General features: G+C 33.2%; 16 protein-coding genes and 1 non-coding gene across 25 annotated transcripts in view; 8 read left to right on the top strand and 9 right to left on the bottom strand.

Annotated features, from left to right (window-relative positions):
- The first annotated feature begins 4168 nt into the window (after positions 1–4168).
- HMGR (3-hydroxy-3-methylglutaryl-coenzyme A reductase 1) lies at positions 4169–6912 on the top strand. The gene is made up of 4 exons (NM_001309881.1): positions 4169–5232; positions 5603–5784; positions 5879–6225; positions 6664–6912. The coding sequence occupies exons 1-4, from the start codon at positions 4205–4207 to the stop codon at positions 6910–6912; spliced, it is 1806 nt and encodes a 601-aa protein (NP_001296810.1). The 5' UTR covers positions 4169–4204.
- A 2853-nt stretch (positions 6913–9765) lies between these two features.
- On the bottom strand, positions 9766–14240 carry LOC101268054 (thioredoxin reductase NTRB-like). Its single transcript, XM_004232546.5, has 2 exons — positions 13097–14240; positions 9766–9977 (listed from the first exon to the last, which is right to left on the bottom strand). The coding sequence occupies exons 1-2, from the start codon at positions 14127–14129 to the stop codon at positions 9907–9909; spliced, it is 1104 nt and encodes a 367-aa protein (XP_004232594.1). The 5' UTR covers positions 14130–14240; the 3' UTR covers positions 9766–9906.
- A 13161-nt stretch (positions 14241–27401) lies between these two features.
- Positions 27402–33460, top strand: LOC101268637 (serine/threonine-protein phosphatase 7). Of its 3 annotated transcripts, XR_011215056.1 has the most exons (6): positions 27402–28088; positions 28821–29315; positions 31001–31235; positions 31407–31553; positions 32791–32898; positions 33044–33460. XR_011215056.1 is itself a non-coding variant. In XM_004232548.5 (5 exons), the coding sequence occupies exons 1-5, from the start codon at positions 27534–27536 to the stop codon at positions 33116–33118; spliced, it is 1380 nt and encodes a 459-aa protein (XP_004232596.1). In that variant the 5' UTR covers positions 27402–27533; the 3' UTR covers positions 33119–33460. The 3 variants fall into 3 exon arrangements, 1 of the variants encoding a protein (XP_004232596.1); XR_011215055.1 differs by lacking the exon at positions 31001–31235 and having other exon boundaries at positions 32141–32898; XM_004232548.5 differs by lacking the exon at positions 31001–31235.
- A 992-nt stretch (positions 33461–34452) lies between these two features.
- LOC101243662 (protein transport protein SEC24 A) lies at positions 34453–46848 on the bottom strand. 2 transcript variants are annotated; one of them, XM_004232549.5, is made up of 14 exons: positions 46596–46848; positions 44661–45780; positions 44418–44556; positions 43507–43697; positions 42995–43102; positions 42701–42904; positions 42322–42553; positions 41100–41249; positions 40828–40984; positions 40453–40580; positions 40031–40353; positions 39763–39951; positions 35272–35507; positions 34453–35016 (listed from the first exon to the last, which is right to left on the bottom strand). In XM_004232549.5, the coding sequence occupies exons 2-13, from the start codon at positions 45759–45761 to the stop codon at positions 35274–35276; spliced, it is 3156 nt and encodes a 1051-aa protein (XP_004232597.1). In that variant the 5' UTR covers positions 45762–45780; positions 46596–46848; the 3' UTR covers positions 34453–35016; positions 35272–35273. The 2 variants fall into 2 exon arrangements, with proteins under 2 accessions (XP_004232597.1, XP_010316499.1); XM_010318197.4 differs by having other exon boundaries at positions 34453–35013.
- Positions 46849–50175: 3327 nt separating this feature from the next.
- Positions 50176–54657, top strand: LOC101243950 (uncharacterized). The gene is made up of 7 exons (XM_004232550.5): positions 50176–50688; positions 50837–50999; positions 51418–51618; positions 51714–51959; positions 53458–53605; positions 53759–53987; positions 54078–54657. Exons 1-7 carry the CDS (start codon positions 50373–50375, stop codon positions 54416–54418), a joined length of 1644 nt encoding a protein of 547 aa, XP_004232598.2. The 5' UTR covers positions 50176–50372; the 3' UTR covers positions 54419–54657.
- Positions 54658–55258: 601 nt separating this feature from the next.
- TRNAQ-UUG (transfer RNA glutamine (anticodon UUG)) lies at positions 55259–55330 on the bottom strand. The gene has a single exon. It is a non-coding gene; the product is annotated as a tRNA-Gln (tRNA).
- A 1578-nt stretch (positions 55331–56908) lies between these two features.
- LOC101244248 (glutaredoxin) lies at positions 56909–60823 on the bottom strand. Its single transcript, NM_001323560.1, has 3 exons — positions 60509–60823; positions 59153–59422; positions 56909–57129 (listed from the first exon to the last, which is right to left on the bottom strand). The coding sequence occupies exons 1-3, from the start codon at positions 60711–60713 to the stop codon at positions 57074–57076; spliced, it is 531 nt and encodes a 176-aa protein (NP_001310489.1). The 5' UTR covers positions 60714–60823; the 3' UTR covers positions 56909–57073.
- Positions 60824–61135: 312 nt separating this feature from the next.
- Positions 61136–67089, bottom strand: LOC101244545 (uncharacterized). Its single transcript, XM_004232552.5, has 22 exons — positions 66823–67089; positions 66598–66735; positions 65723–65802; positions 65218–65304; positions 65047–65097; positions 64859–64976; positions 64721–64777; positions 64531–64595; positions 64361–64444; positions 64137–64187; positions 63961–64023; positions 63824–63870; positions 63608–63677; positions 63474–63536; positions 63107–63196; positions 62997–63035; positions 62659–62886; positions 62466–62551; positions 62305–62353; positions 62079–62159; positions 61904–61997; positions 61136–61583 (listed from the first exon to the last, which is right to left on the bottom strand). Exons 2-22 carry the CDS (start codon positions 66713–66715, stop codon positions 61402–61404), a joined length of 1803 nt encoding a protein of 600 aa, XP_004232600.1. The 5' UTR covers positions 66716–66735; positions 66823–67089; the 3' UTR covers positions 61136–61401.
- An 869-nt stretch (positions 67090–67958) lies between these two features.
- On the bottom strand, positions 67959–73587 carry LOC101244828 (DNA replication licensing factor MCM6). Its single transcript, XM_004232553.5, has 18 exons — positions 73400–73587; positions 73173–73325; positions 72964–73089; positions 72722–72884; positions 72135–72328; positions 71851–72046; positions 71581–71658; positions 70931–71160; positions 70732–70846; positions 70330–70404; positions 70095–70235; positions 69780–69983; positions 69531–69692; positions 69393–69448; positions 69118–69257; positions 68904–69029; positions 68490–68620; positions 67959–68399 (listed from the first exon to the last, which is right to left on the bottom strand). Exons 1-18 carry the CDS (start codon positions 73480–73482, stop codon positions 68268–68270), a joined length of 2505 nt encoding a protein of 834 aa, XP_004232601.1. The 5' UTR covers positions 73483–73587; the 3' UTR covers positions 67959–68267.
- Positions 73588–78263: 4676 nt separating this feature from the next.
- On the top strand, positions 78264–79740 carry LOC101245119 (probable purine permease 4). Its single transcript, XM_004232554.5, has one exon. The coding sequence runs from the start codon at positions 78410–78412 to the stop codon at positions 79643–79645; it is 1236 nt and encodes a 411-aa protein (XP_004232602.1). The 5' UTR covers positions 78264–78409; the 3' UTR covers positions 79646–79740.
- A 6307-nt stretch (positions 79741–86047) lies between these two features.
- On the top strand, positions 86048–91912 carry LOC101245419 (pentatricopeptide repeat-containing protein At1g11290, chloroplastic-like). 3 transcript variants are annotated; one of them, XM_010318200.4, is made up of 4 exons: positions 86048–88546; positions 88866–89028; positions 89369–89465; positions 89575–90033. In XM_010318200.4, exon 1 carries the CDS (start codon positions 86244–86246, stop codon positions 88365–88367), a length of 2124 nt encoding a protein of 707 aa, XP_010316502.1. In that variant the 5' UTR covers positions 86048–86243; the 3' UTR covers positions 88368–88546; positions 88866–89028; positions 89369–89465; positions 89575–90033. The 3 variants fall into 3 exon arrangements, with proteins under 3 accessions (XP_010316502.1, XP_010316500.1, XP_010316501.1); XM_010318199.4 differs by having other exon boundaries at positions 86100–88546; positions 88866–89057; positions 89575–89913; XM_010318198.4 differs by having other exon boundaries at positions 88866–89465; positions 89575–91912.
- LOC104645781 (uncharacterized) lies at positions 90594–91912 on the top strand. The gene has a single exon (XM_010318202.3). The coding sequence runs from the start codon at positions 90594–90596 to the stop codon at positions 91641–91643; it is 1050 nt and encodes a 349-aa protein (XP_010316504.1). The 3' UTR covers positions 91644–91912.
- A 3234-nt stretch (positions 91913–95146) lies between these two features.
- On the bottom strand, positions 95147–98295 carry LOC101245716 (galactan beta-1,4-galactosyltransferase GALS3). Its single transcript, XM_004232555.3, has 2 exons — positions 96657–98295; positions 95147–95765 (listed from the first exon to the last, which is right to left on the bottom strand). The coding sequence occupies exons 1-2, from the start codon at positions 97841–97843 to the stop codon at positions 95420–95422; spliced, it is 1533 nt and encodes a 510-aa protein (XP_004232603.1). The 5' UTR covers positions 97844–98295; the 3' UTR covers positions 95147–95419.
- Positions 98296–103750: 5455 nt separating this feature from the next.
- On the top strand, positions 103751–105244 carry LOC101246009 (ribosomal RNA-processing protein 14-C). Its single transcript, XM_004232556.5, has one exon. It carries the CDS (start codon positions 103827–103829, stop codon positions 104898–104900), a length of 1074 nt encoding a protein of 357 aa, XP_004232604.1. The 5' UTR covers positions 103751–103826; the 3' UTR covers positions 104901–105244.
- Positions 105245–113024: 7780 nt separating this feature from the next.
- On the bottom strand, positions 113025–115928 carry LOC101246304 (uncharacterized). The gene is made up of 5 exons (XM_004232557.5): positions 115070–115928; positions 114888–114945; positions 114716–114799; positions 114478–114613; positions 113025–114061 (listed from the first exon to the last, which is right to left on the bottom strand). The coding sequence occupies exons 1-5, from the start codon at positions 115695–115697 to the stop codon at positions 113780–113782; spliced, it is 1188 nt and encodes a 395-aa protein (XP_004232605.1). The 5' UTR covers positions 115698–115928; the 3' UTR covers positions 113025–113779.
- A 9616-nt stretch (positions 115929–125544) lies between these two features.
- LOC101246886 (zinc finger CCCH domain-containing protein 1) lies at positions 125545–131168 on the top strand. 4 transcript variants are annotated; one of them, XM_010318203.3, is made up of 6 exons: positions 125545–125758; positions 126423–126511; positions 126630–126705; positions 127868–128703; positions 129183–129344; positions 130767–131168. In XM_010318203.3, exons 3-5 carry the CDS (start codon positions 126630–126632, stop codon positions 129285–129287), a joined length of 1017 nt encoding a protein of 338 aa, XP_010316505.1. In that variant the 5' UTR covers positions 125545–125758; positions 126423–126511; the 3' UTR covers positions 129288–129344; positions 130767–131168. The 4 variants fall into 4 exon arrangements, with proteins under 4 accessions (XP_010316505.1, XP_019067912.1, XP_010316506.1 ...); XM_019212367.3 differs by having other exon boundaries at positions 130097–131168; XM_010318204.4 differs by having other exon boundaries at positions 126420–126511.
- A 128-nt stretch (positions 131169–131296) lies between these two features.
- The window catches only part of LOC101246588 (uncharacterized), a 6085-nt gene continuing 2411 nt past the window's right edge, over positions 131297–134970 (bottom strand). The window contains exons 3-7 of the mRNA XM_004232558.5: positions 133655–134707; positions 132540–133032; positions 132299–132452; positions 131850–131943; positions 131297–131752 (exon numbers count right to left, since the gene is read on the bottom strand). Of these exons, the coding sequence (XP_004232606.1) occupies positions 131635–131752; positions 131850–131943; positions 132299–132452; positions 132540–133032; positions 133655–134707 (1912 nt within the window). The 3' untranslated portion in view covers positions 131297–131634. The remainder of the gene's footprint in view (positions 131753–131849; positions 131944–132298; positions 132453–132539; positions 133033–133654; positions 134708–134970) is intronic.

The following is a 134970-nucleotide window of genomic DNA, read 5'->3' as shown; positions in this document are numbered from 1 at the left end:
CATATAATAGTATAATTTACAGATGAATTTTGCTTACAAAAATTTAAATTATACTTACCCGGACGTAGTAGAAAAATCTATATGCCATTAAACTATTTTAATAAAATTAATTAGTTTGATACAAATGGAAGGAATCTTATAATAGGGGACGATGGTTTTTTATTTGGGACATGTGTTAAATCTCATGCTAATAAAACTAAATAAAAATTCTTTTTGATTCATAATATATATATGATATTCAATTTCGAACAACTCAGCTGCAGGTGATTTTTTTATTTTTTTTTTATTTTTTATGTAGGAGCCGTTAGTTTAGGAAAATATTTACGAGCCACTATTTTTACGAAAAGGCTATAAATGGCCCCAATTTTTAATGGAGGGTAATAAGCTTATTTGGATTAGCTCTTTGAGAGGTGATAGTAATACTTTGTTAATTTAAAAGAATCTATTTTATAAAGGTTAAAGAGTTAAAAATATGTTTAAATTACGTGAAAAGAATAAAAGTACATTTCGTTTATAGTTTGATTCAAAAATATTTTTACCGTTAATATTTTAATTTAAAAATATCCTTAAACTATGAGAAAGTACAAAAAAAATTTCAATTTGTAGTTTGGTCTAAAAATATTTGTCATCAATATTTTAGTCCAAAATGCCATATTATTAATGAGTCAAAAAAATTCATTTTCCAAATAAAATATTGATTATTTTATAATCAATATTTTTTTATCGTTATATAAATATAAATTAGTGATAAATATACTATGATCTTATATATATGACATATTTTTTATCGAAATGGTACATGGAATTATTATATTTTAATTGATAAAGTGAGATTAAGAAGAAAAAAAGAGTTTGTACATTTTTACTTGTTAAAGTGATCTTAGAAGAAAGAAAACAAGAATAGTGTTTCTTAAAAAAAATTTAATTAGAAAAAAGATGTGTTTAAAAAAAAATATATATTTATTTTTAAAAAAGACATTTTAATACATTTATAACTATAGAAACATTTATTGACCAAATTATTGACGATAAATGCAGTTTAAGAGGACATATTTTACCCTTTTCTCTTTTAAACAGTGAGGTGTTTGGTCAAGTGCTTGCTTCCAAAAAGTAGGAGATGATGAAGATTTTCTAAATACATATAAATAATGTTTTAAAAGCACTTCTTAAAAGTTTGATTACTGATTAATTTTGAAAAAGTAGGAGATGATGTAAATTTTCTAAATACGTTTAAATGTTTTAATTATTTGTTGATTAATTTTAAAAAATAATTTTAACACATAGTTTTAAGGATAATTTTAAACTCTTTTCCGGGATAGAATTAACGATTTACCTCACTTATTTTAACCCATAAGTTTGCACTCACTATTAAGCAGGTGTTTGAAATGCGATATGAAATTTTGATATAAAATTATGAAATAAAAATTAATGTTTAGATATGTGATATGCTAATTTCATTTCATGAGACGATCCTCGTATTATTCAAAAATCATGATTTGAGAATTTCAAATAATGATTTGAGAGTTTCAAATATAAAAATATCACACGAGTTTGTTTATATGTTGTAAAAACAATACTGTATATATTTAATAACCATTAATTTTATATGTAGATAAAATTTATCATTCATATTATTACTTTTTAAATCATTTATATCTCATATAATGATTATTCTCACTAATATAAAAAATATTATTACTTCAAATGAATTTCGACATTACCGTTTATATGCACTAAATTCATTATTTGTCATCAAATATATTTACCAATCATTGACCAATTAATGGCTCAAAGGGACAGTATTGATTCGTCTTCTCAGTCTTATGAACGACAAATGCAAGTTAAACATGAGAAGATTATCTGTATTATGTGGGTGAATTATATTGAAGAGTAAAGTCTAGTACCACACCTTATGTATAATTTTATTTGTTATTGAATTAAAATTTAATCAATAAATATTATATATATTAAAAATATTTTTGTAATTGTATATTATGCGATTTTATAAACTTACTTTTATTTAGTAAAATTATATAAAAAATTAGGACTATTTTAATAGTTTCACAACTTATAAATTTTTTTATATTTATAATTTATAAAAAAACAAACTATATAAATATTCAACTCGCAATACCAAATAACCTTTTAACTTAATCTCATAATTTCATATTACGTTACTAATCGGATCCTCAAATTGTTTAAGCAAGAATCTGACCCAAAAGGGATGGATCACGTGGTTGTTGGTAGCACGTGACATATGAAGTATACTTACAAATAATTTTATTCACCTTCGATTTACTAAAGGTTTGTATAGTATAATTTAATTCACGTCACTAGGTATTTTACGCATACAGTAGATCAATACGATCCTGAACTAGTTAATAGTGTATTTTTATCTCATGAATTATTTAATAATATATTGTAAAGGTATATATGTGTCTACGTGGATACATTACTAGTTATATTTTCACATTATTTTTATGTTCAAGTGGACAAATATATATGTTTAAAATACGGTATTAAATAATATATAGGTAATTAGTCCCTATAAGTCTAGTATCGCAACAGCAAATTCGATCAAAGTTGAAAAATATTTTTCAAAATTTTATTCTTAGATATAATAAAAGCTCAATCTCATAATCACGTGAATCTAAAAAAATTTATCCATATTTTATACTTAAATTTTGAATTTGTCTCAAATATCATCCGAGAAGGAATTTAGTTCTTGTGCTTGTATCCATTTTTGTGTCTACTCCCATTTATCCAATTCACCAGTCAACTTGGCTAAGTAAAATTTGAACAAGCCCTTCTATTTTTTATTTTATTTTTTCAAATCAAACAATATAAGACTCCTTCTTCTATAAAAATAAAATAAAATAAAATAAAAATTGTCCCTAAGCAAGAAAAAATCAAAACTAATTACTACTACCCTTTAGCTCTAAATAAGAAAGTTAAAAGACAGAGAAAATAAAAATAAAAATGAGGAGGTAGGCAGGTAGCTAAGTAGTTGAGGCATATAACAAATTATTTGGAAATCTAAATTATGGATTTAAAATTGAGTTGAGCAAAATATGGACAGGTTATTATATGCTAATTTAATAAATACGTTTATTATTAATCCGATTAATTTCCTTTTTAGATGAAAAATACACTAAATGATGGGCAAAATTTAATGCATCCGATTCTTATTAAGATTTATTCTATTTATATATAATTTATTTAATTATAAAATAAAATATAATAAAACCAAATAAGAAATTGATTTTGATAAGATTTTCTAATGCTACGTGATTTTTCATTTCATGCAAAAGATGAACCTAAAATGTATTTTCATTTTAAAAATAAGTTACATGAAATTACTCAATTGCATGCTATACATGCGGTAATATCCTCTGTTTCAATAATTTTTGACTTTTTCTTTTGTAACAAGTTTAATAAAAAATAATTTTTTTCTTTTTTAACAACTCTTTAATCTCTACTTTTAACACGATATATTTAATAACATAAGATTTAATAATATTTTGAAATGTATGATAAACATTTAATTTTAAAACTACAATATGAAAAAAATAGACCAAATTAAATTGATGGAAGTACGTCTTTTAGTTAATCATTTCAACTTTTAGAAAATTACACAAAATGATAGTACTAATAATTATGGTCATCTTTTACATTTTGAATTAAGACGAGGGGATTTAGTGCCCCTTTCAAAAAAGGGTTAAATGAGATTCTCAAATTAAAACGAAGATACAAGATAGTATTAAAAAAATATATATCTTATTTTAAAAGGATAGATAGTATTAATTAGTATACCATATTTCTAACATTTTAATAATTTACATTTATTAGTTAAATTAATTAATAAAAATAATTTATATACTTATTGATTTAAAAAAAATAAATAAAAATAAAAATAATATTTACTTAATGTGATGTGAAATTAATAATGATGATAGAAATGATGGAGTATTAATCGTCCAAACAAACTACAAATAGCAGAGGGGCGAACAACACGCGGTGGGCGTGTCCCCAAATTGTAGCGCGCCAACCGCTTTTCACTCTATAAATACATTTCTTCTACTTTCGCTTCTCCACACAAACCATCACTGCTTAATACACATTTGACTTTCTCTCTCTCTCATTTCTCTTTTTTTTTTCTTTTCAAAAAGCCGGTGTTCCTGCCGGAAAATCAACTAAATTTACAATGGACGTTCGCCGGCGACCAGTTAAGCCTTTATGCACATCAAAAGATGCTTCCGCCGGCGAACCTCTGAAACAACAACAAGTTTCTTCTCCTAAAGCATCTGACGCGCTTCCACTCCCATTGTACCTAACCAATGGGTTGTTTTTCACCATGTTTTTCTCTGTTATGTATTTTCTTCTCGTAAGGTGGCGTGAGAAGATCCGTAATTCTATTCCTCTTCATGTGGTTACCCTTTCTGAATTGTTAGCTATGGTGTCATTGATTGCTTCCGTTATATATCTATTGGGTTTCTTTGGGATTGGGTTTGTTCAGTCGTTTGTGTCCAGGTCGAATAGTGATTCATGGGATATTGAGGATGAGAATGCTGAGCAGCTAATTATCGAGGAAGATAGCCGCCGGGGACCATGTGCTGCTGCAACTACTCTTGGCTGCGTTGTGCCTCCACCACCTGTTCGAAAAATTGCCCCAATGGTTCCACAGCAACCTGCCAAGGCAGCTTTGTCCCAAACGGAGAAGCCTGCGCCAATAATTATGCCAGCATTATCGGAAGATGACGAGGAGATAATACAATCTGTTGTTCAGGGTAAAACACCATCATATTCTTTGGAATCAAAGCTTGGTGATTGTATGAGAGCTGCTTCGATTCGAAAAGAGGCGTTACAGAGGATCACAGGGAAGTCATTGGAAGGGCTCCCATTGGAAGGATTTGACTATGAGTCTATTCTTGGACAATGCTGTGAGATGCCTGTAGGATATGTGCAAATACCGGTTGGTATTGCAGGGCCTTTGTTGCTTGATGGGAGAGAGTACTCAGTGCCAATGGCAACTACAGAAGGGTGTTTAGTTGCTAGCACCAACAGGGGTTGCAAGGCTATCTTTGTCTCTGGTGGCGCCAACAGCATTTTGCTCAGAGATGGCATGACAAGAGCTCCGGTTGTCCGGTTCACCACCGCCAAAAGAGCCGCAGAGTTGAAATTCTTCGTTGAGGATCCCCTTAACTTTGAGATTCTTTCTCTTATGTTCAACAAGTGAGTTTTCTTCTCATGATTACGTATATTCTTAATTGTTTCTTCTACGAGTACTAGCTATTCGTAATTGGTGAGCTTTTTGTTAAAAGATTGGAGGATGCTTACCATTTTAGCAATCCGTTGTTGGTGAGAGTTAGTATGAAACAATTAAGACAAAACATTTAAGTTTTGCTTCTCTCTTAATTCTATATCTTGATTCAATATTTTCTGTTACAAATTCTTTATTCACCAGCAAAGAGAAAAGAAATGATTTGTCATATCTAGTATCCTAATTGAAAGCTTATGTTAAAAGTTACATGTCATGTGCATTTTTATTCAATATTATGTTTTCAAAATTTAAAATTTGTTTCTGTAATGGAAATTTTTGCAGATCAAGCAGATTTGCTCGATTACAGGGCATTCAATGTGCTATAGCTGGTAAAAATCTGTATATGAGATTCAGTTGTAGCACTGGTGATGCAATGGGAATGAACATGGTATCCAAAGGTGTCCAGAACGTTCTGGATTACCTTCAGAGTGAATATCCAGACATGGACGTCATTGGCATATCTGGTATTATTCCATCGACCTGTTTATGCATAGTTTTTTCCCGCAACTTGATGCACGAGATGTTTATTTAATTGAGAATCATGTGAAATATTGACAGGGAACTTTTGTTCGGATAAGAAGCCAGCAGCAGTTAACTGGATTGAAGGTAGAGGAAAATCAGTAGTTTGCGAGGCAATAATCAAGGAGGATGTAGTGAAGAAAGTGTTGAAAACTGAGGTTGCTGCTCTTGTGGAGCTGAACATGCTTAAAAACCTTACTGGGTCAGCCATGGCTGGTGCCCTCGGTGGCTTCAATGCTCATGCCAGCAACATCGTCTCTGCTGTATATTTGGCCACTGGCCAAGACCCTGCTCAAAATGTTGAGAGCTCTCACTGCATTACTATGATGGAGGCTGTAAATGATGGCAAAGACCTCCATATTTCAGTAACTATGCCTTCTATTGAGGTATACAACCAACATGCTCCTATTATTATGCTCTCCATTTCATATTAGTTGTGCATTTTACTAAAAATAATTGTCTCAAATTAGTTACATTTTACCGTTACAATATCATTTTCGTAAATTTTTAACAGAATTTCTTCATGGATGTCTAGAGGTGAAAGTGAACAACTAATATGAAATTCTAACTAGAGGTGAAAGTGAACAACTGATATGAGACGCTTACCAGTGCATGTAGGCTTTGATCTCATTTAATTGTAGTAGAATAAGTCCAGATGAAATATTGACATGTAGCATCCTTGACATTTAATGAGTGAGAACCTGTCATTGTAGCAGGCAGGTTAGGTGTGTCCTGAGTCAGTCCATAATTAAGTGGCATGCGAAGGAAGAGACAAAGTTGCACATGTTTTATACACATTAGCTAATTTGTCCTGTGAATTTCAGGTTGGTACCGTAGGTGGTGGAACTCAACTTGCATCACAGTCAGCTTGCTTGAACTTACTAGGAGTTAAAGGTGCAAATAGAGATGCACCAGGTTCAAATGCAAGACTGTTGGCCACAATAGTAGCTGGTTCTGTTCTAGCTGGTGAGCTATCTCTCATGTCAGCTATCTCTGCTGGCCAACTAGTTAAAAGTCACATGAAATATAATAGATCTATCAAAGATATTTCCCAAGTAATCAATTCCTCTTGAGGATTAATTAGCCCCCCCCCCCCCCCCCAATAAAAAGAAAGAATAGGAATAAAATTTTCAGAATTAGGGAGATCTAGCTGCAGCAGAAGAAGTACTTTGAACCAAAATTATAATATAAAAGTAATGTATTAAAGATCTTCTTTGTTCATGAATTAATAATGTGGGGAATATTCAAGAACAAGTTGGAATGTGTTGTATGTATTTTTTCTATGAAGCCATGTGAGGGTGTAGGGTCTCTTTGTTTCTGCAAATATTATATTTAGTGAACATCTCTGATGATGTTAGGTGGAAAGTTACCAGTGTCCAGTGGGGGTTAAACTTGTAATTTGCTCTCTGTTGTATTGTTTGTAATTTAGGGAGTGTAATGCCATTTTAATATTTACTCAGAAACTATGCTTTTGTATATGATTCTCTTTTTTTTTTTGTCTTCTTTATTTCAATCATTTTTGTTTGTTTATTCTGGATCTATGTGCCTAAACACGTTTAAAGTTGACACATCTGTCATGTTCATGTGAAGATTAGTTGTATTTGGGGTCTTCAAATCACCACTACTACTATTTAATTAACTATAAATTATTCTAATTCACAATTATGGATCCAAGTCAGAAGAGAATTTAAAACAGAATCATTTACGCTAATCTTGGTTTATATTCGCACTCTCTGTATCTTATTTATAATATTCTAAAAGACGATTTACCTGGACAATGAACAAAACAATGTGCTATTCTCGTAAACTTTTCGGTTTTTGGCTCTCATATACTCACTCAACGAGTAGTTCACTTAAAAAATTACCTAATTATTTTGTTGATTTGCAATCACTTGGCACAACCAGCTAAAACTATATAGGTCAAATATGATACCCTTTTATTTTTTCTCTCACAAAATAACAATGAGAAGAAAAAAAGAGACTATCATAGTAATGTTTAAAGGAAAGAGTATTATCAGATCTGGAACCATATCATTTCAAGTTATTTCTATATATTTATACTATGATTCTTTTTAGTACAAAAAATTATTGACTTTTGCTCTGGATGATTATACTGAAAATTTAGATCTATTCTTAATTAATTAATTAGTACTATTACTGCTTTCTTATTCCATTTTATTCAAATCCTACACTAGAAATAAATGTTTCATCTAAGCAAATCAACAAAGTGGTTTTACTTAAATAGTATTAAGTGTCAAATTGCTGATGATGATGAGAGGGAAAAAAAGAGTCAAGAATGATTATGGGAAGATCCAAATTTGCTGTCTAATTTAATTTAAATGATTTAGATGTTTTGTTCTCATTATTATGAATTAATTCAGCAGTCTATTACTTCCGTTCAATTAGTGATGATACATCCAAGAAATCTTATAAATAAATAAACTTCCACTTCCGTCTCAATGATTTGTATTTCTTATAAATGTATAATAAGTTGAATAATCATTGATTCCAAAGGGGGAAAAACAAATGGATCGATTTAAGTGGGGGAGGGTCAACAAAATGATGAACAAAGGATGTCATGCTATTTATACAAATCTAGGTTAAAATAAATACAAAAATTTGTCAACAAAATGAAATGGAAACATCGTCACCTAAAAAGGTTGAGAAATTTCGTGAGCAATATATCAATAATTAAATGATTTTGAATTATAAAAAAGATGAAGACATTTTGAATAAATAATTTTAATTTATTGATCATCTAAAAAATTAACTCTTACCATGACTTATACCTATAAAGTGTAAAGGACATATTTTCTTTATTTTCTGTTGAATAATTTCGCATTATATCAATGATGAAATGTGAGATTTTTTTTCTTTTTATTGTGAGCGCCTTTGATTAATACCAAATAAAAGTCTAACCCTAAATTGGAAACTAACTAAAGTTTGTAAACTCTGTGGGGACTCATGGGAGTAATAATAATTATGATGGGAGAGGATCTTTCGGGGTCAACAATTTCTTCGTCATGTGCAATAATGAGACTGCTTCACTCTTAATCAAAGATCTTGTGTTCATATCTTAAAAGTGTCGACCCCAAATATGACCTGCAGTAGGCAATGCTCCAATACGAACTCCAGTAAATAAGAAACCAAAGAAAGAAAACCTAAATAAATGTTTCTAGTGTTTTTTCACCAAACTTTGCATCTAAATGAACGCCTAAACTTATCGATTCACCTACTTAGCCATCCATGACTATGAGTGAATAAAGTGAATAAAGTAGACTGTAATGTATTCATAGCTGCAAGATGCAAAATATGGAATTAAAATTTAAGTTAGTAATAACCAGTCATTGGATTGTCACATTGATATGAAACTCAAATTAACCATTAATATATACTCCCATCCTTCTATTTTACTTGTTCGTGTATTAAAAATAGATATTTCATTTTTATTTGAGGTTGTTGCAGACTTAATTTCTGAGATCACAACGGAAGTTAAGGACTTCACTGTCCACTGTCGTTTTGAAGAAGGATTAATGGCTGAAAAAAATGTGATAAAAGGCCAATTAAGATATGATGTAAATGAGATGCGTAATTATGGGAAACGTTACAAATACCAATCGCGAAAATTAATATTTGATTAAGAAGTAATAACCGTTGAGGCTTTAAAGCCAATGTAAGTAATAACAATTGAATTAATTTGGTACAGTTACCATCAAGCTTGTTGCAACTTCATTATAAACCTCAATCACAGGAGTATAGAATGATCATTACTCGACTGGAGAAAACGAAAAGAAGAAATAACATAATCAATCCGATCTCCAAGCTATCCTATTTGCCCAAACTCTAATTACTAAGTTGAGTTCATTGATTGATGGATGCTTCGACCTCATTGTTTAACAAGGGATGAACCGTCGCTCAAACAATCATTTAATAAAAATATACGTATATTCATTTCAATCATAAACATTAGCGAGGAAACAAATTCTTAATACATAGATATCAAATCAATCCAGACCTTTGCAGCAACTCCAGTACCAGAGCTACTTCAATGGAACAACACAAAGCAATCAATCACTCTTTCCCACTTGGGCACCAATTTCTTGCAAGTAATGTTCAGCATCCAAAGCCGCCATGCACCCTACAAAAGCATGCCCCAAAAGAAAAAACAAAAACAACCTTAAGCCATATGTTATCTCGAGAGGAAGGCGAGGAGTCAAGACGCAGTTTGTTGCACTCGAAGATCAAAGTGATAAACGAAGCAAAAGCACATGGATATAATCATCAGAAGTACCAAAGTAACGAACGTCAACGATGCTAAGGTTATCAATACCAGTATGCCAATGATGCTGATACATAACAGCAAGAAAATGTTTTAAAAAGAAAAAGGACAGAGGCACAATTAAAAATAATAATAATCTAGGTAACCAAGGCAAAGGTACCAACGTTACAAAGCACACCCAACAGACATCAAATTATCTGACAAGGTTCTCCATATGTACACTGCATCCAACAGGCATCATATTTCTTTCACAAGTAAATAAGCATAATGTAAAATGCAACGCTGAATGGAAAAGGCCAATAGAACATTGTTCAAGAACGTAAACCTAAACTAAGTAGGATCCTTGAGACACATTCCAGTAAATTAGTAACCAGAAGTGCAGGACTACATAAAATATGTGAAGCATGCAAACAAGTCCTACAATGTACACCATAATCATCATCCATATACAATCATGTCTCCCAGAAAATCACAACACATCAAGACATAACTAGAATAATAATGAATATGAGTTGCCCAAATAAAAGGCCCATATCATTTCTGTAGACTATCAGCATCTGACATCCTCACAAACTAAATCTTACAATTGAACAAACCTTTTTTGAACTAGAAAATCAATATTGACTATAACACATCACAAGGACAACTCTTAAAACTTGAACACTGAGTTTTATTTTTGTAGGAGAAGCTAAATCAACAAAAAACCATAGATATCTTTGTGGCTATAAATTATCTCACTAAAGGTAAAATGAAAAGTTTAAAGTTAAACTGTTAGAAACTACAGAAAGATGTTTTCGGGACTGACTAAAAAAAAGAGTAATACATAAATTGGGACCGAAGGAGTATTTGCTTTGCAATCTCTCTGCCTGATATATATCTTTAGGAGCTAAATCCTGCCTTAGAATGGTAAAATAGTTGGGGAAAGACCAATTCTTTTGTCATAAAACATCAAAAGCAGAGAAACAAGTCCTGCTTCTTTCATCACCAAAAAGTCCATTTGCGTGATGGATTATCAAAAGTTCAGATTCTGGTTGATGCTAGTATTTCATTGGTTCGATCAACATTGGTTTCATAGGATGAAAATTTTATGATTATAGTAAGTAAAACATGGGGTCACTAACTCTAGAGTCCGGAACCTATTTGAGTGACAGATAAAATTGACCAAAATAAGCTACAATTCTAGAAAGTAACTAAAATAGGCTTAGCATAATTTTTTCTTCCGTTTTACACAAAAGATATAAATGGCAAAAATTAGACTCTTAACGTCTATATTTTAATATAATATGAATTTTCTTTTCCACTTTATAAACTGTAACTTAACTTTTTCTTACCCTTCATAAAGTAGAAGAAAAAAAATTGTTTTACAAAAAGGAATTTTTTACACTTACACTAAATTATGTCTCTTTATGCGGTTTTTGCAGTTACTATAGTTTTTGGACAAATATACTCTAACTTTTGGTTGAGAAGACATTTTTTGTGATTGAAATGAAGAAAAATAGAATATTAAAGATGTTGAAGGTGCTATGTTTGATCGAGCTTAAATAGAGCTTGGAGGAGTTTTCAAATTAAAAACGATAAAAATACATAATGTAATAATTTTTTCCGTTTTTATGATATGTCAAAACAATATAATTCTATGAAAAATACTGCAAAAACCGTATAAAGATACATAATTTAATGTAACATGTAAAAAAAATCCTTTTTGTAAAGTAGAATTTTTTTTCTTCCACTTTATAAAGTGTCAAAAAAAATTTAACTTTATAAAGGATAAGAAAAAGTAACACCTTATAGAGTGGAAAATATGTTTTATGTTAAAATATAGACGTTAACAAACGTTAGTCTGCATTTATATTTTTGGATATAACGGAGAAAAACCAAACTAAGCCTATTATAGTTACTTTCTACAATTGTGGCTTATTTTGGTCAGTTTTATCGCTTTGTAGCTAAAAATAGGTTCCAGGCTGCTAATTCTCTTACTAACTTCCCAAATATTTCAACAATTCTTAAAAGATAGCTTAGAATAGACTTTCTACCAAGAAAAAAAAAAAAGGTTAACCTAAGCACTTGGAAAGATACCATATCACAGTCCGCTGAAAAACTTATTTTTCTTTCAAAGAACTTTCTACTTGGATTGGTTTCATATCAAGGCAATTTTTTTACTAAAATTCAAGACAAGCAAGAACATTAAACAATGAGAATGCTAAAGTTTCATAGATCATGGCAAGTCTAAACCGTGATTAGGTCTGCTCCCCACCCACCTCACACACAAAAAAATACGCACTTCTCTAAATACTACTTAACTAAATCATTATCAAGTAATCTATTTTATAAGAAATTCCACCTATTAAAACAAAATCAAATTGACACAGCTAAGCTGGTTGGTTCTTTGTTCTTCTTCTTCCCCAAATATTACACCTCTTTTTCTTCTCCATTAGCAGTGCATCCCCACCTCTGGAATGGAGTCCTTACCCTAAAACCTAGTCAAAGAACATCCACACTTAACTACAAGGCATAGAGTAACAATCAAGTGATACTTTAGGCGGCATGGTGCCTTGAAACCCTCTAAGGCATTCTCCACAATACTATTACTTTCTTTATATAATCCATTCATTCTAGCTTTCAGTAGTTGAATACTAAACCATAACAATGTAAAAAATATCAAACAAGAGTGAAACACAATAAAGACAACCATAATATTGCTAGAAGGTATTCTTTTCTTCAGCAAATAATCAGATGACATTGCTGCAACAAGTGCATTTTCTACTTTGTCGATACAGCTAATAGTTCTCTATACAAATGAAACATGTTTCTGCTAAAATTGTAGGCCAATATCAACAAAAGAAATGACTACAAACATGTCTACATGAACATCAATGAGAATTAGACTAGCATATTGATATATAAATTCTAAAAGGTTAAAAATTACAACAAGTAGAAAGTAGCATGGATACTCAGGCAAACAAAACCAAACCACTAACCTGAGCCAGCAGCAGTAATAGCTTGCCTATACTTCTTATCCTGCACATCACCAGCAGCAAAAACACCCCTAACACTGGTCAGTGTCGTCCCCGGCTTAGTTACAACATATCCATCAGAATCCAACTCTAATTGCTTATCCAAAAACTTGGTAGCTGGTACGTGCCCAATGGCGAAAAACAAGCCTGAAACATTCAAATCAGACACTTCCCCTGTAACAATATTTTTCACCTTCAATCCACCCAAAAGTTTTTCCCCATAAGCCTCCACTACAGTAGAATTCCAAATCACCTCTATTTTAGGGTTACTCAATGCCCTATTTTGCATTATCTTCGATGCCCTAAATTCATCCCTCCTATGAATTATATACACTTTCGAACCATATTTAGTTAAAAAATTAGCTTCTTCCATGGCAGAATCTCCACCACCAATTACAGCCAATGGTTTATTACGGAATATCGGGGCAGCGCCATCACAAACGGCGCAAGCTGATATCCCCTTATTCCAGAAACCATTATTGCCGGAGCCGGGGAATTCAAGCCTCTTAGCCACAGCACCAGTAGCGAGAATAACGGCGTCAGCTAATACAGTTCTATCATCAGAAACAACTTTAAAAGGACTTTTAGAAAAATCAACTTTAGTTACCGTTTCAGTATAAATTTGTGTCCCAAAACGAACCGACTGCGCACGACATTTTTCCATAAGCTCGCCGCCGCCGATACCTTCAGGGAAACCAGGAAAATTCTCAACATCTGTGGTGGTCGTAAGCTGACCGCCGGGAGCTATGTCGTTAGCCATCCATCCTTCGAAAAGGATCGGCTTCAGCTCTGCGCGAGCTGCGTAAATGGCAGCTGTGTGAGCTGCAGGGCCACTGCCGATTATACAAACACTAGTTTTTAGGGTTTTATGAATGTCGTCCATGGAAGAAAATTTAGGGGAATTCGCGGCGGCGGTGGTGGTGAGGGTAGCGACGGGAATTAGGTTACATGCTTTTTTGAAAGTATTTATGAGTTTTGGCCAACAGTTGCCGGTCATATTTTTCCTTTGAATTTGACTTTTGGCTGCTTAGTATTTATTTAATAGGAATATTTGAATGGAAATGTGTACACATTGGAAATGGAATTATATAGTTTTGGAAGCAAAACATATTTGGAATCCAATTACATGCTTAACTTAGTTCAATATCTATTTGGAGAATTAAAGCCCAAGTTATTCCGTTTAATTTTTCTAAAAATATTACTCCATTACTATCTTTTTTTGGAAAAAATTTTAGACTATCATTTTTTATCACGAGTATAAAATTCAAGCGAATTTAAAAATGTCAGATTTTGAATTTTTTAGTAATATCATAAGTTTAACCATTATTTAAGAATACAGTGCAATAGACACGATTCATCATTTAACTAAAAGTCTTAAATTCAAATCCTAAACATAAAAAAAATGAAACGTGCTAGGAAATAGATAGAAAAAAGATTTAGCTATCTTAACGTGAAATCTAGGAATAATTAATAAATCGTCTTTGGATAAGGAAATCCAAAGAATCACATCCAAATATATAATGATGGATTGTAAAACTCAAAATGTCACCCTTTTTTTTTTTTACTTCTTCAACAGAAGATTGCTTAATTGCGTACGTATAGCTACTTCCTTTGTTTTCATATTAAACCTTCATATTAGGATGGTTTGATAAAATTCAACTTGTCTGATTACATTTTAGTATTTTTTTTCCAATTAAAATATGATGTCCTATTTGACTCAATCTATTATTGTTAGTATTATTGTTAGTTTTTAATTAGATTGTTCATTTTACTTGTCAAAGTCTAAAACAAATAACATAAATTTTAGACAATCCCGATATCACTAACGTAGTCTAGAAAGAATCAATAAAAATAAAATACAGATTCATCATTTTGTTTTACTAGAAGCTCGAGTCTGTAGACTAATTTTTCTATATAATCTTTTATGATGAGTAATTTCAGAACGGCTCAACCTGCGTTATAACAAGACTGAGCAATATTCAACAATTCGAATCCTTCCAATAAGAATGCTATTGATCAAGAATTTTAGGCCCAATACGAAAGGCAAAGAGGGAAACAATTTCACAAATAGCCAAAAGGATGAGTCCACTGCTTAATTTAACATTTAGCCCAATTGCAGTTCAATTATGTTCACAAGTCAATAATGTTGACAATTTAGTCCTGGTTTTCTTCTCTGTCATGTGAGTCTACATTTGAAAAACCTACTACACCCATAATCGTGACTGACATGTTTCTATATCTACATATTTTATTATGCATACAGACTATAGTATATAATTATTTGATTGTTGAAATGAGATCTAGTGCTTTATATGTTAATGAAATGATTCTCTATATATATTAGTTAAACAGTGTTTACCAGCACAATCTTGATGTATCAAATGAGCATGGTTGATGAAATCATGAGCGGAGCTAAAGGGCAGAAATAATTTATTTAAATCTTATTCTACAGAAACACCATATATATTAGATAGTGTTGAACGAAGAATCTTAAAATATATATATTTTTCCATAGAAAAGAGAAATATAACTAAAGGTGATTATCTCTATTTATTGATGATGTAATGCTTGCAAAATTGTATTTGTTGAAAAAGTGAAAGATAATAATTCTTAATCTTTTTTTTTTGTTGATAAATGTCACCATCTTAATTAGTTTAAGCTTTAGTTGAGCCTTGAACTTTCTAAAGTTAGTTTCTTGAAGTCAAATGTGTTTACTTTAAGTTCATATTTTTGTATCATGATATATATTCAGACGTTATTTTAGATTATAAGAGTTTATGTCTTATTAAACATAAATTTGATTGTTAAAGGATAAAAATTGAAGACTAGCTCATTTAAAGGTCAAAACGTCGATTCTGAAAATGCAACTGTCTGTATAGTATTGTTGGCTAAGATTTAAGAAATAGCCTTTTGCCCACTCTAATCTACTTTTTTCAATCATAGTATGTAACCTAATCTACTTAGCTAAAACCAAAAAAGTCAGTGAGCAAAAATGATGTGAAATTGATTAAAGGCAAAGAAATTAACTTTAATCTCATCACCAATTAAAGAAATCAAAAGTGATTAACATTATGGAGACATGTAACTAAATCAACTTTTTCTAAAGTTTGAAAAATAGGATGGCGCCATAAAGTCTATATGTTTAGATTTTCAACCCCTAAAAAAAAAAATTCCCTCAACCACCTTTTATTTATTTCTTTAATTTCTCAAATTTTCTACTTATTTAAAAGTTAGTCAAATAAAATGACCTTGGGTTAGGTGGTCAGCACATCTTTCAAATCTTTATTGGTACCTACTACATTAATAAGATTGTCACTCCCAACGTGAAGTTATAATATAAGTAATTATCAAATTAATGACAACATTAATGCCATAGCACAAGGTTAAAATTTGAAATTTTTGAATACTGATATCTTTCTTATTCATCGCATTAATTTTTTAAAATATTTTTTTTGTTTTTCCCCCCTAATAAAAGCTTCACTATATTACATTACATCTCCATATGCATATTTCAGTGGGAAACACAAGGACAGACAAAACTCTGTCCTAGACTCCTAGGTACCAAAAAAATAAAATTATACTCCTTCCGTTCCTTTTATAAGTCATTTATTCTTATAAATAGCTGAATTATAATATTTGTATTTTATCTATTATATTTTGGTAGAATAATTAATTGATTTTGTTATTTATTAAAAATGTAATTTAAAAAAATATTAAATAAGGATAGAAAGGTAAAATTATATTATTTTGTTGATACAAATATAAAGTAAAAATATGAGATTTAAAATAATACGGAAAAAATACATACGAGGATTAAATGATCTTTTGTTACCGCTTTCAAATAAATAGAAGAAAACGACTTTTTGAGATTTCTCACAAAATATATACAAAACTATAATTAAGTTTGTAAATAATTACAAAACAAAATCTCCTCTAAATTTAAAATTGCGTTTTGGTTGGGTTGGAGTAAAAGATGTCCAAATATAGAAGGTATTATTTTTATTAACAAATTGAATAAAAAGGTGTTATATAAGCCAGTTTTATAAAAACAACAAATAATATAAGATCCTTTTACCTTTAATAAGAAATCACTTATTTAAAATTCGAATGTCAAAATATTTTCTTTACTAATCTTGTGAATGCTTTTCTTTCAACGAGTATCATTTTAATGAATTTAAATTAGTTGAGCCTCACACATAATACGAAAAAAAATTAAAATCTGAAAGAAGTAAACAAAATTATAGCTCAGGCAATTTTTCACCTGATTTTGATTTCAGTGTACACTACTACATGACTAAAAAGAACACAAATACATGTGAAGTGATCGAAGTAAAAAAAAGAAAAAATCGAAGCTCAACTAATACTTTACACAAGAAACATAATTTGTCATGTTTCTCCTTTTCACTAATTAATTAACAATTAATTTCATGGGTGATGAGAACTGGTTTTTCCTCAATAGAAAGTGAATTTCTTTTAATAAAATCCAAGCAATCAGCTATAGCTTCAGCATAAAAGGAATTTGAACGTCCGTACGATTTCAATCTATAATCACAATTACTTTTGTTATAATTTCCATACATAGCACAATCTGCGTGTTCGCTCACCAAATTCCTGTTGCAGCTTCGTCCATAATATTGATCGCGACGATCTTTTGTATCATCGTTAAAATTCTTTTTTATCAAACGAAGCGCGTGTCGATAGGATGATCTCCATGATCTGCTGAAGAGTCTGCACAAATAGAGAAATTTAGCACGGAGTCTTTGTACTGAGAACCTTCTGGAATTTAGCTTAAAACCTCTTGTAATTCCACAGCATCTTCTTCCAACTCTTTTGTAACTCATATAACCCATGATGAGAAATATTTTTTGTTGTGAATGAATGAAGATTTGAAGAAAGGAGTTTGTGGAGAAAGAAGGATGTTATAATTAAGGGAAATATTTTAGTTCAAGTTGGTGTGGAAGGAGAGAAGTTGGGAGATAATGGTACTTATATATATTGGTTGGGTTTTGGTGGTGGGGGTGGGGTTTGATGGGAACTTTTAATTTGGAATATTGGTCTTAAGCGGAGGTAAGACTTGAAAACGGATCGGGATCGTGACCAAGTGGTAAGTATTCTTTCGGTATCAATTGAAATTTTTATTTCAAATTTATCATTTTCTATCGATGAGGGTTGTGGTAGAGTAGTAAGTACTTTTTCATTCTTAAGCAAAAGATCTTGGATCTGAGTCTCTTTGAATATGGAGTCGCTTTTATTAAGCGCGAATCTTGAGTCCCTATGTATATACATTAGTTGTCTTTGTTTAGAGAACATTTTATATGTTTCAATGTGGAACTTCTCAATCCGATTCTAAATTTAATGAAACTCCAATTTATGTATCGAACATAGAATGAAAAAAATAAAAAAGAGAGAAAGAAAGGAGTTTTAGCTTGTGTAATATATGCTCCTCGTGTCCTAATTTACGTGACATTTTTCAATTTTCAAAAGACAAACAATTTAAGTTTAATTAAAATTTTGCGTATGAACTCTTCAATTTTTGGAAATGATATTCAGATATTTGTAAACAACGTAAAAAAAACTATAAGTCTTGTGAACTCTTCAATTTTTTTGTAAATTAAATTTAAATATTTGTAAACCACGTAGAAAAAGCTATAAATCTAAATGATTAATAACGATGATAGACTTATTTAAATTTTAAAATCTAAAAAATCTCCGCGCAAAACATAACGAAGAGAATATCCCTTTTAGTTCAGTTTTAAAAGTTAAATCATAGAGTATTTTTTTATTTTAACAATTATTAGTATTTAATAGTACCATCTTCAGTTTATCTTTAGTCTACTTAAAAGATCAAGAAAAAATTAATATTATTTTGAGTAATTTTGGTGAACATAATAAAGTTTTTTCTTATTTAAAAATTTTGCATCAATTAAATGATATTATATAAATTGAGACAAATAAAGCATATAAATTTTAATAAATATTTTGAAGTATATTCTTTTCGCTATTTAGATACGAGAAGAATAATAATTTACAATACTTTTTATATAATTATTAAATATCTTACTTTTAATTCTAAAATATTAAATTTATCTAAATATTTTTCGTTTTGTAAAATTAATCAAATTAATTTTTAGAAAAAACCACACAATTATTTTTGGGGGGAGGGAGTATTTACATATATTATCCGCAGAAAAATAGTGAGGGTATGATCTCAGAAGATTATCATAATCTGATTATGTATGAACAATATTTTCTGATTATATTTAGTATTTAATTATGTAATATTTAATGGGTTAATTCTAAGGGTCGGTTTGGACAAAATTCGAGTTGAAAAAAAAAAAGTTTTTTTTAATGTTGAAGTTGCAAACAAAAAAAAATGTGGAAGGGACATTGTGTTTGTATTGTTGGATTCCAATATGCCACTAAAAAAAATGCATTTCAGTATTTGTAAATATTTTATGGCCTTGAACTTTAATATTCGATATTTTTTGGGGAAATACTGGAAAACTTGTTTTGATGAGTCTTTTAAAGTGAAATAAAACATATTTCTAATTCTCTTTAATCAAGTATAATTCTGGTTCAGAAACGGCTTCACATTACAACTTATAAATTACATTTAGTAGAATTCAGTAATTTTTAAACATAATTTTTAATTTTTAAATATAATTTTGATTTTTAAAAATTTAATTAAATACTATCCAACAAAAAAGTTAAAATTATAATTAATATTAAACAAATTATAAATTTTTGGTAGGATGGTGCACTATAATAAAAATGATCATTAACGGTATTTAATTTTTAATTGTCGCTAGATATGTATTTTTAGTGACAATTGTCACTTTTTGTATATGTCCTAAAGCCTTTAGCGATATTGATTTAATGACACTTAATTAATGTCGATAAAGACTTTAACATTCTTTCTTAATGTCAATATTTAATATTACTAAAAAGTTATTTTTATTATACCGATGGAGTGTAGTAAAAAAGTCTCTATTTCACGAATTAATCAAGTGACTAGAGTAGTTGAAAGATAAGATAGGCATAAAAAAGAACATTTTAACAACAAAGCTGATGATCTAACTTCAATCATGCAATACACAAGGGTCCATTAATTAATTAATTAACAATTAATCTCGATTTCTTTAGTATAATTAGTCTCACAAATTTTGTCCCATCAATTGCATAGTTTACTTCAAAGGCCAAACCTGTCGGTAAAATATTCTACTTAAAACATTTTTTCATACTACTCTATATATGATCTACATTACTTTTATAACTTGATGATGATTATATAAAACTAATATTCCATCATCAAAAAAAAATGGACGGTACAAATTTTCAAGACATCGGTGTAATATAATATTATATGAAAAACATGGTGCATATAATAAAAGCGGTGAGCAGTTTCTAACCACAAAAAATGCAAATAAATAATTAATTAACACATAAATATTATTTATATTGTGATAAGAGGACAAGACTGCATGCATGTACAATATAATTAGTAACAATATATTTTCATTTTCAATTAATTAAAAGGATTTAGTATTATCGATCACGATCCAAAAACAGAAAATAAAATAAATAAAGTTAGAGATAACTTTCTTGAATTTATTAATCTAGTGATTTGTCTCTTCTTTCAGTTTCTGGTTCCATGTGTCATAGTTAACTATTAGGGGAAAAAACATTAGTGTAGTAGATAATTTTCCTTATTGTACTATTGCCTAGTAAAGTAGGGAACTAATATTTTGTTTGTTTTGTGTTTGTTTTTTGATTAAGTTAATCAAATTTAGATTACTTATAAGTTAGTATAATATTAGTCATGCTTCATTGCAACAACTATATATGACTTTTATGGTTTATAAAGGGCTGGATGAATCTAGTAGAGGCGCTTAAAGAGGAGCACTATTTTTTTTTAAAAAAGAAATTCCAATTCGCTTTTATTTCTCTAAATTATACTTTGCACATTCCTTAAATGATACTGATTAATATAAGTATTTTATCATAACATGTATAATATATATATATTATTGGCATATAGCTTAAGGTTTTGAAAATTGATATGAAAAATAATCGAGGGTAAAAATAAAAAAAAGAAACTATTTTTTTATATATATAAAAAATAAAGCAAAAATGAAAATTTAATCTAAAATAGTGAACAAAATTAAAGTGGAAGAATGAATTATTTACTCTTTAGGATGGATGTTGCTCAATTAGTCAGCTTAATTTGACCATCACCTTTGAAATTAAGACGCGCTTAAACTTGGGTAAATTCATTTATAATTAACTTAGGCTTATTTTAATCATGTGCTTAAATTCAAATTCATCTAAACTTAATTGATTTCGGCTAAGTATATAGATCACATTGAGCTTAAGGAAATTTGTTAGAATATTAATTTTTTTAAAAAAAAATTACTTATTAAATTCAGTTATTTTAAATCGCCCGAACGCAAACCACCGATTTTACATCTTTTGGCTGTCTGCTAGTTTCCATGAAATAGTAAAGTAGTTAGCCGTAAAGTCATAATCTACAAAAGCACAATTTGTGGGGAGCTTGACAAATACATGAATTTCGAATTGCTATATGTACTATGCTACCTCAATTCATGACTAAGAAACATACATATAGCACTCAGAAAAATCATACTATAAAATTAATAATATTGATGTGAACTCAAAAGCACATGTAGGTTACCATCTTGGACCGCAAGATGTTTCCCCCTTTTTTCATTTTCTAGGCAAGTTTTAGGTGAAAAGGTCTAGGTCCTTTGTACATCATATCATCACTTTTCAAAACCAATTTATGAGAAGTGGCATTCTAAGGTGGAGGCCAAGTGTCTATGTACAAAACCAAAAGGGAACACATGTATCAACAAAATATATCTTAATAATACTATTAAATTGACAAATTAATAAAACAAAGAGGAAATGTTTGCAACTTGATCAATCTCATGAAGACCTACATGTTCCAAAAAGTCACTTTGTTACGGTGAAAAGAACACAATTCTTGCTACTTGCCACCAACTTATATACTTCCTTCGTCCCATTTTTTATGTAGTATTATTTTTTTTTTTGTCAGTCTCAAAAAGAATTTCACATTTTCTATATGGTAAGTATTTAAAGGTGCAATTTTTCTTTTGTCTTTGTTGGTTTTGTTGGATTTTAAAAAATGTGTGAATGGAAAATGAAGAGTTGCGACTTTTATGAAGAGTTGTGACTTTTATGAAAAGTTGTGACTTTTTATGAAAAGTTGCGGTTTTTATGAAAAGTTGTGACTTTTATGGAAAGTTGTGACTTTTATGAAAGGTGACGACCTTTCTGAAAGATTGTGACTTTTCCAAAGGTTTGTAACCTTTCCGGTAAGGCACAATAAGAACCTTTTTGCACTATCCTTTGTTTTCTATAAACTGAGAAATTTTCTCTCATTTTAAATAGAACTTATGGACTTCTTCTTCAACTACTAAATCCAGTATTCTAAGTGTATTTTACTGCCCTTAAGTGGTTCGCTGACACCAGAGTTTTTGGTATCTATACTCTAGTGGTTGAGATCATTTTACCCTAGGAGGTCATATTCCAAATCAAACCTCGGATACTAGAGAGAAATAATTTCCTTAAGGGGACACTGTGAATTCAGTGGACTTGATCTTTTTCCTATTAAAAATTGTCCAGATTCTGGTACGTGTTTTACAAACTTTAGATTTGTGAATTAATTTCAGTTCTTCTATTCTTTTGTTCTTCACTGGTTCATTAAACTTGATAAATTCGTGTTTCTGCAAAATTTGTTAGAATCAATAAGATTCTTTAGACACATATTAACAACAATTCTTCTTTAAGAAAAATATTTCGTATATTTTTTTTAAATTTTCTAGTTGTGAAAATGTTCTTAAACTTTGTTTTCTTACAAAGATGTTCAAAGTTTTGTTCTAAATATGTTTAGAATACAAGATGAACAACAGGTTTCACTTAATTTTAAATAATATTTTAATATATTTATGAAGAAAGAGAAAAATGAGTCTACTTTTGAAGAACAATTTAGTAAACAATTCAAAATTTTTATTTATTTCTTTAACTTCGTGCCGAGTGAAATAGTCCCATATAAAATGGGATGCAGGGAATATTTTACAATTATATAGCTAACTTTTTTTTTATGAAACTAACGAACAAAAGATCTGATAGAGCTAGTATAGTTACTGTATGAGGGTCGATAGTAAACATCATGAACTGTACCCCGTGATAAAATCAGTTATTACTGATATCTTTTTTTTTTCTAATTTTTGATATAATATTTATATTATAATTTGACAAAATTAAAATTCACACTTTCAACATGATTTTTTATTTCAAAAATATCAAACCTTTGAGGGTGGAAGAATCTCATATTGGTAGAAGTTGCGACTAAATCCTTTATAGTTCTCGTGTTAACATAAGGACAAAAAAAATAAAAAATAAAAATAGAAATACAGTAGTTTTAACTAATTAATTGTACATACAATGCACTTCGATAGATTTATTTTCATTTCCACGTAAATATTTCCTCTATTCATATAGTATTATTTTCTCTTTCAGGATAAGCTTTTACACGTCATTTTTTATTAATTTATCCTTTTTCATCACATTAATCTATTTTTAATAAATTATTTTACAAAATTTACGTGCCTTTTAGTTTTAGAATAATTAATGCAGTGGGCAATGTTTCACAAATACTTCATTTTTTCTTATTGACTTTAAAACATGACAATAAAATGATAATAAAAAAAAACGTATAAATTTGATTAGATTTTCCAATACTTTTATGTTCCCATAAATTGACTTATATCAGTTTTTAATTTTGGGGGACCTTCATTAGAAAAAATAAAATTTCAATTTTTCTCCTAAAACTTATGGCGAAACGAAAGCTATTACTGTTCGAGATATTAATGAGGGGACAAGGATTAGTAGCATAGAAATCATTGTCCAATGTTTGGTTACTCTAATACTATATAAGCAATTTGGAGATTGATTTGAAGTCCTTGTCTAATGTTTGAAATTTGGACTCACATGTCAGATAATTTGTCATTATTTAAGTCCTAATCAAGTTTCAATAAATGTAATTCGATACTTTTAGTGGCAAAATAGTTAACTCCATTCACTTTAATTTTTATTTTAAGTGGATTTTGAAGTTAACAAATTAGAACAGGACGTGTCATGTTTTGATTTATTTATTATTGTCCATTAAAGAACTAACACAATTAGGCAAGAGGGACCCCTTTATTGATATTGACTGACATGTCAATTAACATTAAGTTAGCCTTTTGCATTTGGTTAAAAAACTTCACATCCAATCATACTGACTTATCATAGATATGATATTTAATAAATATATAAAATATAATATAAAATTAAATATAATTTAGTGAAAAAATGAATTTCAATTTATTTTCTCATTTTTGCAGTTTGGGTTGAAATCTAGTGGGCCTAACAGTTGAAGGCAGCATTAAGCTATGAAGGACAATCTATTGGACCGGCCCAATTCTGCCATGGCTTCAATACCCAAATTTCATATTAGACATATATTCATGATATATATACTAATTCTACGTATAGTGTCAAATAATAACGTATCTTACAATTAATTAAGAATTTCTATCATATATTGAGGAAGATAGATATAAATACATGTATTTTTTCTATTAAATACACTAAAGTAAGGAAAGAGATGAGCGAGATTGGAAGAAAGACAAGTTTAGATAGTCATGTATCTCAGATACATGCAAATACATAGGATAGTGGCGAACGAGATGAGAAGAAGGCAAGCGAGATTTATCTGTGTATCACATATACATTACAAATCCATTTATTACAATTCATCTAAAATAAATTACACTAAATATTTACATTATGTATCTCGTGATACATTAATCTAGATGTATCTAGATACATCAAAATCTGATAAAATTCATAATATTGCAATCTAGAATATATAGTACTTAACTCTTAAACTTATGAAATTTCGGTAAGTTTTCCTTTAATTTTGAGATTTTTGTGTCCATGGGCCATGGCTAATGCTTACAATTTTGGTCCATTATTATTTGCAAATCTTTCAAGATTTAGGTCCCCATTAATTACTAAGAGAACTTATAAAATATCAAGTGCTTTGTTTAATTAATTGTTATCCATATAGGATGTGTGACAAAATACAATATTGATAATATTAGGTACCAAATATTTGATTACTACAATAATACTCTGCTGAAATCTATAAATGACACTTCATAGGATTTAATTAGTTAACCTTCTATACATTTGTTGAAAGACATCTCATTTTCATTGATTCACTAGTATTGTACTCATATTTTTTGATATTAAGTTGTTTATATTTTAAAGGATAATTATATCAAGCTTATTCAGTAACGCAATCATCAACTATTAGCATAGAAATCCAAGTTTATTTTATTTACTTGTGTGTTTTATTATTTCAATTCGATTATGCATTTTTTTTTTGGTTTAAGTGATTATGCATTTGTTATTTCATTTTGTTGTATTATTATTGTCAGAAAGCTAAGAGTAAGTAATCACGTATTTTAATCATATTAATCTACATATTCTTGAGTCATGTAGATAAATTTAATCATATCATTTTAATAGCAAATAACTATACCAACAAAAACCAATGTGGAAAAAGTATATATATAAAAAAAAAGACATTTAGCATACAGACAACGATAAAATTATAATAGAAAAGAAATTAATCGTAATAAATGGAAAAATAAATATCAGAGGTTTAAAAGATATTCTTTGTAAATAATTTCTCCTTTCTCATATATGGAACACTATCCCACCCGAATAGTGGGGACAGAAGATTTTTGTTCTAAGATTCGAAAAAAAAGTATAAACATATTAGTAAGTAAAAAACTTGAAAAACAAAACTAAAATTAAAAAATAGGGATTCAAATTGGTGACATGAAACTTAATTTACGTAGCACTTACCATTGTACTATTATATACAATGTATTTTTCCGAGGTGGTTCGGGTGACCCCCCTGAAATTCACGTGGGTCCGCTCCGAACCCGAGGTTTGGTGTCCAGAAACATAGGTGAAGCATACAGAGGTGTATTTCGAATTTTTTTGATTATGGTGCATCAAAGAAAATGTATTAAGTGGGAACTGATCTGAACATGGATACACCAAAAAGAATGTATTCATCTGCTAATGTGTAATGTGCTGCCTGGTGACAAATCACCAACTCAGGAGTCCTTGAAAGCCTTGATCTACGGAACTGACATATACTTGTCCCCAATGCATGCATCATCAGAAGTGGCTCCAGACCCAGGAGTCAACTTTCCCGTATGAGCATTCGGTACATGTATCAGTCCGTGGAAGAGTGAAAGGGTCACCACTACCGAGGATCCCCCGGCTATCCGAAAAACGCAGACTGAAGCGGAAGATCACAAAATGCAACACAACAAGGGGGTTGTTAGATCGTAGCTTGCGCGAAGGAAGAAGCTAATCAATCAGAATTGAGACAGGGAGGAGTTAATTGAAAATTGATCCTCACTAAAATATAATATTATATAAATTTTAGTAAATATATGCCTATAATATCTAGTTTTACGAAAAAGATCTCGGGTTCCACTATCGTATTTTTTGCCTCTAAATTCACCACCAGAAGCAGGTAAAGGTTTGTCAATTCGAATGGACCCATTAATTTTTTCATAGATTCTGTATTGCATTAAAAATTAAATAAATATACATATATAATAACTTGTGAATCCCTAATAAAAGTGATTGACATCATCTTAGTGGTAAGAAAGGATAGTGAATTTTTTTTTTCACGGCAATATTGTTGTGGGTTCAAACCACTCTCCTATAAATAAAAATTTCCAAAGAAACATGTCTTCAAATATTTTTTTCTTCCGTTTGTCAAAAAGGTTCCACATTGGAGATAAAAAATATACTATTCTTTTTCTCTTTTTAAGTGTTAGCACTTTTATACGCAATTGAAAAAACGTAAAATTTATTTTGCCATATATTAATTATATAATAAAATACCAAACAAATATTAATCTTACATAAAGTTTATATATAATTTTCTTATATTTCAAAGTCTCGAACTTTTAGATATAAAAAAATTCTTTAATTTGAATCACTCTCTCTAAATAGATACAATATTTTGACAATCTCATAAGTTTTGACCAATTTATATCCAAACGAACTAAAGCTGACCAGCAGTGAACTGAGCTGTCAATGACACAGCACCAATATAATATTAATTTATTTTGGCTTTTATCTCTCATTGCCCCCATGAACATACTCTGTCAACAATAACTTCTTTTTTCTCTTAAATTCTTGTCTCAGTTATTCTATCAACTGAAAAATAAAATAAAAAAATTAGAGAAAATTAACGAAAATCGCGCATCCAGTTGAAATGTTATCAGAATCAGAACCACCGGCTGCAGCCGCCAGTTTACCATCAGCAACCCCTCCGCCGCCGTCGTCCGATGAGGACTTCTTCTCGTCTGTATCAGTGGCATCGACGTCTTCCACGTCATCGCCATCCACCCCGATTCCTTCACCACCACAGCTTCATCCAGAGATCCCAATTTCATGGCCTGAAGACGGGACCTTAACCCTAGCTTGGGTTACCAACTTGATGCTAGCATTTGATTGGTCATCCAAGAATCTTGCTCCGACGGAGCTGCCATCGGTGTTGCCGGTAGTGGTGTTTGATCGGCTTATACTAACGGCTTCCAAGATCTTGCATAAAGAACCCAATTGTGTGCATATTGATAGCGGGTCGGGGTTGGGAAATGATTCGAGGGTTGTTGTGGTTGGGGACGTGCACGGCCAGCTACATGATGTCTTGTTCTTATTGAGAGATGCGGGTTTTCCCTCTGACGATCGGTTCTTTGTGTTCAATGGAGACTATGTCGATAGAGGCGCTTGGGGTCTTGAGACCTTTCTTACCTTGTTGGCTTGGAAGGTAAAATCTTTTTAACAAATTTTGAATTCTTTGTTTCCTGTAATGAAAATTTTGAACTGTTTTTATGAAATATTTAGGTAATGTAGTTTGAAATTCCCGTTTGGTAGTGTTTAGTATCAATTATGTTGTTACTTAGTTGATTATCTTACTTTTACTACATATCACAAGTTGTGTCTGGTGATAAGATAACAACTTTACTGTGTTTATGTATGGAATTTATGTCAGCAAATGTAATTGTTGATCATAATTATCAGTTTTATGTGGTCACTTAGCATGGAGAATTAGGGCTTTGTAAAGCTTGACGAGGTATTCTTCCTATAGAGATAGTTTGTTACTTTGTCATTGGCAACGTCATTTAACATCTGGAGGTTGTACAACAACAAAATGGGACGGTGATGCTTAACTTTAAAGTACCAGGTTTTGTATCATGGTAATCTGTAGAACAGGCAAATTCAGTTTTGGTTAAGCTTTATTATCCTTCATCTTCCTTTGAGTTTTGTATCAATTATGATGTTTCCTTGGTAATATTGGTTCATTCCTGTGCCTTGTTTAGCTGGGATAGGATAATATGCATCAAGTAACAGTGAGCTAGAAGCACCTTACTTCAACTTGATATTTGATTTGTGTTGTAACTTTTGAACTCAACTGGTTCATGTAATTGACTTTCTAGCTTATATCAGTCAGATGCAACTGTGGATATTCAATATTCAATCAAACTGTACATTCTTTCAGGTTTTTATGCCCAATAGGGTGTTTCTCCTTCGTGGAAATCACGAGTCGAAGTACTGTACTTCTGTTTATGGTTTTGAAAAGGAGGTTCTAGCGAAGTATGCGGATAGTGGGAAACATGTATACAGGAAATGTTTAGGATGCTTCGAAGGACTTCCTCTTGCATCCATTATTGGGGATCATGTCTACACAGCTCATGGAGGTATTTTCCGCAGTATTGCTGTCACTCCAGCTAAAAGAGCTAAAGGGAAGAAGAACCGTAAAATAGTTTCAAACCCTGATGTTACTACTTTATCTCTTGGTTCTATGGAGGAATTATTAAAAGCTAGGAGATCTGTCCTTGATCCTCCTTGGGAAGGTACGAATCTGATACCGGGTGATGTCTTGTGGTCAGACCCGTCAATGAAACCTGGACTTTCCCCAAATAAAGAAAGAGGAATTGGTCTCTTATGGGGTCCGGATTGCACCGAAGATTTCTTGAAGATGTTGAATTTAAAGGTAAACTACTTGGAATTGTATTTCTTTCTTTGTATATGCTCTTTTCTTCTTGTTATTGATATAGCCTACTGCTAAATTACTTTGAAGTTGTCTTTTAACAGAGCTTAAAGTACATTTTTTTATCATTTATTTTTGAATGAAATTCTACAATATATTATGTCTTGTTCGCACGGTTTTATGGTGCGAATGATGTGATTGGACGTAATATTATTCAGAATATAATCTTTGACTTTGTAGTTTTTGTATTAAACTTCAATAGCTTCCATTAAGTGGGTTGTACTGTTTGTCAAAATATAATCTTTGAATTTGTAGTTCTTGGATTCGATTTCAATAGCTCTATTTTAAACTATGTTTGATTGAGGTGTAAGAAGAGGGGTTTGAGGAAGAATAAGGGTTGTTACTCTCGTCTATACAAGGAAGTTAAAGAAGAGGTGGAGTGTCCCCCCCCTCAATTTTACTCATTTTCCAACTTTACCAACCCTATTAGTCAACTAGGTGCAAACTAATTAATATCTGACCCAAGGCAAACCAACTACTTTATCTTCCTTCACTCTCTCTCATTTTTTCGGGAACCAATTGTTAACCAACCTTTGTGCTAGAACCATAGTTCCTGCAGTTTGAGTCATATATCCATATAAGCAATTAAGATAGGATGGGACTCACAAGTTGAAGTTACTCATATTTCTCTCTCTTTTTTGTACAAATTTTCACTAGGATATACTTTTATTTTTATGTATTTTACCGTAGTCATAACAATTCAGTTATACCTTTGCTGTAACTTGTAATATTTTGGAGATAAAGTAAGAAAATTCCTTAAGAAAAGGGCAAACCCCTTATACATGAAATGCCAAAAAGCAGAGAACCTTGCAAAAATACATGGTTTTCCATTAATGACATCACTTGATATTTAAATCCATCAATATTCTTGTCACATGACAGTTCAAATATTGGGTTGTTGCCTTATCTGTATACTCATGGAGTTCTGTGTTCACCTCATCAACATTTCCTCCTTGAGGATGAACATTGAAACTATTCTATCAGGCAAGGCTGCTAGGGAAATGATCCAATCTTCTTTCAGATGAAACTAATTAATTATCTGCATAATTTGAGTCCACTAGAAGATAAACATAACTAATCAAAGCAACTTCAAAGATCGAATAAGATTTATTACACGTGTGACGTGTTTGACTTACCTATGCAGAGATAATGGACAAGGCTGTACTATTTTTTAAAATATGGTGCACTCCTATTTAGTGGACTGAAAGGCTCTCATTGCACTTTCCTTTCGTCTGGTTCCATCATTGACTTGGTTCATCAATTTGATTTAGTAGTCAATAAGATGGACATACAAAGAGTTGATGCACCTCTTTTCAATGTCAATAAACAAGTCTTTTCATTTGTGAAAAAAAGGGTCTTTTCATATTTATTCACCTGAAGGAGGCTGGTTGTAACATGTTTTTCTTGAGTAGAGCATTGGTTTTATATCCAGTTGCAATGCAATACTAGTAATATTAACCAATTTCAAACGCATGAGTGTAGACATAACTATACTGGGTGTCTAAGAAAATCATGCTACTACCTGTACTCATTTAAGTAAGAAAATGATCTGGTTGTTGCCTTAAAAACTAGTACGCTATGATAGTAGTGCCATTAATATCTGAAATTCTTTCCTTTTTCTGACATAGCGGATCCAGTGTAGCTGGGAAATCAGAATATTTCCTAGAGATTACCGATGAACCTTTGGAGATGAATTTACTTGTTTTGAAGCCCAATCATTTCATTGGAAAAAGGAAAGAAAAATGTTGTATGAGATCTTAATTCCAAGTATCTGTGAACGAAGCATTTAACCACTTAAAGACCCACAAAGAAGTGAAGAAGCACAAAGGATGAAGATACTTTTACGTGACGAAGGCCTCTCACGTAATATTTGCCTGTTCAGGACTACTCTTATTTTGCACCTATACTATTTATGTTTACATTATTCATGTAATTTTAGGTTCTTGTATTTTCTGTGAGCTTGACATCTTCTTTTGTGACTTCTATATGTGAGAAAATTGCTCACGTTATGGTCTTTGATTGCTGCAACCTCAGTTGATTATTAGGTCACATGAAGGTCCAGATGCAAGGGAAAAGAGAGAGGGAATGGAAGGAATGGATCAAGGGTACACCATAGATCATGAGGTCCAGTCCGGTAAATTGATTACAGTGTTTAGTGCCCCAGACTATCCACAGTTTCAGGTATCTTCAATTTTACCATTCACTATATCATACTTTTTCACCTTACATCGTCCATGGTCAGAGTTTGTAGTTTGTGTTATACTTGAGTATGCAGTTCAACTTTCCTTTATGAAAACCGCTGGTGTGTTTACTTTCAGATGTCTGTAGAAGTGTAGTGCGTCTTTAAAGTTGCACAATGTTACTTTTGATAGAAACTATGTAATGCATCTGTTGATTCAGAATTTCTTTTCCTGAAATATGTGCCCAATGAGCATACTAATGGGATATATATATATATATATATATGTATATTTTGAAACAACGTATTAATGGTATATTAGGAGCATTTATCTTCTATTGTAGTGGCCTGTGTGCTTTCAATGATTGCATCAGCCAGATGTAGAGAAATGAGTTTAGGAATTTTTGTATTTTGGCAACCAATACTTACAAAGATGCATAAAGAACTTCACTCTTCAGTAGTTCTATCTTTCATGGTATATTAGGTGAAAAAGTATCTTTCATGGTCGGAGTGGTCTACTTTTTTTGTTTGTTTTGCATGTTGCCTAATCAGCATTTTCTCACGCTTAGCCAACATTCATTTACTCTAGGTTGAAATTGGTTAATTGACCGGATCGTTGCAAGGTAAAAATCTTGCATGACTTGATCGTCAACTGTCACTTTCTCCCTATTTCGGGAAGTAGTTTGTGGGCTTCATTCGTCAATATAAACAAATTTTCCGGTAACACACCTGCTGAGCTTGCTGGAATTGGCCCTTGCGCAAATTTTGGTGTTTACACAGCCAATTGTCTGTTTGTCCCTTCAAGTGGTATTAAGAATATGCTGCAATTATTACTATTTGCCTAAGGTTCTACTAAATAGATTCAATTTATGCGTGAAGTTTCTTTCTGGAGCAGTTTTTCCGGCTTGGGAATTAAGCCAATTTCTAGTCATGTGTTATACTCTACTTAAATGAATCAATGGAGGCCTGAAACTGCACTAGTTAGGATTGTCAAACCATTTTGAATCTACTTAATGAATCAATTTGTTCTATTGCTTCGAGAGGGTTTTCCTAATGATGGATCCTTTTCAATATGGTAAGAATAGGTAGCCATCTCGTCAAAATTAGGTTTTATCATGTTTGTTCAATTTTTTATACACTCATGCAAAAAGTTTGAAACATCTTTAGCGCCATTTCTATACCTGGAAGCTGTAGTATGAAATGGAGAAACTTATCTTTCTGTTTGTGCCCTAACTGCAGGCAACTAAGGATAGGTACCGAAATAAAGGAGCATATATTATTTTGGAACCTCCTAATTTTGACATCCCCGTTTATCGTAGTTTTGAAGCAGTGATGCCCCGACCCAAGGTATAGAACAGTTTGAAGCTTTGTCTTATCTTGAATTGAAATTCATGGGGTGTTCTTTTGTAAACAATGAGTAATTTGTTTGAAATTACTTGCATTGTCATGGCTGTTTAATGTAATAATAACATTGACTAAGTTATTGTCACAGGTGAATCCATATTATGATTTTGAAGATTGCATTGATTCTGATGAAGAATTAGACTTGGCGTCTATGGCTACATGAAGGTAGTTCTCATGATCAGCGCGACATTTGCAAAGCTTAAAATATTGTACATGCTTCTATATTATTTTTGAGGTGATATTAGTAAAATTATTCCTTCAAGATTTCTTGACTGTTAGAGAGATACGTATCATGGTTTTCTACTCAGAACAGTTGCTGATGTACAACCTTTTTTTGTATCAAATTTAGACAGACTGTTTCTTGTACAACTTAATATCTTAAATGCTGCTTGTTTTTGCAACGATGTAGAACTTTGCCTTCATGCTACATTACCCTTACTGAAGGTTTATCTTCATTGGAATGTTCACTCGACTTCTCTAGCAGAGAGCGAGTCTCAACTCACAATTGGCTGCCTCTCTTTGTATTATATCAAAGTGATTGAGAATTTTAGTACTGATAGCATAGTCTGTTGTTCAAGGTTTTTTCTTTGGGATGCTTAATTATTACTAGTGATTGTATTCAACAAATTGAGTATCAAATTGGCACGCTATGAACTGATAGAGGTGTAAATGACTTGGTAAAGTTTTCTCCACTTAGGTTGTTGCCCTAGCTTCTTCGAACAAAGCTCTGAATTCCTTTCCTTTTATCATTTTAAAAGTGAAAAAGTAATAATTTTTTAGGATCACTACTTTGGACCATCTAAATGAGGAATCTTCAAGTACTGATTCTTGAAGATATCTTATTCATTACTTTCTTCAAGTTTTAGTTATATGTCTTTTTTTCCTCCCAGAATGGTCCATATTAATTAAGCTACTTGTTCGTCAATGGGAGACGAGACCATATGAGGTCCCACTTAGTTGTGTTCTTAAGAGATGCTGGGTTCTCTTGGTACTTTTCGTCTGAACTAAAAAATATAATCTTGGAAAATCAGTAATCTTATAATCCAACTCGGTAACTCACGTTGCAGTATGTTGTATTGTTTGATCCGAAAAAAATGAGTAGTATAATTTTCATGGTCATATGAGCCCTTAATATTCTGTAGTTACATTTCGGAATTACAATAAAGAAGCAATTGAGTTGACGTTGCCATGAGGCAAATAATATAGCTGTCGACCACAAGATATTTGTTGAGTATAATAAATGAAAAGGCAGCTATAAAACTGAGGGGATGCTGAAGAGGAAAAACCAAAAACCGAACTGCCAAATCTGAGAAGAAGAAGAAAAACCTCAGAAACCCCAATCAACCAATTATTATTTTTAGTTCAGATTAAGATTGGATAACTACAACACCAAAAATCTCAAAATCAAATCAGCAGCACAAAAGCAGACACCCCTGTTATTAATCCATCCCAATGCAAAAACCTAGGAAAAAGAGAGATTACATCATCTGCACTACATTTCAGCTCAACAAAAATTTATTACGGGCAGCAAAAAAAATTCAGTTATGCAAAGCAAATGCATGTACAAGATCTCTACAAAAAGTCTAAATAAATCCCACTCAAACGCATACCCTATCCCCACAACATCAAGAATATAAATAACTGCAACATTGTTCTATTTAATGTCTCATCTCACTCTAACCAGACCAACACGTGAAAATAAATACTAGTCAATTAGCATTTTTTTCATGTTCACCCCAAGCAAATGGGGCAGCGGGGTAATGCTAGCATTTAAGGACGATCACAATCTTCCTGCTCCCACATCATAATGCATGGCTGGTCCAGGTGTATGAAATGATCCCAACATGAGGAGAAATATTAGTTCTTCAACTAATGTTACAAGGAAAATCAGGTAAGCTCAGCAATCAATGGTGTCAATTAACACTAACAGCAGATTTCTTCCATGGAAGCTTTTGCTCATTGGATGAACCATCCATAGTTGCAAGTGGCAACAAGTTCCAACTTCTTCAGGAACCGCCACACAGTAGAAGACCACAAATGATTGAACATACAGGAACCCTGCTAAAATAGGGAGTGTTCAATCAGCAAGCAGACTAAAACTCATCATTTTAGGTTCAGAGAGGAGAAATGCATAGGTGATCACCATGATGGCAATCTCTTCATCATCTGTTTCAGTTTCATTTAGATAATGCAATAATAAAGATTCACCCTTCACTCTTTTTGGAACACTTGGGTACCACCCAAAAGATGAAGTCAATAATAATACAAGCATAACAGAATTATAACTATTAACAACCAGTAAATCCTTTTCATTACCTTTATGCATTTTGCTGGACTTGTCGGTGTACTTGCAGAATCCAATCCTGGTAACCAATAGAACCACCAACTGGATCCTCAATCAGATTTGCAAGCAAGAAGAAGCCTTCTCTAGGCTGTTCACCTTGCCTCACAAGATGGCATAACTGATAATATGATCTGTCACTCTCCCTCTGTCTTTTAAGCAAACCCATCAGTTCTCTTGACATTTCATTATCTAGCTCTTGAAGTGAAACCTGATTCACAATTTAAAAAAAAATCACATCAGAGAGTTAAAGACAAGCAGAAAATTTGCAGGAGCTGTCTCAAAACATCAACACAGTGAAGGACATAGGGTTGAATCAGCGAAGAAACCAGCTGAGTGCCAAACTTGGTTCCTCCATTCCAAATAACTGTCATAAGTTGTGTCTCAACTCGGGTTGCGCCTCAGTTTTCCTCTGTCCTAACAAGAAAAGTAATCCCCTGCACTCTCAAATATGTCTTATTCCTTCTGTTTTTTTTTCTACGCAGGGGATGAGGTGGGGGGCATAAGCAAGAAACACATCCCTTCAAAAGAGTATTGCTGCACCATAGAACAAATCCTTTTTTATGGATAGCCAAGATATCACCGATGTTCAGTGATGAGCTGTTCAAATAATACTTCAACACACGACTTTATATTTGTGTGCAAAGAAAATGGGAACCTAGATTCAGAAGAAAGGAGGCACATATACCCTATTTTTAATGATGCATGTCTGGGCCCGCTTGCACACACCTCTATTAATTCCACCAGACATCTTATCTCCCACTAGCACAGGTTCCGGCTAACTCTGCCCACTAAAGCTTTTGGGAGATAGTCATAGGACCATACACCCATGTTTTAAGGTTTCCATAAGCAAAGAAAGGTCCTCTAGGCGAATACATTGCAAATTCTTAGTGAACGTTATATCACATGTAAGCAAAAAGTGAATTAAACAAGGATTTAAGACCTATAGTCATCCTCTTTTCAACAAGAATCTTTAAAAATTCAGGAAAAAAAATATCCTTCTTGACTCACTAAGTTCAAATTTGCAAGGCAACAGAAGTCATTTCTTCAAAATGCAAAATCATTATCAGGGCTAAATTGCCCATCCTCCAAGTACTTCCTTAAATCTTGACATCTGATATTTTGTCAGAGTAACATACTAAATTTCGGTCAGTGAGGTGTAGATCTTATGATCTCACATATCGAGTGCACTTGCTTTCTCTTTTACCATATATCTCCATTCCAACTATTTGAATCTCATTATTTCAGGAAAGTAGCAGATCTAAGCACTTGAGATACAGAAGGAGTATGTGCCTTCATCAGACACGATGGATGTTATCAAAGTAGCTATACTTTCATTGCAAACCTAGTTAGATGCTAATTAGTACTGCTGACATACAGTCAGTGTTGTCAAAAGTGAAAGTGCAAAAAGACTAATGTCCTTTGGGGCTTTAAGCGCAAAGTGCAAATACAACACGGGTTTTAATGAGAAAAGGTGCAAATGAAGAAAAACTAGTCCAAGATTAATAATCACTAGCATGAGTAATAAATATATGGACAAAGAAATCGCAAAAAAATTATAATAAAGTGAAATATCAATTGTACAGTATCACATCTTTAGGATTGCACTCCTTGGCAGGGAAAAGTATGCTTTTAGAGCCTTGATGATGAAACTGAAGTGCCTATAAGGCAAGGTGAAGTGCTCAATGTGTTTAGTCCCTCACTTTAGGGCTTAAGTGTGCCTTTCACAACACTGCATGTTGTATGCTCAGAAAACCAAATATGCAGGAAACTTCTTTTATACCTTCAGGGAAGAGAAATCATATGGGAAGTTTTGAACCTTTGGGCCTTCAGTATAAACTTGCACAAAGGGAAAGAAATCCAGTTCTGAGGCTACCTACAAACCAGAACATGAAACCAACTGGAAGTACTTCTGAAGTACAACTCATCCATATCTAGGAAAACAATGAAAAGGGAATCCCAAAAATGCAAAAAGACTAGATCTTAAGCATGACCCTGTTAACCTAGAAAAAAAATGTTAGAATAGGAATAGATTAATACAATCCTATTGAAATAGGAATAGGTTTATACAATCCTATTAGAATAGGAATAGGTTATACAATCCTATTAGAATAGGAATAGGAATACTAAATAGTATCCTACTTGGTAAAGAATTGTATTATAGGGTCTATAAATAGGGTCTCAATGTAATAATGTAGACACAACAACAATTCAATAATATTTTTTTCCCTATATTTCTCACATAGTATCAGAGCCTTTACGATATTGATAAAAACTCAAAGAGCTTCCGCTGCCGGCGGGCGGCTATTACTCATATATGCTGCCCGTCCGGCCAATAATTATGTTAGCAAAAGTTGGGCACCATGTATCTTTCTAGTGACTATTTTCTCATATCAAATTTTTGTAGCACCGTGACATCATTAAGGTGACTACTTTCTTATATCTAATTCGTGTAGCACCGTGTCATCATTTCAGTGACTACTTTTTCATATTTAACTTGTGTAGCACCATGCCATCATTCCAGTGACTACTTTTTCATATTTAATTAGTTCAGCACCGAGCAATCTTTTCGGTGACTAATTTTTCATATCTGGTTTGTGTAGCACTGTGCCATCATTCCAGCAACTACTTTTTCATATACAATTTGTGTAGCACCATGTCATTCTTCTGGTGACTACCTTTTTTGCAAATCTGATTTGCATAGCACCGTGCATCTCTTCGAACTGTTTTTCATATTTGATTTGAGTGGTACTGTGAATTTTTCTGAACTATTTTCTAATATCTGAATTGCATAGCATCACGTGTCTTTTTAGTGAATCCTTAGATTTGATTTGCATAGTTCCATTCGTCTTTTCGGTGACTCCTCAAATCTGATTTGTGTAGGGTTGTGCAATCATTACCCTACCCATATAATTTTTCTTTTTCGGCACTGTCGTGCCATCATTCTGAACCTACCCATATTAGTTCACTTTTTCAATGGGGTCGTTCCATCAATTTGAACTATCCTATATAATTTCTATTTTCTAGATGGGTCGTGATATCATTCCGGCCCTACCTATATAATTTTATATCTTAGATTGTCACCACTTTAGCCATAAAATCTAATACTCCGGCATATGAGCATATTCCAACCAGTTCTGTGGTGACTTGTTTAATATCGACTCATCTATTGATTCCAAATGATCCATATACTTTACACTAGGTTTTGAGCACTTTGTTGCTCAGGGGGAGTTTAGTAGCCTTGTATGTCGATTATGTGTCAGTCTATGGTTTGAAGCAATCTTTGCAGGTTTGGTTTGGGAAGTTCAACACTGGAATACTGGCATTATGCATCAAATCCAGTATTTAACGAGTAGACAAGTACATTGAGATTGACTTCAATTTTGTAAAGTCGACGAATCAACTAGCAGGTATCTCACCACGCCCCTCATCAGTCCTTGTGTTAATTACATTTGTAACAAGCTGGGTACATGAATTGTATGTACTAGCTTGCGGGGGAGTGTTAAAATAGGATAGGTTTATACAATCCTATTAGAATAGTAATAAGAATACTAAATAGTAACCTACTTGGTAAAGAATTGTATTCTAGGTTCTATTAATAGGGTCTCAATGTAATAATGTAGACGCAACAACAACTCAATAATAATTTTCTCCTATATGTCTCACAGAAGGCACACAGAATTAACCTCACAATAGTCATCAAAGTGGAAAAAAGTTAAGATTACAACATTTAGAGCTAAATACAAGAGCAGAGAACTTAAGAGCTCTTCATCATCCGATGAAAAGCAAAAATATAGATGCTTAAACCAGAAGCAACTGTGTTTTACTAATTCTGTCTACATGCAGGCTAGAACAAGGAGATAAGAAATTAATGAAATGTTATAGATTCCACAGATTCGGATGATGCAGTAATAAGGAAAATGTCAGTAAATCAGTGTGAACCCAGAGGGGCAGAAGTAGAATAAAGAGAACAAATTTCAGAAGATGGCAACTGTACAACCTATGGAAGACAAACGACAAAGTTAAGTAAAACGGATTGGAGATACTAATCTATAACCCAGTAGACCAGAAAGTTACTAACCTATAACAAAAAGAAACAGATAACTAATGGTCCTGCATAAAATGAAAAATGAGGCTTGCCCAGAAAGAAAAAGGATGCTATAGGTGAAGCTGAGTAGAGATTTAGATCCTTTTAATCAGCAACATCTATACTGGAGACAATTCCACATACGATCCATGGAACCACTTTGAAAAATAAAATGAGAACTTTGTTTTTGGCTTCCTACATTTCATTGGCGGAAGTCTAATCAGATTTTACCATTTAATCCAAACCAAACTACGTAACTAAGTAGTTGGCATTTAAAGTGCATATTCAAATTTCATACGGCTTACGTTTGGTCCATTCAGTACCAAACGGAACCTTCCTAATATGGTGTGATGATGACACAGCAGTCTATAAATCTTACCTTAGAGAAGTCAGCAGCAAAGTTTTCTCCGAGCAAACTCTGGATCATATTAGGAGAAAGCATTCTACCGAACCAGATGACAAACCGGAAACCATCATCAAAGAGATAGAGACCCTGGGGATCTAAGCTCTCTGTTGTAAGTGGAACCCCTTTCAAGATGTCTTTAGACTCCTCTCGCGAAGATGGTTTCTAGAAATAGAAAAATCATAGGTTTTAGAACCTTTAAAGCAAATACAGCAACAATGTGGAAGGGCTGTCAGATGCTTACTTTTAGAAGATATTCATCTATACGGATCAACTTAGGATATAGAAGCTTCAACAATCTTTTAACGGGCAAAGCCATCATGGTATATCCAGCAGCACATCGTTCGTCAAGCTGAGCATCAGCATATCCACCGCGAAGGGCAGTTGTTTTGCATAAAGCTAATCCATATAATGGCAAGTACTTTAAAGATTCTGGATAAATCATCCTTCCAGCCACACGGTGCTGAACAGCATGGAGATTTCGATATTCTCTAAGAGCTTTCACAATCCTGAGTTGAATAGAATTTCGAGCCTCCTCTAATTTAGAGGTCAGAGTTTTCTCAATGGCTGAAAGACAAGAACTTGCGCGTAAGAAACTTAAAAGTACTAAAGGGAAAAATCTCAAAGTCACAGGACCAAATACAAGAAAAGTATAGCTAAATTTACCAAGCCTGGTAAAAAGAGAAATGATAGCACCAGTATCAGCTAGGCGATACATTTCTCCTAAATCTGAAACAACCGGTGCTGCTGCTGTGTGTACTCTAATGCGCCTTTCTCCAGAAGATGATGTGTATCTTTTAATTGTTAAGAAAGTGTTCCAGGAAACCCTATTACTCATTCATCATGGGTAAGTTCATTCATTATCAAAAAAAATAAAATTAAAAACTAGGAAATTAATGCTTCTATGAAATATTTAGGAGGGGAATTTTCATCCTAGAATAGACATCACCTGGATTCCCATTTAAAAAGTATCTGGTGCAGGAGTACTCGAGAAAATATATGAAGTGAATTAAGCACAAAACATTTCATGCTAAAGGATACAGTAGAGCAATTTGGAAAAATACTGTCTGGGAAGTGAGTAGTGTTTCTTCAAGGGATAACTGCATTGCATATGCTTTATCACAGTCAACAGCAGGAAGTGCTATCAGATCAGTGGATCTCAGCATGAAGTTCCCATGATATGTTGTAAAACGAACACCTGAAAGCACCAAACATCTTAGTGACCTATACCAACATACACTCCACAAACTCTCTTTATTGCACATGGAAGTGAAATTAAGCTTCTAGAGGTTAGAGTAATATAGCAAGATAACCTTTTCCACATCTTATGCGCATGACAGACTCCCAAGCAGTCTCCCTTGTAAGATCTCGGGTTAACTCGTGACGCAATCTATCTTTGTGAACGGACGCTTGAAAACTTGGATAGTAGTACACCTGACCACCTGTGTACTTTGCCAGCGTACCTACAATATAATTAAAGGAAGTTATACATCAATATCTCATGAGGACATACCTAAATATTAATAACTGTGGTCACCAAGACGATGAACTCCCATTATGAGCAACTTTCAGTCAAATAAATTGACCTACCTTGACTGTGGCAATACAGAGTACAGGGAATGTTTCAGTATACCAAATAACTTAATTTAACACACTTTCATCTAAAAGAAAATTTTAAGCATGACATTTTTTCACAGTTCCCTGTATGTAATTTATTTCTACTAATTCTGCTTTTGCTTATACTTCGTACAAACGTCAAAGTGAAAGAACATCCAAATTCCTCACAGAAGTCAATCAATCAGCCTTCCCTGATTGCCTTCGGCACAAGGTCCTTTTATAAAACAAGATTATGTTCGACGGATAAAAAGATCTCATAGAATTCAATGGGAAAATTTTGGGCATATGAAAGAAAATGTTGGTGTAAACTGAAGCATTCATCAACTGACAACTTGATAAAGAGGAGGATATTAGTGAGTTAGTGTTGCATGTGCAGAGAATCTGTAGAAGATACTAAGTATCCATTGTTGCATTGCAGGTTAACAACACAATCGTGAGCCCTTGCATTCTCGCTTGTAGAATAGATCAAGGGTGTTACACAATGGAAGTGGAGGATGCAACCACGAGCTAGACTAGAGATCACAGAGGATCAAAAGTGGGAGATAAGACAGCCTGGAGCATCACTAATACATCACTTTTGGTGCTTATGTAATGCAAAGAAGAAAGAATGCTCCAGTGAGCTCCAATGACATAAAAGGCATCAAAAGATCGATCATGTCTCACTTGTTAATTTGGTGTGAAGAGTGAATACCATGTTGTATGGACAATCGGAGACTTGTTTAGATGCCAGCAGACAACTTGGTTTAAGTCAAAAACAATTGGTACAACTTTTGACAAAAACTTGATGCTTAGTAATGAAACCTTTGACTTATCAAAAGGAATATTTTTTTTTTTTAAAAAAGAAGTATTCATCAGCTTAAACATGAAACACAATTTAATCTGTGGGGTAGAGGTCCTTTATCGTTAGAGTTCAATTACCTATAGTAGCTATGTCAGTATATTTGTCACTGAAAGCATATACATTGACTGCTATCTGATACTTGGTGAAATCAGCAGCCATTTGTTTATAAAAAGGATCTTCAGGTACTCTTATTGTATGCTCTTTATCAGTTCCATATACACGAACATCATCTCCTCGTAATTTTAAGCGACCAACACCAAGTGATGGAAGACTGCTTTGAAAGATCAGCAATTTACCGCCAAGTTGGTTCTGGAAGTAGAGAGGCGATATTAGTCAGTGTGAATCAACATAAGGCAAAAAACTGAATTTACAGAAAGTGAAAGGAAAAACTTCTGTGCTACCAAGAACTTGAATGTCAGAAAATCACGTGAATAGCATAAAAAGAAGGTTGCGCACCATAACCATGAAGGCTGTTTTAAGAGCTGGACCAAAAGCTGATTCCACATTCGCATTATCCTGAAACATTGAAGGAAGGCTGTCTAGAAATGCATCTACCACAGTTCTTGATTCTGACAAGTTGACAAGAAGATCATCTGGCAATGGCACAAATACATCTTCAAGATCTGACATGACCATCATTTGAGGTTGAGTCAAGGATGACTGGTACAAGAGAAAAAGAACCTAAATTATTTAACAGTAAATGGATATTCATATTATGCAATAAGATTAATCATTATTCGGCTGACTCGCCTTCATGTTATAAAAGTGTACTGTACTGTCATATGTTATAAACCCGATCTGTGTTCTTGGAAATCCAGGCAAGCTGTCCAAACTGTTCTTGATGGTTTGTGCTAAAACCTGACGTAGATGTATAAAAGGGATTAACAAAGGGCATACCAGATAAACTTGCAATTTATCAGATTATTTTACAAAAAATTGCTCCAGTAGCCAACAAATAGAAGTTTAACTAGACAGGCAATTGATACTTAATGGAATATCAAATTAAATGATAAAATTTGAAAACGAGCCCCACGTGCTCATATATACAAACATCAGGCTCGTCTATGTGAATGATTTCTCAGAAGCATTCTAATATAAGATGGCAACAGCAATACTTGCACCAATAAGCCACACAATAATGACCAATAGAGAACCCTCTCCAAGTTGGTTAACTTGCATGTAGAAAGGACGGTGGCCATAATTGATGTGTAGTTTGTTGTAGTTAGATACAAACTGCAAAGCTCAATAACTAAATCTCTTACCTCAAGCATTCCACTTCTCACAGCAGTCAAAGATACATCAATGAGAAAAAAGTACAGGGGAGGCATCGGAGGCCGGACCATGTACTCAGCTGGAGCAATAAACTCCACGCTACCTTTGGTAAGTTCAGGCCTTTGATCCAAGTCAACTCTTCTGCCACTGGCATCCAAATGTGCGAAATATTCACCAGGAACTAGACATAGAGAGAAAAAATGAGCCCATGCATTTCAAAAAAGGACACAATACACTACATCCTCAATATGCAACATTAGAAATGTGAATCTTCAGATTCTAAAGTGACAAAAAGCACAACAACATAGCTGGGAGGCCCTGACATGGAATGCTAACTTGTACATATATGGCAATGAAAACAAACAATTGTAGACAAATTAAATCCAGCATCACAATCAGAGAGGACATGGTGGAGTATCAAAGTTCTCTTAGCAGCAATTTGAATGGAATGTGAGCAATGAGTAGAAAAAAATCTGCTAAAAGATGCAAAGAGCAGAAAGTAAGGTCTACATAGAAGTTTTTGTTCATTAATAAGATAGCACAGTTTAGTATTAAAGCTAAGTGGGGTCATTTTATTTAGGCATTTACTCATTAATCATCTGACCTTCTACCATTACTTATTTCAAGGTTAAGGTTATTTCCAAAATCGGGATGCATGCATTCGACATATTACGGTGCCAGCCTCATGCACATTAATCCACTTCCCTCCATCTCTCTCGCGGCCTTAACCCATCTACCCACATATTAGGAAGTTAATCAATGCAAAAACGCAACAGAATATTCAAGAAGGAATTCAACTATTCTAGCTACACCTAACTAAAACTTTTAAAGTATACTAAAACCAAAATATACTTGTTAAAAACTCAAGACCTGAAGCAATATCAGTAGTGACAGTACTTACCTTCATTAAGCAATGCACATATATTACATCTCCACTTTCTTCCACTGTCGGTGAATGTCACATAAGGATTTACATAAGTGCGACACCTTCTACAGCGGATGATACCAGTTGGGGCAAAATTAACCACAGGAACTTCTTCCTGCATGATGTAGATTTTGCACGTAGAGCAAGTGAGATTCACATGAAACCCTTAAACTGTAACTATCCAGAATATGAAAAGAGTACTATGTCATGAATACATACCCCATCTGATGCCTCGGCGAGAGGACAAACAACTGCTCCAAGAGATAAGTGCCACCTTGAAGCCAAAGACTGAGAATTTGGTATGCCACTAGTTGTGAGCCTCAAAAATCTTGAACTGCAGTTCATGGGATACATCTCAGACAAAACATTCCGCTCAACATCAACATCAATTGGTCTTGGTAGAACCTTAGAGTCAAGGCCGGAATCAAATGATCCTGGAACAGACCCAATTGAGAAGGAACTGAAGTCTTCCACCAAACCTTGCATAGCAGATGTAGGAGGCATAGATCCTGGACGTTGAGATGTTAGAGGTGGTGGTGGTGGTGCAAACCCTCCTTGTTGAGAAAGATAGGGGCTAGAAGCTGCTGGCACTGGTGGAACATAGCCGCCAGGCTGAGAAGGAAATGGTACTGATTGTCTAGGGGGAGCTTGTGCAAACCCTGAAGGTTGCTGACTTATATATCCTGGAAAACCAGATTGAAAGCCAGGTCTAGCAGCAGGATAAGCTGAACCTGCTAAAGGGGAAGATGGCTGTGAGGTTGCTCTGGCAGCAGAAAACTGGGACTGCATGGGACCCTGATAAACATTTGGACTAGGCTGCACTGTACTTGCACCTTGAGGAGGCGATCCCATCGGAACAGTAGGAGGTTGGATTTGTGGATGATGGGCACCAGGAGGTGTTGAGAAAGGCCCTGAAACAGGTCTAACAGGGGCTGCTACAACCGGCTGCCCCGGCATCGAAGTGCGTGGAGGTGGTACCTGAGCTGTAGAAGGAAACTGCGGTGAGGGGAAACGTGGGAAAGGGCCAGAGACTGTCGGCCCATATGGAGGTGTTGATGTTGGAGGTGGCCTCCCTGCATCATTAGGCATCCCGGGTGGCATCGGTCTAAAAGAAGATATCCCTGGTCCAACCATGGGTCCAGATGAGGAAGGAGGTGGCATAGCCGGAGAAGAAGTAGGAGGAGCAGGCCGAAAAGCAGAAGCATCAGATCCAACCACTGGACGAGATGATTGAAAAGGAGTTGTACTCTGCGGAACACCAAAAGGTGTAGCAGCAGGCCTTGAGGGAAAGGTTGGCCGATTGGGATATTCGGTGCCCATGGTCACAAAGGACCGCTTCCTGAAGTTTAATCCACCAACAAAAATCAATAAAACATGTCATTACCACAAAAATCAACATTAAAGCACAAAAAGATAAAAATAATGCAAGACTAAATACATTAGCCAAAAATAGTAGGGAAACAAATATTTGCAACCCAGGAATAGAAAAGGAATAAAACAGAGATAAGGAGAAGAAGATACGCAACTCTGTCTAAGAAGATAAATACTTACTAAAGACCTTTTCCATTTCATAATGAGCAGTCTGTTGAGTTTTCCCAGCAAATAAGGAATGGTTGGGAGAATGAAGGACATGGGAAAGGAACACATAAGAAGGTCAGAACTCAGTTCCACTTCCTTTAGGTGCCTACAGCACATAGAATCTAGTTTCTAGTAACTAAAACAAGTAGAAAACACTCAATAGAAGCCAAATCAGAACAAGGTTTGCCTCAATTCTAATAACTTCCTTTGATCCCTAGCACTAATGTTGTTCCAGCAATCTCTATTCCATCATAATAGAGGACAAAACAGTTAAATAAAAACAATATCGGTAAATTCTCAATCTAGAGCAACACTCAATTCTGATGTTGATGTGCATATCCTTTTTTCGAATCAAACTAACAAGAGTAAGTAGCCAAATTAATGCAGAATATAAATCAAACTAATAACTCAACAATAGAAGTCAGCATCTGATCTCAAAAGATCAAAATTAACGCATTATCAAATTCCAATAAAAAATGAAATCCAATCTCTGATGTCGAAAACAACAGTTCGAAATCGCACAATCAACGCGAAATTGGCATAGAAGTCGTCGATTTGGAGTATATGGAAAATTACCTGATTAAAGATCTCGCCGATAAGGCCGCCGGCAAAAGTGGAGTCGAAGTTGAGAGAAACAGCGATCAGTCGCAGAGAGGTCGAAGCGATGGGTTAAACCGCAGGCGAGTGTTGAGGAGTTAAAAGTTGGGCATATAACATAAGTCTTTTTTTCCGTCTCCTCTTACACGAGAACTGTGAAGATCCAATTACGAAACAATTTTACTGCGAGGGCAAAAAATAAAAGGAGAAATCAGAAGACCAAAGATTTCACTTTTGCCCCAAGTAATTTCATTATTCTTATACATCCTTCTCCCCGGCTTTGCGCATATTGCATTTTGGCCCTATTCTAATTTTTTTCCCAATTCGCAAATTTCACAGTTAAATTATCGTTTTATTTTTTTATTTAAATCGTAGCAAGAAGATTTTTCTATTTGAGCTATCGATAATTTCCTTTGTTTTTTTAAATCAAAACTATTCATTAATTATTTCATTTTAGTTTTGTTCTTTAAAAAAAGCCCTCGATAATTATTTACAATGATAAAATCTTCAACCTTGATAAACATATATCTTTATTTTATCATATTAGTTATCACAATCTCTAAATGCACGAGTAATTCTCCATTTTGTTTTTATATTAACAAAATCAATTCAATGAATAAACACATAATTATTAGAAACAATTATATGTTAGAATTTTTTAGAGCGGGAAAGAAATTTTATTGAGAGAGTCTTGTCCAAAAATGAGTGATGCAATATGTACATTTGAATTTAATCAGAATTTAGTGAGGTTAACAAACATCGAATAAGAAATCAAAAATAAAAATGTGAAAATGGCTTGATATATGTCATTTAGAGCTAATATACTCTTCATTTATAATGATATATACCTTTACGGTTACACAAATGTCTCATATATATTATTCTCTTCTAGCAGGGTTTTGAAAAAAATTAAATTAATTAAAATTATGTTAAAGTCCATATATATTTGATCTTTCTTATTTTTCCTTTTTTTTAATTCAACTGTTAGTTTAAATTACTAATTTTCTTGTCAAAATTATTTTGTCGGTGATTCTTTTTTAAAATTATTATGAATGTCCCAATTATTTTTTTTTACAAATACAAATACTAAATTACAATATAAACATAAAAAAATAATTTTAAATTTATGATATAGCGGCACTAAAAACAATATTATATAATAAAGAATGAAAGAAATGAAACAAGAATGTGAAATTCAAATAAGTTACAAAATAATTGATGTATGAAAAAAATCAAATACACCCTGCTAGAAAGATCATATATATATCTTTACATGACTTTTTTTTTTTAAAAAAAAGTTGTTATTTTTTTACTTTAATTAAATAAAAATGATATATGTGAGCTACTTTTACAACGATAAAGTATATGTAAAGCAATTGTATAACGATGGAAATATATATGTGAACTACTTTTAGAATAAGAGCATATTCACTTTAAATACGATAAAGTTAAAATGTATTTTCATCAATATGGTGAAAATTAAAGCAACAAATAAATCGATTGTACTATACCATGTGCATTGATGATTTTTCTAACTAAAGTATTTGTGAGCACAAAATTTTGTTAGACAAAAAAAATTATATATTGAGAGGGGATCTTACAGTTATTTACATTATCTAAAAATAATTGAAGGGATTTAAATTTCAAATATTCTGGTTGATATAAGATAAATACAATATAGATGATAAATTGAAATTCTAAAAGTTTTAAAATGATTCAACGGATTAAATTTCAAATATTTTGGTTAATATAAAATAAATACAATATAGATAACAAATTGAAATTTAAAAAATTTTAAAATGTAGTCACCTCTTTTTTTGCAAATGACGCCTTATAATTTTTTTAAAGCTATAGAATTGGAGACAAATGTTACTAAGCAGTGTCTACTGGTCTATCAAAATGCCTCTAGCCATAGGTTAACTTTCATAAATCTGAAATATACTTTAGCAGAAATGCCACAAAAGAGGTGAAAGATGTTATTGCGTCGATTTTGCAATGAAGGATCGGAAATCAAGTGGATGTCATGGGAAAGAATGAGAAAACACAAGGAGGAAAGTGGCATGGGTTTTCGAAGAATCCAACATGTAAATACGACACTCTTAGCGAAAACAGGTTGATCGATCATGACTCGCTCCAAAGTGTTAGTCGTATTTTTAAGGCTGAATATTACCGTCAATCTGAATTTCTTACCGCAGGAGAAGGATCAAATCCTAACTTTATTTGGCGGTTCTTATATGCTTCCAAGTATCTTCTTCAAAAGAGTTCTGTAAAGCATATAGGTAATGGCCTCAATCCTAAGATCTTTAATTATCCATGACTACCGGTGGGACAATTATTGGTTATTTATAGTACCCCCAATGAAGAATTGTTGGAGTTGCGCATGGCAGATTTTATTGATTGGGATACAAGTTGGAGACACTTTAATTTTCTCCATTGATGAGATAGATTGAATTAAGCGAATTCCATTGGGATTTACATTACGGGATGATCAATGGATGTGGAAACTTGATAGAGAAGGACAATACACCATCAAAAGTGGATATTCAGAGCTGCAAAATGATAGACAGTTTTGACGGAAAATCCGCAAATTGAAGATGCCTCCTAAAGTGCTAATTTTTTAAGTGGATTTGAATGGTGTTCTTTCAACTGGGATACCTCAATAAATAGGAAGGTTCTTCAATCCGACATATGTCCAACATGCCTAGTTGGGACAGAAACAATATTGCACTGTTTGGTCGAATGTAATGTGGCAAAACATATTTGGCTTAAATCTCTCTTGGATTGGCTTAAAGTCGTTAATTGATATGTGACTCTTGACCAATTACATGGAGCAATCATGATCTTATCAAAAATTTGGAATGCTAGAAATAGCCTTGGTTGGAAGGAAAGATCTTTACTACATAAAATTGTTATAAAAAAGGCTGCACAAATTTGACAAGATTGGACTGAAGCACGACAAAGAACTTCCAGTTCCATTGTAGGAGAACCTGTTTTTGTAACATAATGGTGTCCTCCTGGTGAGAACATCTTTAAATGCAATATTGATGCTTTGTGGGATCTTGCTTTTGGAATAATTGGAATTAGCATGCTAGTTCGAGATTCTCATGGAAGCTTTATCAGAGGTCACACTAGTCGATTAAGAAGACAATAAGATCCATTTATGGCCGAGGCATTGGGTGTTCGAGAAGCACTAAGCTGACTAAAGAAACACTTTGCAGCAACCCTGATATTTATAGAGATGGACAATCTTTTGGTTAAACAAACGCTAGAATGGCCCTGCAAAACTACTACTCCTACTTTGATGTTATTATTCATGATTGTAAAGCACTCATGTGTGGCTTTACTTCTATTTCTTTGTCTTTCGTTATAAGATCAACGATTAATGTGTCCATCAGTTACAAATTTTATAATAAAAAAAATATATTTCTATTTAATTTTTTAAACAATCATTACAAATGTTGTATTTGTTTTTGTGCAACTTCACTAACCATAACCCAGTGATATCATAGGAATTAAACTATGTGCTATTTTAAACTCATTCATTTGATTATTTTTCATCATACATAGAAGTTAGAACATTTATGGTTATATAAGAGAACCAAAAATATCTAAAAATAAATATTCGCTTAATCAAAGAGGCTCAAATCATGACTTCATTACAAATCCAAATTAGATTCTAACATGTGACGGTGCGCGTGAAAAGTAAAAGAAAAAAGAAACGCAGATTGGATCCTGTACTGTTTACACTCTGAACAAATGAGGTCGCAGCTGGGATCTCGTCGGAGACGACTCTCTCCCCACCGCGCACTCATCGCCACCGCAGCTTTCACTGTCGTCGGACTATTGATCCTAACTTTGAGGTCCGTCGATCCGTCCACTCAGCTTCCAATCACCACCTCTGAAAACGTGAATGCTAAGCCAGCAGATACAAATCTTCACTCGAACCACTCCGATGCTCAACCACTAAAAACATGCGCAACCGTGGAGGAGATGGGCGAGGTGTTTCGCAGCGGGTTTTGGAAGGAAAGTTACAGAGTGAGGAAAATCATCGAAAGTCACTTTGCTATTAATGGTACTATTAAACTACATTTCATGCTATTTTATTGTTATCTATTCGATTTGTGAACCGAAGTTGTACTTATTTTTCCATGAAATTACTGGAAGAACTGTTATATGTTTGGACAATTAAGGAACACTAATAATTGTTTGTTTTTCTACAGGTGCTTCGAGAGTTCGATCTCTTCCGCCGGAGGAGTTCTGCAGACATGGTTTCGTGTTGGGAAAAGCATCAGAAGCAGGTTTTGGTAATGAGATGTACAAAATCTTAACTGCCGGAGCACTGAGTGTGATGTTGAACCGGTCGTTGATAATTGGGCAATCCAGGCATATTGGTTCTCTCTCAAGCCTTTCTATTTGTACTGTTTGTTGTATGTGTTTAGTTTCGGATTCCATATTTGTTGTTTCTTTCCCTCGTAGTTTTGATATTGAACTATTTCAGTCCACTTGGAAGCTACCCTCAATATAGATGCAGGGAATAACCAGTCCCTTTTGCATTTGCGCTTTCAGAAATATCTTTTATCTTATTCCAGTAGAATAACATGTCTTAATAGAAACACGATTTTGCTTCATTAGTGAGAAACTATTAAACACACACAAATGTACACATATGTATGCATTATATAGGTGAAGGTCTGTTTCTTCGCTCTAATAAATAAGTACTGATCATGCATTGCTCAAATTCTGCCTTAGTACTCCAGAAATATCTTCTTTATGTCTAATTTTTGCATTTTCAAAACTTCAGGGGTAGATTTCCTTTTGAGGATTTCATCTCTTACTCCAATCTTACCTTCACATTGAAAGAAATCAAGCACCTTTGGAGACAAAATGGTTGTCTGACCAAATATGGGAGGCATCTTGTTATCAGAATTGATGATTTCCAGAAGCCAGCACGAACTAATGTTCTGTGTAGCAATTGGAGGGTCTGGGAACAACCTATTATCTGGTAAATGAGAATATCATTCATGATCCTTCTTCTCTCCACTTGTCCAAAATTTTAACAAGAAAAGAGTATTCATTTGACTGACTTTGTTGGGACAGGTTCCAGAATACAACAGATGCTGTGGCTGCTCAATTTTTCTTGAAGAATGTACATGATGACATGAGGATAGCAGCATCCAATTTATTCGGGAAACCAGATGACCTTCACCATAGGCCTAATGTTTTTGGGGAGCTAATGAGACTTCTCATATTTCCGTCAGAGAATATTCAACATGCTGTGAACTGGGCATTGAGAAGTGGTGCTGACCCTGATATTGCTCTACACATGCGGATGCTTATGAATAGGTAGTGTACCTGGATTATCCTTCCATTCGACATATTATAAATTATTATTCTGATTTCTTATAAAAGAAAGAACACTCTCTGAAGTTGAATAATTTGCTTGGTCTCTTACCAGTGTTCTGTTGAGTAATGCCCCCTCCATGTTTTTGTAGTGATTGAGTTGCACTCAAATCATAGTCCAAACTAACCCAGGAAGATTGAATTGGAGGAAAAGGAGATTTGGCCGTACCTTCTTACAAAATTCTACAGTCCTCTCTTGCCACTTTAGTCACTCGAAGTCCTTCTGTCCCCCACCCCCCACCCCCACATCAGTTTCTTTCGTCAGTGACTTTTTCCTTTTGAATTCTCCAAATGAATGTGCATTGGATATTTGACAATTTTTATCTGAGATAGACTATAAAGCAATTTTTGTTGGATCTATTTTAATCTAGAATAGAAATGAGTCAAAAAGTATACAAGCTATTGATCACATTGTTTTCTATACCAGAATACTAGTTGCCTAAGACATTTAAGCTCCAAAGTTGAAGCTAGTTCCTTTAATCATAGAAGCTCCTGTTTTGTTCTGTCCTTGAAGTCCATATGGACCAGTGGCTATTTTAGAACGTAGTTCTATATCTTCTTCGCTCATCTTTCCCAATGCATGAATGAAGAAACATCATTAACCTCTGGCACTTTGTTTGATATTAGAGTGTAATTACAGTAGATAATCATTATTTCATAAGTTCATCTTTTATGCAATGTTCCGGAACTAGTGAAGGGAAAAGAAGAGAATGAAACTGAGAGTTTGAAAAAAAACCCTAATATTGTTTGGTTTGGATGATGGAAGAGCAAGAAAACGAGAGGTTAATTCTTATCCGGACCAAATAAAGGAAAGGAAAAACCTTCTGTCATTGCTTTGTGATAATTTCTTTCGTCCCTTAAACAACACATTGGTTTTTTGTTGGGCAACAATTGGAGCTCAAGAGAGGATTGTTGATTTTTGTAATTACTTTTACATTGGTTAAGTTGTTGTTCCAAATTTTCTTTTCATTTTGAATGGTGATGCTTAGGGGAAAACATTGCATTTTAATATTTTTATCTATCCAAATCTTATGATATTTGAAACTTTTAAAGGCCTCAGGATCTAGGTAATATGACCCCAATTTGGTCAGATGAGGTCAATAGTACACCGACTTGTATGGGGTTCTCCTTTTTTTTTTTGTGTGTGTTTGTGAATCAGAAAGAAAGTAAAAGGAGAATATTTCTACATGAAATTAGTTTATCCTCCCTTGAAACACTTGCAATTTATTACAATGATACATTTTTATAACAGAGGTTATCAAAGCTTTTTTGGTGCTGCTGTTCCTTTCCAACGAACCTGGATCATACATGTAGTGCTGGGATGATTGATGTTGTGTGTATTTCCCATTTTTGCAGTGTACAAATTTCAGTAGTCTGACAGATTGGCATGAGCCCGTACCCCTTAATTAATTATCAATATTCCTCCGTTGTATTTTCTCAGGTCCATTAGAGCAGTTCAAGCAGCCTTCTCTTGCATCAGAAAATCTGTCGAAAGTCTAAAATTGATCTCCAAGCCCAGAATAATTTTGGTTTCAGATAATCCTTCTCTAGTCAGAGATATTGCTCCAGATTTGAATCAGTTTGCAGAAGTAAGCTTCTTTTGTCAATTCCGCATTGCTTCATAATCTCTGAACACAACAGGAATCAGTAGTTATGACTTATGAGTGATTCAATCTGTAGTGCTCGACTTCAACAATCTGATGGATCTGGGTTATTGACATTCTTTCATTTGTTTTCGCTAGGTCCTTCACTTTGATTTCAAACACTTCAAAGGAAATATATCTGGCAACTCAAATTTTCATACTGTAGATTTTAGAACAAAGGATTGGGGTACAGCACCAAGATGGGTGGCATTTGTCGATTTCTTTCTTGCTTCACGTGCAAAACATGCGGTTATCTCTGGGGCACACCGGCGTGTTGGGACCACATTTGCTCAGCTGGTTGCAGCGTTGGCTGCAGCTAACAACCTTGGTACTTTTGTAACTTCGCAGTGGTTTAGTTTCCAGCTGTAGTTGAATATGCCCCTTTTTTAAATTTCTCACTCAAATATATCTTTCTCAGAAGAAGAAAGATCCTCTGCTGGATCAAACTTCACCTTCCTCAGTAGCTTCCAGAGTAACTTGCTTAGAGAAGGCCTAAAGAATCAGATTGGTTGGGGGCACGTGTGGAACCGATTTGCTGGTACATTGAGCTGCCACAACCAATCAAGGCAATGTGCTCGTACTCCAATTCTTCCGCCTGCATGGTGGGATGGACTTTGGCAGTCACCTATTCCACGGGATGTGAACAGAATGGAAGCATATGGCATCCATCTTTCTGGTTTTGGGACATTTGATGACAATCAGCTACACTCTTTCTGCAGTACGAGGAAAAAACCTGTGCTTACCATTCCATTAATATAGATATATGTTGCTAGCTACATTCATTGGGAGATATCTCCTAGTTAGGCTGATTTTGTATTGCCATTCAGCTATTGTTTTCAATCGATTTGCACTCATTGAGCTGATGATTTGTGGAATGCATGGTGGAATGTTGTTGTATTCCAAATGGCCTGACAGTTCTTAAAAACTTTACTGAATATATAGTTACCAACAATATTGGTACTATCAGCTATGCCAAAAAAATTTATAATTACCTACAATATTGGTAAGCTGTGCCACATTCTAGAGTAGTAGTCGGAGTTGACCATACGAATCTTTGTTATCAATTTTGCTTCAGTTGGATCATCTATTTCATTCTAATATTCAATTCGGTTCTTTTTAATTACTACATCTTTATGCTTTCTGTTATATATATTCATTGATGGACAACTTTCACATATAGCAAACAAAAAATTTATATTTGTATGCGATAGTAAAGTTTGCATAATTGTGCTCCATAGCAAATATAAAATTGTATAATTTGCTATACATATACAATTGTATAATTCGCTATCCTATTTCACTGCGATTGTATAACGAACAATTGTATAATTCGCTGCCTATTTCGCTGCAATACTTTTATAAAATTTGCTTTGCATACAGTTGAATCGAATTAAAATGTATATATATTGCATAATTATAAGTGTATGGCAAGAAGATATATGTTTTTCTCTCGCTTACAAAAACAGAAACAAAATATACACTTTTGTTGTATAAAGCTAGTGAAAATTGTATTTCACTGCAATTGTATAAACTTTAGGTAAAGTTTGCTATGGAGTACAATTAAATCAAACTCTAGCTATTAGGCTGAAAAATAAAAACAGGTCCTACCGGGAGTCGAACCCAGGTCGCTGGATTCAAAGTCCAGAGTGCTAACCACTACACCATAGAACCGGATGATGTTGATCTACAACTTAAAATCTTAATATATTCTGAGTGTGATATTCTGAAACTTTAGGCTTTGAGTTCTGTTGTCATTTGTCAATCCAAAGAAAAATGTTGTGTTCAACACCATCTTCGTCATATCACTTTTGTAAACAGCAATGTGTTGTTCCATTCTTGGTTACGACTGTTGAGTTGATGCTTCCCAAAAATCTCTTTTTAGTTATTTAAGTATCATTTTTAGCAGAAAACATTCTTTAATTATATCCAAATTTAAACTATATTCTTAAGTATCATTTTTAGCATATAACATTCTTTAAGTATTTGTCAGTAAACAACTTTCATCCTTTTACTTGAATAAGTCGTCCCTTCTAATTGTTATTCTTAGATATGCCAAGAATATTATCGTGAACTTTTTCTTAATTGAGTTAAGAATTATGCAAAATCTTTTAATTTGACCCTTTTTTTCATTCATTTTCTTATAATTTTAATTGAAAATATTATTAATTTAAATATGTTTCAGGTATAGTTCAAAATAATTAATCTCCAACTTTTTTCTATTATGAAAAAGACAAATTATGTACGCTCACACCTTCCAATCATTTTTTGTTGCAATAAGCAACAGTGTCTATTTTTTTTTCAAGAACTTCTTGTAGAAAGTAATGAAATTATGCATAATAACTTTTGTTGATAGTCACGTTAACTACTCATGTTTTCATAAGATCCCTTAGTTTTTTGACAATATCTAACAAAAAGATGAAAGTTGTTCACTTACAAATACTTAAAGAATGTTTTATGCTAAAAATGATACTTTAAGGATGTAGTTTAAGCTTAGGTATAGTTAAAGGATGTTTTTTTGCTAAAAATAATATTTTAAGGATGTCGTTTAAGTTTGGAGTATAGTTAAAAGATGTATTTGACCAAAAAACTCTACTTAATTAACACTATTATCCACGGTCTCTTTCTGTTATTGATTTGAACATCTAGTGTTGAGACAGTGGAGATATCTTATCACTTGGAATTCTACATTCATACGAACATCTTCAAACAAATTCTCAGTTTTGCCTAACTGTTTATGTTAGCTATGTTTTATATTTTGGCCATGCAGATATTTTTTCCTGAAGCAACGTTTAATTTTTACTTGGGTTTGGACATGTAGCTATGACTTCTCAGTGAGGATTTAGTAGATAAAGTTCGTAATTTTGAATTATTCTGTTATTTTCCCTTTTCTGTTGAAGAGCTTGTAATTGGAGTTGACGCTCTATTAAGCCAAGAAACGTGCAAAAGCAACAGCCCTACTCAATCAAATCCAAAAAAAAAAAAATCAAGATTTGGAAGTTCTAAAATAAGAAATGTTTGTATCTACCAACTGCATCAATGCTGAGTCCGGGGGGAAGGGATGGAGTGTAGTGTAAGCATTCTACCATAACCAAGCATCAGTGGTCTGATTCCACGACTCAAACCTGTGACTACAGGTCAGACAAAGACAATTTTACCGTTACATCAATGATTCCATTTTTTACCTGTCAAATTATGCCCTAAAAGTATCACATACTACGCCTCTCCTGCACACTCTGCAATGATTACTAAGTAGATGCAATTGAAAACCACATCTTCCAAGATGTATTCATATCTTAAAGTTCAGTCCTTGAAGAGGAAATAAACATAGTAAAATATTTTCATCATCTGCAGTAAGAACAACAGACACCTGATAGTCCATACAATTTAATAATGGGCTTATTACATCTGAATCCATCAGGAGCACAATGTCCTTTCTAGCAATTCTTGCAACTCTCCGCTCTTGTATGCTTCTGTAATAATAAAACAATGCAACTTGTTAGTCTCCATTCAGTATGAATCAAAACTTGGCACGAACCATGATGACAGCAATTGCATTCAGTGCTCAAAATTGTCTTCGAGATGAAGAGATGAAGGCTGAAGTAAATTCCAAAAAACTTAATCTAGACACAGCAAGAGGTGTGAAGTTCATGTCTTGTCTAGCATCTGGTTGCAAGCTTGAATAGACAGTACTAGATACGGAGTTCAGGATGTTGCTTTAACTTAGGTATAATAACAGTAATTGTGTTTGAAATTTTAGTATGGATCACATCAAAGTTTAAGATTTGAATAGTTAAATGAATTAAGATTCACAAAAGATGTATAAAGTAATAATATAGGAGGAAGCATGTCAAACATTTTAGAATATCCCCAAAATGGAAAGAGTTTCACATACATTGAAACAGATGGTGTAAAATATAAAGTCTTGTTCATGATACATATTTTTTCTATTAACTTTTCTACGAGTAGCTTAAACCCGTGTGAACTGATCATTTGATCCAAGGAGTAACAATCTACTATCTAGCAACAAGTGCCAAACAAAGTCATTTACATTTTCAACGAGGATAACTATAACTGGAAGGTGTGAACTCAATGTAACTATGTAAAAATAAAAAAAAGTACTCTGTTCACTATTATTTGTCCACTATTCCAAAATAGATTTTCACTATTACTTGTCCACTATTCCAAAAATAGATTTTCACTTTTACTTGTCACTGATCTAAGTCATAAACTCGGAACCTAACAGACTGATCTTGACAGAAGGAAAAGGTAGTCTTTCCCAGTGAAATCCTTTTCCATTTAATCGGTGTACACTATTGAGGCAGGACGGTAAATGTTGAACCTCCGTGGAAGTTCATCCGGAAGACAAAATCTGCCATAAAAGTAGCCTTCTTTGGGTGGACAATAGTATGGAACTTGTAATAACTCAAGATTATCAAACAACAAAAGGGCGAATATGTGGAGCAGCGGCAACTACATGTGCATTCCATGAGCAAAATCAGTAAACAGCTTTTTCTACACTATGAGGCAGCCAAAGATATCTAGAATATGTTTTCTTTGGATGTCTGCAATGAATCAGGTCATATCTAGACAATTCTTGAATGCCCATCCATATGGAAAACCTTCCTAATTAGAAAGGCAGTTAGGGAACATTTGGGATACAATCCCTTTGTTGTGTTCTCATATAGAGTCAACTTATAGATATTACTAATTAGGGACCTTACATTGAGGAACTTGGCAATAAGAGAGCAATTTGATAAAAGTACAATAGGGTTAGCAATCTAGATGCAAGACTCAAGAGGTAGCAAAGATTTTCTTACCCATCACATTTTTAAAAAAAAATTGAAAAGAGAAGCCATTTTAAGGTTGGCCCACTATCCCCATTTTTCAAAGGCCGCAGTTGGTCCAAAGGGCAGGATCCAGACAGATTTCTTGGTATTAAAAAAACCAGTTAAAGACTTCAAAGGATGTGAACGAATGGAAAAAAGGATCAGCTTAGCAGTTGCGTGTTTGGGGAAGAGAAGATATGATCGACAAGGTGAACTATGTGGTGTAGGAGGTTGAATTGACTACTGAGTACAGAGAATTCTACATTCTGTCCAAGTTATTTATGGTAGTTATACCAGTTCTTCTCAGCAACAAAGTGCTCAATCCCCAATTTCAAGAGTTATGATGATTCACCATATTAAGAACAAAACTTCAACTTGACAGTAGTTCATCAACATAGTAAACAACTAAGGAAGTATAAACCATGTACTACACCTTCCAGTTTGGTAACATAACCTAAAAACACAAAAAACTGTTCTTAGGGACCAAGATTAGAATCCAGGCAAACACAAAAGACACTAGATGATCTCTTCCCATCTACCTCAACTTTGATGGGCAAAGTTACTTGTAACTGTGTTGGTGGGAGGTAGCAGGTACACATAAAGAGTCGAGGGGTGCAAATAATTCAAAAGTTCTGATGCATATTGAAGTATCAATTTGTATACCTACCTACAACAATGTCACAGCCACCAAAGAACTCTCCATCAATGTAGAGTTGTGGAAAGGTTGGCCAACTGGAATACTCCTTCAATCCTTGACGAAGTGCTTCATTTTCAAGGATATTTAGTGTCTCGAAGGGTGCATTTAGTGCTTTTAATATCTGAACCACTGTATTTGAGAATCCGCATTGAGGAAATTCCTTGGTCCCCTTCATGAACAACACGATTTTTTGTGATGTGACAACCTTATCCAGCGTAGACTTCAAGTTAGGATCCAGAGCTACAAGACATGAAAGTGAATAAAACACATGTCAGCAATTCTTAGATGAGTGACTTACTACCTCGGCTATTCTTAAATGAAAACATAAGTTGTACATTCCAAGCATAATAAGAGAAATATATAAATATGCAATGATAAATAAACACAAAATGAGCAAAAGGACGCCCTGTATAACATAACATCACAAGAACATAGATGCACACAACCTGGAGTAGCCATAAGGTTGGGGGAAGATTTCTCTGACACTCTTTTGTAGGCATAAATTGATAGATAGTACAGTTATATGTATCCTTTACTTAAAACCATCAAGCAAACATCCATTCTTCAAAAGCCTGATTGATAGGATGTAATTTACCAAAGATTTCTATTTCAACAAGTCCATCCTTGCCATCACAACTTTTCTAAGTAACGACAAAGAATGCCAACATAATAGACTTGCAATATCCTCAAATACGATCTTTTCCCTCTAAGTCTTGCCTCATTAATTGCTCCGGCTAGCAATTAAGGGTCTTTCATTCTAAGTGAGCTTCTACCACCAAATAGACTATCAACAAACTTATTCATATCTAACATACCTTGCACAAAACTTTAAACTTTCTCTCCACCTAGGAGACTAAGCTCCCCATAGAGGACTGGTAAGAACTTAAGTCTAACTGGCCAAGTATTTCTACTTGGGATCTTGGCCTACTATGATAGATGCTTAAAATAATGGGTAACTTACTTACTCAGCTATTTACTCTGTTTGCAATTTGCAATAAGGATAAGAATTACATCATAGACAGCTAAATTTGAATCTAAAGATTCACTTTTTCGTCAAATGAAACAACCCCGAATTCTGCTTAAGAAACATAATTTAGACATGACAATAAACTGATAGTATAACTTACTACTAACAGAAAATGCATTAATATACAACTAATTAACGTAGCAGAAAGCAATTACGTCCAACACCATAAAAAAGTTTAGATTTCTCCGTCCTTCAATCAGAGAAAGTAGTACTAAAATAATTGCAGTGGAAGAAATAAGCACAGAACGATTGAAAACCCTATAAGTTGGAATATATGATGATGCGAAATTAAATTTTACCAGATAGACAACGAAGGGATCTTAACCGTCCATCCCGTTTGCCGGTAGCAATTGAGCTACTGGGAATGGCCGAGCTCTGAAGAGCACGACCGGAATGAACCGTAGGAAACGACAGAAAGACATCGGTCGTACGTTGAGCTGCCGAGGTTGTAGTACTCCTGATAACGGAGGGGAGTTGCCATTGAAGCGAAATTCCGAGCGACATCCTCACTTTCCTGTGAAGTCTTCTTTCACACGAATCAGCGCTAATCTATCCCTATGCCATTAAACAGTCAAGCGCTCATAACCGTAGATTTACTTTACAAAGACCCACCCAAAAAAAAAAAAGAGTAAATTATCAATTTAATAGTAGAAAAATGCGATAACTTAACTTCATTTGTAATTTTGCCGTATTAAATTTTTTATACTCTTTGTCGTTACTCCCAAGATAATTCCTTATAAATTTGTACTAGTGTTGTTTAAAAGTCTATTTTTGCTAGAAGGCAATTGTTATATGGAAAATCAAACAAAATAGTTGGCTTCTCCCCTAGCCTTTTAGCGAAATAATTTTAGGTAGGTATAAAGAGAACATCAACAAAAACTTAAAGTGGATAGAGATGCCATCTCAAGAACTTCATAAAGATCGAATTAGGAGCAATCCAATCTTTTACTACCAAACACAAGTTTCATGTTGGAGCAGGTAATCAAAAGAGTTTTTTAATCGTTCAAAGTAAATGCCTAAATTAAACTTGCTGCCGCTACAACTCCGTAACAAAGACCGGAATTTAGCTCTATAACTAGATAGCCTTAACGAGAGAAGCTGTAAAACCTATACATATCGACTGGAAGAAAGGCACTAGCAAAATTTGATCGATCACAAGGCCATTGACCCCAATAGTGTTTTTACTGTTTCCTTAGACATGTACACCATTCCCATTGCGATAAATCCCATCTAAAGATCCATTGGCAAGAGTCGTTCCATTTCCATTTCGATGCAATTTTTCGCCAGATGCTGTACCATTGCTAAGTCCATGAGTCGGTGTTCCACCCTTCTTCAGGAGACAATCAAGCTGCCCGCATGCTGCTGCTATAAGCCCTGTTCAGAGAAATAGGAATAACACATCATAACGAAGAGCATTACATTCAAAACAAGAGACTACTCATAACCATTAGGAGCTGGACGTCACGGTTAAAAAGACCTTCATTCACTTAATTCCTTCAAAGTACCAATCGTTAGTTTTATGTCTACAAATCAAATAATCTAAGATTGTATACATTGACTTTTCTGGATCAACTAGAAGCGAGCCACATATTGAAATGCAAATACAAATGTTGAAATGATACTTCCAAAGTTCCAAAGTAAGCATCAGGTATTCTAGCTGGCTATGAGCGGAAGGATAAAGCAGGGAGGAATACCTAAGAACACGGCAGACGGTTTTCCTGGCCTTGATTTAAATTCAGGATGAAATTGAACGCCAATAAAGTACGGATGATTAGGCAGCTCAACAATCTGTACAAGAAATAGAAAATTAAATCAATAATACTACGAGTATCTAGCATGAATTCGTAATACAATCAGACAAAGGTTCACCTCCATGCGACGACCAGTTTCATCTTTGCCAGTGAAAGAAAGGCCAGCATCTTCAAATTGCTGCACCATATCAGGATTCACCTACACAGCACAAAATAAGTTTTGAGCATACGTCCCTTGCTAAAGATATCACATCTTATAGTCCACATATAGTTAAACCAGTCCACCTAGCTGTGCAATAGTTACACCACTGTTCCAATTTACAGAAGAAAAAAAAGTGGTGTACCTCATATCTATGACGGTGCCTCTCATCTACAAAGCTCTGGTTGCCAAATCTGAGAAAAGATATAGTTTAGCCACTTGGTAATATCAATAGAAGCCCTCCAAGAATGGCTTCAAATCAAAATATAGCCAATGCAGTGCGGTTGGAGGAAAGGAAGTACTTACAATTTTGTAGATTTAGAATCTCTGACTTGAAAATAAGTTCTTCTTGATCCAAGACGCATTGTACCCCCCATATGCGTTTTTGAACCCTGTGAATATGGTCTACAGATTAATATAGACAGTACTAAAATGAGACCTAAAATACATAAAAGTCATGAGAAAAATTCATGATTAACGGGAAGTGTCAGAACTTAACCTCCGGCATGAAAATTACACAAGGATTCGGAGTGTTGGGATCAAACTCTGTACTGTTCGCATCTTGCAACCCAAGAATAGATCTAGCATACTCAATAACAGCAATTTGCATGCCTAAACATATGCCCAGGTAAGGAATCCTGTTTTCACGTGCGTATTTGGCAGCAAGTATTTTACCCTCCACACCTCTATCACCAAATCCTCCGGGAACTAGTACAGCATCCGCCCCCTATTAACAGATGACTCTCCGTCAGACGTCACAAGAGTATATAAGACTAAGTAGGGGTACTAAAGTAAGCTCAGCTATCATATAACGTTGAGGAATCAGACTATCCGAACCTTCAGCAAATTCCACGAATTTCTATAATTTTCAGGATTCTGCAATTGGAAGTTAAAAGTCAGCTTGTCATACAAGATATAAAGCAACACAAAGACAGACAAAAAAATACCTCTTTGGCAGTTTCATTTTCAAGGTCACTGGCTGGAACCCAATCGACAAAGAGTTTCCTGCGGCAAGCTACAGAGGAATGCAAAAGAGCCTGAAAGGACAAACAATAAATCAAACAGATGGTTATTAACTCTAGGGAGAAACTATATGAATTTAAAAAAGACAGACTACAGCAATTGCCTAAAAGTAATGAGATCAAAACGAGAAGCGCATTAGAGCAGAGGAAAGTGTTTGTTTATTCTATACTGGAAAGTGTTTGAGGGGCTAACCACATAAACACAACAAAAATCACATGAGTAGATAAGAGCAAGTAAAAAGTGTCAGTTGATCTAGATTTGACTTAAGAGAAGTCTACATGAGATATTCACCTTCAGTACTGAGAGATACGAATCTGAAAGTCCAGTGTACTTTCCCACCATGGCAACTCTAACCTGTATGGATGGCAAATATGAGATAAACTCCTAAAGGGAAAGAGAATTAGCATATATATCCTGTGACATACTGGCTCATGTAGTCTGTCACAAAGTTCAGTCCGAGATGTCCATTCTCCAAAGACAGGTTCCCGAGCAACTCTACAAATGACAAAAACCAAAATATATTACCATACACGAAATGTCACAAAAGTGAAGATACTAAAAGCTGAAGATTGAAGACTATATGTCATTAATGTACATAACAGAAACGAAAGACATTTGAAGTGGAGCTCATCAGGCATTACCCTTTAAGATTCAGCACTTTCAGAATTGCTTCATGGGCCTTCTGGTCCTGGTCCAACGAAGAAAATACTTTTTTTCTTAAAACTCACTCTGAAAATTTATGCAAAAACATCAAAATAAGAGTACCAACACTACTCACTCTTAAAATCAAAGGAACTCGCCAAATGTTTGAAGCATCATAAAGACTGATGATGCTATCAACCTGGAAACCAAGATACACAGAACTTCAGCAACAGGGAATCACATATAATAGATGGCCAGATAAAAGATATAGGTGTTCGGAGATATAGATTGTATAGAGAAAGAAAACAATACCGGAACATGGCAAAAACGGGAAAGTTTCTCCTTCACGTTATCATCAAGTGCCTAAATAAGAAAACAAACTTCAAAAGCTGAACTTGACAAACCTAAACATCTGACAAAAGAAAGACAAATGGTATATATGTAGATAGCGAGAGAGAAAGCTGATGAAAAGACACACTTAGAGAGTAATATATAAATATATATATGTAGAGAGCGAAAGCGAGAGAGAGAGAGACCGTTGTGCTCCGGCAGGCTAAAATATTTGGAGTCAGTCCCAGGCTTCTCAAACCCCTGACGCTGTGTTGAGTTGGCTTTGTTTTCTGAATATTAAAAAAAGCTTAGGCACTCAACTAACTAGTTACTTTAAAGGGAAGATTCATGTAAATACACTTTGATCAGAAGCTACCTGCTCACCAACTACATTCAAAACGGGCACAAGGCTGACATGTATCAAGCAAAAATTTCCAGCACCTAAGAAGCAACAAATTGAAATTTTTTTATTGCATTCAAGCACTAAAATTAACAGTTGCATTTCCTGGGGCACAAAATACATTATATGGTGATGTCATAGTTCAAACTTGGACTTGCAACCTTACCTACACGATATGAGAATTGTCCTAAAGCTTCAATAAATGGCATAGACTCAATATCTCCTGCACAAGGATCAGTTACTTTGAGAAAACAGATCCATAAACAACTTATCATGCCTACTGTCAAACATCATTTGACCATACCTATAGTTCCACCCAGTTCTATAACACAAACATCAGCTGGACTATCCTCTCCATCAACTGGTATGACAGCCACACGTTCAATCCACTCTTGAATGGCATCTGTAATGTGAGGGACGACCTAAACAAGTGGGCAGATTAGTAACAGTATAACTTAATAAATGAAAATGTACTCTGGAAGAGCGACAAACCTGAACAGTCTTCCCCAAATAATCTCCTTTTCTCTCCTTATCAAGAACAGACTGAAAATGAAAATTCAAACAGTTTCTCAAGCTAAACATTTTGCTTTCATTACATGAATTTGACGAAGCATGAATCCATAAAATCTTGTAGGAAGAAATTTCCGATTATTGACAACATACCTGGTAAATTTTTCCAGTAGTTATATTGTTGTCACGTGTCAACTTAATATCCAGAAAGCGTTCATAGTTACCAAGGTCTAGGTCCACCTACAAAACCAAAGAAAATAAAGCAATTATCTATAGGCATCGACACAAATAAATTCCACTTCATCTTTCCTGAGTCTAAAAACAATAATGTTTGTCTCTACTCTCTCTATATAAAAGTTGACACAATAACAATAAAACAGAGCAATCGGAAGTTTTTCCCCTAAATGAAAAACAAGAGCTATGAGTAACACTATCAGGGAAGAGAGCCGCGATCAGAAAATTAAGTAACATGTTAAGGTCAAGCTAGAAAGACTATACTGCAAGATATCACATTTATAAGTTCAAAGTTTAAAGAACTTGTTCCAGCTCTGACCACTCCACCTCACCTCTACAGATGTCTAGAGAGAAGATGAAACAAAATCTATTTCAGCACAGAAAAGCACTAATGAATTGATAATGTGAAAGATTACTGACTAACCTCTCCACCATCGTCCAAGACAAATACTTCTCCATGCTCAAATGGAGACATTGTTCCAGCATCAGTGTTCAAGTAAGGATCTGAAACAAGGGAAATCCGATGAAAAAGCAGAATAGATACATACCATGACAATTAATATAACTTGTTAAGAACAAACAAACCAAAAACAGCTTGTCAGAACAAATACAATTAGGGTTGGTTAGTAAATGGTTTCTGATAAAGAAAATGCTTGAAACTTTACCAACTTAGCATCGATGCCACATAAGGAACCTAACGAAAAGCAATGCTCCCTAACAAGGAAAACTTATCAACTTTCTTGGCTTCTTCTTTGTACAAAGAGTAGTTTAAGGTTCCGTTAGAAAAATTTAAAAATACAATTAGGGTTGGGATGGTAAATGGTTTCTGATCAAAAAAATTCTTGAAACTTTACCAACTTAGCATGCATACTACACGAAGAACATAAAGAAAAGCCATGCTCCCTAACACAAAAAAAATTATCAACTTTCTTGGCTTCTCCTTTGCACAAACAGTAGTTCAAGATTCCGTCGAAAAGTTCAAAAATACAATTAAGTTTGGGGTAGTAAATGGTTTATGATCAAGAAAATGCTTGATATTTAACCAACTTAGCATCGATGCCACAAAAAGAAGATAAAGAAAAGCATTGCTGCCTAGTTAAGGAAAACTTATTAAGTTTCTTGGCTTCTCCTTTGCACAAATAGTAGTTCAAGATTTCGTCCGAAAAGTTTTTTTCAAAAAATAACAATAATATTCTCTTGGCCCAAAATTCCCATTCACATAGACCAGAGTAAAATGACTCTGTTAGTCTGTTACAAGAAACAGGGTATATATATATTATAAAATCAGCTGAAACAAACCTATCTTAATGGAAGTAACGCGAAGACCACAGCACTTAAGGATAAGACCGATACTACTGGCGGTAACTCCTTTACCGAGCCCGCTAACCACTCCTCCTGTAACCAACACATACTTCATCTCTGATTCTCCTCGTCAATCTACAATGAATAGTAACACTATATCAACTGTTTTCGCTGCAGAAACTTAGAATGTAGAGAGAATATATACATAGCAATTAGCTTTACCTACTAAAGATGGATTTGAAATTACCCGCCGCACCGAACAGCAAGCTGTGTGTAAACTTTGCTGAGATATGAAGGAAAAGAGAATGGCAAAGGAGAAGGAAGAATGGTAGGAGAGAATGATGGCGGAAACTTTGTTAGGTATGAAATATGAAGCGATGGCGGCTTTATGGCTATATGTATTAAAATGTCAGGGCGAAAGAGAGGATTTCCCTAGTCCCTCTTTCAAAACTATATAATAAAAATGGAAAATGTTATAAATTAGTATTTCTTTCCTTTGAAAAATTATTTATTTTTTTACCTAGTCCTTTATTATCTAGGTATTGACTAGGCACGTTCTTAATAAATCGTTTATTCCAATAAATTTGAGTACTAATAGTACTGCCTATCACTCTCGTTTGAATTTGAAATTTAATCAGTTTTGAACATCTATTTTACTTTTAAAATTCTGTGAATAAAAGTGACTTAAAAATAAGTTTTTAATTTATTGTCGAACGTTTATTTAATATAAAATACAATATTGAAAGAAAATGATAAACTTAGCTGATTTGTTAGAAATTAGAATGGATAAATAACATTATTATGAAAGCAAACGTAAGGTATAATATTTGTTAAAAAATTAGTTCAAGAATATGCTGTCTTATCCAAAACTTTTCCACATATGTTCTTTAGGTCCAACTCAGCAAATTGAAATTGACAATATTTATGTCTCTTGTTAAAGTGGAGAATTCTAAGTGGTAAATCTATTGCTATAATCACGCTCCTAAAAGTCGCTACTTCTTAGATTCCGCTTTCGTCACATTTTGCGCATTTTAGTTTGATTTAGGTATAAAATTTAAGAGTAAGAGAATAATTTTCGAAAGTAGTATTCTCGTGAATATGTAAGAAAAACGTATAGATAATAAATCTTTCCTCAAGATTACATGAATTATTAGCTAAAATGAATCTGACACATAAGTTAGTTATATATATTATTAATAATTGAAAATGATCTTTTACACTGTTATTCATCTTTTCGTGTTCTCCTTAATTTTATATCCCTCAAAGATGCACCTTGTACTAGTCTCTCTTTGAAGATCAAAAATAAATAAAAGCAATAATTTCATGACTCGTTAGTTGGTTAGATTATGAAACATCTCTAATTAAAAATGTACCATTAATGAATCCAGAAGACTAATACCAGTTGATACTACATTGAACATAAGCAAACTCAAAACTAATACTAGTACAGGTAGGCTTGATAACTTCACATTCTCAAACTCAAGTACAACAATTAGTTTAACTTAAAACAAGTTAGTCTCGTATAGTAGAACATTCCCACAAAGGGTGTAAGATTTCTCAGCTATGACAGTAGAAAAACACAGTTCCCCAGTCCTACAACTTTAGGCCGCGCTGCCATTGCGCTCAAACAGCCCCAGATTTTCTGTCCTGTTCACAAGAATTCCAAATCAATCTACAACATAATTGGGAGCCACTGCTAAAATCCGGTCGTTTCTGGATGCTGATTGCCTTCCACTTTCCTCGCCTGCTTGCGTACCATCATCTACAACTATCAAATGGCCTTCTCTTCGAATCAAGCTCTGTCCAACATAAATATGGTCCAAATAACAGTTGAGCATAGGGCATATATTTATCAAGACCATTAAAAATGCATAAATATCCAAGGTTACCTCTATAATAGCTTTCACTTTCGTGACTTCGGCTGCTGCCTCTTCCATGGAGCTGTAGCTATTCTTATCATTCTGCTGACTCACGTACCACTGTATAAGATCTTTCTGCCTCATTCCAGCTAATCCAGTCCCTACAGGTGTATAAATGTTTATGAGCGTTCCACATTCCACAACAGAAAAATGTCTTCACTTGGATTAAAACTGAATTCTCCCCTAGCAAATGAATGTTTTTCAAGCTTGTATTACTTGATCCTACTGGTCCTATTTGTTGTGTCCCTATTTCATTATTTCTCCATATATCATATCACACAGAAAATTTAATGTCATTGAAACAAAGCATTGTAGAACTTCAATTCAACTTTTGCTAACAACCCTAAGCAAAAGAATCTGTAAAATTTGTACGCGCTGACTTACCGTCTTGCATTACAGTCTCTTCATGCTGCCTCAATCGCAGAATAAGAGCACGGGTGACTCTCTGGAAATATTCATCAGTAATGACTAGTTTCTTTCCTTGCTTGTTTGTAGTTCCAGCACCATTTTCTACACCATGGATAACCAAATTAAGACACAAGAAGTCTATGAATTTTGAAATCAGATCCTACAAAACAACCAATTGAATATTGCATACCTGCATTCCCAGATACTGACTCAGCCGGAGCTTCAGTTGGTTCAGTTTCCCTTTGACCAGTACCATTTTGAGTATCACCAACACCATCCTCGGGATTCTCATTTTGGAACTCAGATAGATCAATTTCACTGGACTCCACACTGCATAAAAAGTTGAATTGTCCAGTTATCAGCATGAATTGCTAGTGTATTTTTCTTCATAACAATTTGGTGCATGCATCCAGTTTTTTTGTCTTTTCAAAATTTCACTGTGAGGTACTATGCATTTCTTTGTACCTGATTATCGATGTCTTCAACAATTTCTTTGCAATTTGTACATGACGTGGTTGCACCTATCCCAAAATACACAGTTGAGAGCATATACTCGATGATGTACTAAAAAACCAACATAAAAAAATTCAGCACTTCTTGCACCTGAATATCCAAGTGACATCGAGCAATAGCCTCCGAAAGTCTGATCAACGCCTCCAGCTGTCTAACAGTCATGCGGTAGGCAACTCTACTCCCTGGAGCAGTGTCATCTTGACGTAAAGCAACATATGAATCAACCAACAACTCTCTAGCTTCTGCAGATAGCTGGATAATACAAATATCTTTTTAATACAACAGTAAGCAGACAGCAGAATCTACTACAACCTTGATATACGAAGGTGCATCACGGACCTTAGGTTTCAGTGTTTTAGCATACATTATGTATCGCTTCACTTGTGCAGTGCTAAAAGGAGGGTCAACTGGATTCTGCCGCCTTTGGTGAACTCTCACTATGTGATGAGCAATATTATAGTCTGTTTGATCATCAGGATCATCAATCATTACATATACCAGATCAAACCTTGAAAGAATGGCAGGAGGTAGTGCAACATTGTACTGTACAAGAAAACACTATTATTAGACAAATAAAAATGACAAATGAAACATGCATGAATGAAGACAAACACTAGATCAGGAAGAAGCATTGGTAGCAAGAACAATAGTCACCTTCAGAGGTTTGGTCTTATCATATCGCCCACCCGTGGGGTTGGCTGCAGCTAAAATTGAAGTCCGGGCATTCAGTGTTGCTTGTATACCGGCTTTAGTTATGCTTATTGTCTGCTGTTCCATTGCTTCATGAATGGCAACCTCAAAGATGGCAGAAATCTCCAGTATCAGAGCTAAAACTTGTTGAAAGTAAACAGAAGTGCTGAAGAAATGAGATGGCATGAAGAGTAAATACCTGATCTCTAACATCCATTTTGTCAAATTCATCAATACAACAGATACCATTGTCTGCAAGCATCAGTGCACCAGCCTAAAAGGCATGAAGAAAACTTAATAGGATATGGGATAGAATTTAAGATGATAAAAATATACTGAAAAGAAATCCAAATATAGTAGAAAAAAAGTAAGAAGAATTAATTTGTCTAGAGAGAGTTAACTCATTTCAAGATTAATTTGCACAGACCCCCCCCCCCCAGTGCATCATGCACTTGGAGTGCAGATAACAGTCACAGGCAATTAATTGTTCAATGTCATCACAGATGACATCTTCTAGACTTGCTGATGCAACTTAACCTATTTTATACTCCGTACAACAAATTACCCATTTTTGTAACGAGACGAGAAAGTTGCAAGCTACCTCAATACAGAATTCTCCAGTTTCTGGTTCTTTGGCCACTGTTGCTGTCAACCCAGCAGCAGACGAGGATTTCCCTGATGTATAGACAGATCGAGGAACCAGACCTGCTGTGTATCTAGGCAATATATGACGTAGCAGAAGTTAATTCATTTGCTCGGAAACCAGTTGAAGAAATTAGAAAGAAGAGAAGAAAACACACTTGAGGAACTGAGATTTTGCACAGCTAGGATCTCCAACAATGCAAACATTGATGTCCCCTCTTAAATTAATGCCTTCATGAGTAAACTTGTGAACACCACCCAAAAGCATGAGCAGTATTGCCCTCTTGATATCTGAGTGACCAAAAACAGTTGGAGCAACACTCTCAACAAGCTTATTGAAAAAATCCGGAACTTTCCTCATTCGTTGGATGTCTTCTAGCTCTTCAGTCTGCCAATTGAGTGAGTGACCAAAACTGAGTCAGTTGAGTATATTAAAAATTTGACGAGCACATTAGTAAAAGAGAAGGAGCTTGCATACTGCAATGCGATTGTTACATATTCATGGACTACGGGCCATAGCCTTCTATAGTATAGCCTTCTATAGTATATACACAAGGATGAGCCTGACTGACTAAGTCTGACCCAAATTTTCTTCTCCCCTCCTCCCTAAAACATGTAACAATTTTATCATATCTTATTGGCTATGGATGTGTTGATATATATCCAAAGTTTTATAGCACGAAGTTACCCAATGTGATTGATTTTATGAACCATATAAAATGAAGCTATGCATACAGAAATATAACCAGATACTCTAGTTATAATTTTTGTTTGATGAAAAGTGAAAAAAGATGAAAGAAAGACCAACCATGAACTGGGGACTCTCTTCTTCATCAACATCTCTCCTTCTATTTCTGATGTCATTGTCCCTTCGACCATCACATATCTGAGTAAAGGAGATGAATACAATATCATTATGTAAAATGCACAGTAAAGAGTAGAAAAAAGACTGCATTTCCAAACAAATTGTATATTCATTCAACTTCTAAGATGTTTACATTAAGGAATCAACAGGAGATGTTCCTTTATCGGATCCCAGTCAAAAATAGAAGTTATCTAATCTGAAAGTGTCACTAACCTGAACCGAGTTAGCTATAAATGCTAATCGATACGAGAGATCCCTAACGCCCAAGGCTCGAAGACCCTTCACACCTTCTTGCGCACCAGTACCATTCTTTCGCTGAGATGCATCACGGCGACATTCAGCTCTCTCCCCAGGAGAGGCAAGTGCAAGTATGTCAGGTATCACCACAACGGTACCAGTAAATATGACCCTGCAACAGAGTAGGAACACCAATGAGAATGCAACATATCCGAGTTAAGTACTAGGTTACTCTACTAGTATAAAGTAATTGTACTTACGTGTCACCTGCTCTGGCTTGTTCCACAATGTCATGGCGTAGAATGACATCAAGTGATCTTGGAAGGGACCCTGCTGGTATCTCCTTGGAGGTCTCCTGCATTCGGACCCTCTGCCAGTCTGCAAATTTGCTCTCTTGCCTGAGTAATGCCCATCTTGCTTTGTTTTGACATGTCGCATTCATACAAATTATAGGCTACAGAGACGTAACAATAAGATTAAAAAGGAGTGATGAACATTCGAGACAAGATAGCAAGTAGTAAAATTGGTAGACATGGAATATAGAAATCACTAGATAAAACAGTGCATGATCCCAAGCTTATTCTTGATCACCTCTGGGAATATCCAACTTTGTGGTGTAGTTAATTGTGAGCTATTGAATTGAGGCATTGGTTGACACAATTGTTAATATTGTTAATCATAGCATGAAATAAGTTCCCATTGTGCTTTACATTAGAAAAAAAAGGTATACCCTCCATCTTTGAGAGAGTTCACAACTAACAAGGTCAATTACTGCACAAACATGAACCAACAACAACAACAATAAAAATGGCCTCTTATTGACAGATGAATGACTAGGAAACTAAACCTCGGTGTATTTGAATTGCTGTTCAACATTCTTGATCACAGTTCCACAGTCCAAGCATTTGAAGGTTCCCTGTAGAAGCTCTGGTCGGACCTCACTGGTACGAGTTACCACTCCAGTCACCGACACCAATTTCCCTATCTCTGAGGTAGTCAACTCTCTCAATCTGGGCCCAATTCTCAAATTAGCAAATGGCAATTAACTAGAATCATATAAAAGGGGGGCAGCGTAATATTGAAGCGAACCTATTAATCAGCGGAAGATTGTAAAATGCGACGTTGATGTCCTTGTTAGGATTATCATCAGTGATGAAAGTTGGCTTCAATTCCATCACAAATCTCTTGCAAGCATTTTTCAGATAGGATTCAAACCTACAATCGAAATTCAAAGTTTGAGTCTTTTTTACTTGTTCTTCGAGATACACAGTAAAAAAGCAATATCAACAGAAAAATACCTGAGAAACTCATCGGAAATGGCCTTCTGAAGAATATCGTTGAAGCGCATAACGTGAGAGAAATCAATGAACATTGTGTTGGACTCATTAGGTCTCATGGCTTCGATCTCCGACTCGTAAAATGGCTCACGTGAGTTCGCATCCACTCGAAAACTGAAAGCACAATGTTAGATCCAGAAAGAAAAAAGGAGAAATTGTTCAATACAAATTGAAAGAGAAATTTGAACCTCTTGAGGAACTCCAAGAAGATGTTTTCGACCCTAACGGCTTTCTCGTCGACGAAGTACCCGCCACCGCCATAGCTGTCCATTTCTTGATCTTCAAATTTCTCAAAGAGGGATCAAAAAACAAGTGAGTTTCTGAGAAAGACAAAATAGATTTGGAGACGATTAGGGGTTTGGCGGGAAAAAGATATAGCCGCCGTTCTCGGGTTCCCGCCAAATAAATCGTGCACCACTCGCGTCATGTGGGCTTTTGGGCCGTATTAGGTCTTCAGTCCAATCCAGTCGTAAACGCAAAGCCCAAAAGCACTTTTAGGTTATGGCCTACGTTTGAAAAAATATATTTAAATTCTAGCCATTTCCGTAACAACTTTTGACATAGGTGGCCAAATTTCAAATATTTTTATCTGAAATTATAGAATTATTTGTAACGAAAAAAATGGAGGAGATACGTAAATGAGTAAATTTTTTAGTAATACCAAACATAAAAATTATATTAGCGCTCTATAGTTACAGTTTTGTTATCTGCGCTCCATAGCAAACAATGATTGCTATGCAATATTTGATTTGTATAAATCGTAGCGATTTGTATAAATGGGGGCGTCTGTGTCTATAAAAATTGTGTTAGTATATGTATATATTATTTGTTAAAGGATAGAGTGGCGAGCGAGATTTGGGGAAAGAGGAAAGATGTGAGCGAGAGGGGGCAAAGAGTGGAAAGAAGTGAATTATATATGTATATCGGTTAGATAATTATATATTTGTAACTACTATGTATATGTATCAAATTGATTGTGCTTGTATATCTGCATAATATACAGTTAATATATAACTGAATATCTCACAGATTTCTCGCTTCATACAAACACAAACTGTACATTATATAGCAAGAGTGCGAGAAAGGCAAAAAAATAACTGAACATGATAAGATTGTATTAGTATAATTATAAATGTATAGGACGAAAAGATATTATATTTGTATATACAATCTCTCTCACTTTATACAAACACAACACACAATTTATATATTTATATAAAAGTGAGAGAGGTGAGAGGAAAATAGAGAGTGGCGAGCAAGAGACGAGAAGGACAATGTGTTTCCTACTAAATAAAATTAAATGATGCTATAATTACAAAATAAATTATTTTGAGTTAATAATTTGATATAAAGTAGAATTTCTACCCATTTTCTTAATTAATGGAAGCACTACAAATCTGCTTTTTCCTCTTCTTTTGCAGAGACAACTTACAAGAGACACGAAGAATCTCTGTGGATATGATCTGTGATAGAATTAATGCATACAAGGAAGACTATATATGCAGTGAGATATAGGTAGACCATAAAATTATGTTATCGAGGACTCTCGTTGGATTAATATTATTACTTTATCTTTGATTAAATTATTAAATTTGAATTTTGAATATGAAAAAACTTTTAATCCCCTCTTTTATCTTTAACCAAGTTATTGGATTCGGAATTCGGGTATGAATTTTTCTTTGACTCTCCTTCAATTACTTTGTTATTTCCATGGTTTGGAGCAAGAATCTGTTTATTTTAACAAATATAAATTAATCGAAACTTTAATATAAATTATCAATATCACAAATTATAAATAAGAAGAGAGATATGTTCAGATGGGTAAAACTGACAACTACTGAAAATAGATAGGCTTTAAAAATGATCCTGTAAAAAAAGCAGCGGTAAAATGGCAGAAGAGAGAAGAGTAACGAATTAGTCGATGCAAATCCACAATATAATAAATAAAACTAGCAGATTCAACCGTTTTCATTTTGGGGCTAAAATGTTTGCCTTTTTGTTTAATTAATTGTGTCTGATCACCCCCATCTCATGCATGCATGTTTCTAGTACTACTAGGACTGTTCCACTATAAACTTAACCCCTGTTCAAACGCGGTTTAAATATTTTAGTGATCTAAAATTAAAAATAATTTGAAAGGTTTAAAAATTTAATTATAAATATCTTGACCATAATTTTATCCATACAGTTTAAACGGATAGTTTAGTTGTCATAAGAATTAAGATGCTTTATTTTTGGTTTATACAGCCATGCCCTCAAAAGTTCTGATGAAGATTGAAGCACAGGCCAAGCTTTCATACTTTATTTGTAAATATTGGTTGAGAAATGCATCTTCTTTTTTATTTTATAGTTTCCTTTTTGAGAGTCAAAGGATGTGAGATATGACTAAGATTTTATGATATATTTTCTATCATATTAACATAAAAAGAATTGCAATTACAGTGTATTTCGTATAATTTTTGAATATTTAAAATTTATTTTATAATATCAAACGAAATAAATCTAATTTAAATAAATTAACTCTTAAAAAACATAATATTGCATCTTAAAAGAACAAAGGGAGTATATAATTTATTCGAATGGTTCACAAACAATGGATACCCTCTGATTGTTATTCTTAATTACTTGTCCATTTTGACAAATTAAGAAATACATTCTCAGTTTATTACTTTGATTAAAAGTGAAACTTTTTAAAAATCTTAAATTTTTAATTCATTAATTTCATAATTAATAGAGCTAAAATGATGATTTTACTATATCAATTATTGTTTTCTTAATATGTGTCAATTCAAAAATACACAAATATTATTGATTGAGGGAGAATATACGTACTCGAACATTGTCCCAATGGTAAGCCAAACGGTCGCGATTGCTTCGTTAAATGTGATTGATTAAATACGATATTCACGAAGGGTGTCAAATTGACAGGTTAAATTGAAATTAGAGATATTAAAATGGGTTTAAATATAAATCGGGTTGGGTCTTGATCCGCTCAAGTTTGCTTTGGACTTAAACACGGATTGAGTCATGACCCGCCCATTTTGACCCAATTAATCTCTATAATTTAACATATTGATATTTAACTTTTACAGTCACAATTTGAATTTCCGTCAAGATTTTTTATTTAAAAAGTAAGAAATTGATAGATAAATCGTAAGAGATGTTAAATAGAATAATTCATATCTTCAATATATGAACATATATATCTTAATAACATGTTTTAAACGGGTTGAAATTAAATATTAAATTAGGCTGAATTGATTCTCTTGAAATGGATTAGACTTGAATGAGTTGATATTGAACACAAATCAAATTATCTTGAGCCCAACCCTTAAAATTTGGACGGATTACCTATGTTTTGGGGTTTATTTTGACACCTCTAATATCCACTATTCCACACAAGTAATTAATTGTTTCTATTTAGTTATTGTCATTTTAGATTTTATGTTTCTTAAGAAACTAAGTAAATTTAAGACTGTAACATTAGTTAGTGTTTGTTGAGTTTTGAATTAATACTACTATAACATTATTTAGTATTTGTCGAGTTTTCAATTAATGAGCATGAATTTTTTTTTTTGATTAATTAATTTAACTAATAAACAACATCAATTACTTATTTTTTCTATGTTGGTCAAATGTATAGTTTCAAGGTTTGTAACTCTTCATAGTAAAATAGGAAAAAAATGTTATTTATGTATTAATTTTGTAAAATGATAAATATTAAGACACTTTCCATTTTTAATAAAGAGTAAAGAGGACATGTAAAAGAATTTATTTTTTTCATAGTAAAAATTTTCCAAAGAGAGTGTGGTTGCTGAGTGAAATACTTTTAAAATGAAGAAAAGGCATTTTAATTAAAAATATTAGGTATAAATTGATAATAATGTATGTTTATGGTGGGATGAAACTAAATGATATAAAATTAAAAGAGAATATATGAATATCATTTTTTGCTTAAAAAATTAGGGTTGTCAAATACACCATTGAATTAAATTTGAGAGAATTAAAATTAAATTAATAAATAAGCGTATCACTAATCTTAGCAATATAGCTAAAAGAGGATTACTTACGATAAATATAATATATTTAAAAAATATTTATCATTCATAGTAATAATTTTTTTTTTCATTTGATTACTTTTAATATACTTATAATATAATTTTAATACATATCACAAAGAATAATTTATTATTAAATACTTTTATAATATAATATGTCAATTTTTCACTAACTAAATATAATATATTTTTAAAAAAAATTATGATACATAATTCACATTAAATAAATATTACAAATTTAACACAGTATTATTATGTACCATAATAAATGACAACAAATAAAAAATATCATTCAAATCAATGATTATTTATTAAAAATATCATCCAAATAATTTTTTCAACTTAAAATGGGTTGATAACCCATCTCGTCCAATTCTGAACTAAGTTTTAAATTGAAGTTTTTTTTCCTTATAATTTAGTTGAGTACATGATATAAAAAAACTCAAAATATGACTATATAAAAAAAACATCATAAAAAATACATATTTCAAAATATATTTAGACAAGACTTCTCATCAGTCAATTTAAACTTTATATCAGTCCAAATCCAATATAGATTAAACTAAGCAAATCAAAATAACCTTAATTAATAAAATATGCCAATCATTAATCTGTCCAAATCAAAACTGTTAAACCAAATATAATTTTATGAATTGATTTTTTCACTTCTACTTTAATCATGAGAATGTAATTTAACTAAATTGTAGAAATTTGTTCAAAAGATTTTTTTCATATGACATTGATTATTACTTTAAATTTTAATTGTCATAATTTCCTTTTTTTAGAGTCAAACAATAAAAATTTTTATCAATATCTTTATAATATATTTTTTTATCATATTAATATGTAAAACATTGTAATCTATATTATTTTTTCCTATTGCTTATCAATATATATTTTTTTAAATGTTAAATTAATATAATTTAATTAAATTCTAAAAATTAATTATCAGCAATTAGTTGAAGTGATTTAATATAAAAAGACATCATACGTTTTCAATTGGCAATTCAGTGCTCGCTCTCTAAAAAGGCAAAGGTTTTCGTCTCATCTGTCACACAACACAACACACATTCTTCATCTTTTCTCCGCCGCTTCAAAAATTTTCATACAAAAACCAATTAGCTTTTCAGCAGAGAATTAATGGAGTTATCAGCTCAACAACCACCAGCAGCGCTTAACCAAAATCGACAGCAAGATCAACAGCAGGCCGCGTGGTTTATCAGAGCAGTACTGGCGAAGATCATCATGTATTGTAGCAACAACAAAGGTGGTACTGGCAGAGTAAGCACCAGATCCAAAATGCAAGCAGAAATGGGCAAGCGTTACTATATGATTTTACTGGTTATCAATTACATGTGTCTCTTCTTGGGTTCCGTTTCGTCTAGTCTGCTTTCGAAATTCTACTTCAATCACAAAGGTGGCAGTAGATGGGTTTCCACTTGGGTACAATGTGCTGGTTTTCCTCTTCTTCTATTCCCAATCTGCTTTTTCAGAATTTTCACCGACAGAAAATTGTTTTCTGGGTTCACCCCTAAAATCATCGCCCTCTCAATTCTCATCGGGTTGTTGTTGGGGGTTAACAATCTTCTTTTCTCTTGGGGGAATTCTTATCTTCCTGTTTCAACGAATTCTCTGGTTTTGTCTACTCAATTGGCCTTTACCCTCGTTACTTCCATGATTATCGTCAAGCAAAAAATCACATACCCCAATCTGAACTGTGTCGTCGTTCTCACCCTCAGTTCGGTCATATTAGCCCTGAGTTCAAGTCACGACAAACCGATTGGATTAACAAAGGCGAAGTACTTCAAAGGCTTTTTCTCAACCGTAGGTGCAGGATTGATGTTCGCTCTTTACCTCCCTGTCATGGAGAAGATATACCAAAGAGTTAACTGCTACGCCATGGTAGTGGAAATGCAGCTGGTCATGGAGATAGCGGCGACGGTGTTGGCCACGGTGGGTATGGCAGCGGACGGCGGTTTCTCTGAGATGAAGAGGGAGAGCTTGAAGGTGTTCGATTTAGGACCGAAAGCGTACTGGCTGACGGTGGGGTTTAATGTGGTGACGTGGCAGGTGTGTTTCATGGGTACGGCAGGGATGGTGTTTTTGACGACGTCGTTAACTGGAGGTGTATGCATGACGGCGCTGATGGGGATAAACGTGTTGGGTGGAGTATTAGTTTACGGTGATTATTTCAGTGGGCTTAAAGCTGTGTCGACTTCGCTATGTGTATGGGGATTTTGTTCATATATTTACGGCATTTATATGAACATGAAGGAAGAAGACGAGAATAGCATAGAGAAGAATGTGAAGAAGATGAACAGTGATCATATTATGGAACTTGCAGAGATTGTTGTTACGCATAACGCCTCAGGGTGATCACGTGACATCTCTCTCTATTTTGTTTTCGTTTTATTCGAATATATTAGGGGTATTCTGGAGCTGGTTTATAACTGGCAAGTGTTTGTATTCAAGTTAAGTAATGGAAAAGTAAGGAGTAATGATTTATGGTTTTGACCAAAAACAAAAAATGGAAATGCTTCTTCTTATCTATGTTTAATAATATTAAGTTAAATTAAATATATAAAATATATTTTTAATTTAATATAACCGATAATTATGTTTTATAATTTTAAATGTGTATAAGTTTGAGGGTATAAAATATGATCACATGAAGTCAGGTTAGAAAGTATACATATGTATTTAAATAGAGATAAGATAGATTATATGACCAAAATATAAAGACACAATAATTAAACAAGAGTCCTATTGCCCTATCCCCATCCATATTTTTGGTAATTTTGTAGATTTTTTTGACTTATTGGAGATTTAATTATCTTTTAACGTCTCAACAACTTAGAGTTGTGAAATATATAGTGTAAGCTAAAAGATGTACAAAAAATTTTAAAAATAAATTTGGGTGTAATTAAATCTTATTTTAGTTAAATATATTTTTGATATTTTAATCACAATTTAGAAGATACTTCTGCCTTTTAACTCCATTTAAATATGCACACTATTTCTGTGAGATTTTTTATACCACCACTCGTTTTAACTCGATTGAGCTAGTGTCAGGTGATATATTTGGGAAGACGATTTTGAAAAAAAATATTTGAAATATTTGGTTGTCCTTAAATTGATTAGATTTTAAGGAATTTGATATTTAAATATTTTAAAGTTTCTAAAAATTAGCTCAAATTAATTTTGTATTTTTGAAATTTTTTACACTCACAAAATTTGAACTTTTAAAAGTAAAATACATCTTGAAAAACGCAATTTTAAAAACTTAAATTTATAAATTTCAACGTCAAAATATATAACAAAATTAGAGGTTAAATTAGCTAATTTTTTGGGTTACCTAACAATGGAGAAAAATGTTAATACTCACTGTGCATATATATGATTTAAGCTCCCCTTCAATTTATTGATCTTATCACCAACATAAATGACTTCTCATCCACTTCCATGAGTTAAAGAAGGGGACAAAATGATAGATATCTTTAATTGTGAAAGTTAATTATAAGATAATTAAGTTTAATCTTTGTTACAATTAATTTTTTTTATTTTATTTTTTGTGAGGATATATAAATTCAAAGGCGTTTATTCATTATATTTTATTTTATCTGATATACTTTCTTTTAATTTATATATACTATTAAACTTTTTTTATAATAAATTACATTTTTATCTTAAAATAAATAATTTATTTTTTTATTTTTAATCAAATAACATCATATAAATAAATGGAAGAAAAGGAATATCACCAAATTAGGTGCGTTTTTTGTCACTCTTTTAGAGAGGTAAGACAAATTTTTTTTAATGGATTTGTCGTTTATTCGAGGGAAAAGGTCTCTCATTTTGCCAATATAAGATTAAGACATTTCCAGTACTTTTACATTATGTATGAAACGTTCAATGAAAACGTTATTTAATTAATCTGTGTTGTCCAATTAACGAGAAGAAGATTAATTTAAGGTATGGTGTATGGTGATATTATTGCATTTGTTTAATTAAATTTGTCTCCTCTTATGCACAAACCACCTTTTCATTCTCGACCTAATTAAATACTCTTTATTGCTCTATTGGCTAAACTTTTCTTCTCATAATAATTAAGGTTTAAAATGAGTGACAGCAAACAACAATGATGTACCTAGCGATACATTGATTAGATTATTTTATTCTTAATTAAAAAAAATTAAATATAAAAATTATTTTATTAAAAGTATTATCTAAAAAAAATATTATAATACGCTATTCGAATTTAATCGAAACTTAAACTTTCGAAGAGGGTGGGAACCCAAACAAATAAAAGTAACAATAGTGGTGGATGCACTTGTTTTCACCCAATTGTAAATTAAAGTACTCATGTCACAAACATGTAAAGTTTTAGAAATGAAAATGGAGTACTTAATATTTTTTATATGTGAAATTTAATACCATCGACTACAATATAATTATCTCATTGCTAAGGATTGTCTATTTAGTGAAAAAAAATTCACATGAAACTATATATATACACCCTTGGAAAATAAATCATAATGCACAGTACTAGAGGTAAAAAAAAACACGTAAAATTAGAATGACATTTTGGTTACTAACTTTAGGAAGCACTTCAATCTTTGATGATATATCATTTAGTTTAAGATACAAGGAAATGATGCCTTATGTTTATTACAACTTAAATAGAAAAAAATACTACTATAAAATTTTCGCTATTTTTTAAATTACTTTTATGTAAAAAAAGTCGTATAACTCAAATCAAATACTAAACACAAAGGATTAAATAAACAAATTTCACATATGCAAAGTTTTGGATTTGCCACTACTTAAAACATATATAATGAACATATTACATATATAACACCAATCGACCCAGGAAGACGTTAGGGAGGAACAAAAATGTTTGATTCGAGTCCATATGTCTTGAATTTAGAACTTAATTAGAGCAAGTTACTAATCAACCTAAAATATCTTTTAATTAGTTTTTTTTCCCTTTCAAAATTTAGCATATTTGATAGGTAACGTTATCTGATTTTGCTGAAAAAAACTAAGAAGTCCCAACCTTCAGAAATTTAATAAGGGTGCAACATATATAATCTTTAAATAAAATTTAAAATAAAAATAATGAAATAGCGGTTTAGCTGGATTTGAACTGGTCTCACGTGTGGTTCTTCTGCCTTGTACCAATGACACAAGAACACTCCTGTGCTCTTAATGGGTGCACTGTTAATTATATTTTAATTTCTGTCAATTTCTCAAAATATATATATAGTGGCGGAGTCACTACAAGTGAAGGGGTGTCAACCGACACCCTTCGTCGGAAAAATATGTTGTGTAGTTAGAATAAAATATTTTTAATGTATATCTATATTACGTACTGACACTTGTTGGCTTCTACACGAATTTATTTTTTTATATTTTGACACTCCTTAAATTAAATTCTAGCTTCTCCGTTGTTAATGTATATGTAATTTTTTTCTAAGTTTATATGTGCAACCGAAGGTAATCAATCTCCCTCTGGTAGCAGCCAGTCACAGTTTTTGCATGAGCTTGTTACGTACTGTGCCTCAAAAGCATATGGTAGAAAAACAGTATGCTATTTTCCGCAGAAGATTAATTATTTTCTACAGTTTATTCTTTAACCTTATCTAAAATGCGCAAGAACTTGATATCTACTGCATGCATAATATGATAGAATTGCAATGTTTTCCACTTGCGCAAAGATATTTTATTTTAGAAGCATTTTAATCTTAGTGTATTTATTTTAATATATGGAATTTGATTGCTAAACGATACATAAATTATTATGCTCTCATACGTCACTTCATCTTTGTAAGTATTTTAATTATCTTTTGCGCCTTATTGCTAGATGAATATTGGGTTTAGTAATAAACAAATGGTAGAGTGGAAATGACGTATCTCATGACATAGTTATAATATTTCTGTTTAATTAGTGATCGTGTGATGAGTTGAGTCTACATTAACAATGTCCAAAAGTAGTTAATTTAGGGGGAAGAAAAGGAGGAGGAGGAGGAGGAGAGAATTATGCGATTCGCCTTTACAATCAATTTTGTTGCTATGTCAAGCGTGAAAAGGGAAAAAATGGAAGAAAGAGATGTTCGGGTTATATGGGTAATTTGGAGATTGTATAAAAATATTAAGGGCAAAAAAATAAAAAATGTTGTCAACTTCAAACAGCTTATAAGCTAAAATAAAATACCTCTGCCCTAACTTTTAACTTTTAGCTTAAAATAAATTTTTTTAACTTAAAATAAGTTATTTTGAGTATTGTCAAACAATTAAATAAGTCAAAAATCAATTTTTAAGTCAGTTTAACCAGCTTTTAAGCTGAGCCAAATAGGCTGTAAGTGTTATATGTATCGTGTAAATTTTTAGTGAGCTTCAAACTTTACCTTTTCTAAATTATATTAGTATCTCTCGTTGGTACATAGTTATGATTGCAATTTATCTTTTTGTATGACCTTGGATAAACCAATTATAAGTCCATTTTATTATTATTTTATTATTATAGTCTTAGAACACGCACGATTCATTCATTCTATATTGTGTCACCGGATTTTGAGTTTCATATTATCTTGTTTACACCCCAAATACTACAAAAAGAGTTGAGTTTTAGTAATCCCACATTCATTGATAAAACGTCAATAGTCCAATACAATTTTTAAGGTTAGGTTCATTTCTAATTCAATTTCCTTATGAAGGTACAAGTATGAAGAGAATATGTTCCAATGTTCAAATTTTCTGGAATATAAGTATATATTTATATGAAGGGTTAGGGAGTGTGTATTACAGCAAAGTTTTTGATGACATGAGATACGTAGAATTAAACAAGACTCGGCGGTGACCGCTAGTTAAAAGGCCATGCACGCTTATTTGCTATATGCCCAAATGTGTGGCTGGGTTATCGAACCCATCACTGTTACTGCCTAATGGATTCCCTTGTTTGATGCGACGCTTTGTCTTTGACAAAAACACGTACAATCATTTTAATTCAAATCATGTATTATTATTTTTTTAAAACAAAAAGTATAAATTCATAATTTATAAACTTAAATTTCTCTTGTCTTGTAGTTGCAGCATATAGGGGTCTTGCAAGGAACTGATGAATTTATTGAAGATTGCATGGTACAATGAAGTACATAAATATCAAGCAGGGCCAAGTTTTGTGAAAGAAAGGTATTGTACCTCGAACTATTTTTAACCTTTGATTGGTCTTATTTTTATTCGTAGCGCATCTTTGCATAGGTCCATCCTCAAAAATTTCACCTGTACTTTTATTCGATTCCATATATGTCACGTTACGCGTACAATTTACTTTTGTAGCACACATCCCCATGGGCTTTAAAAGAAAATTTATGAGTGGGCTGAAAATGGAGATTGTCTCATTTCGCTAGCTTGGCCCAGTTCACGTTGTGCAGGAAGTCGGGTTTGGCCCATTGTGCAGAATCAGTGAGGTAGCGCCATGTTCAGTGGAGTGTCTAAAAATCAAACGTTATTGGATTGTTACTGTTGGATCATTAGATTTTGGGCAACTTTCACATATAGCAAATAAATTTTTTTATATTTGTATGCTATATAATTCGCTGGCCTATTTCGCTGCAATTGTATAATTCGCTATTTCACTGCGATTGTATGATGCACAATTGTATAATTCGCTGCCTATTTCGCTGCAATTTTTTTATAAAATTTGCTTTGCATACAGTTGAATCGAATTAAAATGTATGTATATTGCATAATTATAAGTGTATAGCAAGAATATATATGTTTTTTCTCTCGCTTTATACAAAAACGGAAACACAATATATACACTTCTGTTGTATAAAGCTAGAGAAAATTGTATTTCACTGCAATTGCATAATTCGCAATTGTGTAATTCGTTGGCCTTTTCCTCTGCAATATCTGAAGTGAACTGTTTGTAAATTGTATAATTAAGTGTATAACACGAAGATATATATTTTTGCATGTGTATATACAATTTTCTCTCGCTTTATACAAAACAAAAACAAAATTTATACACTTTTGTGTATAAAGCGAGAGAGGCGAGCGAGAATGGAGAGTGGCGAGCGAGATTTTTGGGAGAGAGACGCTTGACAAACTTTAACTAACGTTTGCTATGGAGCACAATTAAATCAAACCCTAACTACTCCATTTATTTTAGGTTATTAGTTTGCTATTATATATAATTTTCCCATAAAAAATTATTGGGTTATTGATTTGATTGTGATTTTTAATATTGGATAAATCAATAATTCAGGTTTGAATGTATGATCACGTCAAATTGTTTTAATAATTTCTCATTCCATTATAATCTTGCAAATAAAATGTTCATTCAAATGGTGAAATTAAATAATCATGGAGGAAGTTGTTAATCAAAACAAAAAGTAAAACCACCTCTCCAGGCGTTTTCAGACTCTTCTCTTTCGTTTTTCATCTTTAAACCTTCTAAACTTCTATGTTCTATTTCCAATCACATAGGATCGTTAGTATCCTTTATTAAAATTCACCCAAAAACACGAATCAAATCAATAAGAGACTTCAATAATACAATCATTAAGAACTCAATAAATTTTTAACAATATTTTTTATGAAGTCACCTTCTTAACATTCAAACGACTTAATTAATTGAAACAAAATTAACACATGGCTGAAATATATCCTAAATATAACGTGTTGTATAAGATCCCAAGAGGCTCTACACAAGCCACATGACATACATACGGACAACTCAATATAAATAAACTCAATATAATAAAGTCTCGTATCATAAAAATGGAAAGTGTAATCGTATTCATGACAAGCCATTGTATTCATATTAAGTCAACTCTTATAGTTTTTAAAAGTTCATGTCATTTAAACATTAATCATCTTCTCCAAATTTTCAGAAAGTTATCAAAGTTTTTTGTTTTTATCAGAGGAGTTGTAATTGAGATGGTGTCATTGGAAGTGGTAAGTTGAAATGGTTCGATTTTCAACCCTAGCGAACAGTTTCACTTGGCGGCAAAATGGAATTCATCCGAAACTCAAAATTTCTCACATTCCCAATTACTTCAATGTTACTGAGCTATGGGATGCTTCAATCTTCCAAAGACTTAAGGAACCAAAACCTATTGAACAAGTGCATGCCCAAATTGTTATTTCTGGTCTTTCTCAGGATACCCGTCTTTGTAACAGATTGATGAATTCATATGCATCATGTCGACTTATAACACAAACCCACAAAATATTTTCTGTAATAGAGCACAAAAACTTGGTTTCTTGGACCATATTGATAAATGGGTTTGCAAAGAATGGCCTTTTTCTTGAAGCTATTGAGTTATTTGGTAAGATGGTTAATTGTGGGTTAATGCCTAATGCAATCACAGTTTCAAGTATTTTACCTGCTATTGGAAAATTAAGGTTGAACCTGATAGGGAAATCACTTCATTGTTATTGGGTTAAGCAAGAGTATCAATGTAATGTGTTTGTTCAAAGTGCATTAGTTCATATGTATTCGAAACTAGGGTATCCCATTGCTGCCCGATACGTGTTTGATAGTATGCCTGAGAGGAATGTTGTCTCGTGGAACGCAATTATTTTTGCTTATTCCAATAATGGTATGGTTGAGGAAGCAATTTGGCTCTTCAATTTAATGAGAAGGAGCTTGTTAATGGATACGTTTACGATAATGAGTTTAGTTTCTGCTACTTTTGGCGTTGGGGATTTACAAATAGTTACTCAAATACATGGGTTAGTAGTTAAATCTGGTCATGATAACAACCAACGTGTTGAAACTGGTCTAATAGAGAAGTATATTGGTGTAAACTTTGTTGATGATGCTTACTGTATATTCTGTGAGATGCCTGTAAAAGATGTAGTTGCTTGGACATTGATGTTAACGGGGTTTGTGAATAGTGGAAACTGGAGTATGGTGGTGGAACATTTCAATCAGATGATGGGAACTGATGAGGTGGAGCTTGATTCGGTGGCACTGATAGGTATCCTATCAGGATGCAGCAGTTCAGGAGCTTTGCAACAAGGCAGGATGGTACATGCATTGGTGATAAAAAATGGTTTTGAAGGTGATACTTTTTTGGGATCATCTATTATAGACATGTATGCAAATTGTGCTGAGTTAGGTGATGCCAGAAGATTTTTTGAAGGGATGGCTACGAAAGATGCTGCATGCTGGAATGCACTGATTGCTGGTAATGGGATGCTTGGGTACGGTAATGATGCAATAGACCTTTTCCTGAAAATGAAGGATCTAGGTTTAGATCCAAATGATTCAACCTTGGTTTCTGTCTTGAGTGCTTGTAGTCATTCTGGGTTGGTTGATCAAGGATTGTATATTTTTGATAATATGGTAGCAAGATGGAACCTTTATCCTAATCAAAAGCACTATGCATGTGTTGTTGACCTTCTTGGACGTGCAGGGAGATTAAATGATGCTTACTCAGTAATTACGAGCATGCATTTGCAACCAGGTGTGGATGTTTATGGTGCTTTGCTTGGTGCTTGTAAAGCTCATGGGAATATTGAGCTAGGTGTTGAGGTATCACAGAGGCTTTTTGAGCTGAAGCCACATGATGCAGGATATTATATACTTCTCTCCAATATTTATGCTTTATCTGGAAATTTGGAGGGTGTAAAGTCTACCAGATTATTGTTCAAATCAAAAACTTTGGAGAAGGATCCAGGCATGAGCTCAATTGAGATAAATGGAGCTGTTTACACATTTATGGCGAATGAAAAGGATCATCCCCTATATCTTGAAATTTCTAGGTTTCTGAAGGACTTAATCTTTAGAATACAAGAAGAAGGATATGTGCCTGATTTCAAGTCTGTTTATCAGGATGTGGCAGAGGATCTGAAAAAGGATATTCTTTATCACCATAGTGAGAAGTTGGCCATTGCATTTGGATTGATGAGAACAAAACCAGGAACAATCATACGGGTGACAAAAAATCTCCGAGCATGCAATGATTGCCACTCTTCGTGTAAATACATCTCCAAAGTTTTTGGAAGAACGCTTGTCATCAAGGACAAAAACCGGTTTCATGTTTTCCATGGTGGGAACTGCTCATGTGGGGACTATTGGTGACAATGTACTCTGATTAATCAACATTGACTTATCCCACGAAACCACCTCATCTACAAAATCTCTGAGACTAATTTATACTACTTAGTTTTGATGTTTACATCCAAGCCAAATGGTGTAGCATTTCAAATGGACCATGAACACCCATCAGCACCAACTTATTGTCAAATGATTCTGACCAGGTAGCAAACTCCTCTTTCAGAACTCTCTGAGATCCACTAGATCTTTTCCTCTATCTGCTTTTATGGGACATCAGTCGATTGGTTACATATTTTAAGATATTAGTTTAACCAATGTGTGATAGTGGAAAAGTGATTTTGAAGGAACGAACCTCACATAAGTAATTGTCGTGTAAGTTGGGAAGGACGAAAGTAGTGTAATAGGCCACATAAGATATATTCAGATCTATGATTTAATGATTTCTTAAATACTATCCCCAATAATGACGTTGGTATCATCAACAGCCAACTAATGGTTATGCACTATTCATGTTGGATTCAGGTTAAAGCCGAAGAATAGCAGACCTAGCAAATCCCTGATGCAAAGGCCAGACACCAGTGTCAATCCAAAAGTGGCTGCCATGCGTCTCAACATAAACTGGGATTTCGCAGAAGAGTTTGAGGAGGCCGATGAGATCGATGACCCTGAAGTTCCTGCAGCTGTGGTTAGTGGATGAGAGAACGCTAAGAATCTGTGCGTTTATATTTGGCAGTCTGTATCTAGTATCAGATAAGTATCATTTAGTCTGTGCAATCTAGTGTAGCCTTAACAGCACCAATATTAACTTTATTTTTGGGAACATCGATAGAAGAGTTAATAAATCCACTTTTTCTTTGGTACATATTAGTTGATTAAGTGATAATCAAATTAGAATCGAGCTAGTAGAGAAAAATTTTCAACTCCGAAATTACTTGTGAATTCTTGCTCCCAGAATTTTATTTTTTTCTTGTTAATAAGTTCAAAACCTTCTGGAGCTGATTCTGACGAGGGGCTTTTTCACGCAGGGATATGGCTCTGTACTTGGTCTATCTGCATTTTCCATCCTAATTGGCATATCTGTTGTGTTGATTGTGTTAGTGAAGGTTATTCCATTTTATATCTGTAAGTTGTCTGCGTACATCCATTGCAAATAAAGCCTATTTCTCGAATAATAGTGAGTTTGATATTATACTATGAATCTAATTTTGAACTTTCTGATGCTCATGGGTAGGATTTCTTCCCGTCTACTAAATCTTGATGGACACATTTACATGGTACCAGTGCAAGTGAAAGGTAGCAGGTACTCAGTGAACTAGTTGAGGTTCGCGATAGCACCAGACACCATCACTATATATTTTTAAAAAATAAATGATGCTACTGGAATGAAGCAACTGTATTTCATTTTGCATGTTCTCAAGGAATGGGTTCTTGAATGGGTTAAATCTCTTTCATGTGCAGTGTTGTAGCATTGGTGTCTTTTGTTTTGAGTTTTATATGCCTACATTCTTCTATTGTCCATGCTTTGGTTGGTTATATACTTCTAAGCAACCGTGTGGCTGCACGTTCACTACATTATTTATCTTGTTTGAGCCTTTCAAGTCCCAACACACGAGTGAAGTTGACTTAATTAGGGCAAATCTTATGTCAAAATATCAGCTCAATTGAATTATTAAATCTCCCCTTCAATCCACATTTTGTTTTTTCTCTTCACCTAAAGATTTATAAAACTATCAACTTTCCAGCTCACTAGTTAAGGAGACTCTCTTGTGTGTCACCCATCAGACGACTTTGTGACTTGTTATTAAAAGAAAAAAATTAGAATTTTTTTTATTTGTTACTAAAGGTAGACGTTGGTGTCTTTTACACTGAATTAGTCTTCCAGGTCATCTATACTTTTTTTGGTTAGTATCAATATTTATTGATCTTGCTAATAAACATTCATTCTCAAAACTCAAACCTAAGATATCTGATTAAGAGTAAAGAAATCTCAACCATCTCCTGCGCTTCTAATTGGTTCTACAGAATTGCTAAAACTAAATCTGGTAGTGCATCCCATGTCATAGAAATTATCGTACTGAGTGAAGAGTGAGAGACAGAGAACGTGGGAATCATAACTTTTAAGGTTTGAAAGACATGGCATCCACATTCTAACTATACCCCATTTGCAGCATTTCTCCTATAAATACCTCATTCATGTAACTTATTGTTCACCTCTCTTCAGTTTTCATTAGTTACTTTCAGCACAAATATATGCCTGCCTTTATGGATCCTCAAGAATCTGATGACGAAACTTTCATTGAAGTAACTGATCCCTTTATGAACAAGAGCCCAGGCAGTGAGAAACAGATTTCAGTGGATCCAATCTCCTTGAAAGAACCAAATGAACTTACAATCCCCTTTTCAAAACCCAAACCTCTCAACATTACTAAGAAAATATCCAGCTTCAGCTTGCCCAATTCAACAACCTCGTCTCCTGATTTTTCGAAGAAAAAACATATACTACACTCTCCTCTGTCATCAACTAATCATTTGGCTCGTCAACACTCCGTGGCTCTAACAAACCTTGAACGATTGAGAGAAATCCAATTACGGAAGAGCAAGTCGTGTGGTGAAGGCAGAGCTAGTGCCCCACCTGAAGAATTCGATATTTGGTTCACTCCTAATAGTACCATTCAACAAGTAGCAGACAACAACAATAAGTACTTGATCAATAACAACAGCTTTTCCCCTGAATCAGAAATTAGCAACAGAAATGAAGAATTTTATGAGAAAAAAACGTTGGAGGGACGAAATCAGGACGAGCAAAAGTTTAAATGCGGAGCATTGTGTTTGTTCATTCCAGGATTTGGGAAGGGAATCAAACATGTAAAATCAGGGAGAAGGCAAGTAAGCGGTGTATCTTCATCGTCCGATATAGGACCACATGTTGTTTCAAGGACAGTTTCATTGGAGAAATTCGAATGTGGGTCGTGGACATCATCGGCAGCTATAATCAACGACGTTGGAGATGCAGCCTCCAACAACATGTTTTTCGATCTGCCATTGGAGCTCATCCGATGCAGTAATGCGAACGACGACACGTTTTCCCCTGTTACGACTGGGTTTGTTTTCGATAAAGAAGTCAAAGGTGTCCTCAAAAATACAACTTCTTCGAGGAAATCACATGAATCGACCCGACATGTTCGGTTTTCTACGTCGTCCCCGACATCGTACCCGCCATCACCTACGTCCTGCATAACACCACGAATGCTTACTTCTAGAGAAGATTTCACTACATTTCTAGAAGCTCAGAGTGCATGATATTGTCGGAGTGATAGATTTTTACAAGAGGATTCATCATCTGCTATATATCGAGATATAAAATTAAGTTTGTAAATATACTTGTGTGATTTGGGGCGAAGAAGGTTCAAATATTTTTATTTTTTTTGTAAAACCTTTGTTCATGTCATGTGGATCTTCATATATATTAGATTGGACGAGAACTCACGAGTGATACCAAACTGTAACTTATTGTATATGAGTCATTTGTTTTCAAAGTAAAACTATGTATCAATTTAATTTGTAACTAATTGTGACCTTGTTTAACTAATGCACCCTAAGTATTTAACGGTGTACTAATTGATAAGTGAGACTTGCTCAAGTGGTTGAACATATTCATCATCAACAACAGATAGATTGAGACTAATAGTCCTTATGTACTATTATACACTTAATCAGGTACAAGATTAAATCCGGTTAACCAAAAGACCTAATAATTAAGGGTGATTTGCAAAAAAAAAATGATATTTCCACCGTTAATATTTAAATTTTGATTCGATTTAAATAAGTTTAGCAAATATCTTGTGGATCAGAATAAGTTTGATTGCAACAAGTTTTAGTAAATAACTATAGTCCATGATACTGTAAATTGTATCGTAATCTTTGAAAAGATTGTTCACGGATTACCAAAACATGCATACAAATGTGAGTAACTATGTTACATTATATCAAAATTCACCCAAAATTGTGCGTGCAAATTTTTTTACTCAATTCCTTTTTAGTTGTCATGCTATATTTTTTTAAAATTAATTTAACTAATTTTTAAAACTAAATTATATTATATTAATTCGATATTTAAAATAAAATATTAAATATTAAAAAATCTAATAAGTTGCAACTTTTATATTAAAGCACTTCTTTAAATAGTAAATAATTTATATCATAGAACTCTATAAAAAATTATGACAACTAAAAGAAAGGAAAAGAGTAGTTTCGAGGGTACTTGCTTTAGTAGACATTGGGCTCCAGCAGCAGTTAAGCCCAATAGATTAAAGTTCACTGACACATCTACTTTCCTAAAATGTCAATTTACAAAGAAAAATACTAATTATTATTATTTTAAACCTTTTTTTGGTTAAAAAAAAAGTTCATTTGTGGAATCGCAGATTTCACTTGGTGACAGTATTTTACCGATAATCGAAACTATATAAATACATGCCGAGATATCTGACAGAATTTGGTGATTATAGTATGTGAAATAAGTACTGCTTTGTTCTAAACTAATAACCGCAGATAAATAAATATATTTTACTGCCTCAATCATTAATTGTGGGCAAATCTAAGAGTCAACTTTGCCGGAATTGAGAAATCACTTTCACTATGAATTCTTGTCGACATGAACCCGTGTGCTAAAATTACACATCGGTCACAATTTTTATAATCTTCAAACAAAAATAAAACTTCCTTTAGTTCATATTAATTAAATTTTGTTAAACTATCACTTTTCATTATTAATTTTTTTGTTGACGTGAATCTTTTAGGAGTACTATTTTACTTTTAATTAAAATGAAGGAAGTAATAAGTATAAATTGAAACAAATTAGAATGTACTTAACTCTTTTTAGGCTAAATTTTTTTCATTAAAATGGAGTAGTACTCTATGTTTATGGTCCCATTGTCTTACCAACCCCAAAGAAAACTCTTATTCCAAAAATCACTTAAGCTCCGCTTTAATTGAATTCACAGTTGTATTAAACTCCATTGGTCCCCTCTTTCGAGCTGATATTATATCCTCCATACAACACACTTCATCACCATGCTGTTTTGGGCCCACTCAGTGAGTGCCGTAGTCATCAATCGGACACACTTTATTGAAAAATTATATTGTGTTTAGTTATTTCGAATTGCTTGTTTATTTTGATAAATCAAGAAAGAAGTATTTTTTTTATCTATTATATTGACTAGTTACTTTTAAAAAGTATAGAACTTTTCATTCACTTCATCATTAACAGGAATAAAATGGTAAACTCGTTATGTTATTCATTGTTTTCTTAATAGGTGTGTCAATTCAAAAGTGGACAAATAATTATGGACAGAAGAAATATAATATATATAGGTCAAAACTTTGAATATACTTTAGGAAATTTTCTAACATTGTCATTGTTCCACTCCATACATATAATTTCTTTTGGTAGAAAGTGATTTAAGTAAATTTCAATCCAAGGGGTTTTTTCCATTTCATTCTTAGCTCATCAAATTTGCAATTTCTACAGTATATTTTGTTTCTTTTTCTCTTGTTGAATATTAAGAATGAAAACCAAATACAATGAATTAACATCAAATAAAGGCAAAACAACAATTGGAAGACAGAAATGGGGGGCCCAAAAGAGAATTAACATTCTACCAAATTATTGTGTATGGAGCATAGGTTATTATATTATGAAACAAAGAAATAGCTGTACACATGAAAGGTACTCCAATTAACACACATCCTCATCATGCCCTGTGCGGTTTTCTTTTAACGTATCTAAGTTCAGTCTTAATCATACATTATCATATTTCATTTTTGAGACCGTTGGTTTTACACTAGTAGCCAAAAAATTGACATATGCATGCCATAACACCTATCAAAAATACTCATATGATTGAGTACACTCGAAGGCTTTCAGTATTTTTTTTTTCTCAATAATTGTTATTATGGGTTCATCAAAGATTTAAGCAAAGTCGGTATGAAGGAAAAAAGAAAAAAAAAACTGCTTAAATTGGGGTGTAAGTAACTTTCTTGCCTGCCAATCCAAGAAAATGCTAATGTATAGTATATAAACTGTTATTTCATTTAATTTCATAATGACAATTATAATTTTCACATAAATATGTATAACTAGAGATTTAAATTTGTATAGAATCAAATAAATATACACACTTACCTGTCATCCACATGAAATGTTTGACTTAAACTAAAGGTACTATTTTGATTGTTCTAGAGGAAATACCAACCCTTTTGGCCTTGGACAATGAAAGAAAAAGCAAAAGCATTCCCCATAACTAAGCATCAATCCATTAATCATGATCATTAACTTATTCAAATCCAATATTTTAACTGGAATGCTTGGACACTTGTTAATGTTCTAAGTAATAAGCAATGTTCAAATGAACGATAGCTTAACTCAACTCCAAAAACTAACTCATGAGGAGGCAATTGTTCATGTCTATGTAAACAGTACTTTTACCCACTTTAACACTCTCCTTCACGCTCAAGCTCAACAAGAGTGTGACAGGAATGGATCTGACTTCGATACCATGTAAGGATATAAATACCTAATCCAAAATCAGGCCATCAATCCATTCTCTAACTAGTGTGAGACTTTTACCTACTCTAACCGAAAGAATGAATAAGCGAGTTAAGGTCCCTCTGAAAAAGCACCAAACGAAGATAATCATTTTTCTAATATGATACGGTTATATTTTTTCTACATGCCAGTTGTGTGTTGATAAGAGGTGGGAGGCCCCCCTTGACACCGACAATCATAATCAAATCCAGCCAACTTTTTGGCAAAATAAAGCGAATTAAATAGTGTTATAAACAAAGACAACAGTACAAAACACCCTGTAATCCTACAAATATATAAATAAACGAATCATATACTAATATGCTTGTCACTGCTGTTTCTATACCACCCATGCTTCTATTCCAAAAAGTATAAGAAAAATTTTATCATACAGAAATGAACAAGAGAAGAAGAATATATATAGCTCTAACCAAAAGAAACTTAAAAGTAATAACACATGTTGAAAACAAAGTACAAGACAATGTTGACCTCATTGCCGCGTTCTTTGTAATGTAGTGCCAATCATCTTAAGTTCGAATCTCTTAACAGTTGCAGCAACATCTCTCATTGTAGTGTCAACATTATAAGGGATACCGTCAACGGTGATGGCTGTGGTGTTGACCAGCTGCCGGCATGGTTCACGGTGCTCCGCGATGGTCCCGTGATAGTGGAAGTATTTGATACGTCCTTCTGTCTTGTGTGTTGTCTTGCCTACTGTATTCTGAGACATATGCACACCGTTGGCGATCACATTGCGAGGTTGTACTGCATATTTTCGATCCCTCCTAATACCTGTCTTCACGTCCTTGTACACTAGCTTCTCAAACCCCCATTTTCTGTAGCCAAATTAGCATTGAATCATCAGTTTTAAGTGTTTGAACACATAACTTCATCCAAAATATATTAAGCAAAGACGATTTTTAGTTGAAAACGACTCGTAAAAACCCACAAATCGTTTTCTTTTATCCAGTCTTCTGGTCTATCAAAATCAAGCATACCATATACGAATAGTGGATTCAATTATTCAAAGATACAATTTTTACTCACTAAAAGAACGCGCAGTTACAACTAGGTAATGACAACTAAATATTAAAAAACACAACTTTAATTGGTGATGAGCATTAAGTATCTAAATTTTTTCAGGACAGCTAATTTGGTCGAGGTTCCATTCCAAACACCATGGAAAAAACATTTGATCCAGCTAATACAGGTCTCATTAAGGTAATTAGAATATTGACAAATTAAGACAGCTAAGCTTCCACTAGAGCAAATACAAAATAAGGCATTAATCAAATTTTTAAGCCAAGATCACAAGACTAATCACCAAACTAAAGTAGCAATCAAGAATTCCTTTACTCGTGAACAGTCTAATAACCCATCAAAGCATCTCAATTATCTACCACTACAAGACATCAACAAATCAACAAAATATTACCAGAATATCTAACTATATGCTCTGTAACAGAGAAAGACCTCATGTTTAGAGGAACAACAATCAACATTAATATATTGTCTTGATACTAAACAAATTTATCCAAATTGGGATGGTTGATTTAGTTTAAGTAGCAAAATTCTTTATTTCAATTAAAAATACCAACACGGGTCAATCGAAATTCAGCATCTTGAATGTTTGGTGAGAAACATGTTGACCAATAAATGCATAAGTAAATGCCAAATTGAACTAAACTAAGAAATTCACAAGGTGAATGGGTGTCTGGAAAAGTTACCTATAGGATTTACCGCGGTCCTCTTCGAGACAGAGCTTGTTAGACATTGGCATCTGTTCAATGGTGAATTGTGTATAATCCGATAAGGAATTCACAACAGATTTAATGGTGCTCTTCTTTGGTACATAAATGTACTCATCCACATCAAAGAAGAACATCCATTTAGCTTGAAACTTATATCTGTGTAAGCAATCATTGACAATAAGGAACTGATTATGATAGTACCCATCAAATCTCTCTTGGTCCCTAATATCCTGTAATGTAACGTATCCTTTCTCCATCCATGGCTTAAGCACCTCCATTACCCCCTCATGTACACCTCCAGCATCGTGAATTACGAAATGGGACTTCTCTCCGAACAGCCTAACGTGAAATGCCAGCCACTCTCTTACTCTCTGTGGGCTCAAGTTCCCGTATAGAGATGACCCGCAGTAGAAGAAATCATACTTTGGGGGAGCTTCATATACGGAAGTGAAGTTGACGAAATCCTTTCCCGTTTCCGACAATGCCTCGAAAGTGTCGGTGGTGTTAAAGTTAGTGTCGCCGCCGCCGTTGGTGGTGGCGTGAACGAGAAGTTTTCCGCCATTTTCGCCGTTGCCAACTGGTACAGGGAAAGTGCAATTTATGACTATCACAGTATAAACCCTGCCATAACCCCAGTCCGGGAGGATCTTATGACCAACAACGGAGATGGGGGTTTTCTGTTTATCAGAAGAAACCCACTCACAACGGTAACTGGGTTTGCCGTAGACGTGAAGAGGCTTTGAACCTAAACCCATTACAGCAAAAGTGTTATAACCTCCTCTATAAGCAGACATCAGAATAAAGTTGTATGCGGCGGAGCCGAAAGGGTTGAAAGCTCTCTTAACGACACCGTTTTGTAACAGTCTGTCTTTCTCCAACGACGGCGACTCCGGTGCCGGCGGTGGAGTAGTAGTACTCGTATTAGCAGATGGGGTTGATGAATTCGTAGCGTTTAAGTGGGAAACAGAGTGAAGTGGGGCGATGGGAGTAGAAATACAGCTGCCAAGATCTACAGGGGAGAAAGTTATTAAACGAGAAGGGATAAAGTGAAGAAGTGTAATAAGAGAACAGAGAAAAAGAAGAGCAGTAAGAAGAAGCTTAAGCTCAGCAGCACAATTCCAAACAACACCAACGAACATCCTCCGTTCTTTCTCCTTACTCATACTGAAAGATAAAAATGAGCAGACGACGGAACAGTAGAGAGAGAGAAGAAGAAGAAGAAAAAAGGAAAGAGAAAACAGGGTTTTAGTTATTCTAGAGTATATCTAGATGTTTCTTCTTTACAATGCCTACTGCTTCTTTCCAGTATTCTCTCTCTCTCTTTCTCTCTCTATACTGAAATCTGCATTGTGAGAAGGTGATTTTGTGTTCTTATAAATCAACGATGGTGATTTCTGCAATTTAATTATGAAAATGAAAGGATGGGTGCTATAATTTTGGGACTAAATAATAAGTATGCTGTAATAACGTGGAGACAGTGATTCATTAAGACTAATTGCCGACGGTGCTGGCCTAATTACCCGTAAAACTCGACGAAAGTAAAGATTAACGAGTATGCCCTAGGTTCCTCTAAAACAATTATTCTCTCTTTATTTTTAATCTTTTACTTTTTCCAAAGACTTTTCTGAGTAGGCGCCGAGCTAGTTATGGTTAAATTTTATTTTGGGAAAAAATATTTTCTTTTATATAATACTCACTCCGTTCGAATATTAATATAATGAAAAAATACATCTTACAATGTTAGTCAAAGCTTTAATAATTTAACTCTAAAAATAGAAATCTGACAAACAATTTCGAACGAAGGGAGTACTAGTTATGAGTAAACACGAGTCTAATATATGTTATTTTATTTGATTTAATTTGTGGTACATATGAAATTAACAAAGTCAATCAATTTTTTAAATGCTTTAAGTTGTTACTTATTGTGTTTTATAATACTTTTAACGTAATTTTCAAAAAAATATATGTGATTCTTTTTTTTTCTCAATTTATGTTGCACATGTAAAATTTTGACAATTAACCAAAATTCTAATATATTTTTTAAAAAAATTAAGTTGTTAAATTTTAAGTAATTTAAATTGTCGTATTATTTATTATAATTTATAATACTTTTAAAGTAATTTTCAAGTTCAATTTTGAGTAATTCAAATTATTATATTAGTTATTATGATTTATAATATTTTTACAATGATTTTCAAACTAAATTTTAAGTATTTTGAATTATATTATTTTTTATGATTAATAATATTTTAAAAATAATTTTCAACTTGGATTTTAAGTATATCTCTATATCAATTTTCCTGACACATAAAATTTTGAGATTTAATAAAACTTTTAATGTTTTTTTTTTAATGAATTGTTAGTTGTTGTGATTTATTATTCAAGTATAATTATTAAATAGTATTTTTTTTATCTCAATTAATTTAATACATGTGAAATTTAAAAGTCAAAACAAATTTTAATATGTTTTTTCAGTTATGTATATTGTTATCCTTGTGACTAATAATATATATTATAGCATTATTTTCGCTGTCCAATTTCTAGGACAGAAAAAAAATGTAAAAGTTTAATTTTTACTCTTGATATAATTAAAATTGATTTTTTAGGTATATATAATAAATAAATGTTTTAAAAAAAATTACTTTACCGTAGGAATTTCAAATCAAACCACCTCTTAAGTGAAAAAATATTATAACACTAGAATAGATTCATTCAACTTTTACTTTTAAAAACTAGATAAATAAAATTAGTTGTTTTTTATAGGAAAATTAGTTACTTTTTCTTATTTTATTTAATAAATAGTCATTTAAATCAGGATGTGATGTATAGATCTTTTTTTTAATAATGTGACATTTGATTTCTCAAGTCAGTTAATAAAAAACATTTAACTCTAACAAATATTAACTAAAATTGTCTAAGGCCTAATTTTACCATTCACTCCTTTGTAGATAGACCCACATTATCCTTGTAATATAATAATCTCTTGTTTCTTATATTGTTTATTTATTTATTACATGCTTTTGTTCCACGGTAATTTTACCTTTTGAGGGTGACTTATCTTATTAGCTTTTGTTTCTATTAGAGAAAATTAAAAATATATATATATATTTTAATTTTATTATTTAATTTCTTAGTACTTAGTATTTTTAATTTATTTACAACCAATATATCTATTGAAGTATTAGTTAGTATACATCTTATTTATTGTCATTTTTATATATAGTAAATTATGAAATTAATAATACAATATATTAGTTCTATTAATACAATATTCGTACAATCATACTTATTAGTTATTATATATAGTACATTATGAGTTTGACATTAATATCACAATAACACCATTCTTATTTAAACTCAATATTTAATATCATAATTAATAAATATTTTTATGCATTCTATTAAACGCTTCGATAAAAATATATTTTAGAAATTTTTGTTGGAAAAAGAAAGGAAAGAAAGTAGTCTTTAGGTACAGTTGAAGGAATCAAAAGCAAATGGGAAAGTAATAGGTGGAAAAAAAGGTTTTTAAAGTCTTCAATGAGAGGCAACCTTGGAATTATTAGGTTGTATTTAATAATAATGGAATTGTTTAATTTAAGAATAATTTTATCTTTAAATATTTTAATTATCCTATTATAATATATTATTCTTTTTTGTTTTATATTATATCACCCGTAAAATTATTCTCGCATAATTTAATGGGTATTAGATTTATTATATTAATTTATTTATCAACACTAGCCAAATAAAGTTATGCATGAATTAATCTTTTTTGGCCCGTCCAACTAATTGTTTCTAATATTATGATGCAATTATTTTTTCGAGTCATTCCAACCAAAACATTGTATTTTTGTGTCAGGATTATGTTTTTGCTAATATTTTCTTACCAAAAAAACTGCAGAGCAAGAATTTTACAATTATAGGTTTTATTATTATTGTAAATAACGCATAATAAATTTAAATAATGAAATACGTATTAAATGCTATTGTGTCTTCTGTATCTACAAGTCCCTTTTTTCCCCCTATTCTTCTTATTTGGAAAATAATGGTTGAACACATATAATTTTTTGTTAATAAATGTGTCAGTATTATTGCATCATACATTCTAAATATCAATAGTCATTTAATTTTTTTTCTTAATTATTACAAAAACAATCATTTACATAATAGACTTCAATAGAAAACTAAAAAAATAAGGATTGAATTCAATAATTTCTCATAAAATAATATTAGGAAGAAATAAAAGTGACATTTCATATAAATACTTGGACATAATTGAATAATATATTAGTTTCAGCTTTTTGTGATATAACTTATGCAAAATCGACTAATTTTAGAAAAATTAAGTAATATTTATGTTTTAAAAAATAATATAATGCTATTGATATAATAAAATAAATATTGAATAAAATTAAGTAATCTTCATGTTAAAAAAATATTAATAATATTCATAGAACAAAATAAACATTAAATGATATTAATGAAAACGATAAATTTGGTCTAAATCATGTGAAAGAAACAAATAATTTGGTACAGAATGTCTCAACTTATCTTCATGCATGTTAGCATATGGCTCACAAGCCACAAATCAAGTGAGTTGTTGTTGATTGAATGAAATGTTAATATTAATGAGTTTTGCGTAATAATTAAAGCAAATCAAATAATTAAATAGAAAATTAGAAAGACTTGAAATTGAATATAATTGATGATAAATTTCACGTGCCTATAATAGTTAATTATCCCTTGTTTCCTGGTGTAAAGAAAAAGAAATGAAGTGTTTCTATTTTTGGTTGAAAATAGAGTTACATACTTGTGCCTCACTTTGAGTGGAAGAAAAGCTTTTACTTTTCTCACTTTCTGGCTTCATCACCTCATAATATATTATTAAATTACTAGGGGCGTTGTCCAGGCTTAATATGAATAAAAGTTATACCATTGCTAAATGGAAATTAAAGGCAGTAATGAAATTAAAAGTAGAAATGAAATAATTTTTTTAAAAAATTTAAGTAAAAATAAACTTATTTGATTATTTTATAATGTATAATCAAGATTAAAATTTTAAAACTATTTCAATCATAATTTATGTGACAGAAGTAGTACAAATAATTTTTTTTGTTGCGTGGAATTTTAAGATATCAATTATTTTAATTTATAGTATTTTTTATTTGTGTTTTTAATAACACGTGTTGCTTTCTGTGTTCAAGAGTTCAATCATTGTTTTTGTGTCTCCTAAATATTTTAAATTGTTATTTTTGTGATCTTTAGTAATTTTTAGGTCATTTTCAAATAATATATGTTACTTTTTTAGTCTCATTTTATGAGGAACAGTAGAATTTAGGATCGTATGAACTAATTGAAGCCGGTAATTGTACGAATTACTATTCTATCACATTATTTCGATATTTTAAACAAAAAATTTAGATATTCAAAACCTACACGAAAATACTATGGATTGCAATTTTTTCATATCAATATGATTAAAAAAATAGATCATAAAATGTTAATTGAAGTTGAATTAAATAAGAAAATTACAACAATAAAAAATAAATGGAGAAAATATACGATAAAAAGTCTGAATTGGAACCTTTTGCATGAAATATCATGCTGCAACCAGCTGGGCAAAGCAAACACGACAACCCTGAGTTGCTGTTGTAGCCTCTTGTTAATACCATCCATAAGAAGTGTAGAATTTGGAAATAACAAATATATATATATATATATATATATATATATATATATATATATATATTGTTTTTTAATAATTTAGTATTAATTATGATTGGGGTTATAATACCAAATATGCATAGATCTATTAAGATAAAAAGATATTTCAATAAAATATTTTGATTTGTTTTTTCACGTATTGTCGATCAAATCAATAATTCTCTTTTTAAAATAAAGAAAGAAAATTAGCATGACATTTCAGCTATAAATAAAAGTATTGCTTACATTCGGTAGTTAAATTTTATTCTCGCAAGATAACCATGTTAGGAGAATTGCTTCAATAATAAATTGTATTTGGTTTGGTTTTATATAGTCAATCTAGGTATAAGAATACCTTATACCACTTAGACTTTATTTAGTATGCCTACGTAAGAAGATGTTTTTAAAAATTGGTTAAGATGTATCTACAATAAAGTGATATAAATGATGAAAATTTGTATAATCTATCAATACATTTTATTTCATGACAAATAAATATAATTTATATTGCTTATTATTTGATAATATTATCCAAAAAATAGATCCCTAACCTAGTTTTGTGGGGAAGCCATATTTTTACCTAGGGAATCTTACATTTATAGTTCAAACTCTGTATTAATATTTACAATTTTATTTAATATGAATTAATAACTTGTCAAGAACACTGTAGTAACTATAATAACTTACATTTTCTAAAATATTGAATACATAACTTCAAAGTCTTCATTCTAGCAATTAGGAATGTCAAATGGATGGTTTGAAATAAAATTAAAGATATTAAAATGGATTTAAATGAAAATTGAGTTTAATTATGACTCAAGCAAGTTTGATTTGGGCTCAAAATGGGTTGGACTAAAAAATGATAAAAATTGATAGAGTTATGATCCGTTTAATCTCAATAATTTTAACATGTTGCTATTTGACTTTTATAATCATAATTTAATTTTCAACTCAAGTTTTTTTATTTTTTATTTAATTACAAATGGATGAATAAATCTTAAAAGGTATAAATAAATATCAATTTATATCTTTGATATATGAACATACACTACATTAGTGCAAATAAAGAGTCTTAAAACGGATTGAAATTGAAGATTAAATTAAGTTCGATGGAGGATTCTCTTAAAATAGATGAAGACCTAAATGAGTTGAGATTGAATTCAATTCAGATTATTTTGAGCCTAACACTTAAAATTCTGAACGGATTGACAAATTAACTGTATTTGGGCTATTTATGACACTTCAAAAGCAATCCATTACTTATGTTTGGGCTCATTGCCCATATTGTTCCAGCCCATGAAACCGGACAGCCCAATATTTTCTGATTTTACAACATTGAGCCCAAAATTTTCCTCTTCCCTATTAGGCGTATATCTGCAAAAAAATTTCCCTCTAAAAACGCGGTTTGCTAGTCGTAATTGTCAATCCAACCTAGCCGCAATGAAGAAGAAACAGAAGTCCACCACCATCTCCGCCGAAGATACGGCGGACGCTACCGCCGTAACCGCCAGCACCACAATAGATTTGAAAGCCCTAATCCGGGATAACAGGCTCTTCTTCGACAAGTTGATTGACTTAATTCCTCCTAGATTCTACCTCCCTAAAGATGAACCCGATACCTGGTATCGAGGCCTTCCCAAAGCCGCCAAAGCTTCATTGAAGAAACAATCCAGGGAGAATCTCAAACTCGCCCGCCGCAACCGGCTTGACCCCGAGAAGAAAGAACAGTCCTCTACTGTCGGCCTCCTCGAACAATCCCTTCAGAAAAAGCAAAAAACTGACGAGGAGGATGATTCCGGCGAGGAGGATCATGGTGAACCTACGCCTATTAATTTGGAGGAAAACGATAACCCTAACAACGATAACTACTCTGGTACTTACGAAGAGTTGAGGCGTAGGCTACACAGAAAAATCGAAATGCTCCGCGGTAACCGGGGTGATGGCGAGAGTTCGGAGAGAAACAAATTTAATCAGCGCAAGAGGAGTGAAAAGGATGCATCTTTAGAGAAATCCGATGGTAAGAAGAGAAAGAGGGGTGAAGACGACAATGGAGAAGATACTTCAATGGAAAAGGACATAGAGTTTGGGAAAGTTAAATTAGGAGACGACTATGACAAGAAAAAGAAGAAGAAGAAAGTATCCAAACCCAAAGAGTTGGAAAGACTGAAGAGGCTGGAAGAGGTGAAGAGGGAGAATAAGACGCTGGCGGATAAGGAAGCATGGAAGGCAGCAGCAAACAAGGCAATGGGATTGAAGGTGTTTGATAACCCTAAGTTGTTGAAGGAGAGTTTGAAGAAGGATAAGAGAAAGAAAGAGAAGAGTTCTGAGAAGTGGAAGGAAAGAATTCAGACTACGGAGAAGATGAAGAATGAGCGACAGCAGAAGAGAAGGGATAACATTGCTGGCAAAGCCAAGGAGAAGAAGATGAGGAAGATTGCCAAAAGGGAAAAGAAGCTCATGAGGCCGGGCTTTGAGGGGCGAAAGGAAGGCTACATTACTCAGGATAAAAGCTAAACTGGTCATGAACTCTTTCTTATGCCTTCTTACTTTGAATTTAGCTGCTCTCTCATTTGGAGAGAGTTTTGTGTTTGGTCTGAAATCTTTTGCTAATTCTGTGCTAGTCAAGTTTAAGCTTTTTCTATTCAGTAAGTAGTATGTTGGCTAATTAGCCTATCCCAACTGGTTTAGGATTAAGCATTGTTGATTCATAGTAACATGTTAGTTCATGATTTGTTTTCATGAAGTTAGCATTATAATATATGCTTGTCACCCAAATATCATTAGTTTGATTGGAACATATTGTATGCAAACATTTCTCAAACAGCTGTGGAAATGGAACAAATATGAGATTGACTGTGGATCTTTTTGCTCTAGATCATATTTGGTATTGTCCGTATCTCTTTTATGAACAAATGTTTTACATGTTAAATCGACGCATGTTCCTGATATTTCAAAACTTAGCTACACCCTTGAGAGATATGCCAACTTGTGCCCAAGCGTCCGTGACCTGATGTCAATAGTAGATTTAAGAATCCTTTGAGAAGCTAAGCTACTGCTTATAGTAAGTTTATCTTTACTTTGTAGCACTCTGACTATTAGATGATAGTATCTTCTGTTAACCTTCACGTTTTCTGTTATTCTGCTAAGTGTCACATTTTCTGTTAATTCTGTTACTTTGCACATGGTTAGTTAGGAATAAATTCTGTTAGTAAATGAGCTGTAATTGTGAGTGGAAGATTAGAGTTAGTTAGGAATTCTATATTGAAAACAGAATCTGTATTTTGTACATAAAGGGATAGGTGCAAGATCTGTGAGTAATGAGAAATAAGAACTTCCTTTTTCTTCTTCTTCAATTCAGCTTGATCTTAGGAGCTTCAATGGAGTTTTTCCAAGTTCCTTACTAGAATTTTTCATGGTATCAGAGCAGGTTATACTAGTAATCTAGTTAGACAAATAAGAAGTAGATCAGAATAGTGTAAAGTTGTGAAGAAGATAGCAATGGTGGTAGGAAGAATTGATCCAAATGATCCTCTTTATATAGGTCCATCGGATGCTTCAAATGCAGTTCTGATTCCTGTCAAACTCACATGACCTGAAAACTATGGAATATGGAGCAGATCAATGAGAATTGCTTTGACAGGGAAGAGGAAAATTGGATTTGTTACAGGAGCTTGCAGTAGATCTTTGTATCGAGATGAGTTACATGAGCAATGGGAAACATGCAATGCGATTGTATTGTCATGGTTGATGAATTCAGTTAGTGAAGTCCTTCTAAGTGGAATAGTGTATGCTACCAGTGCTTATACAGTTTGGCAAGACTTGAAAGAGAGGTTCGACAAAGTCAATCGAATGAGAATCTATCAGCTACACAGAGAAATCAACACAATCTCACAAGGTAGTGATTCTGTTTCATCTTATTATACTAAGTTGAACTTGTGGGGGGAATTTGATGCACTTGTACCAACTCCTAGCTGTGCATGTCCAAAGTCCAAAGAATATGCAGATCATTTGTATCAACTTAGACTAATTCAGTTTCTTAGTGGTTTGAATGAGTCATATGAACAGGCTAAAAGACAGATTCTATTAAAAGGTGTCACTCCTACTATTAATCAAGCATATGCCATGATTATAGAGGATGAGCTACAACAACAAACTGCTTGTGTAGCTATTGCTAATAAGGTACTTGATGTATTAGCTATGAATGTTAATAGAGGAAACAATTACAATCAAGGGAACCAGAATCATAAGGGAAGAAGATGTGAACATTGTCAGTACACTGGGCACACTAAGGAGAATTGTTACAGATTAATTGGCTATCCAGCTGATTGGAAACATAGAAAGAAATCTGGTTTCAGTAATACAAGGTCAGGTCAAATGCAATCTTCATCTGGAGGAAATAGCTACAATTATGCTGGAGAGGCTAACAACATATCCAAAGAGAATTCTGGAGAAACTTCTTCTAATCATCATGAAGTAAACAATGCTTTTGTTGCCAGAGGACATGCATTTACTGATGGGGAATATAAACAAATAATGGACATGTTAGGGAAAGATAAGAAGGAAATAAAGCATGCCAACATGACAGGTATGGCAAATTGTTTTTCAACTAATGTTGCCTCTCATTGTTGGATAGTAGACTCTGGTGCCTCTCATCATATTACAACAAATGAACATTTGCTAAGAAACAGTAAATGTACAGCTGGTTCTCATCAAGACAAGGTGAACTTACCTACAGGTGATAAGGCCTCTATAACACACATAGGAGAAACATGTTTGTTTAACAATGAAGTGATCAAAAATGTGTTGTGTGTACCTGACTTTAAGTTCAACCTATTATCTGTATCACAGTTAACCAGGGAACTATCTTGTTTTGTTTCCTTTTACCCTGAATTCTGTATATTTCAGGATCTTTACAGTGGCAGGGTGAAGGGGATTGGTAGGGAAGAAGGAAGCCTGTACATATTCAGGAATGGTTCTGGCATGAAAGACAAATATGAAACTCAAAAGCCTTAGAGAATTGTTGCAGAGGTATCATTACAAGATTGTGAATTGTGGCATAGAAGGCTTGGTCATCCTTCAAATCAAGTATTGCATAGCCTAGAACTATTGCATAACAATAAAGACACTGATTCACTTACTAGCTGCTCAGTCTGTCCACTAGCTAAGCAAACTAGATTGTCATTTCCAATCAGTGCATCAAAGACCTCTAAGTGTTTTGAACTTGTACACATGGATCTTTGGGGACCATACAAAGTTCCCACATTTGATAAGAAATACTATTTCCTTACTATTGTTGATGATTGCAACAGATATACTTGGGTTCATTTGTTACAGCTTAAATCTGAAACCATAGTAGCTATAAAGAATTTCTTTGTATTGATAAAGAATCAGTTTGGGCACATCATCAAGACAATAAGGTCAGACAATGGAACAGAGTTTTTCAACTATCAGTGCAAAGAGTTGTTTATAAGCCTTGGCATTATACATCAAAGTAGCTGTCCTCACACACCACAGCAAAATGGTGTAGTGGAGAGGAAGCATAGACACATATTGAATGTAGCTAGAGCCATCAGATTTCAATCTAGTATGCCACTTAAATTCTGGGGAATTTGTGTTCAAGCAGCTGTTTATTTGATTAACAGACTGCCGTCATCAGTTCTTCATAACAAAAGTCCATATGAAATATTATTCTCTAAGCCTCCTAATATCAGCCATTTGAGAGTCATAGGCTGTCTTGGGTATGCTTCTGTTATTCCTAGAAATGACAAGTTCTTAGAAAGAGCAAAACCTGTGATCATGATGGGATATTCAGAAACTCAGAAGGGTTATTTGTTGCTGGATTTACAGACTAAGAAGTTTCAAATCAATAGAGATGTTGTCTTTCAAGAACACATCTTTCCCTTTGCCACTACAAAACTTTCACAGGCACCTGTTAGTGACTTATTACCTAACAGCTTTGAAGAAGCTAATGATTCAGAAAGTACAGCCACTGAGGATTATGTACATACAGACTCACAGAGTTCCACTAGCTTGAATGATGTTTCTAGTGAAATGTTGCATGTTTACAATGAAGAGATGTTAAGTCAAGACTCAGCTATTGATACAGTAGAACCACTACCTCTAGTTTCTACTAGAAAATCATCCAGACATACCAAACCTCCCATATGGATGAAAGATTATATGGCTCCTGATGTTGGACATAACAGTAAGTACCCTCTAGCAAACCATCTTAGCTATGATCATGTGTCATCAAAATATCATAGCTACTTGGCAAAATTTTCAGAATCAGTGGAACCTCAAACATTTGGTCAAGCTAGCAAAGATTCAAGATGGATTGAGGCCATGAAATTAGAAATTAAAGCTCTTGAAGATAACAAGACATGGTTGGTGGTTGACTTACCTCTAGGTAAACATGCTGTTGGTTCTAAATGGATTTACAAAATCAAATACAAGGCTGATGGAAACATAGAGAGGTTCAAAGCTAGACTTGTAGCCAAAGGTTATAGTCAGCAAGAAGGTTTGGATTATCATGATACATTCTCACCAGTTGCAAAATGGTAACTGTTAGAAGTGTTATTGCAGTAGCTGTTTCTAAAGGATGGTTTCTTTACCAAATGGATGTGTACAATGCATTTTTACAAGGAGATTTAGATGAGGAAGTGTATATGGTAATGCCTTAAGGTTTCAGATCTCAGGGGTCAACCAAAGTTTGTAAATTGCTTAAATCCTTGTATGGACTCAAGCAAGCTTCTAGACAATGGAATATCAAGTTGACAAACACCTTAGTATCTGCAGGCTTCATCCAAAGTTCCCATGATTATTCATTGTTCACCTTGAAGAAGCCAGAGGGGATGGTTGTTGTCTTGATTTATGTTGATGATTTACTCATTACTGGTGATAATGAGTTGTTAATCAGAGAAGCAAAAGAAGTATTGCATCATAAGTTTAAGCTCAAAGATTTAGGAGAACTCAAATATTTCTTGGGAATTGAGGTGTTAAGGTCAAAAACAGGTGTTATCTTGAATCAAAGGAAATACATATTAGAGCTTATTTCTGACACAGGATTGAGTGGTGCAAAACCTGTAAACACACCATTAGAAACCAACTTGAGGTTGACATCAATAGAATTGGATCAGATTACTGGACTACAAGGAGATGAGGTACTAACAGATAATTCAGTTTATCAAAGATTAGTGGGAAAATTAATGTATGCTACCATTACAAGACCTGACATTAGCTATGCAGTGCAAACATTAAGTCAGTTTATGCAACATCCAAAAAGGTCTCATTGGGAAGCAGCTATCAGAGTGGTAAGATACTTGAAAGGAATAGTTGGTCAGGGCATATGGCTAAAGGCTCAGCCAGCCACAACATTAACATGTTGGTGTGATTCAGACTGGGCTGCTTGTCCTAATACTAGGAGGTCAGTAACAGGCTATATAGTAAAATTTGGAGATTCCTTAGTGTCTTGGAAGTCCAAGAAACAACAGACAGTGTCTAGAAGTTCAGCTGAAGCTGAATACAGAAGTATGGCTTCAGCAGTAGCAGAAGTGACATGGTTGACAGGGTTGTTCAATGAGCTCAATGTGTTCATTCAAAGGCCAATCAAAATTTGGAGTGATAGCAAATCTGCTATTCAATTAGCTGCAAATCCTGTGTTTCATGAAAGAACCAAGCATATCGAGATAGATTGTCATTTTATTAGAGATAAAGTTAAGGCTGGGCTAATTCAAACAGAGTATGTACACACTCATCAACAAGTTGCTGATCTATTAACCAAGGGATTGAGTCAAGCTCAACATCTTCATCTGTTAGGCAAGCTAGGAGTGCTTGACATATTGCACCCTTCAGCTTGAGGGGGAGTGTTAACCTTCACGTTTTCTGTTATTCTGCTAATTGTCACATTTTCTGTTAATTCTGTTACTTTGCACATGGTTAGTTAGGAATAAATTCTGTTAGTAAATGAGCTGTAATTGTGAGTGGAAGATTAGAGTTAGTTAGGAATTCTATATTGAAAACAGAATCTGTATTTTGTATATAAAGGAATAGGTGCAAGATCTGTGAGTAATGAGAAATAAGAACTTCCTTTTTCTTCTTCTTCTTCAATTCAGCTTGATCTTAGGAGCTTCAATGGAGTTTTTCCAAGTTCCTTACTAGAATTTTTCATCTTCAATGGTCAAATGCAGCCTCTGTGCTTGTAGTTAATAACTACAAAGTAATTAAAATCGGGAAGTGCAAAAATATTGGAATAGTCTGGTGGAGCTTTAAGTGCAAAGTGCAATTAGGGATTTGCGAAGAGAAGTACCAAAAAAAATTAGAAATTTGAAATGTAATTCCAAAACTGTTGGTACAAATGCAAATAATAATTATTTGTTCAATAGGGAAAAATTATAATTAAACTGCATATGTCAAATATGTTGCTTAGCACAACTTGACGCCCTAAAGTGCCAGTTAAGCAAGGTGAAACTAATAACCCGGGCTCACTGAGCTTCGTAACTTACACATGCTTAGAATAATGTGTTTCTAAGGCCACACGGCAGTCATTGACACATTATAAATTGAAATTTCAGTTTGCAGCATTCACTAATGTCCCAGTTAAGCAAGGTGAAGCTAACAACCTGGGCTCACTGAGCTTCATAGCTTTTACGTGCTAACCATAATGTGTTTCCATGGCCATATCACAGTCTTTGTCACATTATAAATTAAATTCCAGTATTCAGCCTTCAATGTAAATGCACCTTCTGTATTTAGTTAAACAAACAGGTTGTAATGTAGAGAAGTTGTAGACGAATGCTGTTAACTGATCCATAATTGCTTGCAAGTGCCTAGTCATGAATCAAACATGTTATAAATCCAGAGATACGATAGCATTGGATCAAAAAGAGATGATTTCTAGATTAGATGAATATGTTCTTGATCATTGTTGTGGAAGAAGAGCTCAAGCACCCAAGGGCAAAGGATGTCCTGGAGGTCAATTTAGATGGGATGAAAAAGGAGAACAAAGTCCAAACTCCAACATACGTAATTTTTAATGTGTTATGTTTAGGTATTTTCTTCTTATCTGACTTACCTTTTGTGGCAATTCATCCAAATACTTGTGTTGGTGAGAGGTAGCAGGTGCCAAGAAGTATAGTCGAGCAATGTACAAGTTGGGCCAAGCCTCACCTTTATAAAGAAAAAGAGCCTAAACCTTTTGATTGAATTGTAATACTACCTTTTATGCTTATTCTGTTCTTTTGGTTCATGCTTAGAGGATCAAACACAAATTTTCAACCTCACATTCTTGTTCATTGCTTATCCACTTTCCTATTTCCAATCTCTTTACAATACTCAAACTCTGAATTTCACACAGAGAATTCTCAATATGCTACTGTATCAAATCTCCCACATACTTCTGGGGTATAGCTAGCAAACTACTGCAATATTGCAGCTAGTGCTGCAGCATAACTGCGAAGTAGTAATAGTAAGCTGCAGAAATCGTCACGCCATTGTAGGGCTTTAATTTCAAAGTGCAATTAAAAGGGGAGGTATATTTTTCTGGCTCTTTTTATGCAAGTATGTTGTAGTATGGATGGAGATGTGCAGTCTACTACGTGTAGCTTATGAAATGGTTGTTCATCCTGTGTGCAGTATATGGTGTTCTAAGTGCCTAAAGCTTTGAGTTGTGAAAGATCTCTAGTTTGTCAATTCTACTTGGAATTTGTTTTGTTTGGCGGCAGTTTCAGCTGGATATAATTGATCAGCCAAGAACTGAGATATTTTAATAAGATGTTTAAAGTGATAAATGCATTGAAGATTAAGCAGAAATGAATTAGATGAGGAGCATCCTATACTGTGAGTGAGTTCCTTCAGCCACATCCATGGTTGAGGTCTCTTTCCCTTTTTTGCACTCTTTCACATTCACTAATATTGCCTAAACTGCAATATTCACGGAGTTCGATTGTATGACATTACTGCGCATATCTCTAGCCTGAGGAGTTATGTTCCAACTTGATGAGCTTCATTTTGTTTTATGCTGTAACTTTCTACATTGTTATGAACACTTCTGTACAGCTTTGCAGGATCTTGTGGCTTTCATAGCACCACTCCAGCCTCTTATGTTTTCAATCTTCTGTTATCATTGTGGTCTCTTGTGCTTGTATGCGCGAAGTTAGTTCTCGCTTTCACTGGGAAGTTTCTAGTAGTTCCAATTCCGATCACCACAACCCAGAACCTGTCCAAGTTCTTCTTGTCTTGGATCTGTTTACATTTTCCTGCTAGACATACATATTGTTTGCATACCAATGATAGCAGAGAAACACTGTTAACAAACGCCAAATTTTTTCAAGTGAAATTCATGTCAAAAATCTGTCAACTTCCAAACTTTTTTACTTCAACTTCGAATATTTGTTACGTAACCTCAACTAAATTAAGTGTTGTTTGCCTGCACTTTACTTTTAAGATTTTATTTCCAATCCACTTTCAAATGGTGCAAAGAAAAGCAATGAACTGCTGAGCTATACATCCCATGTGCACATGTATGGGGAATATGCTTTGCTTTTACCATCTGATCCACCAAAGTGACTTTTAAAAGCTGAGAAGCACATGTGATGTAGAAGAAGATGCTTAACTTATCAAATTGAACAGAATCCCGAAAAGTGCATCCATAAAATATCTTGATAGCCACTAAAATCCATAATAGAATTACAATCCCCATAAGAAGAAAAAAAGAAGGCCAGGGCCAAAGAAAAAACACTCAAAATTCCACACTAAACATATGATACAAACTGCAAGGCACTTTGTGCTTGCCTCTCTGTCAAGTTTACATATCAAAGATGGGGCAACAAACATAACCAAACTAATGCCCCTTTACTTTTGTGTTAAGGTGCTGCACGTGGCTTCATTTTTGTTGAATGATGCAGGGAATAAATCATCCACTATTTATTCCCTGCAGCAACAGGAATGAAGGGCCTATAATTGGGGGAAGCAAAGGCTCCTCCTCTGTGTACTTGATGATCTTATCCTTGAAAGATAAGTCACTGTTCAAAAGCACGCAAGTGCAAGTAAATAGTGGTGCAGTGATGGCTTTTGCTGCTGATGGTGGTGGTGGTCAGTGCCCACACAAAATTAAATCAAATGGCACATGCAATTGGCATTCCCCTGCCCACCCTGCACATGCTTCCTGTCCCCCCATATCTATACCATCCTTACTTTATTCCTTTCTACTTTCTATACATTTAACCAACTCAATATCTTACATCATCAAATAAAATCACTTAAAACATCTAAATTCATCACCCCAAAAAAAAGAAGAAGGTAGAATATTGTTAGACAATCTCAACTAGGTTTCCTCAACAACTTTTGTTTGCTAAACTTAAAACTATGGCTTAGTAGAGTAGTTGATAAAAGGTAAATTATAGGGCAGGGGGTGCAGGTTGAGTTGCCAATGCCACACACGGGAGATGTCGTGGACAGGCGATCAGGTGGTCGTTGGTGAGTCCGGCTGCCTGCATGAACGAGTGTATAACGGTGGGGCCGACATAGCGGAACCCTCTTTTGACCATGTCTTTACTTATGGTTTCTGATTTTGAAGTCTTCACTGGGATTTTGTTGCATGCCTTGTATTGTGTTGCAATGGGCTTGTTGTTCACGAATCCCCACAGATACTTGTCGAACGAACCAAATGTCTTCTTAATCTGTAATATATTCAAGAATATAATCATACACTTGGATGATCCCCACTTTCCAAATTTTTATTTAAGAATCATAGGAATGTAACAATATATATATGTTTACTATTTCTTAAGCTTAAACATTTATTTAATAAGACTAATCTTACTTTATGGTTGTACTTGTCAAGGACAGTTATGCAATACTTATTCCATATGGCCCATGTGATTGTGTTACTTAACAGTTGTTAGGTCCATGCATGATTAGAAGATTAATTAATTCAAAACTTGCTTTACCATCTATGTTTCCAATTAGGGTATCATAATGTCATTCTTAACAGAAATGTTGGGAATTATTGAAAGGCATTGAAAAAGAAAGGACAATTGAAAAGTTAAATCAGTTCTTAAAATCCTTTACAGAGTTCATATTATATTATTATTACCTCTAAAATTCTGGTAGAGTTGTCGACAGCTCCTCGGATTTGGCTAAGCTCTATACCATATTCGACACTTGTTGAAGTTATCTTCTTTTCATTGTACTTCGAGACAATTTCTGGATCAAATCCTGAAAAGGCATCCCTGGAGGAAAGTAGAATGCATAATACAGGTTAGGGCCTCTGTTTTTTTTTTTTTTTTTTAAAATGTTAATCAAGAATCAGTTAAAAAAATAGCAAAACCTACCTGAATTCTTGCCTTTTCTTTAAAACTGAAGTCCAGTCTGATCCAACTTGTGCACCAGTTAATACCAGCAATTCAAAAAGCAGACTGAGTAGGTAAAATAAGGAAATTAGTCCAAGAACGAACCTGATAAATGTGCAGAAAGCAGAAAAACAGGGGAAAAAACGATTCTTACTTATCATCATGTACTGGAACTCCCCATTCTTCATCATGGTATGCAATATAGAGTGGGTCTGAAAACACAAGAAAACACCAAGAACTTTAGTCCTATTTATTGAAAACCCGTAATTTGTGTGTCTTTGTGTTAGAACATAGTACTTAATTGCTCTTTAAGTGTAGAATTGAGGTGCTTTTTACCTGAATTAGGTGTGATAAAGCTGCATCTTTTGTCCTCTCTAGGATTAGGGATAACTGCTGAGGCGAAGGAAGGGTCAAGAGAAGATACTTTTCCTTCATACTTGGCTGATTTTGTTCTTCCATAATGCGCAATTTTCATTTTCCTCTGCACTTGTGCAATTGCTACTTGTTCCCTTCTTGCTGCTGCTATACTTCCCGGAGCCTCGACTATCAAGGAAGAAGAATATTTCAATGAAGAATTCTCCACAGAAGAGGGTGAGGCTAAGCCCCCGCTGCTTTTCTTGGGCTTCTTTAACAGAATTGGGGCTTTATTAGCAGTCCCTTTGGGTGTCACAATTTTCTCAGCACTTGAACTCAAGCCATTAGGATCAATGTTATTCCCTCTCTTAATAGCTGGTAGTCTTGGCGACTTCATTTTAGGTGAGACCGGTGGAGTTGTTGATGAACTCATCTTGACTTTAGTACTTCCATTTGCAGTAACAGGTGCAGCAGTGTGTGTTGTCTTTTTAAGCGAGTTGCGGCGTTCGTAAAGAGGAACTATATTGCTATGTGGTTGAAGAACAGGGCGGCCATTAATTTGTGAGAGAGTTTGTGCGCTGCTCTGCAGTTTAGTTTTGGAATTACACATCTTTAATTGTTTTTGAGAGAGAGGGCTTTTTTTTCTTCTTTTGTGTTGAGTAGGTGATGATCAAAGCTAAAGGATTAAGAAATGAGAGAATTTGGGAAAGAATGTGAGAGGGTTTTATAGAGAAAAATAAAGCAATGGGGTGGGGTGGGGGGGTAGGGACAGGGGTATAAAGGGAAAATTGAAAATTTGTAACATGGAGAGGTTAGAGTCTGCCATACATTAGACTTCATTTCTTGTGAGGTTGGCACTTTCTGCTGTTTAAAGTGACCACGAGGATATGACAGTGACTCAATCCTTACCCTGCATTTTTAGGACTATACTGTAAGTTTGGATGAGAAGATAAGATAATTGCCTACTTTTGCCCTTAAACTAGACATTTCGTCTAATAATATCATGTTGTTAGGGAAAAGGCTTCAGTTTTGCAGTTTAACCCATAGTCAAAAGTCGAGGGGTAAATTTGAACTTTTTATTCCTCGAAAAAAAGTAAGTACAGAACGATTTGACAACGATAAGGGTATGAATGAACTAAAGTGGTGCCAGCAAGTCAGGGACCTTTCTTTTTCTTAGGCAGCCCAGCCAAGTTCGAAAAATTCCTAACGAGCTGGAGTGGGCGTGAAGTTTTAGGGTCCAGAAAATGACCAATCATTGCTCTTGCCTTTAGAGCTGGCTTGTATTTTCCTTTTCTTTCTTCCCTTTAATTTATACCAAGTTGAAATTGTTATTTTACTGTACTGTTATTTATAAATGATGGTTACAACGAAGAGATATGATCCGTGAGAGTTCATATAGTCAATGTTTAACTTATTTGGGATTGTTATTGTTCCATACATACCAATTTTAGTTAGTAAAAATTAACTTAGTTGTTGGCTTTATTAAACTCTCCAAAAGGGGTTTGTTTAACCACATTTTTGTCAAAGTTGACATTTTAATTCAAGATATAACCACTTCTACTATTAGTAGTAAATTATTTCATCTAAATAATACACCTTTTTAGGAGATCACCTGAGGACAAGGATATCTCATGTAGAGCCTCTAAAAAACCTGTCGTTATTAGTTTTAATGAAAAAAATATTAAAAAGCATGGATTAAAGAATAATATTAGTTAGAGATTGGGCAGTTAGAGAAGAATATAATTTTGGATTTATAATAGTAATCGTTAAAACGCGTGGTGCCAACGAAGAGAAAGATTAAGGGAACAGGGTGTCATTTCCCCTTAACAAGTAGCAGAGCCAGCTTTAAAGTATTGAAGATGAAGCTGATTATGTAATTTCCTTATGGTTTAAAGATTCTCTTATTTTTCAATATAAGAATCTTATTCTCCTTGTCCATAGTCTACGCACGCAAGCATAATCATTCCTATGGTGTTGTTGTTGGTGTCAAAATTAGTTTATTCGCGTCTCGATTATTCTATCAGATATTTGTTGACTATCAATATGATTATCATTTAATTTTGCCCACCAAAATTTTGGACCGATGAGAATTGGTTTTATTTGAAAATTATAATGCAAAATAACTTGTTTACATAATAATTATGGAGTATGGTTAGGGCGGTTCAAAATCAAATTACAATAGATAAGCCAATTGTAAAATTGACTTATTCGTATTGGATTATCAAATTAATGGTTTTTGATAAACGGATTAAAATTTTATGGTTAATAGTTTATCGGTGCGCGAATGGATAAATCTTAACCCGTTAAGAATTATCTTACTTACATTTTTATCGTAGGTATACTTATTGAGTAAATACTTATGTGTGTGGACTCTCAAAATTTAGACTTTCTTTTGTGTTTCATTGTGATTTTCAATTAACTAAATTATCAACTTAAGTAGGGTTAGAAAAATTATTTTATTTAATGGGAGATCAATGTATTGGTGAGCGAAAGTAAAATAAGAGAGTATAAAATGGTCGAATTATTACATGGCTCGATAATCATCAATGAATTCTTAATCCAAATTGAACCAATCGATAACTTTAAAATTTATTATCCATTCGATCAGTTCAATTAGCAGCTCTAATTATGATAGTAATTACATGTGTTAATATTTGTTTGCCATAATTATAATATTACATCTCGAGTCACGTTTGGTATGCAAGTGTAATTAAATGATTCAATATTCTTTTATTTTTTAAATAATAAGTATTATTATCAATATTAGGTTATATATACGTATTCACACTTTCAGCATCAAAGTCCACTATGCAAGTCTGAAATTGAAATTAATAAATAAGAAATGTATATATTTCTTGGGTACAGTAAATGTTAGAACTAAGAAAATAATATATTTTGTAGATATCAAAATGATTTAACTGCAAGAGTGATCCATTTTTTGGTGCCTTGTTCCTATCACTAGTACCTTTCGATTGCTCTATGAATTTTTTTACCTTAAATTGCAAGCAAATCTAATGCTGGTAACTTTGACAAATAATTTTTATAATGATGGAATTAATTAATTTTTTTAATGTGAGTAAAGAAGTTTTAAAATACAAATAACAAGGACCAAAGCCTAAGAAAACAAAAACCAAATTTAATTAATGTTGGCTCTAATAGACTCCTTTAAGCTACTGAGATTAGACAACTCATTAAGCATGTTTAAAGAGGTAAGAATTAAAAGTAGAAGTAATTAATTAGCGTTTTAATTAGTATTTAATTTATCTCCCCAATGAAATAAAGGCAGCTAGTTAATGTCAATCACCTAAAACACTGATTAGTGGATGGTAATCACATTAGATTTCAAGGAAAAAACGAAACAAACCATGTGCAAGTCCCACATATATAATTGCATCAAATCAATAATGATGATCAAGGAAACTATAGTTCAAAGACATTAACACATGATTTTTTTTATTTGGTAGATGACATCTTATCTAATTGTTCATATATTTATTAAGAAATTAACATACAATTATATGTATCTAGCTTCCTCGTAAATTCTTTTCTATATTCTTTTCCTATTAGGAAAACGGCCAACCAATGATATATACATGTACATTTTCCACAGAGCCAATTTCATTAGGGGATATTCTATAAAATTAGAACGATACAGAATAAATTATATATATCATGATTTATCCAAAAATAACATATAATAATTAACAAAAGTAGTCCAAATGTAAAAAGTTTTTACTATGATCAATCATTCTCATAAAGTATCACATTATTGTATCCTTCTAACATTGTTGGACCATATATACTATCATGACAACATCCTCCAATGGTCCATTTTTTTGGTCCATATTTCCTATGTTACATTGAGGTTTTATGACTTGCAACATTTCAACTTGTAATTTTTTCAAAATTGTCTAAAATTGTCCTATGCCTACTATATTATCTTTTAGTTGGGTATCTTTCTCCTAGTGGCGAAGTCAGAAATTTAAAAAATAGTATCCAAAAATAGCAACTTGTTATGTTAATAGTGTCCAAAATAGATTATTTAATCATTTCGTATACTATTTTACTTGTATATATGCTATTTTTTTTCCGATGAAGAGTGTCCACCCTTGACACTAAGTGGCTAAGCCACTGCTTTCTCCTTCATTGGGTAAATGACTCCATAAGTTGTACTCTTTTTGTTTTAATTTATTTTTGACGTCAATATAATTTAAAAATAACATAAAAATATCTTTTAAATTTGTGATCTTAAATTTAAAATACAAGGTCTCATAATGAACAGGGATTAATTTGTGATCTTTAAATTATCCAGTGTGTACAGATTGCTCACCTGAAGGGCAAAAATTGGGTCAGAAGTTATATCGACTGCTGATTATCCTAGATTTTCAAAAAAAAAAAAACAACTGAAAATACGTCAAATAATACCCTTTGAGAATTGCTAAAAAAATAATTGATATTTTTAAAAATGGATTAGAAAGTAGATAAACAAAATAAAATGAAATTATTAATAGTAAATGTACTCTAAAAGTTTAAAGACACGTGATCTGGCAGAAAAAAGAAGTGGTCATATAATTAGGAAAATGTCAAAGTTGTCATATAAATATATATATATATTTGCACATGTAAGGCTCTAGCAGTAGGAATTTTCTTTTATATTTGTCTTATTTTCATATATATATATATATATATATATATATATATATATATATATTTTGCACATGTAAGGCTCTAGCAATAGGAATTTTCTTTTATATTTGTCTTATTTTCTTTTTCTCCATAAATAGAGAAAAAAAAAAGTTATCCTTAAATTATTTGAAAAAGGAATTAATAATTGCCTTAACTCATATCATTGTGTAAGTACGATGGAGAGTACAATATTATAATTTAGAAGTATATATGAAACCCGCATGATCGTTCGCCTAGACATGTTATTCCGATACACAACTAAATGTTTTATGATTTGTTCTTTTCTCAAAATTCTTTTTAGCAATGGACAATTTATTATACGGTATTTCATCAAAAGTTTTTATAGCTATTATTATATATGATAATTGTGCTATGTAGTTATGGTTCAAACTTCTATGGAGGTGTTAGATTTGTATAATTTCGAGTGAATTGTGTATTTTTGCTTGTCCTTTTATATATTTCGCTTGCGGATATATAACTAGGATAAGTATATATAAATTATGTATTTATACATTTAGAAATTTTCAGAACTCCATTTATATATTTTATTTGTCTATATTAAACAAGGTATTTTATTGTAATTTTTTCATAAATCGTCTACAAATAGCTAAGGTAAACATATTTATACAGTCAAAAAATTAAATTCTACAAAATTTTGATTTAAACAATTAAAGTGTTTATCACAATTTTCTAAAATAATAGCTATAATATTTACCATCGTTTAAATATTTGTTATTCTCCACAATTTTCTTTAAATTTACTGTGCTCGAATTTATGACACTAGTTATGTACACGTGTATGCATGTTTTTCAACCATTTCTATAAATTACAATTATTAGGAATAAATATATCTTTTCTAACTACTGCTCCTCTAATGATGACACTTTTATGAATTAGCCCAGCTACCTAAGATAAGGCTAGTGCAGCAAGTGAGCATTGTCCTTTAGGCACCATGTACATTTAATTTGCAAAAGACACACCATCGTGGCCCAATTTAACATTATTATTGATTTGTCCTTGCCTTTGAATTGTCTTAATTTGTGTTGCGGTCAAATATGCTATGGTCTTTGATGAGGTCCAATTGTATGTTAAAAAAAAAAGAAGAAGTAATTTTAGCCCTACCCATGTGACCAACTTAGAGATTTTTGAGACAAATCACACTCACCATTTTGGATAAAATTAGTTCACTAAAGCCATCATATCACATGCAACATGACCCTAGTATTGGGCAACCCAATGCCAACACGTCGCAAAGGCAAGGTGAATCGCACTATCTAGCTCAACTCGATGTATATTCCATTTATCGATATGATAAAATTTTTGACAATATTTGAGATTTACTAATTTAATTAATTTGATTTTGCTTGAAGTACAAGTGTTTTTATTAGGAATTTATTTTTGTTTTCCAAGAAAACTCAATTTTTCTCATACTTTTAATTAATGATGAAAAAGTGTTGGCTAAATTTTGATTCACGTAACCTTTAAAAAAAATAGTAAATAATTTGCTAGATGAGGGGAAGTTAATTTAGTTATAAAATCCCATTACCCAATTTAATGAAGACTGATATTATTTAGCACGTTATGGGCGGTCCTCTTTCATGTTAGAATTTGTATTAAATTAGTTATATTTATACGTATATCCCCCACAATCGTCAATGTTATATTAATAAAAGTGGTGTTGAGACCTCTTTTGGTCTTAAAAGTTGCACATGAAATAGTGTTCCAAGACCTACCCAACCCCCACTACCTCAAGACATAAACAAAATACAGGGGAAAATAAAAAGGACGAAAAGAAGATTACATAAATGTACGTAGCTTCCTATATATCGGTCTTAATTCATTGTAGAAGGCATAGGCCCAAGGGCAAAATCAGTTAGTACATTAAAGACAATTGATGTTGTGGGCCTTAATGAATACTAATATGTGCAATTTTCATACATAGCAAATATAGATTTAAATATGTATAATTCGCTATATATATACAATTAAAATTTATGTCTATTTCGCTATACAATTGAATCGAATTGTATAAAACGAGAAAGAGAGATATTATATACAATTTGAATTGTATAAAATGAGAAAGAGAGAAAGACAAAAGGGGCTTGGGCAGAGAAATATTTGTCTTGTATAATTTATAAGTGATGATTATATACAATTTGAATTTGTATAAAACGAGAAAGAGAGAAAGACAAAATAGGCTTGGGCAGGGAATATACAATTAAATCTAATTGTATACAACGAGAAAGAGAGAAATTATATACAATTTGAATTTATATAAAACGAGAAAGAGAGAAAAATAAAAGAGGCTTGGGCAGGAAAATATTTATATTGTATAATTATAAGTGTATAGGACGGAGATATATGTATTTGCATATGTATATACAATTTTCTCTCGCTTTATACAAACATAAACACAGTTTATACATTTCTATTGTATAAAGTGAGAGAGACGAGCGAGAGAGAGAGAGTGACGAGCGAGAATATGAGGGAGAGAGGCGACTGACAAACAATTTGCTATGGAACACAAATAAATCAAACGATAGCTACTATATTTATTTTACATTATTAGTTTGTCATTTCTATACAATTATCCTACTAATAAGACTCATGCATACTCACTCTGTGAGTCTCCGAGGTTCAATTGAACTCGTACATAAGCTTCTAGCTCTCGACAATGTGCCATCGATCTCTTAGGATAGACATGTATGGTGCTGGGTTTTGTGCAGAAGATGTATATAGGATAAAATTAGAGCAAGGAAAGAGACCTTTCGTATCAAGTGTCCGACTGATTACAAACACACTGAATCTGTCCTTAGCAAAATACTGTGCCCATAAATATATATTTGGGCACCCCAAATCTTGTAGCATCACTTTCATCAATAATTAGTAGGATAAAATCATAAAACGAACCCTCCTCAATTATTGAATTCTAAATAACTTTTATTTTGTCTTGTTCTCCAACAAAAATTACCTTTCCATAGTGTGAGGGAACCATTTTTATTTAGTTACTAGCTAGAAAATCATATTTTGTTTCGCCTTTCTAGTATTAATTATAATCTATCAATACTCGAAAAAAAGAAAATTAAAATTGATAAAAATTGAAGTGATCAACAATGAATCAAGTTAATTATTTAATTTAACTCTTAACATTTTAGAAATTAGTTGATTGGTTTAACTTTTTTTTTGTTTGTTCGAGAGAAGTCGTTCCAACAAAACCTTAATCTCATTTGCTTTAATTTGTTGATCTATTTGAATTACAAATCTATCTTATTTTATCTTGTGCTAATAAGTTTTATGCCATCGTTTTATTGGATATTTTGATTGGTTTAGTGCCATTATGCCACGTATCTAAGATATGCAACACTAACTTGAGCTCCAAGATGAAAACTAAGAACCATTTGGACCTTAGACCTAGTTAGCTCATGTTTTGACATCCTATTGGACCTTTATTTAAGTCCATGGAGTTTTTGGCTAAAATTATTCTTTAATTATGACCTGAATTTAAAGTATATTCTTGTTTTATAAATGAGAATAAAAAATATTCTTTTACTATTCAAAAAGTTGCAAAACTCATCCTTTTGTATATTTTTTAAAGAAACTCATGTCACCAATAAAAAATATTTCAAATCGAATGAATATATATACACACAGTTAAGTTAGCCAAGTTGGATTATTTTTTTAACTTTTAGACATTGGGAATTTAAATCATATATAGACAAAATATTTCATATTGTGAATATTCTTTGTAAAAAATATGTCCAAATATAACTCCAACTTTAAAATTTTCAAATAATGTAATTTTTTATTTAATTTTCACAACAAAACGCCTAAGTAATTTCACTAAATTACCAATATTTTTATATATTGTATAAAACGTGAATTGCATTGTGTATATAATATATACGTACTATATATTTTTTAGTAAAGAGAATCTCTAAATAGTTGCACATAATATTTTTAAAATGATTTTTTCCCCATAATCTTTTAAACCATTGGATCCTATTGTATAAATATTTCAAAAATTATGTATTATTGCAAGTCAATTTACTTGATGCAAAAAAAACACTATAAACTAACAACACACAAAATTTAAATTATGAGAATAAAATATTCATTTTCTATCTATATCCTCGTTCTTTTTAGGTAACATTGATCTTCTCGATGTAGCTAATACATGACCAGCAAATTAAAAAAAAATTATTTTTATTGGTTCAATTAGTTACTTTACAAAAATAGACTGAAGAGTGATTCTTGTTATTTTTTGGTAGTATAGGAATATTTTTTGCTCACTTAAATAATATAAGAATGTACATTAAATTTGAATCATAATTGAGGGATGATTTTAGCCAAAAACTGTCCAGTATAGCCTCAACTCTAGCAATAAACATATATAAAGAAATAAGATCCATTATTACTAATTTTATTGACACTTTAATTTCAAGCTAATTATTTAAAATAAAATTTGTTTTTAAAACATAACAAATTTAAAAATTTATCTACCCTTGGTTAGGGATCCAAATAGTTTTATCTAGGGGTGTGAACTATTTTGATTAAAACGAAAAATCAAATCAAAATCAAATCGAATTTTAATTTGGATTTTTGGTTTGATTTTGGATTTATAATTTACTTTGTTTGGTTTTTTGGTTTGGTTTCGATTTTAGAAAAATGAAAATCAAAAAATTGAATTATATATATGTATATATATAACACAATACTTAAAAGTATATCAATTATAGATTTTCAAACATAAGAAAATAAACTAAATCATAATAAGAATAACTAAAAAGGGATAAAAGTGGCTAACTCCAACTTAATATATATATATATATATATATATATATATATATATATATATAATTTTTAAAATTGCAAATAATTTTATTACGTTTCTAATTATTGACATAACCAATTAACAAAACCAAAAAAAGAAAAACCAAACCAAATAGTATAAAACCGAATCGGAAAAACTAATTCACACCCAAAATTTTATCTCCCCAATCCCTTTATCCTAATCATGTTTCCAATAACCCTAGAATACAAATTTATTGAACAGAAAGGGGTAATAGGTATATCTTTGTATTATTAAAAATGATTTAAATATATTTTTATTTAGTTTTGCGTTTAATATATTCTTTCTATTATACTTTAACACATTCAGTAAAATCTCACTAAATTAATAATTGGTATATTAATAATCTCTCTAAACTAATGTTTTCTTTTAGTCCCAATTTGGAGCAATAGAAAAAATTACTTATTCTGATAAAATAATAAGAAATATATTTTAGAAGACTTTTATATAAATATATGGAGCCATTAATATTATAAATTAATAATTTTTAAAATTTCTAATATATGTAAGATAATTTAATGAAATATGATTAAATTATTTTTATTTTTTATTATATTTTAAATTTAGTTGAAGGTTATCTCTAACTTTTCTTATTGCATATCCTAAGGCTTTCAGGTTACATCATAAAATTGCGAAGTATTCGAAATGTGATAAATGTATTCTTATGTGTAACTAGTTCCAACGTCAATTTCTTCTAAACTCTAAATTTCTGAACATGAATCTTAAAATACTTTTTTAATTAACGAAATTATTTTATTGATGGAATAATATCTCTATAAAATAATAATATTTCATGATTCCGCCGATATTAATTTAATAACCAACAAAGTGACATGTGAAAAATTCTCGTCTACTTTTGTTAAACTTTAAGGACCTTTTGTGTACAAGTCAATATATAAAGGACCAAAGTAGCTCTACGCATATACATAAGGGGCCATTTGCAATTTTCCCTGTTTTAATTTACTGTTTCTTCCCAATCTCTCTCTCGTCGTAAAGGTCGAAAAAAAACCCTCTTGCCACCGGTTCGCCACCGCCTGCGGCAAATCCGCCTCTCTTGTCGCCGTGAAGTTTCCTGCCTGCGGTGTTTGGTTGTCTTCGATCTCAAACTCTCGATTATACCGTCTGCTCTTTTATTGGTATGTATCTCTCACTATTTCTGTTAGCTAATCTTTCTGCATTTGATTTTGCTGGATTGAAGGAATTGCTTTGTTTGAACTATTTCGCCGGTAATGGAGTGATTTACTTGCTCTTTTCTTAAAACTGCACTGTTTTATCTTCTTCTATTTATTTGTTTCTTTTTGTTCTCCATATTTCTTTTAGGGCTTTTCGGTGTTGTTCATTGAATCTAATTGACAGAGGTTCATTTTTAGGAGTTGGAAAAGAAAAAGAAAAATCGAGGTTCAAAATATGATTGAAAGAACATTATTTGTTTGTCCTTGATAATCTTCTGTTTACCTCTCTTACTCAAAAAAATGAGAATTAGTCAATGTATTGATGTAAATGCGTCTAATTTTATTTGCAGAGTTCATAAATTGCTAAATAAGATCAAACTGGTTGTAATTTTTATGGTGAATTTCTCAATTTGTAAATGGAGATGTTTTTTATTTGTATGTCAGCAATATTATTGTAAGTTTATTTGCTTTAGGTTTTTGCCATTTTTAGCCTTTTTTAGCACGATTGATTTGTCTTTATAAGCTGAAAAGACGGATAAACTGAACCAGAGCCCAAAGTATTGGATAATTGACCATATGTATACTATATCTGGACATGTTAATGATAGCATGTTTATGTTCAAAGCAGTGTGGCACCTGGAATCTCTAAATTCTGAAGCCTCTCTTTGACCGACTTTGGTGAAATACTCGTCTCTTTCTCAAAGTAAAATCTGAGTTGTAAGTTCCCTTTTTCCTCATTTTCTGTCCATCCAGCTCCTCCATAAACTGATTCTCTTTGTCTCTGCTTATACTGAAGCCATTACTTTGTTCTCTGTCCAATGCTTTTTATTGCTAGATGGAGAATTCAAATACTCCAGCATCTGATTCGAACGCTGCCAAAGCTGAAGCTGAACAGCTGCCAACAGCTCCCGGTAAGAGACCTCCTCCTCCTTCTCAACTGGAAACAACTCTACTCAATTTATTTGTGGTTACTGGCGTCCTGTCATTTGGGATATCATCTCAAGCTGATTTAGAATATAGAGCTAATGAATAGGGAAAATTGTATATAATAGCAAACTAATAACCTAAAATAAATTGAGTAGCTAGGGTTTAATTTAATTGTGCTCCATAGCAAACGTTAGTTAAAGTTTGCCAGGCGTCTCTCTCCCAAAAATCTCGCTCGCCACTCTCCGTTCTCGCTCGCCTCTCTCACTTTATACACAAAAGTGTATAAATTCTGTTTCTGTTTTGTATAAAGCGAGAGAAAATTGTATATACACATGCAAAAATATATATCTTCGTGTTATACACTTAATTATACTATTTACAAACATTTTACTTCAAATATTGCAGAGAAAAAGGCCAACGAATTATACAATTGCGAATTATACAATTGCAGTGAAATACAATTTTCTCTAACTTTATACAACAGAAGTGTATATATTGTGTTTCTGTTTTTGTATAAAGCCAGAGAAAAACATATATCTTTCTTGCTATACACTTATAATTATGCAATATACAAACATTTTAATTCGATTCAATTGTATGCGAAGCAAATTTTATAAAAATATTGCAGCGAATTATACAATTGTGCATTATACAATCGCAGTGAAATAGGATAGCGAATTATACAATTGCAGCAAAATAAGTCAGCCAATTATACAATTTACATTGATGATAAGTCACTGTAATCTGATTCTACATCACCATTATCAGATTCTAAGAAGCTGCAGCTACCACTGTGCAGCGTATTAGAATTAAATCTTCTGAATTGTTGGTGTATAATCTGATAATGCACTGTAATTTGAGTAGCTGCTGTTACCCCCATAGTAAGTATTAACATAAACTGTTCAGAGGTTTAGTTCTAGTCCATATATGATTATCTCGACTTTGCCACTGAAGATGACTGTACGAATGTTCTCATCAATACTGTTTTTGTTAGTACCCCGGGTTTGCATATATTATTATGTATTCTACGCTAGCAAATATTAATCCTTAGTTTCTTTTCTCATCTAGCTCGCTTTTGCCTTCTTTTGTCAATTTACTGTGGCTTCTTTTGCTTAATATGTTTTTGTATACTTTCCTCTATTGCAGTATGCAATTTTTTCAAAAAACCATCCAAGGGAAAAAATATCAGAAAGCGTCCTACAGTTGAAGAGGGAGAGAATGAAGATGCAGAAGGAGATAGTTCAGTCATATATACCAAGAAAAAGCCAGCGGTTGCGAATAATAAGCTGCACTTCTCAACTGGACCTTCAAAGTCCAACAAGGATACTGACTCCAATGTAGATTCAAAAGCGGCTCGTTTTCATTTCGAGTCCTCAAAGGAAATTCAAGTTCAAAATGATAGTAGAGCAACAGCTACTTTAGAAACTGAGACTGAGTTCTCTAGAGATGCCCGGGCCATTCGAGAAAAAGCTCTGAAGCAGGCAGAGGAGGCTTTAAAGGGAAAAAGCAAGACAGGTGGTGATGACAAATTGTATAAAGGTATGAATCAATATACTGATTACAAAGCTGGTTTGAGAAGAGAACATACGATTTCTAGTGAGAAAGCTGGTGGAGCGCATGGTCCTCTCAGGGCTTCTGCTCACATCAGAGTTTCAGCAAGGTTTGACTATCAACCAGATATCTGTAAGGACTATAAAGAGACTGGATATTGTGGATATGGGGACTCCTGCAAATTTATGCATGACCGTGGAGATTATAAGTCTGGGTGGCAGATGGAAAGGGAGTGGGATGAAGCTGAGAAAGAGAGGAAAAGAAAATTGGCTCTGGGAATGCTCAATGAAGACGATGAGGATGCAGAGAAGAGTGATGAAGATGACGACGATGATGCATTACCATTTGCTTGTTTTATCTGCAGAGAGCCTTTTGTTGATCCTGTTATGACCAAATGCAAACACTACTTCTGTGAGCACTGTGCATTAAAGGTAATTTCAGTTTCCTTTTACTCTTTTTGCTTGATCATATCACGGGGTCTGCGAACAAAGTCCACTTTTCTATGTCTTCTCCATTTCTCTTTTTAAAAAATATTTTTCCTTATTTGAGATGACATAGTTTATTCCCCCACCTTCTCCAAATCTCAACCACCTAAATAAGGAATGGCAACAGAGTGAAAGAGAGATGGTTGTAAAAGACTTTCTTGGTGTCTTTTTCTGTTGTCACTCATTTATAATGAAATCACCCGTTGAAATAGGCAAGAGTTTCAAGTATTTCAATTTACCCTTTTCCTCAAGTAAAAGCTGCCTCTTCTATTGGTTTGGACTTTTGTCAACCAATATAGACTATTGAAAACAGTTTGAGCTACTGTCACCTAGGGCACAGAGCTATGACTTATTTAACTTCTATTTATACTTTGCATGTGGATTTCAAGAATCTCTTTTTTCTTTTTGGTGGTTGTGGTTAACAGCACCATGCAAAGAATAAGAAGTGCTATGTATGCAACCAACCAACCCTTGGGATATTCAATACAGCATTTGAAATACGCAAGAGGATGGCGGCTCAAGGGAAATGATGGATTTTCTGCCAGTTCTCTCTTTCACGATGCCATAGAAGTGGATCTTGCTTTACTGTAAGTGTCTACAAATTGGATACGTTAGATTTAAAATGTGCACTTCCTTTATATGTAAAGTATAATACCATTTGTTTTCTTGCTAGAGCTCTCGCACAACTGATTCTCGACCTGCTATACTCCACCTACATACTTGAACAGTTGGTTTTGATACGTAGGTACATGTTAGCCTTGTAGAAATAGGAATACCTACATGTTTAGAACAATGCCTAATGTAAAAAATAAAGTTATTGGATTAGATTTAAAATGTGCATTTCCTTTATATGTAAAGTATAATACCATCTGTTTTCTTGCTAGAACTCTCGCACAACTGATTCTTGACCTGCTATACTCCACCTACATACTTGAACATTTGGTTTTGACCTTGTAGAAATAGGAATACCTACATGTTAACCTTGTAGAAATAGGAATACCTACATGTTTAGAACAATGTTTTGTCAAAAAAAATAAAGTTTATTTAGAAGAATACTTCCTTATAGATTGGAATTAGGGCTGCTCAAAATCAAACCTAGACAGACTTTTTCCGTACCTAAACCAACAAAAATTGGAAATATCGGTTCTTCATTCAGTTTTTCTTTTAAATTGTTGGGTTACATGGTTCAGTACTTGGTTCTTATCAATATTCAGTTTAAACCAAATACCTAACTAATATTATTTTAATTTAAAATACTATTATACATTTTATTTTATACAAAATTTGTACTTAACTTTGGTTTTTCTTTCACTTTCAACTTTCAATTCATGATCAACAGAGTAAAGAAATCCTTAGCCCTAGTTTCTCTGCTGTTGCCCTCTGCCAACTTCAAGACTCTGCTCTCTGATATGATATGATCCTCCAATGCTGAGAGTTCCACTTTTTGTTGCTACTTTCCAGCGTCATCAGCAGCAAGCCAAAGAATTTTTCACTATTTCCTTTCAGTGAATGGGTTAACTTGTTTGTCTTCGGTTTCATAATGTAACCTTTTTTCATTGCTTTATCAAGCTGTCCAAGTTTTTGCTAAAGTTGGGTGATTGTTAACACATGCAAGGAGAACAAGCTCCTTGTGATAGGGTACTGGAAATTTTGAGCCTTTGAACTTATGCAGTTCGCAAGTTAGCCTTCGTTCATCACTTTTAAGTTTGTAATTCTACTAATGACATGGTTATCACTCCAAAATCTCACACTTTAGAATCCTAACTTCTATCCCTGAAGCTTCAAAGGCCAGCAGGAATGTTAATATGTAGGTGAACTCTATGTTGTTCAGACTCTTCAAAAGTGTCATCGGGTGCGTATCGGATCCTTCGAAAGTAGTGCATTTTTGGAGGATCTGACACGGGTGATATATAATATGTGACACGTGCCCCACTTCCCAAAGATAAACATAAATTATATAATTAGGGGATGCAATCAAGAGTACCTGAATTGGTTTCTTTATTTGGCAGGTTGAATGATGATTATGATTCAAGTAACAGGTTGTGATTGATGTATGATAAGGAAGTTTGAAACAATACCAACGCTGGTGGAAGATGAAGATTAGGACATTGACTTGAACGTCCAATATCACTTCATGTGAAGAGTCGATATATATTTTCTTATGTAAGTACGGCAACTTATATGGAATTAGGTTATGTGTCTTTCCTTTGCTTTGTTGCCTTAGTCATGTATTTTTGAATTTTAAGCCTACATGATGAATCACTTCAGTTGCTCGTCTATCTGTCTCAGCTAGATATCATATCTTTTTGCTGGTTTGAATTACTATGAAGGGACTAAAATTGTAAGCTTTAGCAACCAACCTTCTAACTTCTATATTTGGTCACAATGGAAATGACATTACTCTTTTCAAATCTGATGATGGTGTAGTTGAGTTAACATGCATCGACGACCGAAATCGTAGTCCCATTTCTTTTTCTTTGAGAAATTAAAATGCTCACTACTTAGGTAACTAAGAAAACAATGCTAAGTTGCTTGTAGCTTCTTTACATGTAAGGAACTCTTCCAATTTTCATTTGAATTGCTGTTACAAAGAGCTTGAAAATATACAATTTCTAATGTCATAGAAAGAACTTTGCTTTCTTTTCTCCTATTGTATACAAAAGATGGTTAGTGAAAACCAGGGGAGAGTGAGCATTCATCCACTAAATCTAAACCTGTTATAGACAAATAAATTAGCCATAAAACAGTTCCATGGCTCACGAGATTCAATTAAAACCAAAAAAAGAAGGAAAAGAAAACGAAAAATCATCTTTCGGCTCATCTCTCATTGGGCAAAAAGTTAGACATCAGCAGAACAAAATCCGGTTAACCTGTACGTCATGAGTGTATATATGCACGGACAACATCTATAATAGGGGTTTCACATATCGGACATTTTCCGGTGCCCCAAAGCAATTCATGGGCACACCTGAAACAGGTGCACATGTGCCCACACCTGAAAATTAAGGACAAATGTTCCCAAACTTATTTCTAACGAACGAACTTTTAAGTTGCCCAAGTGAAAACTTCTTGCTACAATCAATGCCAAGTACCTGTAAAGGAGAGAATCAACTTGCTGCTCATAACAAATACAGCAATTTGCTATGTTTGCACCCTTCTTATCCGAGTTACTCCCAATCACTGGACCTGCATTACAAAATTCCGTTCACACTCTCTCTAAAGAAACGAAATTGAAATAGACGGAAAAAAAAAAGATCACATGTAGATGAAGCTCATAAGTGAAGCCCAATCTTGGAACTTGTAAGATTGTGAGGTTCAACACATAGTTCAATAAGGTAAGCTTATCCCCCGAGGAAAAGTATTCAATAAGGCAAATAATATAAGAAGTGAAACGACTTCACCTTTGGGTATTTCACCTATCAAGTTTTTCTTTCAGGTTACAAAGGGTTTTATGAAGTTGGAAAAGACGCACAGAAAAATCATAGTTTTATGATAGATGATGGTAAGTATCTTATATTCAGATTTCAGTCAACCAACACACCTGACTGAATTATTGCAGCTGCAACCTCGTCCTTGATGGAATGTTGTAAATTCATTTGCATGTTCATGCAACTGTTTATTGATCTTCGTATTTCAAAAATCTCTTGGTGGAGTTGCTCCATGTGTCCTCGCAATTCATATATCAGTTCCATTTCCTGTTAATGCCATGTCGTTATGACTAGTCTCAAACTCAGGAATATCTGGCAAGTCATTGCAAGTAAAAGAAAAAAGAGAAAACTTACGATTGAAGGGTGTCTAGTGGAGGTGGAGGAGCTTTGTTGATTGTGATGAGAGTAAATGTTGGATAATTCAGGCTGTGGTAAAGAATTAGAGGGACGGTGATAGGAGTCGTCACTGACACCCCTGTCTTGATCATTACTCCATGATGGTAAAGTGTCCTGATTATTTCTCCACGACTGTAAAGTGTGTGAAGCTTTGTTCTGATCAACTAATTCCTCAGGTTTAAGGTATTGTTGTCTAATTGGATTATTATCATCTTCAAAGTCATCCTCATAACCTGAGTACGCTTCTTCCTCATCATCATCAACCCCGGCTGCTCGTGTTTCTATATGTGATATCACTTCCTCCTCCTTGCCCCATTCTTTAGTCATACGTGCCCCTACTTTTTTCTCAAGCTGGCCGCTCCTTGCATTAGGTAGTTCTTGTGAGCGAGACGCCATTAGTTGATCTATCTTGTCTCTCAAACCACTGTTGAGAAAGATTGAAACACTTTTTCTGCACATTTATGAAAGACAAAAGCAAGTGCAAATCATTAACTATGTTTATACTACAAAAGCTGAGTAATTAATATCTTATGACAGCAAAAGGAGATACAAAGACTCTATTTTCAATTATCACTTCCCCTTGGTAAGCAGGGAACAATGACTTCCTTTTCCAAATTGCAAAAAGTTCTTTTACACGTATCCCAGCTCGATCAAAATCCGTTTCACATTCTTTAACATGTTAAAGTCAGTAAGTTCTCAGAGATGATCTCCAAACCAGCACGGACAAGTACAGAAATGATCCATACACTAAGTGAAAATTATATTCTGAGGTAGAATCACTTCTGTCATCGCCTTCATTCTTATTAACTTTGTCTATGTCTATGGCACCTTTGTATTGTAACAATGGTTTCTATCTGATACACTTTGTAAAAATCAGATTCTCATTCTAGTGGTTTGTTATTGATTCTCCCTTGATTATTTTATGCTTAATTAATGCAGGCAGGGGAACTGTCTTTGGATCGTATTGATCGTACATAAATACCCAAATAAACTTAAACCCAACTATTGTATAATGACAAGAATAAATATATATATGATAAGTCTCAGATCAGATGCAAGGAATTTGCAATTACCTGTTAAGAAGTTGGCGAATATCATGATTCTCTAGGAAGGGATCAAGCATCTCTTGGTATCTTTCTTGCCTAAGACCTTCCCACTCTTCACGTGGACGAGAAACATCATTTATCCAGTCTTGGTTGGATTCTAATTGCTGCTGGTAGTTAGACTGTAGTTCATCCCATCCACTTGGCGTGTGCGAATAATCACTTACCCAGCCACAATCACTGTCCACTAGATTTTGGTTGGTAGCTTCCTCTTCACAGTCACTTTGAGGTTTGGTGCTCTCACTAGACCACTCATTACTAGTTCCTGCATGCTGCAGTTTATTTGCATCGTGTTCTTCTCTATGGACACTTTGTTCACTATCCTTGGGAGATCTTGATGTCTCTAAAAATTCCAGCGACTTGTCATGGTTAGCTTGACAGCTTGCATTTTCCCAGCTAGCTTGGTCATGGGGAATATCTGAGCTGTGCAGTTGTGAAGTACAATGTAGTAAACTGGGGCTAACTGCTTGAGGACTACAGTCTACCTCATTATGTTTCGGACTATAAGAACTGTCAGAATGTCGGATATGAATTGACATTTCTTTCTGGGAATTTGATGAGTTAGTAGCTTTTACATTTGTTGTCATCATTCGGGGACTTATTTTCTTATTGACTTCCCCATGGGGATTCTCCTCTTGCAGTTGATTGGATGGAAAAACTTTTCCAATTTGTGTATTGCTATCTATCACATTTATGCAGAGAGTCATTGGGTCAATCGGCTCAGGATGATCCTCTCGTGTAGATGTAGAAGCAATTTCGGATTTAGGACTGCTATTGCTTCTTGAGTCAGCTACACCAGGCTGCATTGCAGCACTCTCTCTGATAATCTCCTGCTTCTGGTTCCCTTCTCTTTGCTTGTGGGATGCTAATTCACTTCCAACTTTTACAGCATTATTACCTTTGTTCTGTACTCTTTGCTGATTTGGTGTGGAATTCCGGTTTTCCTGGGTGTTCTCTGCTGCTTCTCTCGAGAGGCTTCTGGAGTCAGATACACCATTTTGACTTCCTGTATTGAACTTTTCCCTGAAATGAAATACTATCCAAATTATGTAAATTCCATAAGGTTGAAAGATAAGAAGTTTGGTTCCAATAAGGTAGAACCAAATGGATAATTGATTTCTTTTGAACCACTCAACTTCTAAGGAAAATTGCCCTGATTTGAAGGGAAAGTCGAGACTTGTGATAATTTCTGTTGGACCTACTACTACCCCGTTAACATGTAATCATCAACTTCAATTGTTATGTTCTTATACAATCCAAAAGGTATTTTATGCTGAGCTCATTCT

This window comes from Solanum lycopersicum, chromosome 2, assembly GCF_036512215.1.
Source record: "Solanum lycopersicum chromosome 2, SLM_r2.1".
Lineage (NCBI taxonomy): Eukaryota > Viridiplantae > Streptophyta > Magnoliopsida > Solanales > Solanaceae > Solanum > Solanum lycopersicum.
The sequence above is the reverse complement of the archived record's forward strand: the minus strand, read 5'-3'. Positions and strand labels throughout refer to the sequence as shown.

Coding starts and splice junctions, on each gene's coding strand:
- LOC101243950 (XM_004232550.5), top strand. CDS start 50,373: ATGAGGTCGCAGCTGGGATCTCGTCGGAGACGACTCTCTCCCCACCGC. Junction 51,619..51,713: donor TGGGAACAACCTATTATCTG/GTAAATGAGAAT, acceptor TTGTTGGGACAG/GTTCCAGAATACAACAGATG. Junction 51,960..53,457: donor ATGCGGATGCTTATGAATAG/GTAGTGTACCTG, acceptor GTATTTTCTCAG/GTCCATTAGAGCAGTTCAAG.
- LOC101246009 (XM_004232556.5), top strand. CDS start 103,827: ATGAAGAAGAAACAGAAGTCCACCACCATCTCCGCCGAAGATACGGCG.
- HMGR (NM_001309881.1), top strand. CDS start 4,205: ATGGACGTTCGCCGGCGACCAGTTAAGCCTTTATGCACATCAAAAGAT. Junction 5,233..5,602: donor CTTTCTCTTATGTTCAACAA/GTGAGTTTTCTT, acceptor AAATTTTTGCAG/ATCAAGCAGATTTGCTCGAT. Junction 6,226..6,663: donor TAACTATGCCTTCTATTGAG/GTATACAACCAA, acceptor TGTGAATTTCAG/GTTGGTACCGTAGGTGGTGG.
- LOC101245419 (XM_010318198.4), top strand. CDS start 86,244: ATGGTTCGATTTTCAACCCTAGCGAACAGTTTCACTTGGCGGCAAAAT.
- LOC104645781 (XM_010318202.3), top strand. CDS start 90,594: ATGCCTGCCTTTATGGATCCTCAAGAATCTGATGACGAAACTTTCATT.
- LOC101244828 (XM_004232553.5), bottom strand. CDS start 73,482: ATGGACAGCTATGGCGGTGGCGGGTACTTCGTCGACGAGAAAGCCGTT. Junction 73,090..73,172: donor ATTTCCGATGAGTTTCTCAG/GTATTTTTCTGT, acceptor TTTCGATTGTAG/GTTTGAATCCTATCTGAAAA. Junction 70,847..70,930: donor GCAAAATCTCAGTTCCTCAA/GTGTGTTTTCTT, acceptor TATATTGCCTAG/ATACACAGCAGGTCTGGTTC.
- LOC101245716 (XM_004232555.3), bottom strand. CDS start 97,843: ATGAGTAAGGAGAAAGAACGGAGGATGTTCGTTGGTGTTGTTTGGAAT. Junction 95,766..96,656: donor GACCGCGGTAAATCCTATAG/GTAACTTTTCCA, acceptor ATTTGGCTACAG/AAAATGGGGGTTTGAGAAGC.
- LOC101246304 (XM_004232557.5), bottom strand. CDS start 115,697: ATGTGTAATTCCAAAACTAAACTGCAGAGCAGCGCACAAACTCTCTCA. Junction 114,946..115,069: donor CTTTATCACACCTAATTCAG/GTAAAAAGCACC, acceptor TTGTGTTTTCAG/ACCCACTCTATATTGCATAC. Junction 114,800..114,887: donor GTTCCAGTACATGATGATAA/GTAAGAATCGTT, acceptor TTACCTACTCAG/TCTGCTTTTTGAATTGCTGG.
- LOC101243662 (XM_004232549.5), bottom strand. CDS start 45,761: ATGGGCACCGAATATCCCAATCGGCCAACCTTTCCCTCAAGGCCTGCT. Junction 43,698..44,417: donor ATGTGCATTGCTTAATGAAG/GTAAGTACTGTC, acceptor CTCTATGTCTAG/TTCCTGGTGAATATTTCGCA. Junction 43,103..43,506: donor TGAGAAGTGGAATGCTTGAG/GTAAGAGATTTA, acceptor CATCTACGTCAG/GTTTTAGCACAAACCATCAA.
- LOC101245119 (XM_004232554.5), top strand. CDS start 78,410: ATGGAGTTATCAGCTCAACAACCACCAGCAGCGCTTAACCAAAATCGA.
- LOC101246886 (XM_010318203.3), top strand. CDS start 126,630: ATGGAGAATTCAAATACTCCAGCATCTGATTCGAACGCTGCCAAAGCT. Junction 126,706..127,867: donor ACAGCTGCCAACAGCTCCCG/GTAAGAGACCTC, acceptor CCTCTATTGCAG/TATGCAATTTTTTCAAAAAA. Junction 128,704..129,182: donor GTGAGCACTGTGCATTAAAG/GTAATTTCAGTT, acceptor TGTGGTTAACAG/CACCATGCAAAGAATAAGAA.
- LOC101244545 (XM_004232552.5), bottom strand. CDS start 66,715: ATGAAGTATGTGTTGGTTACAGGAGGAGTGGTTAGCGGGCTCGGTAAA. Junction 65,803..66,597: donor CGTTACTTCCATTAAGATAG/GTTTGTTTCAGC, acceptor CCCTTGTTTCAG/ATCCTTACTTGAACACTGAT. Junction 65,098..65,217: donor CTACTGGAAAAATTTACCAG/GTATGTTGTCAA, acceptor TTTCATTTTCAG/TCTGTTCTTGATAAGGAGAG.
- LOC101268637 (XM_004232548.5), top strand. CDS start 27,534: ATGTTATCAGAATCAGAACCACCGGCTGCAGCCGCCAGTTTACCATCA. Junction 28,089..28,820: donor TTACCTTGTTGGCTTGGAAG/GTAAAATCTTTT, acceptor ACATTCTTTCAG/GTTTTTATGCCCAATAGGGT. Junction 29,316..31,406: donor TGAAGATGTTGAATTTAAAG/GTAAACTACTTG, acceptor CTGCAACCTCAG/TTGATTATTAGGTCACATGA.
- LOC101268054 (XM_004232546.5), bottom strand. CDS start 14,129: ATGACCGGCAACTGTTGGCCAAAACTCATAAATACTTTCAAAAAAGCA. Junction 9,978..13,096: donor TATTACTGCTGCTGGCTCAG/GTTAGTGGTTTG, acceptor ATGCTTTTGTAG/GGTGCATGGCGGCTTTGGAT.
- LOC101244248 (NM_001323560.1), bottom strand. CDS start 60,713: ATGTCGCTCGGAATTTCGCTTCAATGGCAACTCCCCTCCGTTATCAGG. Junction 59,423..60,508: donor ATCCCTTCGTTGTCTATCTG/GTAAAATTTAAT, acceptor CATGTCTTGTAG/CTCTGGATCCTAACTTGAAG. Junction 57,130..59,152: donor TGGCTGTGACATTGTTGTAG/GTAGGTATACAA, acceptor TTATTATTACAG/AAGCATACAAGAGCGGAGAG.